Source organism: Ruditapes philippinarum, unplaced genomic scaffold, assembly GCF_026571515.1.
Source record: "Ruditapes philippinarum isolate M1 unplaced genomic scaffold, ASM2657151v2 ctg1612_1_1_1_1, whole genome shotgun sequence".
NCBI lineage: Eukaryota > Metazoa > Mollusca > Bivalvia > Venerida > Veneridae > Ruditapes > Ruditapes philippinarum.
In genome coordinates, this window is record NW_026853917.1 from 1 (window position 1) to 132,182 (window position 132,182).

General features: G+C 29.9%; 1 protein-coding gene across 4 annotated transcripts; it reads left to right on the plus strand.

The window, feature by feature from the left end:
* The first annotated feature begins 46,007 nt into the window (after nucleotides 1–46,007).
* On the plus strand, nucleotides 46,008–89,098 carry LOC132738351 (uncharacterized). 4 transcript variants are annotated; one of them, XM_060725834.1, is made up of 3 exons: nucleotides 46,008–46,127; nucleotides 64,215–64,302; nucleotides 87,012–89,097. In XM_060725834.1, exon 3 carries the CDS (start codon nucleotides 87,026–87,028, stop codon nucleotides 88,331–88,333), a length of 1,308 nt encoding a protein of 435 aa, XP_060581817.1. In that variant the 5' UTR covers nucleotides 46,008–46,127; nucleotides 64,215–64,302; nucleotides 87,012–87,025; the 3' UTR covers nucleotides 88,334–89,097. The 4 variants fall into 4 exon arrangements, with proteins under 4 accessions (XP_060581817.1, XP_060581818.1, XP_060581819.1 ...); XM_060725835.1 differs by lacking the exon at nucleotides 46,008–46,127 and adding an exon at nucleotides 53,234–53,492; XM_060725836.1 differs by lacking the exon at nucleotides 46,008–46,127 and adding an exon at nucleotides 60,562–60,787.
* Nucleotides 89,099–132,182: the final 43,084 nt, after the last annotated feature.

A 132,182-nucleotide genomic window follows, 5' to 3' on the forward strand; every position in this document is an offset into this window, starting at 1 on the left:
TTGAAAAAACATGGAAAAATCATATCGATGATTTAATAACGCGATGCGAGAAATATCACAATTTAATGTGATCAATTAAAGGAAAAGAATGGGGGCGGTGGCTGACAAAAAATGCCTATACATACTTTATGATGTACTTTTACATTGAAAAAATAATTACGGATGTATTATTTACTAAAAAAAAACTCTCATAGTAATTACGGGCGCTTACCTAGCTACACACCTAACAACTACATATAGAAATGAATACGCTGAAATAAGATGTTAAGCGTGAAAAATGCACACTTAAATATTGGACCGTGCAAAAAGCAAAGTCTATAACTTGCAAATTAATAGAAAAATATTTGAGGATCCATTCTTTTATAAAGATAGCAAGAAAACTCTGTCTCCAGATTAATACATAAAAATGAAAAACAATAATCGATATATCCCCTTTATATCCCCTGTGCAAGATGCATAATACATGCTTTTTGATAAGAATTAAGGTGACAACAGACACTTTCCGTGGTAATCACATAAATGTCATTTAAACCAACTTATTTTAGTAATAATTGTTATTTACGAGGGTTGATCAATAAATTCGTGGACACACTCCATAAATTGTTTTTTTGGGGAAGGAAAGTTAATATAATTATATTTGACATTTATTCAATTATTTATCAATTTGATGTGTAAGTTTCAGATAAATAATCCATATATTTTATCCGAAATGACAGTTTTCAGAAATACATGTAAAGCTGATCGCCGCAGCTCATTTGCAACTTACGTTACGTCGTGACGTCGGCGTTACATCTTCTCAAAAACAATGCAGCACCAACTTCTACACATCGTTCATGCCTGTGTACCTACCGACTGAAAATGTTCTTATACAATGAAGTATCAAATGAACGCAACACAGACAATGCTATGGACTGCAAATCATGGAACCCGGTTAACTTGTGTCCCTTTAACTCAGCCTTCAATTTCACTCGCATAACGTTCCCATCGCAACAAGTTTTAATTGGTCTGCCCCATCTATTATCATCTTGAAGTTCTTCTCCACCCTCACAGAAGTGTATATGTCACTTATAAACTAACGAATAAGACACTTTTTTTGTTCCAGATACAATTTCCATGTTTTCTTTAGTTTGCTTTGGCGTCATACCAAGATTTACACAGAACTTAATTACTGCCCTCTGCTCCAACAACGTCGTGCTCCTCTCTGGTGACACACCCTCTGTCTCCATTAACATCTCCAACAAACAAAAGAAATAGTAGCGACGCTTGCTTTTTTAAATGTTCTATAAACAATATGAAAGAACGTTGCCGTCATTTTCATATTTTAAAGAAGCACGCCAAAATAATGACAATTTTTTAAGTATTTCAAAATGGTAAATATAAATATGAGCTGCGGCGTTCGTACGGTATAGGGTTGCTATGGCGATACATATAATGAACAAAATGAGATTTGTTTTTAAAAAAATCACAATATATTTGAATAGTATTAAATTCTTCTCCTAAATAGCAAAAAATCTTTATAATATATTGATTAATTATTAAGTTATTAATAGTGTCCATGAATATATTGATCAACCCTCGTATTTAATCTTTGTGCATTAAATGTCGTTGATCATCATAAAAAATAACATATTTGAAAAAAATGTCTTTGTAAATGATTGATTCTTAATAAAAATCCTAAAATTTTAAATCGTCATATCAAAGTCATTTTTTATTTTTTTGTCATCAAACTTTTGGAAAATAAACATACTTATAATATCTGGGGAACCGTGTCTCAAATTTTGTCTATCTTTTCTCAAAAAAATATTACGTAACGTCAAACATTTTATGCGACTTTTTTTCACCATACATATTACGTAATTAAAGATAATTAAGTCGCTGATTGAGCAAACAAAAATCCCTGACACGGTTCCCTCCGTAAATGAATTCCCTTTCATGTGCTTTAAACCGCATGTTAATTGCTTGATTATTAAAAAAGTTATGCCGATTCAAAGTTAGTCCGATCCGCATCAAACGAAGTGTCATAAATTGGCTGTTCTCTCTCGGACCCCTACGTTTCACGCTAAATAATTACATAATACACAAATATCGCACCAGAGAGGGTCACAAGTTGCGGTAACATACACTAACAACATTTTATGACCCAGTGACATCTGACCAATTTAAAAGTTGCTGATTAATAGCAGTTTATAACAGAAATTTCTTCACATCTTAACGTGATTTACCGTTAGTCTGGTATCAGTTGCACATGTCACGTGACTTTCGGTAAAATTTGAGGCACTCGGTGGGGGGAAATGGGACGTATTTGTGCACCGCTAGCGGGGTATTTAATTGTTTCACATTTGAAGTTTATTATTATCATCAGCATTATTATTATATTATACCAGTGTCACTCTATCTGTGTACTCGTGTATGAAATTCCGTTAAAATATAAATTAAAATAACAAAAAAACTGAGCTTATGACAGTATTTTAAAGTCCATGGTAGAATGTACAAATAAGAACGGGATTATATATATTTTTTCCTCCAAATTGATATAAATGCTTCACATATTTTAATAGAAATAAAAGGTATCACTCGATCATTATGATCTGACCTTCTTGACTTCTATTATCATGAAAATCATCTATGCACGGCATAGAGATCCATGCAGTTTCTACTGGGATATACAATAAATTCCAAACTTTCTCCCAGGTTTATTAGTACTGTGTTCGATTTACTAGCGAACAATTTATTCAAAGCATTCACTGATAATTTATTTTATTATCTTTTTTTATTGATTCATAGAGAAATAATCATCCTTAGACAACCTAAAATGGTTTAGAAATTTGTCAGGGAGACCTTACCACAAGTCATATAGGCGTTCACATAAAAAATGTTGTTTGTTTTTGTTGTTGTTTTACTTGACATTGTTAGAAAACGAGGTTGAATGTAAAGCAAGCCTTGAATCCGTACAAAAGTCCATAAACTCAATGTAATATCTATCAGATTAACGGGACAGACAAATTATTTTCACACATTATGGATATTTTAGCAACTATATTTTTAATCCACCCCGTGGTCGTGCGATTTGTCGCTATGCTTAATTATTTATGTTTCATACATTATGTTACGTACATTGGCCGACAATTTCTTATTTTATAAAAAAGGCTAAATAAAAGGTAGACGATATTAATAAAAGATGTACGGTATTTGTACGATACATGAATTACGAGTAGTATGGACCAGTATGGACCGGTAATTCACGCATATATGGAACTACCGATTTCCCTCATTGATGCCTCAACAGGGGGCGGAGCGTTATCGATAATTGACAGGTTACGCGATAGCAGATAAAAATAGTACAGGTACCGTTTTAAAACGTTTAAAAACACATTTTTTGGACTAACTGCTTCCAAAATTAAATCACGAATGTGTTCAGAAAAGGTTGATAAATATACTAAGCAAAAAATCTCATTTTAGGTATTTTCAGTGATAATTGACTCCGTTGTCACCTTAAGTATGAGGTTGTTTTTATAAGATTTTCTTGGTTAAAATAGATCATAATATAAGAAATTATACCTACAAGATAGACAATACACGAAATCATAGCTTAAGTTGGAAAACCGAGACGGGAACACACGCATACATTCCTGCTAGAAATATTGCGCACGAACAATCACATCTTTATAAGGTTGAGAAGCCGGGCAGGGAACACACATACACACAAAAAATAGAAAAACCGGGAGCGGCAAAATAAAGACGAGTTTCACGAACTTCACTGATGTCGCAAACAATCATTTATCGAGATATTTTTATGGCAACTTTACTAACAGATAGGCTTTTTAACAGATTGCATTTAAGGAAAACAATTCCACTTTATAATATGTATAAGTGGCAGTTTAAATATATGTATATAATAAGCAGAAGTAAAATATCGTCTGCATATCGTAAGGGTGCCAGCGCAATGTCGTAGAACGTCATTCTGTTCACGGTGTATTAAAACAAATAGCTATTCTTACGAACCAAATTTTACAATACAATATTAAATAAGTATAGGTTAAAGTTTATTAGTACGTACTAACATAAATAAATTGGTTAGGTGCGCGCAGCGCAAATAAAACTAATAAATGAATGAATGAATGAATGAATGAATGAATGAATGAATGAATGAATGAATGAAATAAATGAATAAATATTATTATGAATGAATGAATGAATGAATGAATGAATGAATGAATGAATGAATGAATGAATGAATGAATGAATGAATGAATGAATGAATGAATGAATGAATAAATAAATAAATAAATAAATAAATAAATAAATAAATAAATAAATAAAAAATAAATAAATAAATAAATAAATAAATAAATAAATAAATAAATAAATAAATATTATTATGAATGAATGAATGAATGAATGAATGAATGAATGAATGAATGAATGAATAAATAAATAAATAAATAAATAAATAAATAAATAAATAAATAAATAAATAAATAAATAAATAAATAAATAAATATATATATATATATATTTATTATTTATTTTTTCATTTATTACTTTGCGTGCACGACTATATTTATCTGCGCGTTTTCATAGACGTTAATAATTTTAAAGCCATTATACTTGAAATTTTTGCATAAGAATAATCAAAGATGGCATTGATTATGTTAATGTCTTAAACTAATTAAAATACATACACACCACTAATTATTATTAACTGATAGGCGTGGTCAAGATCTACTAATTGACCAGTCGCAAAAGGCAGCGCGTGATCACCTGATTTCATTGGATAACCTCTAAAACGGTCAAAATTATCTGATTGGTAGCATATCGACGGTCCAGCGATTCCCGTCTTAATGCAAATGAGAGCAACGAGGCAGTAAATAAATTTTATTGTGGCTTTAAGGATATTTTATATCTTTTTCCGGTGAACCTAAGCACACAAAATAAAGGATATTTGGGAAAATAAACTTGCTGTAACAAATGCAAATTACTTTTCCCCATAGGTTCTTAAGGTTAAGTTGTTCTGAAGCTTTCAAATTATTTTCCAGAAAATGATGGCGAATAGAAAGACTGATATTTCCTACAACTATATTGCCGGTCCCGTGGTAAACGCACATCTAAACAACCTCAACAGAAATATTTCCGCCATTGCTCTGGTCTTTGGTTGATAACGAATAATTAACAGTGCAATTTTTATTGCAGTCAAAAAACAGTTTTAATATTTTCTTTATTTTAAATATAATGTGATATTCGTAAACGTCATTAACGAAGTTTTTCAGTATTCGATGCATAGAAATCACGTCTTTCTATTTTGCATCGAAATCATGTTTATTTATTTTAGTTTGACCAGTGTACATAAATGACATTTACATAGAATATAAAAATGTACAAAGATACGTATTTTTTAGACTAAATGTATTGAAACAAAGTATTTCAATGAATATGACATACATTTAAAAATAAAAATCACCATCATCTTCAAAATAACCGGGTTTATAGGAATGCGTTTCTTTTACACTATTTATGATACAATCATTATTTATCTTACACACACATATATATGTACATTAGTACTTTTTCCTATATACCAATACGTAAGGTTATTCGAAAGCATCTTAGATCAATAATCATTAAAGTCGCTAACAATTCGTCTGCTAATTACCGATAACAAACGGTATCGCTGAGATCTTGTGTTTTGGCAAAACTATTTCTTCTTCATTTGTCCGTATTAGTTTCTACACATATATGACTGATACGCGGCGTATGAAAACTGTTTTTTTTCACAAGTTTCATAGATTACTTTTAACGTAAACTATCTCATATTGCAGAGAAATATATATACAATGCATTCAAAGCTATTTCTTCTTCATTTGTCCGTATTAGTTTCTACACATATATGACTGATACGCGGCGTATGAAAACTGTTTTTTTCACAAGTTTCATAGATTACTTTTAACGTAAACTATTTCTGTGAAATATTCACTATTTTGCAGGGAGAATGTAAACTTCAAGATCAATAAATGCTTTTATAGATTGCTCTGTCCGTTTGTTTGTTATAATAGATATAATTTACATGTGTGTCGCACAAATCAAATAAAATCTCTTTTTTTTCATAATTGCAATAATCAAGTTTGACTTTATTTGTTAAGATATTTTTATGAAACATATACCATATTGTTTAACATATGTACTTTAAGATAAATGAATGTATTATTAGATATATCTGTCCGTTTATCCATGCTAGAGTCCAGAATTACATTAATAATTGGAAAAACGCGCGCTGCAAATAAAACGCTTTTCATGATGTTTTATTCTTACGCAGAACGTTATTTACAAAGGCATAAGTTATTCAATATATTGTAGAGACGAATGTATATGTCAAGATACTGAAATACATCTTAAAACAACTCTGCCAGTTTGTCTGCTATAATACACATACTTACATATTTCAGGAAAGTCGGACAATGCATATAAAATCGGTGTATTTCATTTTTTTATTATCAAGTTTGCCATTATTTATTAAGATATCGTCATGAAACATATATCATATTGTAGGGACATCTGGAAACTTAAAGTCAACTAAAGGCAACACTACTATATTTGTCCGTTTAAGCGTGATATTGTCCAGAAATACATTCATAACGAAGGGGGGGGGGCACTCGCGCGGCTAATAAAAAACAGTGTTTTTCTTGATATTCAATTCTTACAAAGGACGTTAGTTACTATGTTTCTGTTGCGGAAACAACTCTGTCCGTTTGCCTGCTAAAATAGCCACACTAACATACATAAATTTTAGAAAAGTCGGACAATTCAGACAAATCGGTGTATTTCATAATTTTCAATAATCAAGTTTGGCTTTATTTGTAAAGATGTCTTTATGAAACATATACCATATTGTTTAACATATGTACTTTAAGATAAATGAATGTATTATTAGATATATCTGTCCGTTTATCCATGCTAGTGTCAACAATTACATTAATAATTGGAAAAACGCGCGCTGCAAATAAAAACGCTTTTCATGATATTTTATTCTTACGCAGGACGTTATTTACAAAGGCATAAGTTATTCAATATATTGTAGAGACGAATGTATATGTCAAGATACTGAAATACATCTTAAAACAACTCTGCCAGTTTGTCTGCTATAATACACATACTTACAGTACGCTCACCGCGGCTTTTTCAAAACCCGCGTGACCCCGCGGATGAGGTTTACCGCGGACGAAAATTTGCTCAGATATTGTCCGCGTGACCCCGCGGACAGAAAATTTTCACCACCGCGGACATAAATAGGCGACTGAAACCGTTTCCCCCGCGGAACGCAGTGGTAAATTGCGGAGGAACGCGGCGGTCAAACACCGGTCAATGCGGTGGAAACCTTATATTTTAAAAATTAATTACTGTATTTAAACAACAGTATACGTACGTACATGTAGTGTAACATGTACTGTACATATACATGTAGCTATATGTAAAATTCGTTTGTTTTCTTTCTTTTTTTTTTAATATAAGTACATGTACAAATGCAGTGTTTTTCTTGTTCTTCTTCTTGTTATTGTGTTAGGTAATGTATAATATGTATTCGACATCAAGATAAATCATTGTCGTCGCAACTTCTTGGTAGTGAGAAACTTGAAGTCAAATAATGAAAAATTCGGCATATGACATTTATGAAAAAGATACTACAACAATTTATATGCCAGCTTTTGTTTCTTATTTAAAAACTTTGAAAACGTAACCCTCAGCAATTTTATTCAGGCAATTTTCCAGGACGTCTCTTTCAATTGTCAGATGCGTTTTACTGTTTCTGTTTATTTGCATGTTGATCATAAAGTCTTATATTTTATTTGGAACATTAAAAGAAAGCGTTTATTTCACCAAAATATACATTAAATGATATTCTTGATTTATCTAATTACATGTGTGAGCGTAATGTATATGTTTTGAAGTTTGTATCAACTGTTGAAGTTTATTTTCATTTTTGTTTTAGTAGTTTGTTTGCTTGTTCTTTTTTATTTTTTTAAAGATTTTTTTTGCAGAATTTTGTTAAACTTGACGTTATACTTTTGTTATTTTATTATGAACAGTATGCATGTACATACATGTATATTATGCAAACGAGCACATGGCAGTTATTTTCTAAGAACTTCCATCGACCGATTTTCAAGTTAAAAATATTTCATTTTAATTTTATCTTAAGATTTTATTGTTCATAGGAATAATAGTATTTGTAGACAACATGTAGTTTTAAGTACATACAATTGAACGTAATTGTCTTTGATTTCTTGTATTTATTATATTAAGTTTTTATTGAAATTAATTCCGAGGTACATATTTGAGGAAAGTCGGACAATGCATATAAAATCGGTGTATTTCATTTTTATTTGTTTGGGTCGTCAGACCAAACAAATAATGGTAGCGAAATTTCAGAGTCTAATGTTGCTAATTGCAAATGCCGAAAGTAGTCCAATTTTTTGGAGTGGTTACTTCCCTTTTGTATGTACACTAAAGCCGAAAAATTCAGGGGAGATCACTGCGTAAAGATGGTCAAAGACAGGCGCATCAATTTTCAAGCAAAGTAATTCCCGAATGGTCAAAGATTTCTAATATTGTTTTATTGTATTTTCTGATCGAAAATAACTAAATACAAAGCGGACATTCAATCTCTGACACAGAAGTTTACTACAAACCTAACAACAAGTAGTTCTCAAAACAGCTAAAAACTAGCGATTTAAAAGAAAGAAATATTTTATTTTGTTACAAGTATCCAACAAATTACAACGCATTTAAAGTTAAACAATAGCGTTGGCTTATAGAATTGTCAATAAATGCACAATCACAAATTACGCGGATGAATATGATTTTATCAATGAAAATACTATTTTTAGCCATGTTGATTACCGAATACTAACACAAACCGAGTAGTGGAATATATAGATTCTACATGCCGGACCGTTTGGGCGAGAGGATTTTTTCTAAAATATCTACTTCAATTATAAACAACAGGTTTAGCCTAAACAAAATACCTCGAAATTAATAAGATTACAAACCCGAACTGCAATGGAAGTTCCAAATTTAGAATGATTTGATATTATTCAGACACACTGTGTATAACTTTTCCGTGGTACAAGGGTAACGCGCTCGCCTCGTGAGTGAGAGGTCTCGAGTTCGTATCCAAGTCGAGAAAACTTTTTTTTTGTTAAATTCTTTTTTTTAAGTGTTTTTGTTAAGGAAGTAGCCATGATATACAAAGATAAAGTGTGGCTGTCGTAAAAAAAGGACATAAATGATTTTTTGATGCAACTCTAGTTATGCAGAATTACGGATGTATCAAACTCTGGTGCCTTACAAAAGGAATTATAATACATAAAAATAAACTTATGCAGGAAAATGCATACAGATATACAGTACGATTGCAAAGATCAGAAAATACCACAGAACTTGCAGCCGTTTGATTCTTTATAAATATACATGCTTATAGTAAGCTCCAGGATTATTAACATCTGTGTTAAACAACAGTTAAAGTCGTTACAAGCCCTAATTTAGAATAATATGGTTTTCTTCAGGCCGTTCACATATAAATTCACCGTGGCTGAAGGGTTTTCGGGCTCGCTTAGGAAGCGAGAGGTCTGGAGTTCAAATCCCAGTAAAGGTTACTCATTTTTTTAAATTGTTAAAGTCAAATAAACATTGGATTGAATATCAGTGTTGCAATTAGTCTAATAGCCAATTTACTACAATTAAAACGCTGGAAAGCATTGGTGGCACTAAACATGTAATCTCACAACCTGCACCTTTCTTACATTCTGAGACCCAAACAAATTCAGCGCCTTCTGTGCTTTGATTTTATTATCAAGTTTGCCATTATTTATTAAGATATCGTCATGAAACATATACCATATTGTAGGGACATCTGGAAACTTAAAGTCAACTAAAGGCAACACTAATATATTTGTCCGTTTAAGCGTGATATTGTCCAGAAATACATTCATAACGAGGGGGGGGGGGCACTCGCGCGGCTAATAAAGAAAAACAGTGTTTTTCTTGATATTCAATTCTTACAAAGGACGTTAGTTACTATGTTTCTGTTGCGGAAACAACTCTGTCCGTTTGCCTGCTAAAATAGCCCCACTAACATACATAAATTTTAGAAAAGTCGGACAATTCAGACAAATCCGTGTATTTCATAATTTTCAATAATCAAGTTTGACTTTATTTGTTAAGATGTCTTTTTGAAACACATTCCATATTGTAGGGACACATGTATTCTTTAAGATAAATAAACGCGATTATAAATATATTTGTCCGTTGTTCTATGCTATACCTCAGAAATGCAGGGATTATTCGGACAATACAAGCAAATCGGTGTTTTTCATAATTTTTAATTTTTATGTGTTGATTTATTCAGAAAAGTATCTTCATTAAACATAAATCCTATTGTAGGGAAACATACGGCGTATATACATTACGATAAATGAATGCATTCCTATATATATCTGTCCGTTTTTCTATGATAGTGAATAGAAATACATTGTTAAATAAAATAATAATAATAATAATTTTATAATTTGTTGATAAATATAAATTGATTTTTTGCAGCCACATATGAGATATTGATAGAATATAAATATTATAAAAGAAGCTTCGCAAACATTTGTTCATAAGAATGGAATAATAACAACAACCACAACAACAACAATAATAATAATAATAATAATAATAATAATAATAATAAAATAATAATAATAAGAATAATCATCGTCATCATCATCATCCCTGTCACAACAGCACTACCACCATCAATAATAATAATAATGATAATAAAAGAAAAAGAAATAATAATAATAATAATAATAATAATATAATAATAATAATAATAAATAATAAATAAAATAATAATAATAATAATAATAATAATAATAATTATAATGAAATGATAATAATAATCATAAGAATCATAACATAGTTATATAATAATAATAACAATAATAGAAATAAAAATAATAATAAAAACAATAATAAATAATAAAAAAATATATATTCATAATAATAATAATAATAAATAATAGAAAAATATATATTTATAATAATAATAATATAATAATAATATAATAATAATAATAATAATAATAATAATAATAATAATAATAATAATAATAATAATACTAATAATAATTATAATCATAATAATCATAATTATAATAATTGTAATACTAAAAATAAAATAATCAAATAATAAATTAATAATAATATAATAATAATAATAATAATAATAATAATAATAATAATAATAATAATAATAAAGTAATAATAATAAGAATAATCATCGTCATCATCATCATCCCTGTCACAACAGCACTACCACCATCAATAATAATAATAATGATAATAAAAATAATAATAATAATAATGATAATAATAATAATAATGATTATCATTATATATGATTATAAGTATAATAATAATAATAATGATGTTAATAATAATAATAATAATAATAATAATAATAATAATAATAATAGTAATAATAATTATAATAATAATAATGATTATCATTATATATGATTAATAATAATAATAATAATAATAATAATAATAATAATAATAATAATAATGATATTAATAATAATAATAATAATAATAATAATAATAATAATAATAATAATAATAATAATAATAATAAAATAATAATAATTATAATGAAATGATAATAATAATAATAAGAATCATAACATAGTTATAATAATAATAACAATAATAGAAATAAAAATAATAATAAAAACAATAATAAATAATAAAAAAATATATATTCATAATAATAATAATAATAATAATAATAATAAATAATAGAAAAATATATATTTATAATAATAATAATAATAATAATAATAATAATAATAATAATAATAATAATTATAATCATAATAATCATAATTATAATAATTGTAATACTAAAAATAAAAATAATCAATATAATAATAATAATAATAATAATAATAATAATAATAATAATAATAATTATAATAATTATAATGATAATAATCATTATAATAATAATAATGAATAAAAGTAATGATTATATAAATTATAATCGCATCATGGAATTTTATTCTTCTTCCTTGTTTTCATTATTATTATTATTATTATTATTATTATTATTATTTATCATCATAGTTATAAATAATTCGTAATCTCTTATTAAAAGGAAATCAAATGGATAACTGTGAAATAATTTGAAAATGAATCATTTGATGAAAATCCAGTTGGATTATTTTCCAATAACTTTTATTGGAAAAAAGTCCAGTTGGAATTTTTTCCAACAAAAATAATTGGAAATAAATCCAATCGGATTTTCATTTTTTTCAAAGCACCTTATTGGTAATTCAGCGTGTATAATTATGTTAATTTCTATCGAAAACTATCATTTGCCTTTAATTATTATCGCTTTTATACTTATTAAAATTTTTCTGTAAAAATCCAGTCGGAATTTTTTCCAGCTTTCAAATTGGGATTTTTTTATTTTAGAGAATAAGTTCTTCAAAACTAGTCAGAACGTCATTAAAGGATGTATGAATGGTTATTTTTATAGTTTAAGCGTTGCTGGAAAAATTGAAATTCCCGTTGGAATAAATAATAATGTTGGAAAAAATTCCAATTGGAATATAAGTAAATTCCGGCCGGACAGCATAATTCCGGGCGGAATACATGAATTTCCGCCCGGACAATTTTTTTTAAATACAATTTTTGATAAGAAAAAAAATTAAGATAGCTTCAAATGAAGTCAATTATTTATAATTAACATTAAATCTATCGTATGAAATGATTTTTAAGTGTTTAGGGCAAGTATAAATGGTAGTGAAGTTTGCCACTATCCCGGTGGTGCAAAGATTTTCCGGTGGCTGTTCCCACTGGAACAGCCTTTAAAGAACGTTTCTATTGGAAACTCTGAGGCGAAAACAAATTTAGCCACCATATATAAAGTCCAACTTTATAATAATAATTATATTCTTTCTTAACGTGTTAGAATGGAAAGAGATATCAATTCTTCGGGCATTATTGTATAATAATGCACGTTTTTCGTTCAAATGCTTTGGAATTAATCACTCAGGCCTATCGGCCTTCGTGATTATATTACTACGCATTTGAACTCAAACCGTGCATTATTGTACAACAATGCACTCAGAATTGATATCTATTTCCTAAGTATAGATGGCTAAATGTTATATATTCCAACGCACATAAGCTCGGGAAATTATAAAGTGCAATTAGAATTGTAACAGAACTAAACTTCTGATTTATTTTAGTATAAATTACTAAGAGATGAGGCACATTTCATCAATTGTAATAGTGTTTCTAAAAGCTGTTTGCAACATACACAAGGCCTGCTTGAATAATTAAACAGTTGTAATTAGTCCTGATGCATATGTAATTAACGGTTTAAACGAAGTTAAAAGCAGCAGTATCGATAATTAAGAGCAAAACTAAAACGCCATGTAGCTTATAGAGCAAACATTTCGGAAGTAAACATAGCATACATGGGAACATGTGTATGTGTTTTTAGCCTACCTACTTTTATTGTTATTAGAAGTAAATTTTCTAAAAATTGCGTATGGTAAAATGAGAACATAATTCACTTTAATTTTTTTTTGTTTTTTTTTTTGTTGTTTTTGTTTTTTGCTGTTTTTTTCCATTTTATTCCACGAACGATGAAATTGAGATGAGTCCTTCAAACGAAAAATGTTGTAAATGATAGGGCGAACTCAATTGTTTGTTTAATACAATAAATCTCGAGTAATCACTTTAATTTGTTTGTCATGGTTAAAGTTATCACTGTTGCATATACAATCATAAGAAAACACTTGTAATTGAAACTTCATATTTTTTATTTGTTAACTGCTTATAACCATTTTATGTAAGTTTTGTTAGTCTGTTTTACAGCACGTTTAAATAAAAACATCCAAAGGCATAAGAATGCACAGATCCCTGACCTGTCTAATTCTAATTATCAGATTAGTCAATACAATAAGAAATTCAACACAACATATTTGTTAACAGAAGAGCACGTGTCAATGTTTGTGGTGAAATCTATTGTTATTTAAATAAAATGTAAGAATAGGGTTCTATCAATCTGTCACAGTGTATGGGGACATACTTTAGTTCACATACTTAATTCTTAATTTTAACAATTAAAAAGAAATTGTGGTGTAATAATCTGTCTTCGGCATTCATGACTATATTCAATCGAAAATAGTCTAAACATATTTGCTTGTCTAGTTAAATGGTTGAAGAAGAACCTCAAATAAGTTGCACAGTAATAACGTCCGACAAGATGTCCTAAAGTATGTCTGAGAGATTTTTGTCTTCAGTGAATAGTCATCGAGTTTTATTATAACAGCTTTGTCGTAAAGCGGTCTTGATTATTTGTCTTCAGGGACATTCTTGTAACAGTGAAGTATGCCGATGTCAAAATTATAGACACATTTATTTCAATTTGGGAACAAACCAGATATTATTCTAAATACTTCTAAAGGATATTGGATTTAAATAAACATTTTATTATTTTTTAAAAACATCCCTACCTTTTCAACATGTTTATTATGTACTTAGATTAAATTCAAAGCCTCAGAGAACGTCGATATTATAAAGTATAAAGTGTGCCCAACTTGTTTTTAAACAAAAATAAACCTTAAGGAATTCTTTGGAAATACTCATTTATTGTAGTTAATGTTCAATATGAGACCCATGACAGTTATGGATCATTCTACAACGCTTTTGCCACGGTTTTAAAGTCTTATTTATAGCTTCTTGGTCAAGTTTGTGCCACTCGTCATTTAGTGCCCTTTTGAGACCGACAAGCGTGTTTATTTGCCGCTTCTGCAGCCGACGTATTAGAACACTCCAAATGCCAAAGTCCATTGGTGCAGCATCAGGTGATTTTGGCATCCACTCCTCGGGGGTAATAAAGTTAATTTGACGGTCTTTCAGAAATGACAGCGTTGTTTTATATGTGTGGCTAGATGCACTGTCCTGATGGAATGTCATTGTTTTTGCCCCCTCAGGAAAAAGTCTTGGAACATCTTTCTCCAAAAATGGCTTGGGCACTTTGTTGATATAGTACTCAGAATTCACTTTTGTACCTTTATCGATGATCCGAATTTCCGTTTTCCCTCTAGAAGATACACCAGCCCATGCCATGAAACAGCTAGCAAAAGCATCGCGTTTAACAAACTTCAATTTCCCACCAAGGTTATCCCTTTTCTAATATAACATATCTTTCTTCGCCCATAACTTCCGCCTAAGTTAAACATAGCCTCATCCGAAGTGACAAAGTTTTTCCATTGGTTGCATTTTATTTTCAGATAAAGCTTCCGAGATCTGACCCTGCGCTTCTTAATTTGAGCCATGTATAGCTAATGAACCTTGCACTTCTTTCGTAATTTTGCGTTCAGAATTTTGTTGATAATGTTATAGATAGTTCCCTTCGACACATCCAATCTTCAAGCCATTTCTCTTTGAGTAGGCGGGTTCACTTTGGCGATGAAACGGCCAACCTTCCTGATGAGGTCAGGTGTAGCCGCCGTGAGCCGTTTTGTAAATGTCACCCCTTTAACATTCGGAGAAGTGACACTGCGTTGTAACCCTATTTGGTAGCGAATATTCCTGACGGAGAAATGCAAAGAAATGCTATAACCCATAGATTTAAGCTCCTTTTAAATATACTTTTGTAGCTGCGGTTAGTCTTCAAAAGCCCTAAACCTATACCCTCAACTTTGTCGCTAATTTTAGTACGTACCATTTTCTCATTCGAGCTAAAGTACATGTAAATGTATATATAGGTTGTAACAAAACCGATAATACACAATAGCCACGATAAAATCGTACATGTGTCTTACTATGCACGGATTTCTTTTGTTCAAAAATAAGTTGGGCATCTCTCGTACATATAACAAGTCTATTAATATGATAATAAATATTTGTTTGAGTTCCCGACGATTCTCCTGTGGGTTTATTGTTTCGAAAGCTGTATGGTTAGAGGACATCTTCAAATATACAAATATGTTTACTGTCAGCCATATTCATCTGCAGTCTAAACGATTTACTTGATAGAGCCAACATAGCAAAATTATTTAGCACTTGTGACAAATATGAATGTTCCATACATACATATATATCCCATAGAAAAATCTTTCACTTATGATACTTAGACTAGATTAATACGTTTTAAAAGTATCAAATGAGAAAAAAGAAATAGTTTGTCTTTACAATAAAATAAATATAATATAATATCAACAAAAGCTTTTTCCTAAGAAACTTCTAAAAACTAAACAATGTGTCATTTGAAACACCGCTTCTATTGAAGCTCAAAACAAATTTTTATTAATTGGTGTAGGAGACAAAAAAATGTTTAATTCATCATCTGATCACCATTTACAATTAAGCTAAATTGTTTTTAGATTGTCATGATGAAAGAGGATCGGATTTGAAAAACCCGAGGCTCAAAATAATGCTTTCAATGAAACATTTCAAAGTTTTCATTTCAAAATAATTGTTTTATCATAATTTTCGTAGGACAAAAGTAATCGATACATTTGTAGTTTACTTATTATAACATAATAGAATGATTCATTGCGTATTAGTAAATGATTTCCTAATAATTTGATGTTTATCTTAAGATAAATCCAATTATCAAATTATGGACAATTCCATTATTCATTGTGTGTATTGTTTTTAAAATGAAATTTCAAATGAAATGGTTTAAAGCGTGTCATTTATATACTCTGTTCCTAATATGTATCCAATAAAGAAAGGCTATAAATTCATATGGTTCTAAAACAAAATTTCAACAGATCAGGTCATTCTTTGAAGTGGTCTTTACTTCAACTTCTTTTAAGGTCATTTTTCATGAATAAGTATGCAGTTGTTTTAAAAGAAATGTTGAATACCGTTTATTATTTCCTTATGTTAGATAAGTGTAGATAGCATTATGTTTTATCCGGTTTAAATAAGTGCCGTCATGTTGTCATATCATGTATTATTTTTGCTGTATTCACATTGAATTTGTATTCATCTATTTTTTCAGACAAGTTGAACACTTTAAAATTAAACACACAAAAAATACATTTTTAAGTAAACCTTTTTCTTAACAAATGCTTTATTTTCCTAGAATTATTATCTATCTTTAGTTCAAAGAAGCCAGTTGACATAAAACAGATTGATAACGGTGAAACATATTCATAAGAGTGTAGTCGTCACCTTACGTTCCCCGTCAGCTCCAGGAAATATAAATATTACCATACTTAATATTTTAATATTCCTTTTAACACTTAATTGCTTCTTTCACATTTGCTTTATATACAACTTTTCTTAATTGACCGTTACTGGTCGTTCATATTTGGCATAATTTACTTGAGTTGTCTGTTTTTTGTAAAATAATTGGTAAAATAGAGTTTACAGCTTTACTTTACGCAGTGCATACCCATTGATTACAGATGGATCTAGATATCTTGAGTGGTCCCTAACCTTTAAAAGAAATGGAGTTCACTGGAATTTAGGTAAAGGAAATTGGTGCTACAAATATCTATTACACGGTGGCTCATTATAAAATTTGCATTAAAATACATTGACAATGAACAGGGTTGGGGAGCATCTGTTACCTTTTGTGGTCTTGTGTTTTTTTGTTTTGTTTTTTTTTTTGTTTTTTTGTTGTTGTTTTTTTTGATATTTTAATTAATACAGAATAACTATTGAACAGACATTCGTCATTACAAAACATTTTTGATAAACTTAACTTTATTTTTCATTTATTTATCTTGACTCTTTAATGTTTACGAGATTTGTAGTTATACGACAATTGTGTCATGAATTTTTTGTAGTACCATATTCATGACATCTGAACATCGTATATCATTTAAACAAATGATAAAAAATACAGTGTCCTTTCAACATTTCTTGAATTACCACTCATCAATCCTGTTTTATGATTATCTGATTTGTTTGTCGTATTGGCATCTTTGAGTGATATCATCAGAGTAATTACTCATGTAAAGATATTATTGTTTCTGAATGAATTTGGAAACATGATTAATTCAAAAATCATGAAAATGATTGCCTGTATATATAGTGTGCCAATTATCTCTGCATGCATTATAACATTATTACCTTTTATTATGTAATTTAAGATATATAAATTTTTCTTAATATTTAAAATGATGACAACTTTAAGATTTTTAACGGTAACACTTTTACGAAGACTTTCTATCATAGTTATATAATATCATTGACACAGCATTTGCCTGTGATTTAAAATCAAAATTAAAATTGAATACAAAAAATAAAACAATTTCGTCAGCTTTCTAACAATCTCGTGGCGGGTACCTTCTCTCATTTTTATTTCATTTTGTTCATTCAGTTTCAAATATTTCCATTTAGCTTATTTTGAAAATATATTTTACAATATATTCCACCATTTATTTTGTACTAATTTGAATAAAGATTTCGGTATTATGTCACATTAAATGTTTTGTTTTCCTTATAAATTATCTAACAAGACGGCCAGAATAGCATTGTTGCTTAAACATATTTGCCAGTTCTCTTAACTCTGATAAACTTCGATTATACCTGAAACGCAATACTGTATCTGTAAGAATTTGGTGACTGTATATTACATATTACATAAAATTCAGTTGATCAAATCAATGAAATAAAAACTCTTACTGTATCTAGCTTCATAGGATATAACAATATTAAAATAACACAAAACAGGTTGGCGGATACGCTGTCGTTATTTATTCCTGAATTTGCATTATTTATAACAGTTTAGTTACGAGTTCTGAATAAGCAGACATTTTGCACCAATTTTTAGTAGATTGTGTGGTTTGTATAGTAAAAGGTATATAATAAAACAAAAGTCAACGTTGGACGTAAAGTATTTATGATAATAAAAGAATATGTATCATTGTTTATAACATCAAAACGATAGCTGTAAGGTAGTTTTAATTTAATAACTAATAACTTAATACTTTAATATACTAAAAGAACAACTAAATGTAAAACGATAAAAGCAGATAAACATTTATCAACTGTTGTTTATACATAAGCAATATATTACAATGCTTTTTTTATTGAATAATTTACAATCAAATTTAGCTTTGATTTTATGTAAGCTTTGCTGGATTAACTAATGAAACCACAGGTTAAGTTTGTTCTGCGCGTTTCTTTTTTTTCTGACTTACCTAAAAGGCCAATGATTTGCGCTATGTTTACGTATGTCAGCATATCCGATTTGTATATTGATTAAAGAAATAAGAGACTAATTTGAATACCAGCGGGCGGTTTAGAAATGATTTGTCTGTGTTTTATTCTGAATAATTGTGATCTGTTTGTTTGTTTGTTGTCGTTTTTCCTCAATACAATTGAATCACAACACATCATTCCCCTTTAGCGTGATGGCTACCAATTACGTTCATACTTTCTACGGTCATTGATTCATGGAAGAGGTTTTCAAAATATTTTCTTTCAATAAATGTATATTCTGTGTACTAGTAATCGTGTAATAGTATGTTTATGAAAGACAATAGGCAAAACTTGACACAATTAATTTGTTGCTATTCTGACGTATAAACAATATGGATCATGCAACTTAACAGTGGAGGAGCCTATTTCGAAACAGTATTCGCATAGCCTTTTTCTTTCTTTTCTTTTTTCTCGTATAATGGGTGTCATTTAAAAACTGTCTATTAATATAATACTTTGACCTGCATTTAGTAAATTATAGACATCTATGCCTGAATTAAGACTTAATCAATACTGAAGTTGCAATTAACAGTCTGGTGTTCACTCTACTAACGTCCAAATTATCTATGAAGTAAGGATATTTGTGGTTTGATTACGAAAGTATTCCCGATATATACATACGCTAACGTATATGTGACAATAAATGTATATTAGCAACTGAGCATAGTTTACGAACAAATAGTTATTTATTTCAGTACAAACGACTGAATGTTACATAATTCAACGCACATAAGCTCAGGAAATTATTATGTACATAAGAGTTGTAACAACAAAAGTATTGCTGGAAGAGGAAGCGCAGTCAAACAAAGGTAGCCATGTTTTAAAGGCATTGGCAAATTAGGGAACATATATAAATCTTCCTTCAAATTGAATAATTAAGCAGATAAACTTTTATTTACAGTTTGGGTAAAGGTAAAAGACGTTATATCGAGACAAAGACTTATTGTAAGAAGGTCATGCAGAAGTTTTAACGTTGACCTATATAAGAAGTGCTTATGTAGTTATAGCCTTAACTTAACTTTTCTTTATATTACGTTTGTAGAAATGAGTACATTTTATCTATGTTACATTTCGTCTAACAGCTTATAAACAGTTCATTTGTTTTGTATTTGTTCTATTCTACAGCATAAACACGCATAAGAAACTGTCACGGTTTGTGCGGTTGCATACTAAAGTTAGTTCACGTAATTACTCTTTAATTAATCATTTAATTATCAAACATGTTTTCCAGTTTCAGTTTTTATTTGGTAAATCGGCATATTTAACATACGTTTGGCCAATATCAAAATGGCACGAGTATATGCTATTCACATTTGCCTGTGGCATTAAATGGCTCTAGAAAGAGCTGAAATCGTTTGTTCAGCATTAAAGTAATTTAACGTCTGACAAAATGTCCTACAGCATGTCTGAGATAATTTGCCTTTAGTGAAAAGTCGTTGGTAATAATGAGTTCGCATGATCTTGTAACAGCTCTGTCGTTAAGCGGTCTTGATTATTTGTCTCTGGAGACGTTCTTGTAATGGTAAAGTATGCCTTTGTCCAAATCATAGACATTGGTACAAAATACATGATAATGCTAAAAAATATGTTTATATTAAACAAATGCTGTTTTAAAGGATATATTAAATCAAAGCGGAATGTAAAAAGAACTCTGTCATTTCAACAATTTCAATATAAGATACAAAGCATTAGCACGTTAATATATAACTATACAGGAACTTATGTAACCCGGTGTATATTGATATAACGATTCGTACTCGTATTTGTTTGACTTACCGAAGTTTGTGGGTTATTGTTTCAAAAGTTGTATGTTTCAGAGATAACTTTTAAATTACCAAAACTTGTTCCAAAAATCCTCAGGAATATAAACAAATATGTCATTTAAAACGCCGCGACTCATAGCTAAAGTTTCATTAATTTGTGTAGGAGACAAAAAGTAATGTTTAATTCATCATCGGATCGTTAAAAACATTTATATTATTAATTTTAGATTGATTTAAAAGGTTCTATTTTCGTATTCGCACTTTTGAATACAATATATTTCATTTGCGAGTACGAGATATCAGCATATAGCATATATAAATGAAGATTTTTAGTGGTTTGTTTTCCAAATGTTTAACTGAGTAATGAAATTTGTTGCGAACAAATGTAATCAATACATGTATACTTAACATATAACAATAGTATATATTGATTTATCTCGTATTAGTAAATTAATTCTTAAATTCATATTTGATTTTGATATTTATACCTATCTTCATATCAAATTATCGACGTTTTCATGATTGTTGGATGTGTCTCGTCATAAAATGGTTGCAACACGAACTTCAAAACCTGATTAGGCGTAAATTGTCAATAATGTTTTTGATATGAATGTTCATTACTTAATTCTAAAACGAAAACACTAGATTTTTATATGGATCTAGAAACATCAACAGACATGGCAATTCATAGTAAAATTATAAATAAAGGTAAGTGATAGCTCAAAAGAAAAGATACAGCTTATATATTACTTGTAGATATGCACAGATTGATGGCCTAGAAAGGAAAAAACAAAACTTTCATTTAAAAACAATTGCTGTATTTTTTAGTTATTATTTGTCTGAAAAGGCCGTTTTGACAGTAATGATCCAGTAATAAAGTGTTTAGAATATTTTTAACACTTTGGCCTAAAAAAATTAAAACAGATATTTACGCTTTTGCTCACACAATCTTAAATTGTTGACTTGAGAGTTGAATATTTTAGAGGTAAGAAAATAGGTTTTCTTCTCTCTTAAAGAAGAGTAAGTGTACATTTGTGTTAAGGTCAATTTGTCCAGTGCTAGAATAGAATTGTACATATTTTCTAATAAATCCTTAATCCTTTATTCATTTATTGATTGATTCCTGTCATATTCTGTAGGTAGATACCTTTTGTATACTTTTAAATGGTGACGAAGTGAAAGCCACTAAGGTTAATATCTAGGCCAACGTTGCTTAAACAAAGAATATTTTTACATTTTTCTTAATATAACGTTAATTTATGTCTGTCATATTTGGTTAGTTAATATCTTTGCTAAGGTGTTCTCAATTTATGTGGAGTAATTAACTCAATTGAGATAAGATTACAAGTGACACTTATTTTTTATACCTTTGTTAAGGCAGCCTTTACTCGTTGCTTGAGTTTATATTTAGTGGATAGATATCTATGGCGGTCGACTGACTTTTGAAGATTTTGGGATCACTATGATATAAGACATCTTTTTAGACCTTTGCTGATACAGAAAAATTGACCGAAATGCACTAAAATACATTGACAATGTGTAGGTTCGAGGAACATCTATTACATGTAGTGGTATTTATTAACCCCACACCACACAGAAGGAGGGGATTCTAAAAATGCCCTTCGTCCGTCCGTCAGACTGTACGTCCGTAATATTGTCGTGCCCGCTCCACATTTTGTTAATGATTTTCACAAAAATTAGCTTAAATGTTTAAATGTTTAATTTATGTCAGGTTTGGTAATACCCTATTTAAACAGATCATAAGAATTCCTATGGGTACTAATTGTGCACCCCTGGTCGCCGATTTGTTTTTGTACTGCTATGAAAGAGACTTTATGTTGAGTCTCTCTGAAGATATACAACAAGATGTTATAATCGCATTTAATAATACTTCCAGATACCTTGATGATATTTTTAATTTAATTTAGATAATCCTTATTTTGATCAAATGGTGTCTGACATTTATCCGCATGAACTACAACTTAATAAAACGAACTCTTCAAATTTAAGTACATCATTTTTGAATCTTCATATTACTATCAACAACAATTCTATTCACACGAAAATCTATGATAAAAGAGATGACTTTGACTTTTGTATAGTTAATTATCCACATTTAGATGGAGTCGTACCCCTTCACAAAGCATGGCACAAATCTATTGCTTTACGTGTATGTGTTTACGTTTACGAGATTCGTAGGCTTATACATTATGTATCATTTATTTGTGTATTTCCATATTCATGACATCAAAAACATTTCATATGATTCAAACAAACGGTGTATATAGTATGTCCTTTCAACCTTTCTCATATAATCGCGCATCAATCGTGTAATATGATTATTTGCTTTGTCATATTGGCATCTTTGAGTTATGTTAATAGGGTAATTACTCGTGTAAAGGATATCATTGTTTCAGAAACAATTTGGAAACTTGATCAATTTGTACAAACCATTGGATGCCATTTAATCTATTATGGTTGGTCTTATTACTCGCTGTATTTTTTTAGAGCAGACAAAATACATTTAATTTGATTACTTAAATTGACAATTTTGTATATACAAACATGATGTATATGTTAACAGAGGTCTATTATTTTTAACACATGGTGAGCTTGAATAACGCTAATGCAACTGGGAAAAAGTCTTTTTTAGTGATTATGTGTTTCTGTACACCTATTGTTTATGCCTGAAACATATATTTTTATATATATATATATACTTTAGTTGCAAGTACTTTTTATTGTTTCGCTTCTTTCCAAGAGAAAATATTTCTAAGACCTTTGTGCTTTTGTAGGTGGTAAAAGAAATAGTTAGATAAATTTGCTCTTTTTAGATAACATATCTTGTATTCCATTGTTGAATGAAAAGAAAGACCACAAGAAAGACCCACCGTTAATATTACTGTTGTAAATAAGAAATCCTATGTGATACTAAGAACACAAATTAAAATATTAATTAACACTTTTCATGGACATTTTTTAATACAGATGCAGATTATTTGCAAGAACGGCATTGTCAAAGATTCTCAATCATTACAGCAATTGATCACAAACTAAAGAAAACGAAAGAAAAATCATGATTTCATGTTATGTTTTCAGTTTAATTTCATTTTGTCCTTTCATTCCAAAGAAATTATTAACATTAAGTTTATTCTGAATATTAGCATTTGTACTAATTTGAATACAATTCGTTACTTACCTATTATGGCATTATGTCCATATTCAATGTCTTTGCTGTTGTTGTTTTTCCATACATATTGTATATATTATACATATTAGGATGACAAAAATATAATTGTTGATTAAAATTATTTGTCTGATTACATTATTCACTCTAATAAAGTTCGATCAAATGTGAAAAGCAATACTGTATATGGAAGAAAGTAATGACTGAATATCGTAAACTCATTGGATGAATAAAATTGAAACTTACACTGTAGTTTGCATGAGAGGAAATAATAGTATGCAAAAACAACACAGAGAAGGTTGGCGGATACGCTGTCAATAAAGACCAATAAAAACGTGAAAATAAAGTTTTTATCATAAGAAAAGAGCGATGTGTATCATTGGATTCATAACGACAGCTGTCAGTTATTTTAATCATAAAGAGTTAAATAAAACAGAGTTAAATTCATTGCATATTTGATCAATTAATTTTTACTTATATCTCCAAAAACAGTTGAACCTAATAAACATGTAGAGATCAACAGCTGGGTATATCTATATTTTTAAGCACTTAACAAGTCTGCTTAAGACGTCAAGTGCACCATGAAAACATTATAAGGGTGTTGTAATAACATCTTATTGTTTTGGATGTAACCTTTAGTTAACGTATCTTTGCTTGCCTGATTGATCTGGGTTCTCATGTTTAGTTTAACAAATCTAGCTTCAATTTTATGTAACGCTTTGCAATATTTCCTAACGAAACCGCAGTTGAGCTTGCTCTTTGCGTTTCTTTTTATTTCCTTTTTAGGGAGATCTAATATGCCAACGATTTGCGCTGTTGTTCAAATAACAAGTGTTTGCGTATGATCAACATATCCGAAAAGTGTATTGAACAAAGTAATAAGAGACTATTGTGAATGGCAGCGGGTGGTTAAGGAATAATTTGTCTGTGTTTTATTTGGTATAATTTTCGATCTGCTTGTTGTTTTTTCTCAGAACGCGCAATTTATTTTCCCTTTAAGGCTTCAAATTACACCCATACCTTTGACGTTCACTAATTCAACACGGTTGTTAATTATGGTTACAAACGGTAGATAGCTATACTTTGCGTAACAACTATCATGACATTGTAATGATTTGATATGTACAAGTAAGTAGATACATAAAATAAGAAGAATAAACGGCAAAACTTGGCAGAATGGACTGCTGCTATCCAGACGTATTATTGGTTTCGATCATAAGACTTTTCGTATATCTTTATTGTTTACTTAAACAGTTATATTGTTGGAATTGTTGGATACATAAACAAAAAGGAGATTAAAAATGTACAACTAGACTCAAAACTATGTGTTGATTTTGTTTAACGGCCATCAAACATTCTCTTATTCAAGAGGAGTTCATACAGAATAAACATTCTGCAAATCATCTTCACTGACCATGAGCGACAATTTTCCGTCGTTTTAAAGTAACATATATGTATTATCAGTTGTTCTGTTAACTTGTGAATGAATATTTCTAATGGCAATAACTTATGTAAAATTTTGAATTTATTAAAATATTTACAGAATGTTTATCTAAAATGTGTTTAACATTGATTTTTATTGTGTCTTGAATGTGTCTAGAATGAAATGACAAGAGACAATGAACTGAAATACATATAACGTATCAAACTAAAGCAATTTGTATCGAGAAAAAGAAAATGAATCACATTTCATGAGAAAATTGGTTCAATGGCAATACCATATCTCATCACGTTCCAACATATGTGATTAAATACTGTTCACGGCGAGATATATTGCCCCTTTCAACTACTCTGTGTATAGATTTAGTGACCATTTATTTGCACGCAACTGTAATCGTTTCTGTTGTCTACAAGATTGCTATTTTGATAGAAATCATTATTATTTTTAATTATATAGTAATCATGTTGGCTCTGTGACACGCAGCAGCGGTGCGGGATATCAATAGAGTTTGCCTTATAGCATACAAATGCGGATTATTTTGTGAATAATTCGTTTTTATTATAATGTTTGCTACACATGAGTGAAGTTAAATAGCATAGTCTTGTTATATTTTTCTCGACTGGTTCAAGATGGTGTGAGAGGTGTTGTTCTCTTGAACAGACTCAATCAAACCAAGTTTGCAATTACCATATAATTGTTTGGTTTTATTACTTTAGAGGAATCATCCCTTTTCCATTTTTACAGTAGACGTTTAGTTTCTACACGAGAAAGTGGTTATCAATGGAAGCCTTAAAGAACGCCCAAAACGGCGAAATTGAAAATGTTGGCAAAAATTTATTTCTGTAGACTTTTTTATATTAACTTGGAAGCAGAATACAAGACACCACGGTGTTATTTTCCGAGTAAAATCTTCACACGCAAAAGCTTTAATATAAGAAATATTAATATATATATTTAATTGAATTGTAAAATCAATATTATCATTTTCTTTTTCTTCAAACTGTACTTTCTAGGTCATGATCCGATTCACTGTTTTCTTGTGGAAATGGCATTCTTGTTCAAATATCAACAGCTAGCACTTTCGTTCTAAAAGTTCAAATTAAATAACCAATCAGAATTGTAATGTATTGTTTAATGGGAAACTGTTAGTATGGATTAACACGCTGCATATTCCAATTTGGAATTTGCAATCATGAAAAAAGAGATGTTAAGACAACCATTTGTATAATTTTAGCCTTTTGTGGTATTGTTTGATCACAAAATTAAATGTAACGGATGATGTCCTGTAAAATTTGTATTTACAGCCGGTAAATTTACCGACCTCAACGGTTGTAAAAAATCTTACAAGCTAAATGTTTATATGATGTATTATTCTCAGCAAATAAGAAGAATAAACAATTGCAAAAGCCATTACAGCTGTGAAAGGACATACTTTTCACTGTTCTTTAGGAATATCCCCGTTTCCAGATTTCATATTATACTGTTATATAGCCTGGCTTACAGAATACACATTATGTGTGTGATAAAATAGAGAAAAACAGAAACATTAAAGAAAGCCCAACACAACAATATTGTAAATGTTGAAGGCTCGAGGCGGTACTGGAGAGAGCAAGTTACCGTCCCCTAGCACCTCTTTAAGCAGAATTCTACAATCAAATACGAAAATGGTAAACTTGCAGGTGTGTTTACACGGCGGGTATCATGGGACCTTCAATGTGACACGTCAGTGACATTCATTGAAAAGCGGCGTATGATCTCCAATTTAAAGAAAGCGTTTGCCCTGAAATATATCCGATGAATACGTGGTCTTGTCATAATGCCTCAAAAACATTAACTGCAAAGGGAATTAAATTACATTATTTTGTAAAATTACATTATTTTGTGGGTGTGCAGAACTACCTGACCTGACTGACTTCGAAAAGAATTATACAGAAAACAAAATATAACGTTAAAACTGAATTAATTGAACATTTTTTGAATATTCAAGAAAACTTGCCCAATCGATAACTAAAGAAAATTTGGCTTGATGCAACTTAGATTTGGCGTATAATTCGAACATTACCTTTTGTTAAAAAGTAAGGAGAACATATTTTATGAGTAATGGGTGACCAAAAGGGATTCCAAACATATCACATTATTTATTTATGTTTAATAATGACATATGAAGTCCTGACAATTTTTTATAATAAAACTTATCACGTCTTCTCCGGCAACATTAATGCATATTCGAGACCGATTTGCAAAATATAATTATATATAATACATGAATATATAAATGTTAATTGTAGCTGATACAGCACAACGTCAAAGTTAAGTAATAAGATTCAACTTATCTTGTCTCCATTGTTTACTCTGTAAACGTAACAAATGTATTTTGTAAAGTCAAGCATCGAAACAGCAGTGGAAGAGATAACAATATCTTTGCAAAAGGTATTGGTCGTTTTATGAATCCTTTATGCAACGTGTCAAAACTATAAAAAAAACATCATCTTCAAAGAAACCAGTATGTAACTGTTGTTATAGATAACATGTTTATGAAAACAGAAAAGCTACAACCTTATAATTTTTCAGCTTAATTTTAAAAACCATGTCAATACGGCTTTTTTGTCGTTTTTATCATTTTGGAATGTTTACATTTTGCCTAGAAAGTTACACAGTGTAATAACAATACGATGAATTGGCAATCCTATCTTATGTTTGCCAATAATGAAATTGAAAAAAAAATTATGAATCTCTTGCATGCGATGTATTGATCAAATGAAAAATAACGTCGTTCAAAATTCAACAATATCCGACATGTATTGATTTGTCCATTTGTTAAGATCGGCATCTTTTTAGGAATAAATCCATCTTTCGAAAATGCAAATAATTTCTAATGAATAATTACTTTCAACCTTCTCAAATATCTTAACACCTTTAACCAAAATAATCGCATTGCTCTGATCTTCAATGCAAAAGAAAAAAGAAGAAAAAAACATCTTAATACAAGATAATACTTTATGTTCGTTTTCAATGGCTTATTTTGGTTGGATCAACATATAGAACATCAAAATGTTAAGGCTTTAGGCAAGAACATAGAGCAAGGCGAACGTCCTCCATCACAACTTATCTTGGATATTTATTTTAAAGGTCATTTGACTCTCGTCGCTGATTAAAATATTCCTTTGGAATAAGAAGTGGGTCACATGTGGCAGAACTGGTTATGTGTTGTCAATAAACGTGGAGAACAAGTAAGGTGGGAAAACCTTCGAGATTACCCAAAATATGTTGACAAAGGCTTAACAATATGGCAAATAAATCAAGACTTAGCAATGAAGTAACGATGAACGATCGCCTAGTTAACACAGATTTAATATGAAATGTTCCATATATTACGTTTTTCCTTGCCATCTTTGTTAGCTATTAAAAAACAATTCCTTAAAGTGCCCATTAATGTAATTATAGGTCATTATTGTACTTTGATATCTTTATACAATGCGAAAGATTTAATTTTCTCAACGAAACTCAACAGAGGTTAAAACATTGCTCTGAAAGCAGACTTGTATTGATATATCATTATAGCATGATCTCAATCTAAATTAAACTCTGTATTTTGTCTGCTGTACATGCAAGCGTTTAATAAAGTGGAACAAAATAAAGAACTCTAGATAAAGTTCTTGTGTTGTGTGGTACGAAACAAGGCTTTTAAAAATTAAGGGTTGCGATATAACATGGTTTCTTTGTTCGTATATAAATTGAGACAATTCAGCATATAACTTATAACCTTTTAAAGTACATATCAGCCTGTTTTAAAACTTTAAAACCAAATTAGTGCTAAGACACTTATAACATATCATTTATATAGTACCAGCAATGTTTGATTTATGAAACTAAATATTCTTTTGAATTTATATCGTACATTTTGATAAAGATTTTTGCCATAATTTGTTCGGATAAACGTAGCATTTCGTGGCTGAAATATGTACCTGGATAAAAGATATACGTGTTGTTCAACGTTTAGTGTATACGTTATTACGTTTGTGCAATACGTAACTTTTTTCCTGATCATCAGTGTGATACCCCAATAAAATAGTCAACCTTAGCATCTTAATCTGAAAATAGTCATTATTTTATTATCATATATATTATCATTATATGTACGTACAATTTCAGAAAAGAATCGAAAGAATGTGTCTCTGAATAATAAGAATAAATAGAATGTTTCAAAATGCAGGATTTGTGATAGGTTTTGTAGAATTTGACAAACGTTTTGTATTTAATACTTTCATTGATAAACTGTTTCGTTTTTTACAAAAGTAAAAGAACACATGTTCTTCGCAATTTTGTTAGTACCACTTCGCAATGTAAATAAATATCCCGTATCGTATAAGCCTAAATTACGTTGCTTCAAACCAAACAAGTACGCACATTATTTTGAATAGAATTAATGATGTTTTGGTTTTTGTTGATTTAAAAAAAATGATTTTATATAATTTTGATTTTGCTTTTTGGTTGTACAACATATTGTTTTTATTTAAAAACAAGTAAACTTTATACCTTTTATACGGTTTTCGTAGTATTTGGTTTGATCTCTGTTCAATTTCAATTTTAAAAGCATACATGATAAAATCATCATTAAAAGGATTTTTAAAAAGTGTTATGTAAGGAACATATGATTGATAAACATACTAAGTCTAGCAAACAACGATTGATAAACAGATAGATCACAAAACTGATGTATATATACTTTTTACGAAAAAGTAGTAGAGTTTATTTAGACCAGATTACATCATTTTCAAAACATACCTTCTCCTGGCACATTTCTCTATTACTTAAAAGAAATTGGAGCATATGGTATAGGATATGCTTATAGGTTGTTTAAAGTACACTATTCAGTCGGTAATAGGTTAACCTAATTTTCTTGTCCCATTATATTGTTGTACTGTGAACTCACATAATCTGTACATCAATAATATAATTTACCGTCTACAAACATGCATTACAACGTGTCTAAACATATTTGCCTCTACTGTAAAGTGGTCTGCATAATGAGTTCCTTTGATCGTGTAACAGCTTTGTCGCTAAAAGGTTCTGATTATTTGTCTCCCGGGACATACTTGTATTAGTATGCCAATATCAAAATATTAGACAACCGTAAAATAATTTGTGAACACAACGATTATCTCCTTGCAAAATTCGTTTACATTTTACATATACATCGCAGCATAATAAAAGCAACTGTAAATGGAAACAATGTTTCAACAAAATATTATCTTTGAAATTGTACTTGAACACATATCAAAACAACAACAACAGCAATAAACAACACCAAAAAACAGATATCAATTAAGTTGTATTTAATTTTGCCATAATGATTATTACTTTTCTAAGGGCATTATTGGTTAGTTTAAATATTAAATCATTTCTATTATTGTCCGGAATAAATTATCGCTAAAATGTTGCTGTAAAAAGTATTGGTTGCTAGAGTATTAGGTCTTTATGATGATCTATAGATAAACAAAGTTTTTGCAGCAGAAACCGCAATATCTACGCATATTTTCAACAGTTTATCTGCTATGCATGGAATGGTTACTGAGGCGTTTTGACATAAAGTGTCTGACAGTTTTTACTTCAAGATTTGTGTACGTCTATATGATTTGTTTTGACGAACATCTTGTGTGCAAAATGTCAGATAATTCAGTTGCTCTGTTTCACAAGACAATTATTTTAAAAAATTGTATAGAAACTTCAAAATGAAATTCAGGTACTCTGTTTTACAAGACAATTATTTTAAAAAAATGTATAGAAACCTCAAAATGAAATTCAGTTGCTCTGTTTTACAAGACAATTATTTAAAAACAATGTATAGAAACCTCAAAAATAAAAAAAAGCGTTTCGCTTTTACTCAATTGGTGAAAGAATCGCAAAAGTTATCGGTATTATCAATTTAGTTCTGAGTTAATATGTAAAAAAAGCGTCATAATGGTGACTGATTAGTGCCACGTCCACTTTATTGTATTATCTTGTTTTCATCTAATGCCTTACGAAAGTACGACAAAATATATATTGGAGGGGGGGTGTCCACAGCCCCGCGAATCGAAAATCTGACATGACATAAAAGTAGCAAATATTATTATCATGTCTTGGATTGTTAGAGAAATGCCCGAATGAAGGTTAATAAAACATAAAATTACGTCACAGTGATCAGATTTTATTAATATTTATTCTGAGATTCAATAAATTTGTATTTTATTTTTAAACGTATTTGATTTGAGAAACATTACATTGATATGTTGAAACATTTAATACAAATGTACTAACATTTTCTAATATCATTTTTTTTCCATATAAGATATATTGCCTCTTTTTTATAAATAGATGTGTAGCAATGTGATATCTCATTGTTGTATATCGATTTAAACAAATTGTACAAAAAGTATCTTTTGACTCCTTTCAACCTTTCTTGAATTACCACTCATCAATCCTGTTACAAGATTATTTGCTTTGTTTGTCCTATTGGCATCTTTGAGTGATATCATCACTCATGTAAAGATATTATTGTTTCAGAATGACCGTTGTAGTTTTATAAGTTTCTACCAATAAAATAGGGATGTCAATGAACTTATTTAAATTTTATGTATAATACGTTGTTGTTTTTTTTGTCTATTTTTTAATTATTTCATACAGAAATAAAACATGCTATACTGTTGTTTTTTTAAATGGACTCATTTGAATACGTTACGTATACCCTTTTTATATATATAAATGGTGTAATTTGCATAAAGTATTCGGTGATAAACAATCGATAACACCCTTCCTTATTTACTTTGATTCTTTATAACTGTTAACCGTTAGTGTTAATGACATAGACTTATTACAATAATTTTTTTTAATATTTGACTTGTAAATTAGTAACAGCACCTATCTTCCATTATCTACAATATTACTTCTGAACATAAACATATTTCGTAAATTCTCAAACTCATTACTTGGGTGACCATAATATTGTTGATTTAAGTGTTTCCGTCTGTTCTCTTTAAATGCTCTAATGAACTTTGGTTGTATCTGAAAAGCAGTATTGTATCTGCAAAAACTCGACTATTGTATATCGTACACTCCATTGATCAATGAAATTAAAACTCATTCTGTAGCTGGCGTCGGAGGAATTAATAGTATTCAAATAACAAAGAATAGGTTAGCGGATACGCTGTCATTATTTAATCTTGAATTTGCATTATTGACAACAGTTGAATTATAAATTATGGATTAGCAGATACTTGTCCCACTTATTACTAGATTGTGTATTATATATGGATATTCTTGTTTTATTTATTAAGACAAAAGTATAAGGTATATTAAAATGAGAAATTCTGTGTTGGATATGAATTGTTTGTGGTGATAAAGAAAGGATGTGTATCGATGGATGATAATGATTGCTGTAAGTTATAAGAATCAGATACATATTTGTGAAAAATTATTTTACATTTCTCCTTTAAAAATGTATAATTTTGTACACAATATAGTTTTGTATATTGGTAAATTTATTCAGTGACTGTTTGCATAAGAGACTTCGTATAACATCTCCAATTTCCGATTTAAGACTAAAATAACTTTTTGAAAATAATTAAATAGCCTAGGTCGTAGAAATAAAATAAAGAATTGATACAAGTGTGTGAATGAACTAATTAAGCTGCATTTTGACATTTTGTTTTGCAGTATGTATCTTATAAATTAAATTTATATGATGAAGTGTTTTTTTTTTTTGTTTTTTGTTTTTTTTCTTTCAAAGTATGTGTCTTGTTAGACATACCTGAAAGTTTAATGTTTTACGTTGTTGTTCGGATGACAAGTGTTTTCGTATGCTTAGCTTATCCGATTAGTATATTGATCAAAGATATAAGAAACTAATTTGAATGCTGGCGGGCGGTTAAGGAATGATTTGTCTGAGTTTTATTCAGATTCGCTTTTGATCTGTTTGTGATTTATTCAAAGTTATTTGACCAAAGAAAACCATTCCCTTCTTTACCCAGAAGGCTTCAAGTATTGTTCGTATTTTATTATGTGATTTTATTATCAAACATTGTAAATGTTCTAACTTTCAAAGGATATCCATGGAGTAAAGAGTGTGCGTTTAGTGGTCCTATGTAAGAATGAATTTGCACTAATATTAAAACATACGTAAAGCAAGAACAGGTCGACTGAAACGACTAAACCTCGATAAAACTATTTTTTTGCTAAACATACTTATCAACATTATAGATCAATTATAATTGTATATCTTAATTTATTTAATTGTAACAGAAAGCATAATCATTATCCTATTTACGGAATCGTTCGTACTTTACCCTTAATTATAATTCATTACTTATTTAAAAAAAAATCTAAGTTATTTGATACTTTGACTTTGATATTGTCAGTTATAAAAATATATAAGCATAAGTTAATTCTATATCAATGATTCAGTTGTATTTCTGATTTTAACAAAATTAAACACAATATAAAAAACAAATATTGTAAAAGACATAATAATTGTATCATACGTAATAATTCTATTTCTGTCTTTAACCATACAATTCCGAAAACATGATTTTGACGCCCTTTTATATAAAGAAAAAAAAACAAGATTTATTAAAAATAATCCATGGTTTCGCTGCAGTATATCAAATATTATTTAAAGTATGGTGAACTAGCTAACGTGGCTGCGGCATGCCGTGGTTAACTCGCCAGACTAATCTAACGAATGCTTTACTGTCATGGTCGAGCCGTTATTTGTTTCCTTGAGGAAGAAGCGGTCAGTACTGGTTGGTTCCAGGAACGGATTCGAGAGTATGTCTATAAGCTGTAAGCTTCGTACAAAATGGAACTAAAATAAATTATGTTTGAACCAAACATTGTCTCATACCATGTGAGTACTTTTTTGCGATTTTTAAGTGTCATTCATAAGATTCAAATCGAAAAATATATATATACAATTCTGAAGTCCTTTACCCAGTTTACCATTTCTAGTTTTTCTGAAAGGTGTTTAATAATTTGTGTGAAAATGGCTATTTTAATCACCAATTCCGTGCTTAGAATATAAGAGCAACAGACAATGACTTAACGAGGAGCAATGTTTTATCGAGGAGAGGAAAATTAATCACCTTTTATGTGTAAATTGGTTCTATGGCATTACCATATCTCATCACTTTCCACAATTTGTAATTAAATGCTATTCACGGCGAGATATATTGCCCCACTTAACGACTCTGTGTATAGATTCAGTGACCATTTATTTACACGTAAAAGTAATTGTTCCTGGCTAAAAGATTCCTTTTGGGTATACAGAAATGATTATACTGCAAGAAAGAGGAATCATTCTGGCTCTGTGGCATATGAAAGTGGGATTGTAAAACAATTTGCTTGTCAACATAACATGAGTATAATTTTGTGTATGATGCTAAATTATGTTAAAAATGTTACATGTGATATACGTTAAACTAAAATACCACGGGGTTCTAGTGAGGTCCAAAAACCTAAGGCATAAAATTTGTTAAAGCTAACATAGATAAAAGACGGCACATGGAATAAAACAGATAATTATATGAAAAAAGATAATTATTTAGAAAATAATTAAATCAATATTTAGTACGTTCTTAGCCCGATTTGAGTAAATTAGTAACAACACCTTTCGTCTATTATCTACAATATTATTTCTGAACATGAACATATTTCGTAAGTTCTCAAACTCATTACTTGGTTGACCATACTATTATTGTTGATTTAAGTGTTTCTGTCTGTTTTCTTTAAATACTCTAATGAACTTTGGTTGTATCTGAAAAGCAATAGTGTATCTGCAAGAACTCGACTTCTGTTTATCGTACACTCCATTGATCAATGAAATAAAAACTCATTCTGTAGCTGGCGTCGGAGGAATTAATAGTATTCAAATAACAAAGAATAGGTTAGCGGATACGCTGTCATTATTTAATCTTGAATTTGCATTATTGACAACAGTTGAATTATAAATTATGGATTAGCAGATACTTGTCCCACTTATTACTAGATTGTGTGTTATATATGGATATTCTTGTTTTATTCGTTTAGACAAAAGTATAAGGTATATTAAAATGAGAAATTCTGTGTTGGATATGAATTGTTTGTGGTGATAAAGGAAGGATGTGTATCAGTGGATGATAATGATTGCTGTAAGTTATAAGAATCAGATACATATTTGTGAAAATTTATTTTACATTTCTCCTTGAAAAAGGTATAATTTTGTTACACAATATAGTTTTTTGTATATTGGTAAATTTATTTCAGTGACTGTTTGCATAAGAGACTTCGTATAACATCTCCAATTTCCGATTTAAGACTAAATAACTTTTTGAAAACAATTAAATAGCCTATGGTGTAGAAATAAAATAAAGAATTGATACAAGTGTGTGAATGAACTAATTAAGCTGCATTTTGACATTTTGTTTTGCAGTATGTATCTTAATAATTAAATTTATATGATGAAGTGTTTTTTTTTTTTTGTTTTTGTTTTTTTTTTCTTTCAAAGTATGTGTCTTGTTAGACATACCTGAAAGTTTAATGTTTTACGTTGTTGTTCGGATGACAAGTGTTTTCGTATGCTTAGCTTATCCGATTAGTATATTGATCAAAGATATAAGAAACTAATTTGAATGCTGGCGGGCGGTTAAGGAATGATTTGTCTGAGTTTTATTCAGATTCGCTTTTGATCTGTTTGTGATTTATTCAAAGTTATTTGACCAAAGAAAACCATTCCCTTCTTTACCCAGAAGGCTTCAAGTATTGTTCGTATTTTATTATGTGATTTTATTATCAAACATTGTAAATGTTCTAACTTTCAAAGGATATCCATGGAGTAAAGAGTGTGCGTTAGTGGTCCTATGTAAGAATGAATTTGCACTAATATTAAAACATACGTAAAGCAAGAACAGGTCGACTGAAACGACTAAACCTCGATAAAACTATTTTTTGCTAAACATACTTATCAACATTATAGATCAATTATAATTGTATATCTTAATTTATTTAATTGTAACAGAAAGCATAATCATTATCCTATTTACGGAATCGTTCGTACTTTACCCTTAATTATAATTCATTACTTATTTAAAAAAAATCTAAGTTATTTGATACTTTGACTTTGAAATTGTCAGTTATAAAAATATATAAGCATAAGTTAATTCTATATCAATGATTCAGTTGTATTTCTGATTTTAACAAAATTAAACACAATATAAAAAACAAATATTGTAAAAGACATAATAATTGTATCATACGTAATAATTCTATTTCTGTCTTTAACCATACAATTCCGAAAACATGATTTTGACGCCCTTTTATATAAAGAAAAAAAACAAGATTTATTAAAAATAATCCATGGTTTCGCTGCAGTATATCAAATATTATTTAAAGTATGGTGAACTAGCTAACGTGGCTGCGGCATGCCGTGGTTAACTCGCCAGACTAATCTAACGAATGCTTTACTGTCATGGTCGAGCCGTTATTTGTTTCCTTGAGGAAGAAGCGGTCAGTACTGGTTGGTTCCAGGAACGGATTCGAGAGTATGTCTATAAGCTGTAAGCTTCGTACAAAATGGAACTAAAAATAAATTATGTTTGAACCAAACATTGTCTCATACCATGTGAGTACTTTTTTGCGATTTTTAAGTGTCATTCATAAGATTCAAATCGAAAAATATATATATACAATTCTGAAGTCCTTTACCCAGTTTACCATTTCTAGTTTTTCTGAAAGGTGTTTAATAATTTGTGTGAAAATGGCTATTTTTAATCACCAATTCCGTGCTTAGAAATATAAGAGCAACAGACAATGACTTAACGAGGAGCAATGTTTTATCGAGGAGAGGAAAATTAATCACCTTTTATGTGTAAATTGGTTCTATGGCATTACCATATCTCATCACTTTCCACAATTTGTAATTAAATGCTATTCACGGCGAGATATATTGCCCCACTTAACGACTCTGTGTATAGATTCAGTGACCATTTATTTACACGTAAAAGTAATTGTTCCTGGCTAAAAGATTCCTTTTGGGTATACAGAATGATTATACTGCAAGAAAGAGGAATCATTCTGGCTCTGTGGCATATGAAAGTGGGATTGTAAAACAATTTGCTTGTCAACATAACATGAGTATAATTTTGTGTATGATGCTAAATTATGTTAAAAAATGTTACATGTGATATACGTTAAACTAAAATACCACGGGGTTCTAGTGAGGTCCAAAAACCTAAGGCATAAAATTTGTAAAGCTAACATAGATAAAAGACGGCACATGGAATAAAAACAGATAATTATATGAAAAAAGATAATTATTTAGAAAATAATTAAAATCAATATTTAGTACGTTCTTAGCCCGATTTGAGTAAATTAGTAACAGCACCTATCTTCCATTATCTACAATATTACTTCTGAACATAAACATATTTCGTAAATTCTCAAACTCATTACTTGGGTGACCATAATATTGTTGATTTAAGTGTTTCCGTCTGTTCTCTTTAAATACTCTAATGAACTTTGGTTGTATCTGAAAAGCAGTATTGTATCTGCAAAAACTCGACTATTGTATATCGTACACTCCATTGATCAATGAAATAAAAACTCATTCTGTAGCTGGCGTCGGAGGAATTAATAGTATTCAAATAACAAAGAATAGGTTAGCGGATACGCTGTCATTATTTAATCTTGAATTTGCATTATTGACAACAGTTGAATTATAAATTATGGATTAGCAGATACTTGTCCCACTTATTACTAGATTGTGTATTATATATGGATATTCTTGTTTTATTTATTAAGACAAAAGTATAAGGTATATCAAAATGAGAAATTCTGTGTTGGATATGAATTGTTTGTGGTGATAAAGGAAGGATGTGTATCAGTGGATGATAATGATTGCTGTAAGTTATAAGAATCAGATACATATTTGTGAAAAATTATTTTACATTTCTCCTTGAAAAAGGTATAATTTTGTACACAATATAGTTTTGTATATTTTTTTTGTTAATTTATTCAGTGACTGTTTGCATAAGAGACTTCGTATAACATCTCCAGTTTTCGATTTAAGACTAAAATTACTTCTTTTTGAAAATAATTAAATATAGATCGTAGAAGTAAAATTTAGATTTGATACAAGTGTGAGATTGAATCATTTAAGCTGCATTTTGACATTTTTTGCAGTATGTATCTTTAAAGTTTAATTTATATGTTGGAGTTTCTATTTTAAAGTATGCGTCTTGTTAGACGGATCTAAATGTTTAATGTTTTGCGCTGTTATTTGGATGACAAGTGTTTTCGTATGCTCAGCATATCCGATTAGTATATTGATCAAAGATATAAGAAACTAATTTGAATGCTGGCGGGCGGTTGAGGAATGATTTGTCTGAGTTTTATTCAGATTCGCTTTTGATCTGTTTGTGATTCATTCAAAGTTATTTGACCAAAGAAAACCATTCCCTTCTTTACCCAGAAGGCTTCAAGTATTGTTCGTATTTTATTATGTGATTTTATTATCAAACATTGTAAATGTTCTAACTTTCTAAGGATATCCATGAAGTAAAGAGTGTGCGTTAGTGGTCCAATGTAATAATGAATTTGCACTTATATTAAAACATACGTAAAGCAAGAACAGGTCGACTGTAACGACTAAACCTCGATAAAACTATTTTTGCTAAACATACTTATCAACATTATAGATCAATTATAATTGTATATCTTAATTTATTTAATTGTAACAGAAAGCATAATCATTATCCTATTTACGGAATCGTTCGTACTTTACCCTTTATTATAATTCATTACTTATTTTAAAAAAATCTAAGTTATTTGATACTTTGACTTCGATATTGTCAGTTATAAAAATATATTAGCATAAGTTAATTCTATATCAATGATTCAGTTGTATTTCTGATTTTAACAAAATTAAACACAATATAAAAAAAAAAAAATATTGTAAAAGACATAATAATTGTATCATACGTAATAATTCTATTACTGTCTTTAACCATACAATTCCGAAAACATGATTTTGACGCCCTTTTATATAAAGAAAAAAAACAAGATTTATTAAAAATAATCCATGGTTTCGCTGCAGTATATCAAATATTATTTAAAGTATGGTGAACTACCTAAAGTGGCTGCGGCATGCCGTGGTTAACTCGCCAGACTAATCTAACGAATGCTTTACTGTCATGGGCGAGCCGTTATTTGTTTCCTTTAGGAAGAAGCGGTCAGTACTGGTTGGTTCCAGGAACGGATTCGAGATTATGTCTATAAGCTGTAAGCTTCGAACAAAATGGAACTAAAATAAATTATGTTTGAACCAAACATTGTCTCATACCATGTGAGTACTTTTTTGCGATTTTTAAGTGTCATTCATAAGATTTAAATCGAAAAATATATATATACAATTCTGAAGTCCTTTACCCAGTTTACCATTTCTAGTTTTTCTGAAAGGTGTTTAATAATTTGTGTGAAAATGGCTCTTTTAATCACCAATTCCGTGCTTAGAATATAAGAGCAACAGACAATGACTTAACGAGGAGCAATGTTTTATCGAGGAGAGGAAAATTAATCACCTTTTATGTGTAAATTGGTTCTATGGCATTACCATATCTCATCACTTTCCACAATTTGTAATTAAATGCTATTCACGGCGAGATATATTGCCCCACTTAACGACTCTGTGTATAGATTCAGTGACCATTTATTTACACGTAAAAGTAATTGTTCCTGGCTAACAAATTCCTTTTGGGTATACAGAATGATTATACTGCAAGAGAGAGGAATCATTCTGGCTCTGTGGCATATGAAAGTGGGATTGTAATACAATTTGCTTGTCAACATTACATGACTATAATTTTGTGTATGATGCTAAATTATGTTAAAAAATGTTACATGTGATATACGTTAAACTAAAATACCACGGGGTTCTAGTGAGGTCCAAAAACCTAAGGCATAAAATTTGTAAAGCTAACATAGATAAAAGACGGCACATGGAATAAAAACAGATATATGAAAAAAGATAATTATTTAGAAAATAATTAAAATCAATATTGAGTACGTTCTTAGCCCGATTTGAGTCACATAAGTTAAAGCATGTTGATGTATGCGCTCATAGGAACTCGAGAACGGGACCGCATATTTTCGATCGTGTAACGGTTTTTAAAAACGTTTCTGCTACATCTAAATATCTTTAAGTATTATCCGAGTATATGGCCTCAAACAATATATTATCACTTGAACCCAATCTGTTACTTTTAAAACTGGTAAAATTTTACGGTATTATAAAAAAAGACAAGGAGTGACATCCGCCATTTGCCGCAACGTTCGGCATGAGTTTTCCCCCTTTGGCTACACTTGATTACTATTTTTTCAGAATTTTGTTCCCGTTATCGTCGTCAACTATCAGGTATCGTAACGGTTTATTGTTTACACGTATTGACATGCACTAGTGTTTGACATGTATAGTCGGCATTATAACGGGCGTATTCGTGTTATGATTTGTTTACATGGAGAAAACAGACACTTTAGTAATATGGTCTAATAGATTTTGCGTAACTGAAAAAAAGGAATATTAAAACATGATCCATAGATAAATATTCAAGGCACTCATCTGGTATTCCTTATTAGGAAATGTGAAAGTTTCCCATGTATTGAGTGACATAAAGAGAGTACTAGAAAAATTAAAACAAAAATCAAGCATATCAAGGGGGATAACTTACGCCGAACGTTGCGGCAAATGGCGGATGTCACTCCTTTTCTTTTTTCAATATACCGTAAATTTGACTGATTTTTTAATTAGCAGATTATACTAAATTGAGATAAGATAATTAAAGACCATCCGCTCGTATAATATAAAAAGATATTCAAAGGTCGGACAAACAATATGTAAAGTTGGTACGGATTCGGATTTATGCGCCGCAATCTGCGGTCCTGTTCCAGAGTTCCTATGGTATGCGCTATATTGCACAATGATAATTCAAAATATTCTAGATGATTTGCAAAGAAATAAAATGCTTTAAATGTGAAAATATTTTACATCAAGGAACTGGACATCATTTTTCTAGACTTTTATTCCATTTGATGTACGTCTAGACTAATAACTTGCGTACTCATTCGCTCACTCCGTTTTTACCAGAATAATTATTATTATTTTAAAAAAGTACCCAACATTGGAAAGCGTTGCAACAAACGTGTTAAGAATAGCACAAAATACGATTTTCAATTTATTTCAAAGTATTTTTCTAAATTATCATGTGCATGTATGTCCGTTTAAGATGTGCTAGCTGATTTAAATACGAAATTCAAAATTTTATGCTTCAGGGTTTTGGAGTTCTTTTAACAATACGATTTAATAAAATTAGTTATAAGTTGAATTTTTGATATTTTACTCCTGCAAACATTTTCTCTTGTTCACTTCGATAAGTTCATTATACTGTTTTTTTTACCATGGAAGGCGAATAAAACACCAAAATGCATGTTGCGAAGCAAAAAGGCTATGAAATAAATACAATACACATATACAAAACTTTTTTTCTGTATAAATATCTGATACGGAAATTGATCATTTATTCTGTTCTAATAGTACTTCCGAACTTATAACCATGTGCTCTATTTTTCTGAGAAGATAACATTCCATGTATAAATATCAGACGCAAGCATAATCGTATGAAAAGTTCAAATTTCCAATCAGAAATTCATTGTTTTGTTTAATGGGAAAATGTTCGTATGGATTGACACGATGCAGATCCAATTTCGAAGTCTGTAATCATTAAAAAATAAGATACTTTAAGACATTTACGACAAGTATTTGTAATATTATAATGCGGCTTTTTAATACGGTTGTTTGCTCACAATATGAAGCAAAGACATGTGATTGCAAATATTAATTAGATTTACATTCTATTGCAAAATGTGTAACAGATAATGTCCTGAAAATTTTAAGTAAGAACTTTACTGACCTTTATCCGTATATTGAAAAAGAAAGATTTAATAAAAGATGGCTAATATGATATGTTCAATCTCAGCAAATGAGTGTAAGGAAAATTTGAAGACGTCAATATGATCTTAACACATACCTTGAATTATAATATTTTGATATATTTCTTCACAAACCTCCAGAAGTATATGAATAATCGGATGAAAAACATTTTTTAACCAGTATTATAAGCGTTAAATGAATAAATTGCTGTTAGTTAAAACATATTTATTTCCCAAAGATACACATATATGCATATACAATATAAATCAAACATCTTTTGTATTCATAAAAATTATTAGATTGCGGTTGTGAAGTAAGTGTGTGTAAATCTGGCTGAATAAAGCAAAAGAACACAAAAACTTAATAATTACGGTAGAACCTGATTTGTACTTGCGTTAAATATATTCAGAAACTGTTATATTTATGCAAACAATTAATTGCATTGTCGGTTCCCCTTATAGATCTACATGCTGTAATTGCATGATCAAGATCTTTTTATCTTATTAGCACAGAAATATCATCGCCGACATATGTACGCTTAAATATTTTGCAATACAGTACAGAAAAAAATGTATCCCAAAAGAACGACAAAAACGGCAAAGTAGTAAATGTAACAGACTCGGTATCATCGTGCCTGTACTGGGGAGTACAAGCTACCACCAACGCCCCAGGCTAAGGCAGAATTCAAAATGTAACCTGAAGATTTAAAATTTCAATTAAAAAGACATCCGCAGATAATGAGCCCTTCATTGTGACACGTTAAGTCAATTCCATGAAAAATTGCGTATGGCCCCAATTAACAAGTTGCAGTTATGTCTTCAGATTTAATAAAGAAGTTGGTCATCATTAGTTTATGGCTTTTTTTTGTATTTTAAGGTCTCTGTCACTGCGGCTACTGCAACCCACTTAACATATTTCCATTTATTAACTTAAGAATACTTTTGTTTAATATCCTATATTTGGCAAAGTATGTTTGACATGAAATGTAGAGCTGAACAAAGTTAACAATTATAAAGGGTGTTAAATATTTTGACTTCTTTGTTATAATAAGGGACATAAATATCATGTTGTTTACCAAATCTTGTTTAACGATATATGATATGACATAAACTTATATAATCGGGTCAATACAAAGTTTACGCTTTTCTTAGAGACACAAATTTCTAAGTTATGATACCTTGGTCAGAACTGGTCATTTTTTCTTCAACATAAATGCAATTCTGTGTAAATTTTCTTTTATATTAAGATCTGTTTTTAAGGTCAATTCAAAATATCAATTTTGTTTGTTGCTAACACAGCACAACGTCTACATGTTAAGCTCTTTGGATTGATTCCACTAATAGATACGTTGCTAATGTATTATGTGAAATCGAGCATCGAATCTACATCAATAGAGATTTCAATGGTTTTGTTTAAAACATATGTCATTTTACGAATCCTTGATGTAATGGGTCTCTTTCAAGTAACATCTCAACTTCAAAGAAACCAAAATGTAACTATTGTTATAAATATACTTTTTTTCTGGAAATAGAAAAGCTATAACATTGTCTTTATTAGCCTTAATTTTCAAACGATGTCATTACAGCTTTTTTACACGTACATCATTGGGAGGTAGCAAGATTTTGTCTGGAAAGTAAAACGCTTTAATGAAAAACTCTAGTAGAATCGGTTTCGTAACATACATTTGAGAAAACATGGAATTCGAAAAAGCGCCTATGCCGTGCCTTGATCAAAAGAAAAATGGCATCCTTCAGAACCCATTAATATCAAGCCTTGTGTTGATTTGTTTTATTATTTTTTAAAGACCGTTAAAATGTACAAAAAGCCTTTGACGAAAATAAAAATTCTAATGAATAACAGCAACTATTTGCATTGTAATAAAACCTTATACCGTGTATTATGCTTTAAGTCATACATGAAAGTATTGCTGCAAAAAGTACATGTATGCTAATATTTAATGACTAATTCCACTGAGCGCGGAAGAGAGAACATCAAAATTATAATCAAATGATAAGTCTCTTGTTTGACTATTCCGCAAGGTCGGAATTCCTTTGTCTCAATTAACTTTTGGACGTTGGGTGTCTCTTGTCCCTGTTTCAGAAGTAGCACGCCACTTGCGTAGGAAATAGTTATTACCTGCAAATAAATCGGCCTAAATACAAGACAGATCAGTAAGAACTGAGCAATAGAGAAGACCAGAGCGATCACATAATATCGATTTTGAAATAGAGTATTTCGTAAACAGAATTATAAGTTTAACAGCGAGTTTTTTTTCAATAAAGACACCAATGTCAATAAAGATCGTTATTGTTCGTTTTGAATCTATATGCTTAGGTGAATGATCTTATTTTCACAAGGAAATTCAACTTACAGTAATAATTAAAGTATTGTTCCTACAGCATACTGTATTAATATCATTATAATAACATAATCTAACTATTGATAAATCTTTGCATTTTTGTCTGCTGTAATATTCATTATAAGGTAAAGACAGTTCAGAAAATGGAACATAAAGGACAGAACTTTAGCTAAAATTGTGGTTTTGTTTGGTATGCATATAGGTTTTTAAACATAGATCCGTTTCAACATGTTTTCATTTTGTGTATGAAATGAGACATCCTCAAACAAATAGTAACTGCTTATTATTTTATTTTAATTTTTGATTTTGACATTCAATAATTGGCTATAAATTGTACTATGAGACCATCCAATAAATTTCCATATTGGACGCTGTTACGTCCAATATTATTATCCTATATTGGGCAGTTAAGTGCGTCAAGGTTTTACTTTGTAACATCAATGATAAAAGTCGTTAACGACAAAAGAATGAACTTTTCTTAAAGTTTTGCAAGCGTTTTGCAAAATCAAATCTTAACAAATAAATAGTCGCAGTTCCTAAATGGCAAATTATGCCTCAGAAATGCTCTAATTTTTTATTTTTCAAGAACTGTTTAGTTTTGGTACCTTGTTACTGTTTTCAAAAATACTTATTTGTTACATACATAAACCATACAGACATACAGAAAAAAACGGGTCATTGGGATTTTCTCTGGTGCCCCGTGAAGCAAAACTATTACATGGCAGAAATCAGCCACCATTGGACATAGAAGTATTTTCTTACGTATGATTTAACAGGATATAGATTAAGTCAGTTCATATTATATTTTATAGATTCTATGACATGACTGATTTAGAAGAATCCATTAAAGGCATTGATTTTGACAATCAATGAAGGTGTCCTAGTATGTATCTAGCTAGGACAATTTTGATATCATAGCTTTAATATTTAAGACAAAGATTTTTTCCAAAATTTAAAACAAATTGTTATTTTTTTACTTCAGAGACTTTAACTATACTATGATTGATGCAAGAAGTGGAATATAAGATATATCTGCACAAGTTTGCTGAACATTTTGTGAATATACTATGGCGAAAATCTAGCTATGGAGTTATAACATTGTAAGTATTCTACTTGTTAACTTGTATAATATATATCTTCTTGGAATGTGTTTTTTATAGTAACTTTTCAAATATGAAATGTTTATATGAACTGGTTTGCGTTCGTTTTGAAAGCTAAACACAATTAGGGAAATGTTTCCATTTTCGTGTACGATTTACCTACTTATATCCAATGATAATATTTTTACATGAATATACGTGTACCAGACTTTTTATAAAATATCTATAAAAACCATTAGTTTCAATGCATCCACAAAAACAGTTTTAGATCACATTTTCCATGTACAATTTGGGATAAGAAAAAACGACTAGCCCGTATTTAAATAGAATAGGTGCATTATTTGTTGGTAATCGTATGGGCACATTTTATTCATTTCGATCAATCATAAAAATAATTATGTTGGCCTATAATCTTTTCGAACAATTAATATGTTATTTTTATATTCCTGCATTATAGGATGTACACGACGTAATTATGTCTCCCAAAATTTTTTGGAGACATATTGTTTTTGCCTTTGTCGTCCGTCTGTCCGTCCGCATTAAGCTTTTCCGGCCATGACAGGTCAAACTATTGGTGGCATTTCAACCAAACTTTACAGGAGTGATCAGTATAATCCCTTGTTGTGCCGTAACCGCACGTTCCGCTTCGCTTCACTAAATGGCCGCCAGAGCTAAAAATGGAAAGGTCTTAATATCCGGCTTGCACATGTCAAACTACTGGTGGGATTTCATCCAAACTTTAAAGGAGTGATAAGTACTACCACTAGTTGTGCACATCACCGGCATGTTCCCCTTCGCTGCATGAAATGGCCACCAGAGCTAAAAATAGAAAAATCTTGTCCATCCTTCACAGTTCAAACTACACGTGGGATTTCAACCAAATTTTATAGAAGTGATCAGTACCATCCCTAGTTGTGCACATCACCGGTACGTTCCGATTCACTGCATATACGGCCGTTAGAGCTAAAATTATAAAAAATATTGTCCGACCTTCAGAGGTATTCACAGGTCAAGCTTCTTATAGGATTTCAATGAAACTGCTCAATACTGATCATTGCCATCCGTAGTGCATTTGCCCGCATGTTCTGCATCACTGCATCAATAGTGCAACTTCAATTGTTGCAATTAGATGTATTAGTTATATATTTTTACTATGGCCCACTTTAAACGACTGTAAGCTTATATTATCCGTCACCCATAAGCTTTAGAAACTTTATATAACATTAACAAGTGTAACAAAATATAGCTTCTATTACATTTATATGTAAGATCAAGTATTAAAAACAGATACGCAATCCGAGTGAAACCTCGAGCCAACAACATGTTTCAAAACAAGGTGCTGGCGTAAATTGAACATATACAATTACAATTAACCTCCTGAATAATTTAGCAGTTGTGCTTAGCTTTATTGCATATGTGATTAACAATATGAGGGATGTAACATTGCAGCAATATCGATCACAAAGAGTACGAGGAAGTTAACATTGTACAGTTAGCTGCTGGTTTCATTTTTATAAGGTTCGGTTGCTCTCTAGCAAATGAAAATGGCATGTTGAGTGTGAACGAAGAGAACGTTATTCACTTATGTTAAATTTGGCTGTAATTATTGTGATAATAGTTTTTGGAAATCAAACTTATTGGAACAGTTGCATATTTTTCATTTGTAAGCAACAAGCTATCTATTTTAATTTCTCTGAACACTGTGTGGTGTCTTGGTTTTCAGACATTCATTAGCTTAAAAGACGGTAAATTGTTTAAAGATTTTGTAAATCATCATCTAGACATCGCTTAATTTTATTTGCAACCTAAATTAAGGATAAAATTCAAAGAAAACGTTGGTTTGAATGGAAGAACAAAAAAAAATCTTTAAAATGTGGAGAAATATTTTATGCTATCGAAAGGTATAACATTACATATGCTTGACGTCTCCTAGTATTAAGATTTATCTACAGAATGGGCATTGTATAATAGACTTTATTTTAACATTGCATGATCTTAAAATGTATGACAGTGTGAGGTTTGATTGAGCCTGTTCATTGACGGTACTGGAAAGTGCAAGGAACCGTCCACGCCCCCTAGCACCGGCTTAAGCAGAATTCAACATTTAAACACAAAAATGGTGAAATTTTGAATTTAGAAACATCCGCAGATGTGTTCATACGGCGGTTATCATGAAACCTTAATTGTGACACAGTAGTGTCATTCCATGAAAAGCGGCGTATGGTCCCCAATAAAAGAATAAAAGAAGTTTAAGTCTGACAGTCCTTATACTTCTTTCTCTAAATTGTTTCAATTTTGTTTCCCTTTATCCTTGGTCATAATGCGAAAGTTCATTAAATCTTTTAAACACTTGTTTATATTTTCTATTCAGTTAAAATAAAGATACTGTTGTTTTTGTTGTTTTGTTTTTAGCTCACCAGAACCGAAGGTTCAGGGTGAGCTATTAGTATCAAAGGGGGATACTCCGGCGTCCGTTGTCCGTCGTCATGCGTCAACAATCTTCTTCTTCTTTTAAACTTCTGGGCAGATTTACCTCAAATTTGGTCTGTAACATCATTGTTACAGTCACACTTAAAGTTGCTCATGTCATTTCAATGGGCCCGTTTAGAGGTCAACAGAGCTAAAAATAGAAAAAACCTTTAAACATCTTCTGCTACAGATGGATGATCACCAAACTTTGTCTGTAAAATTCTTGTGTAGTCTTTTATCAAGTTTGCTCATATTAATTTGATTGGCCCTTTAAAGGGGCCGCTAAAGCTAAATATAGAAATACTTTTAAAAGTCTCCTTCTACAGAACCAATTGATGGATGATCTCCAAATTTTGTCTGTAGCACACTTAGGTAGTCTTTTTTCAAGTTTGCTCATATTAATTTGATTTGCCTCTTTAAGGTGCCGCTTAAGCTAAAAATAGAAAAACCTTTGAACATCAATTCCTACAGAAATAATTGATAGATGATCACCAAACTGTGCCTGTAGCATTCTGAGGTAGCCTTTTATCAAGTTTGCTCATATTAATTTGATTGGGCCCGTTTAAGTTAAACCTTAAATGCCCAAGGTCATGGCATTTCTTCAAATTATAGTTTTAAAGATGTTCTATGCCCCAATTTAATATTAGAAAATATTGACAATGGATAATTTCTAACACTCACAAGCAGTTGTTCCTTGTGAGCGAATCAGGACCATCATGGGCCTCTTGCTTTTTTTACGAAATTGAAATAAACTCAAGCTGGGTGTCACAATTACCAGTTAAATAATTCGATAATCATATTCTTAGTCAATGCAAAGTTTATTTATCTGTAATAGAGTTTTCATTATTTTCATTTTATGTTACCTTAAAATATACGGCCTAAAAATTGGCAAACACATTCTAGATCATGATTTTGTTAAAATACATAAAATAGATTGTTGTATAAGAGAGTATAGAATGATATACTGTCTGAAATTTGTGAAAATATAGAAGCTGTACATAAACAGTCAATTTGTATCATATAATAATTCAGTCTTGCTGGAAACCAAACCAAACCAATTAAAATAGAATTTCATTTAGTTAAATTTAATACAGAAATACTGTGCAGCAATAATCAATATTTTCAAATATCAAAGTTGAGCATGGAATATCTATACAATGCAGTATTTGATACCTAATCTTAGATATTTTTCTGTTTGAAGTTCTCTATTCAATGGGTTGCATATCAATAAATAAATAAATTGAATTTTACTATATTTATTACTATCCCAATGGTATAAAAATTGTTTATCGAATTTTTTACACTAACGCCCATAACAGTAGTATTGCTCAGATGTGTTTTTCTATTCTATCATTTTTCTTACGTATATAAACTATAATTATTGTGTGTCAATGCATAACGCGATAGTCTTGATCATAATGATGTTGTACAAAGGCTTTTTCTATTTCATCTATGTTATAAAAGGCTATGTTAATTGTAATATTTCCAAATATCTACATATAACAACAGCGCGTAGGCAGTATTATTATACGTTTGATATATTTATCATTTTCACAACGACGGTTAAGTAACAGATGCTTCAATATCTATGCATATTTTAACAGTTTTGCTGTCATGTGGTGGTTATTTGTTATATAATGTCAAACATATAAAACCATCTGAAATTTTATAAAATAGAAAATGTTTGAAGAGTACTTTTGTATTACGTTTCATATTACGTACACGTTATCAAAGCTGTTCATTTGAATAAATGATAAATAAATAAAAATAGTAAAATGATATACATAGCATTGTATGTCACTCGGTAAAAGTCCATTTCATCAGTTATCATTTATATTATTTTATTTTCATTTTCACTTTATTTACTTGTATATTTTACATACAAACACTTAAACTTAACAAATACTCTAATTAATGTGTGTATAGAATAAAAATCTGGAGTGAGATCTGAGAAGTATATTTTTTACATTCAGTAGAGAAACATAGGGTCATGTTCATCTTTGTTCTTATTTTTTAGTATCATTTTTTTTCTTCTTAATAAACCCTGCTAGTTACCTGTGGCTGGCAAAGTTGAAAAATGTGCCGCGCCTTCAAACGATATTTGCCAAGTCTATATCTACAAGTTTACTATTTTTGTTGATTTTCTTTTCTACTATCCTTGTTATATTTGAATGTTTTAGTTTCTTAGAATATCGCATCAATTCTGTGTCTGGTTAGAAATATCAAAGGGTGCATATGGCGAAGATAACACGTTTGGAATTAAAACAAAAGAACAACAAAAAACAACAACAAAAACATACAAACAAACAACAAACAAAAACAAACAATCAATTGAAAAAAGAAAACTATTAATTTTAGGGTAATACAAGGAACTGTTGACAAAGTATTTTAATATATCAAGAACATAAAAGCCCAAACAAATTAAGTAAATTCATACAAAAATTCAAAAGTACAAAATGTCAGCTTGTTAACATGAGTTGATTTTTTTTATAAATGTACATTTAATCATTTAAATGTACATCAGTCAGTGGCCATTTTGAAAATTAAAAATTGTCAACACACATATTTGCAACCATAATTGTACAAAAAACATACTTTGATATTCCTTCGGATATCAAATATAGACATTCGTTTAAAATTACCAAAAGATAACACGTTCTTTTGTGTTGTTTACATCTAAAACCATGTAGTAGAGCTACTTTCAGTCAGGTTATTATAAATATTAGCCAAGGAGTTCCGATTGAACATTATACTTTATTTTTCAATTTCATTGATTAATTTTCATAGAAAATATATTGCGTTCCCTCTAATGGTTAGATTCATAACATTGCGATACCTCATTGATGTTTATCTGTTTCCATAATATCCAAATGTATAAGAACGATTCAAACAAATGGTACAACAAATGTCTATTGTATCCTTTCAACCTGTCCTCAAATTAACGCAAATCAATCCTATAACATGATAATTTGCTCTTTTCATTGACGCATTGGCATTGTTGAGTACATCACCAGGGTAATTACTCATGTTAAATATATTGATGTTGCAGAATAAATGCTGAAATCCGATCAATTTGTACATTAACTATTTGTATTAATTGATTGGCACTAGTTATCTAGTTATATTATTATATTTTATTGCGCATAAAAGTATGTGGCAACTATTTTATGGCAAATATTTATAATACAACCAAACTGTAAAAACGCATAGATAGTCCCTTATCAAATACAAAGGAATTTGTTTTTATTTTCATTATCAATGTATATATACCTCTACTATCTATGAATGAAACGTGAAAATAGAATATGTTTTAGTGTCATGTTTAACTATTATAAATGAATACAGGCAGAATACAAATACATAATAATCCTCAAGTAAATACAAAGAATCAATAGCTTAACGTTTGTACATTTACAAGTAAGAATATTTAACAATTAGAACATTGTATCATTGTTTGTCAAATAGAACTAGAACTATATCAAGTTTTGGACTGGGCTTTCTTTAGGGATTCTATTTTCCTCTCTTTTGTTGCAGTTTGAAAAGATATACTAGACAAACAAAAGATTAACATGCTTTCAATTATTTCAGTCTGTATATGATCGACTGGATGGGAATGTATTCTTTTGCTCACTTTCGATTAGAAATTCTTTTGCATGTAAACCCCAAAGCGTTGTTGTTTACATTAATTAAAGAGGAAGAATTGACGAATAACAACAGGAAACTGTTTTTACCTTGATCAAATTATTTTGAAATGCAGTAAAAAATTACAAACTAATGACGAATTATAGAAAGATTAAATGCATTTCTTAGTTAAATTTCGGACATAATTATTTGAGTGATTTTATAAATTATTTGTAATTTCAAAGCATCATTTTCTAGACAATTGATGGTAAAATTGTTGGTGTGAACATTTACATGTTTTGTTGTTTATCTTCTATATCAAGTATCTATAGGATTGCATATTCATCTACAGGAATTTATGTAATATTGTCTTGTGGCATCAAAATTACTTCTTTTTCAGTTGTGGTCAACTATGTTAAAATTATAGTACATGTACATATAACTTATAACCGTATTAATAACTAAGTTCTGACCGACCATAGAAGTAAAATAACTTTTAAGACATTCTTATTCGGGAAATATGCAGTTATATTTCATGTATTGCCTTTGGTTCTCCTTTCATCACCTATATACGTATATAGAATAAGATGAGTTTATTTTGTTATGTCTTAATTGATTTTTTCCTTTTTGAATTGCTATTGAAGATTAGTTATTTACTTTTCTGATTGAACATTCTCTGAAGTTATTTATTCATCAGTTAGACTTTTCATGATAATTGTTTGTTGTTTTTTTCTTATTTGGTAATTAGATTGCAATACAAGCTATAAATTAAACATGTTGCCTAAGTAATTAGCATATTTATTTTTCTTAATTTAACCGAACATTGTATTGTTGGTTAAAGGAGTATTTGTCCTTTCTCTTTAAATACTGTATTTAACTTCGATCATCTTCAACCGCTACTCTGAAAAAGCAATATTGTATCTGCAAGAACTCGACTATTGTATATCGTACACTCCATTGATCAATGAAATAAAAATTCATTCTGTAGCTGGCGTCGGAGGAATTAATAGTATTCAAATAGCACAGAAAAAATAAACTTGTAGATACGCTGTCATTATTTGTCTTTTTACTTTACATTATCGGAAAACAGTTAAACTATACTATATTATGGATTAGCAGTTACTTGTCCCACTTTTTATTAGGCAAGTGCGTTGTTGTCTGTCATATATGTATGACGAAAGTTTACAAGCATGTTAAATTCAACTTTGGATATTAAATATAAATGGTGGTAAAGGAAGGATGTTAATATGTGGATAATACACCATAACAATAACTGTAAGTTATCTTCAATTACAGTCGTTTGTTAAAAAGAGTAACACGAGGGTAATAACAAGAATCGCATACATATCCCTTCAATAATTTCCCCCCCCCCCTAAAAATAGGTTAAGGAGATAAGCAGATAGAAATAATTTTCTTTTAAGATTTTGTCAAAACAAAACCTTCTTATTCAGTATACTGGTTTCAACATAAGCAAAGCATTCATTTTTATCTTAATTTTTCTATTTTCTCTTTTGCACAACTCTAACGTAACAGAAAATCTCTTGTTTTCGGGTTGAGCCTTAGAGTATGTATGTACCTCAGAGACATATATATATATAATAATAGAAATAATTTATCAAAAATGATATCGTGACATAATTGCTGGTGGACAAAAAAAATCATATGTGAGTTGACAACGAAAAACACTAATATGAACGTGTATTAATATGTCTAAAACACTGAGGTTTCTTTTACAATCTTCAAGTGCAATTATTTGCACAGTTGTTCAAATTGCAAGTGATTTCGTATGTTCAGCACATCCGATTAGTATATTGATCATAGAAATAAGAGACTAATTGGAATGCTGGCGGGCGGTTAAGGAATAATTTGTCTGTGTTTTATTTAGACTGTTTTGATCTTTTTGCATTTTATTCGATGTCGTTTGATATCAACTCCCATCTTTGACTTTTATAACCTCCAATGGCTACTATTTTGTTTTATAATATCATTGACATTTAGTATGTTTTTGGTTAGTATTTTGGCTTTCATTTGGCAAAACGTTTTTTGCACGTATTTGAGTAATTAAAAGAGAGACTGATCATTGTGGCAGCCGTAACTTCGCTTCGTTAAAAATATCACTTATTTAGCTTGATAAAAAAACAAATGACGTCATATTAAGGCTGTTGCGAAATTTTAAGTACTTTTAATGAAAATATGGACTTTTGTTCTTACATAATTTTAAAAGATATTTTACGAAGAGATTATTACGATAATCTAGACATAACACACTAGGACAACATCGTTAATACGTATAACGCTTTCTTGACAATGTGTTTTCGTAGTAAGCGTACAGAGTACAACAAACAAATCAAGAAAAATGATGGTTTGGTACAATACCAAGTTTGTATAAAAATCTTTAAATGAATAAAAATTTAAAAAATCATGAAAGGTTTACAAATATGTGAATCAACCTAATTTAATTCAAACATCAACATTCTATCAATAACCAAATTAGTTCAGGATCTGTGCCAAAACTATCAGCTTGACCATAATGTTTTGTTGTTTCTGTATAAAATGCTTTAACACAATACCGATCTTCAGTACGGTCAGTTTACCATTGAAGGTGTCGCAAAATTATAGTTTTTTTTGTATAACTTAATTTATAATGTTATTATAATTATGTTATTTCTAAAACATCCTACATGTACGCAACATTCTGGATATGACACTTGTGATAGTTCCACTAATATAACTATACTAACAATTGTTATATTGTTATTACTAATCTACTTGTCTGTTGTTTTTGTGCAGGCCGTATTACCATTTTTCTCAAAAGTGTGCAGCTTCAATTGTTGTAATTAGATGTATTTGTTATATCTATTTTACCGGGCCCAGTATAAACGACTGTTAGCTTAATAATATATTATCCGCCATTCATAAGCTTTAGAAACTATATGTAACATTAACAAGTGTAATAAAATATAGCTTCTATGATATATATATATATGAAAGATCACGTATTAATAACAGAAACGCAATCCGAGTGAAACCTCGAGCCAACAACATGTTTAAAGAAAAGTTCTGGCGTAAATTGAACATATACAATTACAATTAACCTCCTGAATAATTAAGCAGTTGTGCTCAGCTGTATTGCATATGTGATTAACAATATGAGGGATGCAAAATTGCAGCAATATCGATCACAAAGAGTATGAGGAAGTTAACATTGTACAATAAGCTGCTGGTTATATTTTTATAAGGTTCGGTTGCACTCTAGCAAAGAAAAATGTCATGTTGAGTGTGAACGAAGAGAACGTTATTCACTGATGTTAAATTTGGCTGTAATTATTGTGATAATAGTTTATGGAATTCAAACTTATTGGAAACAGTTGCATATTTTACAGTTGTAAGCAACACGCTATATATTTAAATTTCTCTGAAAACTGTGTGGTGTCTTGGTTACCAGACATTTATTAATTTGAAATGCGGTAATTTTTTTAAAGATATAGTAAATCATCCAGACATCGCTTCATTTTATTTGCCACCAAAATAAAGGATAAAATTTAAAGAAGACGTTGGTTTGAATAGAAAAACAAAAAAAAATCTTTAAGAAAATGGAGGATTTTTTTATGCTATTGAAAGGTATAACATTACATGTGCTTGAAGTTTACAAGTATTAAGATATATCTACAGAATGGGCAATGAATAGGACTTTATTTTAACATTGCATGATCTTAAAGTGTTTGACAGAAATATTTTTTACTGCAAATCAATGGAGGGTCAGTGAGCCCTTAAATTTGATTGGTGTTTGCAACTTCGATTATTCCAAGATCAGATAACTTTATACATAAGTCTGACAGTCCTTATACTTCTTTCTCTAAATTGTTTCAATTTTGTTTGCCTTTATCCTTGGTCATAATGCAAAAGTTCATAAAATCTTTTTAACACTTGTTTTCATTTTCTATTCTGTTAAAATAAAAATACTGTTGTTTTTGTTGTTTTGTCTTTAGCTCACCAGAATCAAAGGTTCAGGGTGAGCTATAAGTATCAAAGGGGGATACTCCGGCGTCCGTTGTCATGCGTCAACAATCATCTTCTTCTCTTTAACTTCTGGGCAGATTTACCTCAAATTTGGTCTGTAGCATCATTGTGACAGTCACACTTAAATTTGCTCGTCATTTCAATGGGCCCTTTTTAGGGGTCAACAGAGCTAAAAATAGAAAAGCCTTTAAACATCTTCTGCTACAGATGGATGATCACCAAACTTTGTCTGTAGCATTTTTGGGTAGTCTTTTATCAAGTTTGCTCATATTAATTTGATTGGCCCTTTTTAGGGGCCGCTAAAGCTAAATATAGAAATACCTTTAAAAGTCTCCTTCTACAGAACTAATTGATGGATGATCACTACATTTTGTCTGTAGCATTTAGGTAGTCTTTTTTTTGCAAGTTTGCTCATATTAATTTGATTTGCCCCTTTTAGGTGCCGCTAAAGCTAAAAATAGAAAAACCTTTGAACATTATTTCTTACAGAAATAATTGATAGATGATCACCAAACTTTGTCTGTAGCATTCTTAGGTAGTCATTTATCAAGTTTGCTTTTATTAATTTGTTGGGCCCGTTTAAGTTAAAGCTTAAATGCCCCAGGTCATGGCATTTCTTCAAATTATAGTTAAAAGATATTCTATGCCCCAATTTAATATTAGAAAATATTGACAATGGATAATTTCCAACACTAACAAGCAGTTGTTTCTTGTGAGCGAATCAGGACCATCATGGCCCTCTTGCTTTTTTTACGAAATTGAAATAAACTCAAGCTGGGTGTCACAATTACCAGTTAAAGAATTCGATAATCATATTCTAAGTCAATGCAAAGTTTATTTATCTGTAATAGAGTTTTCATTATTTTCATTTTATGTCACCTTAAAGTATACGGCCTAAAAATTTGCAAACACATTCTAGATCATGATTTTGTTAACATACATAAAATAGATTGTTGTATAAGAGAGTATAGAATGATATACTGTCTGAAATTTGTGAAAATATAGAAGCTGTACATAAACAGTCAATTTGTATCATATAAGAATTCAGTCTTGCTGGAAACCAAACCAAACCAATTAAAATCGAATTTCATTTAATTAAATTTTGTGACAGAAATACTGTGCAGCAATTATCAATATTTTCAAATATCAAAGTTGAGCATGGTATATCTATACAATGCAGTATTTGATACCTTATCTTAGTTATTTACCTGTTTGAAGTTCTCTATTCAATGGGTTGCAAATCAAATCACATTATATTGTTGTACACTTCACTCACATAATTTAATGTATTTTTTTACAAATAACAGTAGGTCGAGTGTTGTTGTTGTTGATGATGCTATATGGGTGCTATCAATAAAAAAAATGAATTTTACTATATTTATTACTATCCCGATGGTATAAAATTTGTTTATCGAATTTTTTACACTTACGCCCATAACAGAAGTATTGCTCAGATGTGTTATTCTATTCTACCATTTCTTACGTATATAAACTATAATTATTGTGTGTCAATGCATAACGCGATAGTCTTGATCATAATGATGTTATATTTGATGTATAAAGGTTTTTTCTATTTCATTTATGTTATAAAAGGCTATATGTTAATTGTAATATTTCCAGATATCTACATATAACAACAGCGCGTAGGCAGTATTATATATTTATCATTTTCACAACGACGGTTTAGTAACAGATGCTACAATATCTATGAATATTTTAACAGTTTTGCTGTCATGTGGTGGTTGCTTGTTATATAATGTCAAACATACAAAAAAACATCTGTAATTTTATCAAATAAAAATGTTTCAAGAGTATTATTGTATTACATTTCATATTACGTACACGTTATCAAAGCTGTTCATTTGAATAAATGATAAATAAATAAAAATGGTAAAATGATATACATAGCATTGTGTGTCACTCGGTACAAGTCCATTTCAACAGTTATCATTTATATTATTTTATTTTCATTTCAACTTTATTTACTTGAATATTTTACATACAAACACTAAAACTTAACAAATACTCTAATTAATGTGTGTATAGAATAAAAATCTGGAGTGAGTTCTGAGAAGTATATTTTTTACATTCAGTAGAGAAACATAGGGTCATGTTCATCTTTGTTCTTATTTTTAGTAACATTTTTTTTCTTCGTAATAAACCCTGCTAGTTACCTGTGGCTGGCAAAGTTGAAAAATGTGCCGCGCCTTCAAACGATATTTGCCAAGTCTATATCTACAAGTTTACTATTTTGTTGATTTTCTTTTCTACTATCCTTGTTATATTTGAATGTTTTAGTTTCTTAGAATATTGCATCAATTCTGTGTCTGGTTAGAAATATCAAAGGGTGCATATGGCGAAGATAACACGTTGGGAATTAAAACAAAAGAACAACAAAAAACAACAACAAAAACATACAAACAAACAACAAACAAAAACAAACAATCAATTGAAAAAAAGAAAACTATTAATTTTAGGTTAATACTAGGAACTGTTGACAAAGTATTTTAATATATCAAGAGCATAAAAGCCCAAACAAATTAAGTAAATTCATACAAAAAGTCAAAAGTACAAAATGTCAGCTTGTTAACATGAGTTGATTTTTTTTATCAATGTACATTTAATCATTTAAATGTACATCAATCAGTGGCAATTTTGAAAATTAAAAATTGTCAACACACATATTTTCAACCATAATTGTACAAAAAACATACTTTGATATTCCTTCGGATATCAAATATAGACATTCGTTTAAAATTACCAAACGATTACACGTTCTTTTTTGTTGTTTACATCTAAAACCATGTAGTAGAGCTACTTTCAGTCAGGTTATTATAAATATTAGCCAAAGAGTTCCGATTGAACATTATACTTTATTTTTTCAATTTCATTGATTAATTTTCATAGAAAAATATATTGCGTTCCCTCTAATGGTTAGATTCATAACATTGCGATACCTCATTGATGTTTATCTGTTTCCATAATATCCAAATTTATAAGAACGATTAAAAAAAATGGTACAACAAATGTCTATTGTATCCTTTCAACCTGTCCTCAAATTAACGCAAATCAATCCTATAACATGATAATTTGCTCTTTTTGTTGACGCATTGGCATTGTTGAGTACATCACCTGGGTAATTACTCATGTTAAATATATTGATGTTGCAGAATAAATGCTGAAATCCGATCAATTTGTACATTAACCATTTGTATTAATTGATTGGCACTAGTTATCTAGTTATATTATAATATTTTACGGTACATAAAAGTATGTGGCAACTATTTTATGGCAAAGATTTATAATACTACCAAACTGTAAAAACGCATAGATAGTCCCTTATCAAATACAAAGGAATTTGTTTTTATTTTCATTATTAATGTAACTATACCTCTACTATCAATGAATGAAACGTGAAAATAGAATATGTTTTAGTGTCCTGTTTAACTATTACATTTGTATAAATGAATGCAGGCAGAATACAAATAATAATAATCCTCAAGTAAATACAAAGAATCAATAGCTTAACTTTTGTACATTTACAAGTATGAATATTTAACAATTAGAACAATGTATCATTGTTTGTCAAATAGAACTAGAAATATATCAAGTTTTGGACTGGGCTTTCCTTAGGGATTCTATTTTTCTCTCTTTTGTTGCAGTTTGAAAGGAAATACTAGACAATCAAAAGATGAGCATGCTTTCAATTATTTCAGTCTGTATATGATCGACTGGATGGGAATGTATTCTTTTGCTCACTTTCGATTTGAAATTCTGTTGCATGTAAACCCCAAAGCGTTGTTGTTTACATTAATTAAAGAGGTATAATTGACGAATAACAATAGGAAACTGTTTGACCTTGATCAAATTATTTTGAAATGCAGTAAAAAATTACAAACTAATGACGAATTATAGAAAGATTAAATGCATTTCTTAGTAAAATTTCGACATAATTATTTGAGTGATTTTATCAATTATTTGTAATTTCAAAGCATCATTTTCTAGACAGTTGATGGTAAAATTGTTGGTGTGAACATTTACATATTTTGTTGTTTATCTTCTATATCAAGTATCTATAGGATTGCATATTCATCTACAGGAATTTATGTAATATTGTCTTGTGGCATCAAAATTACTTCTTTCTCAGTTGTGGTCAACTATGTTAAAATTATAGTGCATGTACATATAATATTGTATCTGCAAGAACTCGACTATTGTATATCGTACACTCCATTGATCAATGAAATAAAAATTCATTCTGTAGCTGGCGTCGGAGGAATTAATAGTATTCAAATAGCACAGAAAAATAAACTTGTAGATACGCTGTCATTATTTGTCTTCTTACTTTACATTATCGGAAAACAGTTAAACTATACTATATTATGGATTAGCAGTTACTTGTCCCACTTTTTATTAGGAAAGTGCGTTGTTGTCTGTCATATATGTATGACGAAAGTTTACAAGCATGTTAAATTCAACTTTGGATATTAGATATAAATGGTTGTAAAGGAAGGATGTTAATAAGTGGATAATAGACCATAACAATAACTGTAAGTTATCTTCAATTACAGTCGTTTGTTAAAAAGAGTAACACGAGGGTAATAACAAGAATCGCATACATACTCCTTCAATAATTTCCCCTCAAAAATAGGTTAAGGAGATAAGCAGATAAAAATAATTTTCTTTTAAGATTTTGTCAAAACAAAACCTTCTTATTCAGTATACTGGTTTCAACATAAGCAAAGCATTCATTTTTATCTTAATGTTTAAATTTTCTATTTTGCGCAAAACTAACGTAACTGAAATTACCTTGTTTTCGGGTTGAGCCTTAGAATATTTATGTACCTCAGAGACATATATATATATATATATATATATATATATATATATATATATATATATATATATATATATATATATATATATATATATATATATATATATATATATATATATATATATATATATATATATATATATATATATAATTATAGAAATAATTTATCAAAAATGATATCGTGACATAATTGCTGGTGGACAAGAAAATACCATATGTGAGTTGACAACGAAAACCACTAAATATGAACGTGTATTAAAGGGATACTCAGGCAAATAAATGACAAAAATATCAAAATGATTAAATGTATTCAAATCACGCTAAAATGACATTTTCTAAAGTCCAAGCATGAAATTCTGTTTAAATTCTATTTATTTTGGGTTTGAAGCGTAAATATATCTAGATGTATTGAACAAAATTTACCGACAACAAAATCACTGAGTTTTTTTTTTTTAAATCAAGCCATGTGACTTGAACAAACCCTGGAAGTTACAATAACAGATTTTTTGGATATTGAATAATTGAAATAATTCTAAGTCATTCATTTGATATGTTCTTTAAAGTTTCCATAGTTCACTGTGGCAACTCATGTGAATTCTTAACCCACGCGGGTCAAGTTAGGAAACCAGCATTTTCTTCTTTATAAGGAAAAATGATTTGTTCCTAAGACTGCCTAGTTTTTTTATTTTGAGGACGTTTACAGAAAGATGAACGAAGAATTGAAAAATTTGCCTGTGTCTCCCTATGCCTATGTCTAAAACACTGATGTTTCTTTTACAATCTTCAAGTGCAATTATTTGCACAGTTGTTCAAATTGCAAGTGATTTCGTATGTTCAGCACATCCGATTAGTACATTGATCATAGAAATAAGAGACTAATTGAAATGCTGGCGGGCGGTTAAGGAATAATTTGTCTGTGTTTTATTATCCCCCGCCGATGGAATCGGGAGGGGGATATAGTTTTGGCGTTGTCCGTCCGTCCGTCCGTCCGTCCATCCGTCCGTCCAAATTTTGTTTCCGGAGTAGTTCTCTGCAACTAATGGCTGGAATTCAACGAAACTTTATGGGAATGTTGATCAGCATGTGAAGTTGTGCACCTGGGTATTTTCGTCTGAATATTTTTAGTATTTTTAGAGTTATTGCCCTTGACTTAGTAAAACGTCCGAATTTCGTTTCCGGAGTAGTTCTCTGCAACTAATGGCTGGAATTCAACGAAACTTTATGGGAATGTTGATCAGCATGTGAAGTTGTGCACCTGGGTATTTTCGTCTGGATATTTTTAGTATTTTTAGAGTTATTGCCCTTGACTTAGTAAAACGTCCGAATTTCGTTTCCGGAGTAGTTCTCTGCAACTAATGGCTGGAATTCAATGAAACTTTATGGGATCGTTCATCAGCATGTGAAGTTGTGCACCTGGGTATTTTCATCTGGATATTTTTAGTATTTTAAGAGTTATTGCCCTTGACTTAGTAAAATTTTGTAATTTTCAACTTGTGTCGCATGTAACTCAAAAAGTATTTGACCTAGAGTCATGCAACTTTACAGGAATGTTGATCAGTATGTGTAGTTGTGCACCTGGGTATTTTCGTCCGGATATTTTTACTATTTTTAGAGTTATTGCCCTTGACTTAGTAAAATTTTGCAATTTTCAACTTATTTGAAAATTGTGAGATCCCTTCTTGATGCCTTGAAAATGGCAATGAAGTCTGGAGATTAAGATGTTTTTACATCTAGGTGAGCTATTGTGATCCCCCACCGTCCGTCGTCGTGCGTCGTCAGCAATTTCTTTAAACAACATCTCCTCAGAAACAAATGACTGCACAGCAACCAAACTTTACAGGAATGATCCTAGGGTGGTCCCCTGCCAAATTTGATCAAATGGATCCGGTCTGTTGCATAAGTAGGTCACAGGGCCAGAAAAGGAGTTTCAAAAATGCAAAATTAAAAAATCTTGTCTGAAAGTACAAGGCCTAGAGCTTTGATATTTGGTATATGATATAACCTATAGGTCCTCTACCAAAATTGTTCAAATTTTAGCCCTGGGGTCAAAATTGGCCCCACTCCAGGGGGTCATAGATTTTCCTTATATGTATATAGTGAAAACTTCTTCTTGTTTGAAGGTACAAGGCTTCAAGTTCAAAGAATGTTACAGTTTATGCCATGATTAATATATAAATAAAGCCTTAGGTCTTCAGTTGTTGTGTTAATAATAACCAGTACTCGGCGGGGGATATAAATTCAACGAATTTGCTTGTTTAGACTGTTTTGATCTTTTTGCATTTTATTCGATGTCGTTTGATATCAACTCCCATCTTTGACTTTTATAACCTCCAATGGCTACTATTTTGTTTTATAATATCATTGACATTTAGTATGTTTTTGGTTAGTATTTTGGCTTTCATTTGGCAAAACGTTGTTTGCACGTATTTGAATTATTCAAAGAGAGACTGATCATTGCAGCAGCCGTAACTTCGCTTCGTTAAAAATATCGTTTATTTAGCTTGCAAAACAAAACAAATGACGTCATATTAAGGCTGTTGCGAAATTTCAAGTACTTTTAATTACAATATGGACTTTTGTTCTTACATAATTTTTAAAAATATTTTACGAAGAGATTATCACGATAATCTAGACATGACACACTAGTACAACATCGTAAATACATATGTATAACGCTTTCTTGACAATAAACATATCAAGAAAAATGATGGTTTGGTACAATACCAAGTTTGTTTAGGAATCTTAAAATGAATAAAAAATTTAAAAATCATGAAAGGTTTAAAAATATGTGAATCAACTTAATTTAATTCAAACATCAACATTCTATCAATAACCAAATTAGTTCAGGATCTGTGCCAAAACTATCAGCGAGACCATAATGTTTTGTTGTTTCTGTACATAATACCGATCTATAGTACGGTCAGTTAACCAGTGAAGGTCTCGCAAAATTATAGTGTTTTTGTATAACTTAATTTATAATGTTATTATATGTTATTTCTAAAACATACTTCACGTACGCAACATTCTGGATATGACACTTGTGATAGTTCCACTAATATAATAATACTAGAAGTTGTTATATTGTTATTACACGTGTTATACTTTAAAAAGTGTGCTTTGAGAAAATTTTTCATTTTCAGATCGTCTCCGAATAAACACGCCATGATAGAGTTATCAAAATTAGCCAATGGTTCCATTTGCCGTCCATCAAACATTCTCTTATACCAGGTGAGTGACTAAGTTTTATTTATTATTTATGACTATAATATTTTTTTTGTGTCTTTTAATTGAGAATTATTCTGTGTCATATAAACACATGTCAGCAGTTATGTTATGCATTTATTCTTAAGGCCATTACTTATTACAAAATTTACATGAAAATAGTTTGTCAATATGACCGTCGAAATCATCTCCTATGTGCTAATGTCTTCAAAGGACAACATGAATTGACTTTAACAACAAGTAATTTGCACATATCGATTTCAAAGCAATGTTTCATCGAAGAGAAGAGAGAAAAACTAATCACCTTTTATGTGTAAATTGGTTCTATTGCTTCACTGCTTCTTGTCACTTTTCAACATATATAATTTAATACTATTCACGACGAAATATATTGCCCCTTTCAACTACTATATTATATAGATCCAGTGACTATTTTTTTTCAAGCAAATGTAGTCGTTTATGTTGTTTACAAGATTTCCCTTTGGTTATAAATCATACTTCTATTTCAATACATTTGAATTACTCTGGCTCTCTGATATGCGACAGCTGAATTATAATAATTATGAATTTTTTACTAATGATAATATAAACTACATTTGATTTACATAATATAATAATGATATTGCATTACTTATGAAATATCTAAGTTCTTGACTTAAACTGTGTCACATGATACAATATATTATACATACATAGCAAATTCCTTGCATTTTAATGCTTTTAGTGACGCAAAAGCGTTAGGTTTGGTTATTTGACAGTTAATGCATTTCTCTGACAGAAAAGTTTTGGCAAGGAATATTTCATTGTTCGTTTTGTTTTCCATTGAGATTACCTGTATCCTTAGTGCAGTACCATTCAGAACTAAACATAGTATACTTAATGTGTACACATTTGAAAAACAAATTAAATAAATGAATGAATACTAAATACCTTGCCGCCACACAAGCTACCGTTTTGTTAAAAGATGCTTAATGACAGTTAGGTATCACGTATGTTTCACAATTTAAAAACATTTAATTTATTAAAGATACTTCTTCACTGGACGGGTCTTTATTTTTGTTGATTATGACAATTGTAACATTGGGGAATATTAAGACTGAAAGAATTCTAAATTGTATTGAAGTGATTTTATCAAAGATGTTATATATCACGTCGTTCATTTTGAATGTGAACCAAAATGTAAGAACCTGAGGGATACTTGTCAGCAATGTAAAATCATGTAAAAGTCATATAAAAACTATCTAAAACATGTTCAATACGTTTAAATGACAAATATTTTTTCAAGCAATATTAGTTGGTTAAGTGTAAAGACTTGAACAAAACAAAATAATAGTTCTTAAAAGAATAAGAATGACCCCTACATGATTGGTCCAAAATCGCTGAATTCTTAACACTATTGGCTTAGAGTTCTTAACATTTCACTTTTATTTTTGTTTTGGCCAGTATTTCACCTTTCAGTTGATTTGGAGGTCAGTAAATTTCAAGGTCACTGGGACAAATTTCGTCCGGTATGTAGCAGTTAGAGAATGATTTGGTATACTGTTCTTATTTTTTTGACAACCAAAATATACACGAGAATCATGCATTGTCAATGTCAGGAACTAAACGAAGTCGATCGAGATTTTAGTTAGTAAAATCTAGCGAAGGTCTTTTCAGCCAAGTTTTAACTTCAAAGAAACAGGAATACAATATGTTGCAATAAAAAGACTTTCATCCGGAAATAGAAAAGTAATGACCTAATCCTCATCATCCGATTTTCTCAAACTATGTCATTACGATTTCTTTTCACGTACATCATTCGAAAGTATTTACATTTTCCCTGGAAAATAAAACGCCATAATGACATAATTCCGTGAAGGATCGGTTTTATAATTTTATCTTACATTTGCCAATAATGCAATTGAGTCAACTCTTTGAAATGCTTGCATGTAGTGCATTTATAAAATGAAAGAGAACATCAATCAAATATTCTCTAAAATACGTAAGTGAGTTACAGTTTATATCAAATTAAGAAGTTAATGTGTAAGTGTTTTTTTTAAACAGTGCGCAATTTACGTTATATAAAATGCGAGTTCTCTAAAAACACACTGTAATTGACAGCCGCTATCTTTTAGTGGAAAAACATCACACAACTTAAATATAAAAATCTTTTTCTAAAATGGTGTTGTAAAATGTATTTCCTTGATGATGCTAATGCATTTGCTACTATAAATTGAGTAAAGTATTCTTCAAAGAAAGTCTTCATCTACAGTATTGTTGGTGTAGACCTTTATGCTTTTAGAAAGACATATTCTCTCCGCAGAATGCAACAATCATTAACAAGTATTGCCCGAAAGTATACAATTATATTTTTACTTGCATGACCACAAACTTCATTAAAATCTGTACCTTTAGTCAGCAGTTAACATCAAAAATGATATTTGGTTTTGTGCAGAAAGAATGCGTATACATATATGAGAATGCGTATATACATGATTTTTTAACTACATGTATATAAGGTCATTGTTGGCAAATAACAGTCATGTTTTAAATCAAATGAAAGTTATAGGACAATGTTATATTGTACATCCTGCACAATACATTACCAATGGAACCGAGTACCACGAATTATATGTGGATTAATATTAACGTTCCATTTAAACATCATTTTATCATTTTATCATGTATCAAATAAGCCCAAAGAACACAATATATTAAGAGTTTGATATTTGTCTATGTATATGCCTTTTGCAGTTGTGTTTGTGTAAAACCAATTAATTGAAATGCAATTTTAGCTACGATTACTTTTAACAGATATAACTAATATGCTTTGTTCTAAACAGGATTTTAAAGGTTGACTGCTAATTAATATTTTATCATTATTATTATCATTATTTATTTATTTATTTATCTATTTATTTATTTATTTTTGCACGTGTTAGTTTGAAATAGAAAAATACGTTATAGAAAAAACGTTTGCTTAAAATAAGCGTATTTACAGTGATAGCAATACATTATTTCAGGCAATACGAAACTATTTCCTGATCAACAGTTTGATGCTTCAATGAAATGTGCATAAAAATGTCAGAATTTGCATCTGAGATAGTTGGAAAACATGAAAATTCGTTATTTTATGATCCATAAATTCAAAATGATTAAGGAAGAAAAAAGTATAAGACTTTATGAGAAAGAAAATCTATTTAATTACGGATGGTTTATTGTATTACAATTCCCAGAGATTTCTCCTTAAACTGTTTAGGAATTATTTGATAGTTGCAATATAATGTCTGTCGATACGAATGTATTTCTTCATTATAACTTGAATAGATGCAAATGAAGTTTGAATATCTGTTTTTTTAAGTAAAATGATTTTGTAATTGACTATAATAAGAAATAAAAGATATAAGAATAACTAAATTTGTACATTTCTACATCATACTTGAAAAGCACTAAATAACTTTTTTTAAATGGAGTATATGCATGCATAATACTTGTTTTATCAAACTAAAATGGTTGCAACTTAAGGTTGTACACCAATGTGAGAAAAGGTAATCCCCGAACAATACCCAATACGAACAATTGAAAACAATATGCAGCTTTAGTTTGATGGAATCTTTGACGGTTATTTCGTTCTGCAATAAAGTGACATTATCTAATACTGCTGCCCCGGTGCTTGTCGTGTGTTGAGGTTGTAATAATGTTGTCGATGTTTTAATATTGGTTATAAACTTTCTTTGTCCGTTGCGATCACAGACTTGTTGCACTTACTTCATGCACTTTTGGACATACTAGACTTACTGCGCTTACATTAATTGCGGCATTGCTGTTCTACTTGTAAAAGAATTATTTAAACCAAACTAAACAAATATTACACAGAAGTAATAAACATTAATTGCAAGTTATATATATATAGAAACATGACACGTTACTATCGTCCGAAACCTCCCATTACAACTTTACTGACAGATAAGATTCTAAATATATAAACATGACACTAATGTATGTTGACTCATTAAACACCTTTTTGTCGATTGACAGGTAATTATTGTTTTGTAAACTTCAGCGTTCCATTTTAGTCACAATGAAATTACTTTATCTGATCACAGTTTTAGAAAGTACGGATATTTATCATTCCATTCATCACTATAATTAAATTGTCCAATTTAAAAAATGTGTCAGTTTAAAATTTTTACAATCGGTACAACAATTCTATAAAAAAATTTACACTATCATCTTAATTAAACTTTTTTACCTATTAAAACATAATTGTAGAAGTATGACCACATTTATTTTACGATTATATATGTAATAATGCTATACAGGGTTTGAAAGAAAATGTGTGAAATAGACGTGTGGAAAATTTATAAAATTCTATCAAAAGGAAATTATTGTTAAAATACGAGTACAACTTCATGTCATATATTGCTTTTCTCATTGAAACGTTCTGCTTGTGCGTGTCCTTCTGGTGTCCTTCAATGTGCGTGTTTTACTTGGATTCTTGTTATTGTTCTTGAAGAAAATTGCAAATTGAATTCACTTTCACATTTTTCTCCGTTTATAACTTTTAAATAGCTTAGAATGAGGCAAAGAACAATTATGCAAATGCCTTTGGAACTATTTTGCTTTTGCTTGCAGATTGTATATTTCGAATTGCAAGGCTCTCTCTTTTATTGTTTTCTCACACATATCCCTCTTTAAGTCTTTTTTTAAACATTGGATATTCTTGAAATTTTATACAACCTATTCGTGTCAGTCAACAATGATCAAAGCTCTATTTTAACCTAGCTGTAGAACAACTGTAATAAAAGGCTAACTCTATGTAATGGAAGAGTTTTAACGGGGTTTCTGCACGCTACTTAAACAGTCTTTGATTGTCAAATGACAAATATAGATAAAGAAATGCTTAAAAGCAAACTCTCATCAAGCGACCGTAACATTCCTTTTATCATCATATTTAGCTGGCCAATGTCAAGATATTTTGATAAACATGCCATGGTTCAAAGCTGCCTCTTTGATCAGTGCTTTTTATCGTAATTTCATTTACCATTTATATTCAAAATTTATCTTTTTAACTGAGATATTTTACGGTTTCTCTATAGAATTACAGTATTATATTTATAAATACTTTATATAAGTGTTCTAGTACCTTTTGTGAACGATGCCAAATACAATAAAATTAGATACATGTTTATTAGAACGTCTAATGTTTGGTTACTTTATTCAAGTGATAAGTGAAAGAAATGTTATATCTTTAATTGAGAAATTATATTTGACCGACTTTTTTTCTACAAAATGCTGAGCCTGCTTTTAATACATTTCATTTTGTCCTTACATGCATGCGCATTTACTTAATTTCATTTTCGCTGAAAAAGATTGTCTTCACCAGACACATTAATCATTCTTAGAATAGAAATAATTCTATATAATTCCTAAAATGTATTGTATCTTTTCTATCCTTTGGCTTTATACTTACTTAATAAATTCCAAATATTGTTTTAAACGTTTCTGGTAGGTTATAAATCATAAATTGTGTTTTGTTTGTAATTTAACAATACTACATCGGTTTCATTATTTGGTGTCTTTCTATCTGAAAGAACAAATTGTGTATTTTTTTAATAACTTCGGAGCAGTGGTGTAATTAATTGATTACTATAATAATTGGTTGAAATTAAGGTTTACATTTGTTATCATGAATGGTTTTATAATAAGTAAATTAATCACATAATTTTTCATTTATATCTGAACAAAATTGAAACTTATCTATGTTACTGTAACAGCAACCAAGCTTAAACTTAATTTGATGCTACCTTATCAGACTGTACCACAATGTAATGAGAAGAACATGCGCCGTTTTCCCATGCTTTAAGTATTGCTAAGCTAATGCCCAGGATACGCAAAGGTTACATTATGTGTCTTGTACATTGTATATCTAAAAAATAAAATGTGCTTTATAATAAGTACCACTGATATATTTTTCTTGGTACACAAATATTGTTCTTTTGTTTGTTTAAATGTGTTCCAATAATTAATGATGGCACACATTAATTAATAGTAAATTGTTACAGAATTGCAATCTCCTTTAATTTAATATCGCTTCTTTGCTCATATCAAATAGTGTACAATTTTGTTCGAATTGGAAAATATCCATAAATTGACGTCATTTGGCAACATAATTTTATTTATAGCTAGATTATCTTTTCCTGTATGGATGAAATAAGAACATTGACTTATTTAGAAGAATGCAATACGATAACAATAGAGGTATAGAAAACAACAAGGTGGGTTACATCATCAGTAAGTACTACCAGCCGTATATTGTTTTATTGATGCCATTTGAAAACTGTTGCATATTTAATTGACAGTGATATATACTCTGATATTGACCTGTTATATTTTACAGAAAGATAGTTCTTAGCCAATCAGAAAAAAACGCATTTCAGAGCTATATAATAAATATAATTATACTTTTATATGATTTGATATTAATCATATCATATAAGGATTACAATATTTAGAATTATAATTTAACAGTAAAGAATATTCACGGTGCGAAACATAGAAATAATACTGTTTGATGATACATTTAAAATGCATATCGGCAGGAAAAAATCAGTCCGTTTAAATTAGCACAAGATTTATTAATATTCTTATATTTAAATAGAAATAATGCTTTATTACTGCCATGTATTCAAAATTTGAATCAAACAAAAATGAAAGTTTCTTTGTAAATATGGTAACGTGCATAAAAAAATTGTTCAGGGTTTTACTTTTTTATTAGAATTTTGAAAAAATGTCGGATTGGATATGACCGTTTCTGAACAACATTTTAAGTTGACGTTAAAACAGATATTATCAATTTTGTCACATTTGTGTACTTTCAAATTATCAGTATCAGACATCATTGTTGGTATGAAAACTAAAAGCACAGATAGTGATCAGAAATGTCGATTCCAGTATATTTATCCTCGCGTCGTGTATATATAAACATAAAGTTTATCCGATATTAAATGATGAAATTGTTGCGCTTATATAAATTGTGAAGAAAGATGGTCCCACGAGAGCAATAAGCACAGTGCAATAAATGAAAAAAGCAGGCTTAAATTGATTCAGTCTGTTCTAAAGCCACACCATGTACCTTAAATGTACTTTATAGAACCTACCTAGACAATATTTTCAAAATAATGTTAGGAAATGTGTTGAACCCATAACAATGCATTAAACGACAATTACCTCAGTGTCGATTTTATTTATAAGTCCCAAGTCTCCAATTTTTTATTTTATTACTTATACTTTATTTAGATTATTAAATGAAGACAATCGTTTTAAATGTAAGTGATCATGCGAAATATAGTAAATGTAATATCTGTAAAAAGCTTGGAATAATTTGATGTTTCATGAATAGGCTCAATCAAACCGAGCTTGCAACATCTTTAATTTTGTAGTTTGGTCGTTCGTAAGGGATTCCGTTTTTCTCTATTTTTTACGTTAAATGCATGCCATATATAAAACATTAAGTTAAACATCAAATACTCTTAATTCAACGTGATCTAAATATATGTTTTCATGGGTGCAAGAAATGCATAAGAAATACCTGTACAATTTTGTGATTTTTAATGCTATACATTTGCATTCTAAGACGGCCAGTCGATTTTTAATGACTCGATGGCCTTTTTTCTTTAGTTAATACTCCATTGAAAAAATAATTTCCTTTAGTAATATAAGAGGTGTCTAACACTGTCATATAATAAACAATAATATGTTATCGTATTCATGTCTAGGATATTGTTGTGCGGCTTCTTCACACGTCTCGAATCGAGTCAGATACTGTGGTGAATTATGAATGAAATCAGATTTGCGTCACTTCTGATAGTAAGAAGTAGCTATATTTAGGTATTTATCTGCACATTTTATGAAACAGTATAAGTGATCCAGATGATCTCTTCAGTAACTTCTGGTGCTCACTCTCTGTGTTTTTCTTTTTAGATATTACGATTTTTTTTCTCCTTTACGAATAAGATATTGTAAAAATGAAAGCAGGCTTTGGCAGATGAAAATAGAACATTAATCTTATAGACAGTATTGGCTATTTAACACGTTATCATATTCAGGGGCCATGGTACAGTTCTTAATTTGTAATAATAGCATATTTAGTTCAACCGAACGCTTATGGTAGCACTCCTCATTTCATTTCAAGTTCTTGCCGACATTGTCGTGCAAGAAAATAAGTCTGATTTATCAAATTCCATACCATATAACACAGAAAAAGAACACACAATTTTGATGAAAACAGATGTGTCATATTTTGCAAAGATATGATAAAAAAACTCAAAAACAGCAGTCAGTCAGGTCAAATAAAAAATACGTTATGGAAAAAACGTTTGCTTAAAATAAGCGTTTTACAGTGATAGCAATACATCATTTCAGGCAATACGAAACTATTTCCTGAACAACAGTTTGATGCTTCAATGAAATGTGCAATAAAAATGTCAGAATTTGCATCTGAGATAGTTGGAAAACATGAAAATTCGTTATTTTATGATCCATAAATTCAAAATGATTAAGGAAGAAAAAAGTATAAGACTTTATGAGAAAGAAAATCTATTTAATTACGGATGGTTTATTGTATTACAATCCCCAGAGATTTCTCCTCAAACTGTTTAGGAATTATTTGACAGTTGCAATATAATGGCTGTCGATACAAATGTATTTCTTCATTATAACTGGAAAAGATGCAAATGAAGTCTGAATCTCTATTTTGTTAAGTAAAATGATATTGTAATTGCCTATAATAAAAGAATATAAGATATAAAAATTACGAAATTTGTACATTTTTAAATCATAATTGAAAAGCACTAAAAAACCTTTTTTTAAATGGAGTATATGCATGCATAATACTTGTTTTATCAAACTAAAATGTTTGCAACTTACGGTGGTACACCAATGTGAGAAAAGGTAATCCCCGAAGAATACCCAAAACGAAATATTGAAAACAGTATGCAGCTTTGGTTTGATGGAATCTTTGATGGTTACTTCGTTCTGCAATAAAGTGACATTATCTAATACTGCTGCCCCGGTGCTTGTCGTGTGTTGAGGTTGTAATAATGTTGTCGATGTTTTAATATTGGTTCTAAACTTTCTTTGTCCGTTGCGATCACAGACTTGTTGCACTTACTTCATGCACTTTTGGACATACTAGACTTACTGCGCTTACATTAATTGCGGCATTGCTGTTCTACTTGTAAAAGAATTATTTAAACCAAACTAAACAAATATTACACAGAAGTAATAAACATTAATTGCAAGTTATATATATATAGAAACATGACACGTTACTATCGTCCGAAACCTCCCATTACAACTTTACTGACAGATAAGATTCTAAATATATAAACATGACACTAATGTATGTTGACTCATTAAACACCTTTTTGTCGATTGACAGGTAATTATTGTTTTGTAAACTTCAGCGTTCCAGTTTAGTCACAATGAAATTACTTTATCTGATCACAGTTTTAGAAAGTACGGATATTTATCATTCCATTCATCACTATAATTAAATTGTCCAATTTAAAAAATGTGTCAGTTTATAATTTTTACAATCGGCACAACAATTCTATGAAAAAAGTTACACTATCATCTTAATTAAACTTTTTTACCTATTAAAACATAATTGTATAAGTATGACCACATTTATTTTACGATTATATATGTAATAATGCTATACAGGGTTTGAAAGAAAATGTGTGAAATAGACGTGTGGAAAATTTATAAAATTCTATCAAAAGGAAATTATTGTTAAAATACGAGTACAACTTCATGTCATATATTGCTTTTATCATTGAAAAGTTCTGCTTGTGCGTGTCCTTCTGGTGTCCTTCAATCTGCGTGTTTTACTTGGATTCTTGTTATTGTTCTTGAAGAAAATTGCAAATTGAATTCACTTTCACATTTTTCTCCGTTTATAACTTTTAAATAGCTTAGAATGAGGCAAAGAACAATTATGCAAATGCCTTTGGAACTATTTTGCTTTTGCTTGCAGATTGTATATTTCGAATTGCAAGGCTCTCTCTTTTATTGTTTTCTCACACATATCCCTCTTTAAGTCTTTTTTTAAACATTGGATATTCTTGAAATTTTATACAACCTATTCGTGTCAGTCAACAATGATCAAAGCTCTTTTTCAACCTAGCTGTAGAACAACTGTAATAAAAGGCTAACTCTATGTAATGGAAGAGTTTTAACGGGGTTTCTGCACGCTACTTAAACAGTCTTTGATTGTCAAATGACAAATATAGATAAAGAAATGCTTAAAAGCAAACTCTCATCAAGCGACCGTAACTTTCCTTTTATCATCATATTTAGCTGGCCAATGTCAAGATATTTTGATAAACATGCCATGGTTCAAAGCTGCCTCTTTGATCAGTGCTTTTTATCGTAATTTCATTTACCATTTATATTCAAAATTTATCTTTTTAACTGAGATATTTTACGGTTACTCTATAGAATTACAGTATTATATTTATAAACACTTTATATAAGTGTTCTAGTACCTTTTGTGAACGATGCCAAAAACAATAAAATTAGATACATGTTTATTAGAACGTCTAATGTTTGGTTACTATATTCAAGTGATAAGTGAAAAAAATGTTATATCTTTAATTGAGAAATTATATTTGACCGACTTTTTTCTACAAAATGCTGAGCCTGCTTTTAATACATTTCATTTAGTCCTTACATGCATGCGCATTTACGTAATTTCATTTTCGCTGAAAAAGAATGTCTTCACCAGACACATTAATCATTCTTAGAATAGAAATAATTCTATATAATTCCTAAAATGTATTGTATCATTTCTATCCTTTGGCTTTATACTTACTTAATAAATTCCAAATATTGTTTTAAACGTTTCTGGTAGGTTATAAATCATAAATTGTGTTTTGTTTGTAATTTAACAATACTACATCGGTTTCATTATCTGGTCTTTTTATCTGAAAGAACAAATTGTGTATTTTTTTAATAACTTCGGAGCAGTGGTGTAATTAATTGATTACTATAATAATTGGTTGAAATTAAGGTTTACATTTGTTATCATGAATGGTTTTATAATAAGTAAATTAATCACATAATTTTTCATTTATATCTGAACAAAATTGAAACTTATCTATGTTACTGTAACAGCAACCAAGCTTAAACTTAATTTGATGCTACCTTATCAGACTGTACCACAATGTAATGAGAAGAACATGCGCCGTTTTCCCATGCTTTAAGTATTGCTAAGCTAATGCCCAGGATACGCAAAGGTTACATTATGTGTCTTGTACATTGTATATCTAAAAAATAAAATGTGCTTTATAATAAGTACCACTGATATATTTTCCTTGGTACACAAATATTGTTCTTTTGTTTGTTTAAATGTGTTCCAATAATTAATGATGGCACACATTAATTAATAGTAAATTGTTACAGAATTGCAATCTCCTTTAATTTAATATCGCTTCTTTGCTCATATCAAATAGTGTACAATTTTTGTTCGAATTGGAAAATATCCATAAATTGACGTCATTTGGCAAACATAATTTTATTTATAGCTAGATTATCTTTTCCTGTATGGATGAAATAAGAACATTGACTTATTTAGAAGAATGCAATACGATAACAATAGAGGTATAGAAAAACAACAAGGTGGGGTTACATCATCAGTAAGTACTACCAGCCGTATATTGTTTTATTGATGCCATTTGAAAAACTGTTGCATATTTAATTGACAGTGATATATAATACTCTGATATTGACCTGTTATATTTTACAGAAAGATAGTTCTTAGCCAATCAGAAAAAAAACGCATTTCAGAGCTATATAATAAATATAATTATACTTTTATATGATTTGATATTAATCATATCATATAAGGATTACAATATTTAGAATTATAATTTAACAGTAAAGAATATTAACGGTGCGAAACATAGAAATAATACTGTTTGATGATACATTTCAAATGCATATCGGCAGGAAAAAATCAGTCCGTTTTAAATTAGCACAAGATTTATTAATATTCTTATATTTAAATAGAAAATAATGCTTTATTACTGCCATGTATTCAAAATTTGAATCAAACAAAAATGAAAGTTTCTTTGTAAATATGGTAACGTGCATAAAAAAAAATTGTTCAGGGTTTTACTTTTTTTATTAGAATTTTGAAAAATGTCGGATTGGATATGACCGTTTTCTGAACAACATTTTTAAGTTGACGTTAAAAACAGATATTATCAATTTTGTCACATTTGTGTACTTTCAAATTATCAGTATCAGACATCATTGGTTGGTATGAAAAACTAAAAGCACAGATAGTGATCAGAAATGTCGATTCCAGTATATTTATCCTCGCGTCGTGTATATATAAACATAAAGTTTATCCGAATATTAAATGATGAAATTGTTGCGCTTATATAAATTGTGAAGAAAGATGGTCCACGAGAGCAATAAGCACAGTGCAATAAATGAAAAAAGCAGGCTTAAAATTGATTCAGTCTGTTCTAAAGCCACACCATACCTTAAATGTACTTTATAGAACCTACCTAGACAATATTTTCAAAAATAATGTTAGGAAATGTGTTGAAACCATAACAATGCATTAAACGACAATTACCTCAGTGTCGATTTTATTTATAAGTCCCAAGTCTCCAATTTTTTATTTTATTATTACTTATACTTTATTTAGATTATTAAATGAAGACAATCGTTTTAAAATGTAAGTGATCATGCGAAATATAGTAAATGTAATATCTGTAAAAAGCTTGGAATAATTTGATGTTTCATGAATAGGCTCAATCAAACCGAGCTTTGCAACATCTTTAATTTTGTAGTTTGTCGTTCGTAAGGGATTCCGTTTTTCTCTATTTTTTACGTTAAATGCATGCCATATATAAAACATTAAGTTAAACATCTAATACTCTTAATTCAACGTGATCTAAATATATGTTTTCATGGATGCACGAAATACATTGGAATTATCTGTACATTTTTGTGATTTTTAATACTATACATTTGCATTCTAAGAAGGCAAGCCGATTTTTAATGACTCGATGGCTTTTTTTCTTTAGTTAATACTCCATTGAAAAAAATTTTCCGTTAGTTCTACACAAATATAAGATGTGTGTAACACTGTCATATAATGAACAATAATATGTTATCGTATTCATGTCTAGGATATTGTTGTACGGCTTCTTCACTCGTCTCCAATCGAGTCAGATACTGTGGTGAATTATGAATGAAATCAGATTTGCGTCACTTCTGATAGTAAGAAGTAGCTATATTTAGGTATTTATCTGCACATTTTATGAAACAGTATAAGTGATCCAGATGATCTCTTCAGAAACTTCTGGTGCTCGCTCTCTGTGTTTTTCTTTTTAGATATTACGAATTTTTTTTCACCTTTACGAATAAGATATTGTAAAAATGAAAGCAGGCTTTGGCAGATGAAAATAGAACATTAATCTTATAGACAGTATTGGCTATATAACACGTTATCATATTCAGGGGCCATGGTACAGTTCTCCATTTGTTATAATAGCATATTTTGTTCAACCGAACGCTTATGGTAGCACTCCTCAATTCATTTCAAGTTCTTGCCGACATTGTCGTGCAAGAAAATAAGTCTGATTTATCAAAGTCCAAACCACATAACACAGAAAAAGAACACAAAATTTTGATGAAAACAGATGTGTCATATTTTGCAAAGATATGATAAAATAAACTCAAAAACAGTAGTCGGTCAGGTCAAATAAGGTGCAAATTCTGCAAAAGCTTAAAGACATTTTGGTCCAAGTTATAGAATGCAACATACAGAAATATGACAAGGCCAAAGAAATACTTTTTACAAAAGTGGCTTCAGGAAATAGAACTATTTCTGCTTAAATAGATTGGACTTAAAGCCTAACAAATGCAAAAAGCGAATTAACACTTCAACTATTTTAATAAATGCTCCTAAACGATTATTTACAAATGTTTTAATTTTCGTCACATTCATCGTTTTGAGGGGGTGTTACTGGTGTGTTTATTGTTTCTGAAACAATCATAAATAGATCAACAAATAATTAATCATAAATTGTAACTGAAGTCCTGTCTACACCAGTTTCATGTTGCGTCTGCACTCAAATCATGAAGTGTCGGGTTTTGAACTGAATAGCAAAAACAATTACATTGACGTCATTGCTGAAGTAAAGCTATATATGGGAATTGAGACTTTTTTTCTCATTTAACGTCAATAAATTTATGTTTAGAATGTCGTGATATTGTCTTTACCATTTTTAAAAATAGAATGCTATAATATTGTAACATGTCTTTGTGAAAAATTATAAGGTTGTAATTGATAATTTCAAAATATCTTTTCACGAAGGAACAATTAATTCTTAAAGAAGCATAAAGAGAGGATATATGATACTTTTTAAGTAACATGGAGCTTGTGTCCTCAAATTCGTGATTTCAAACTGAAGTTCATGTGAATACGCTATCTAGCTAGATTTTTAAAGGTCAGTGGTGCTCTCTTGTGTCAAATAATGAGAAATGAAGGTAAACGTTAACCTCAACCAGTTAGGATGGAAAATCGTAATTTGATTTCGGGAATCCATATATTTTTTAGAACTAAACCGAAACCACTATTCACAAACTTATGAATATATATGTTCATTATTTGTATTGCAGATACTTTATTTAAGCGGTTAATAAATAATCTTATATAGGGTCATTTAGCACATCTGAAGGGAATATTACTATATGGTGTGACAGGTAATCAGATTTAGAAATTATGTTTACAATAAAAGTTGTTACAATAACTAATAAATGATAAATAACTTCAACATATGGGGAAAATTAAACTCAGTTTTGTGTTAACAACCAATTTGTAATTGTTATTAAAACAAATAATTGGTTTCACAAATTAGCGTTATTTGGTACCATAAATATACACGATAAGTTTTTTTTTGCATTTCGGTCTGCAAGCAATAAATTTTGATTTATATTGACATATGACGCATTAAAATTTTTATCTCTTTTTCATATAGGAAGTATAAATATCAGTTTCCAGTTTCCTAGCAACATATCGTCTTAAGACACATTAATCATACTTTCAATTGATATGAATCCATGTTACCAAAGTAACGTTTTGCATAATTTTCTGATAGGGCTGCAAGCAGTTTTCCTTAATGAGATATATCCACCTTCAAAATTGCAAGTTGATATCTCAAACATTAATAGTAATGCTCTGAACAAAAATAATGCGAAAGAAATCACAACAAGGCGAATTACTTTTATTACATTAAATTTATTGTTTGCTAATGCACCATCATGCTGAGCAGGAAATAGTGTTTATTTTTCTTTCTTTTTTTTCATTTTTTTTTATTACTTAAAGTTATTTTATGTTTGATTATGCAATTCTTCTTGCATTGATATTCGATACATTATAACTTCAGAAAGAAACAAACAATAGAAATTTAGGTATACTTTTTGTGATGCTTAAAAATTATTTTACCACTAAATAGGTAATAACGCTGTAAACACGTGGGTTGCTGACGGGCAATTTATTGCGTGATTGTACAAATAAAGTCACATGTCAGCTTACAGTACATTTCCTATAGTAGTACAGATATAGCATTATGTCATTCCTGCGAGAAGTCATACTGTAGATGAAAGAATCGGATCTAATCACATTAGTAGTGAATCACTGATATCGCCAGAGGGTCACACAGGGAAATCAGGCAAATAGTATTTCTGTTCAGTATCTGAAACGTATTATAAGAAACACTATGTCGTACAATTAAATGAATACCATGATAATATTTACATGCATGTGCACGAAACTCTTTAAGGTTATTTCACATCATCAGGAAAACAGAATAGTGAAGATTTGTTTGAGTTTATTACAGCACGCCTCCCGATGGAAAATAAAATACATTTATGAAAGAGATCATAAATATTCTTGACAATAGTATATGATTGCACCTTAAAGTTGCAAGTTCATTAAATGTTCAACTGTATTCAAATAACACACATTCTAAGTGATATGCTGGCGAATTTTTAATTACAATAACCTTTACTACTTAAATTAACGTGTTTTTGTTGTTGTTTTTTTTTTGTAATAAAGTATTCTCTAAATTTCATTTTGCATGTTTAATTATGATTTATCTATTGTATTATAACACGAAAAGAACCAATACTTGTTTTAAAGGCCAGACATGTATACTCACAATGTTCAGTTGTAAGCTTGCTTATAAATTAAAAACTATTGCAAGTAATAAGTTATCAGTTTAATATTATTCTGTTTGAATATTTCTTCAAAATCGATCATCATAATTGAATTTGCCATTACTCATTAATTGTCCTTATTATTTACAAACCAGTGAAATGTATGCATTGTCAGCAGTTGTCTCGAAAATCAAATTCAGAAATTGTAATTGAAAAGCTTTCTGAACGTCCTGCTAATACTGTCATAATTTAACAGGAGAATGCATTTAGTGTAATTATGTGCATTTGAATACGAGTTTTTTTTCTGTTAGAATCCTTGAGAAAGACTTAAGAGCAAAATAATCTAGCAAGCTTTTTTCAATTGGCAACGCATATAGTAATTTATTTAAGTACATTTAGCCGTGAAATTACAAATTATCCATATTATTATTATGCATTAATGCAACTGACTTTCATTTTATTGCTTTTTTACTCGAATAATACAAGTACAGTATTATCAAATTATTCCTAACAGTATAATAGAACTAATAAAAAACTTAGTATTGCTGTTCTTAAGTTACTAGATTGAATAAGAATTTGAGAGTTAAATGAAATAATGTCACTAACTCAGAGGGAGATTTTTCTGTTGTCTGAAGGATATCCTACTCCGGTACTCGCTCGTGTATACCACCATGCACAGATCTCCCTATTTCTGTAATGTACATTGACAGTACAGGTGCATCTTGAAATCAGACCCAAAATATTGATCATTTGTTTACTTAATGTCGTAAAAGGTGCTATCATTTAGTTTATCAATTATAATTAAAATATATATATAAATGTAATTAAATAAAAAGCATATTGTAAACATTTTGAATAGATGATACGATTAACCAAATATCTATTGTAACATGTAAACCCTTTTTCAATGTTGATCTATGACTTTGACATCTGCAAGAAATTATAAAACGTTAATAGCCTGGTAAAATGATATGTAATGTTATGGTATTTGTGCATTTAGAAAGCTTTTAGATATTGACCGAAGGAAAACGAATATGTGCAAGTGCTATTGTACACCATTAACTTATTTTAGTTTAGTTTAATAAATAATAACTCAATAAATAATCAAATAACTCAAACATAATGTAACATTGCATTGGTTAAAAGTATTGAAGCGCCAAAAGTTTTTATCTTTACATAAACTCAAATACAAACTAGTAAAATTGTATTCAAAATAAATTATAAATCACAAAATTATCAAGAAAAACAACCAAGAAATTAACCATGTCTATTTAGGATTACGATCGATTTGATTGTATTCAACATATATTTAATGAAACCGGCTTACACTTTTCTATAATTACAATTAATTAGTCGTTGATAACTAGATGAAAAAAATACTTAAATTATTAATTAGATAAGAGGATTGCTTTTCAGTACAAGATAGGTCACCAATTTTCTTTCTCTCATGTACTCATATCCCAGCTTTGGCAAATGTGAAATATGTGTGTTTTCTTTTTCCTAAACATTTATTATTCATTGATTAAACCTGCAGTTTTTATGATTCAATAATTTTATCACTACAAGCTTTTAAGTGCCTGAGTTTTGTTATAAAATGCAATTATTGTAATAAGTAGTAAATTGTTAAACAAAGTTTGGAATGGAAATAAAACACTATAAGGAATCTGTTGACTGACATAATGAGTGGTCCGTAAGCCATGCATTGTATAATTTGCAATCATTTGTTACAAGACAAGGTCTACATGCTCTATCTACAAACAAATGTGTAGCTGAACTTTCGTTCCAAAACTCCAACTTGATTCTCAGAAGCATTTGATAAATTATTTAAGTAAAATGTCTATGAAACTTATTTCTTGTTTGTAAATAGATGAAGTAGTATCTACTATTGTCTATATCCTAGTGATGTTACATATTCTTGGTGACAAAGCCTTCTAACTGAGTTAGATATTCGTTGTAAGGGTGTATTCATCACATACGTGTAATCTTTTCAAATAAACGAATAATCAATAAGAACAGGTCTAATTTAACACATAAAGTAGACATTTTGGAAGTAAACCTATTCCAAAAACTATTTATATACTTTGTGAACGCATGCTTCAACTTGATAACTTATGATCCGGTCAAAGATGTAATGTTTTTAATGACACTTTTATGTTTATATATCTTACATTGTTGATTGATAAAGCATTCGCTGGTTTCATGATGGATATGACAGAAGTTGGGGAAAATTAAAGACAAATAAACATCAACAAACCACGAACTCGAGAAAATGGTTAAAATTTGCTGAGACAGCCGTGTTGAAATGCAGTCGAGCCTCTTAAGAACACTATTTTAATGGCCATAAGCTTTAGCTTATTATTGACAGAATGTTATAAATATCTCCAGACGAGACATCTCTTTAATTCTTGTATTACCATAATTTTATATTGCAGAGAAATGTGATATACCATACGCATAGCATAACATATTCTGATGCCAATTTAACCAACCCACCCAAGTTAAATATGAAGACAAAGTTCCGAGAAAAGTTAAATATGAAGACAAAGTTTCGATAACAACATTTTATAATTAAAAATAATGTGTTTTCGTCGTAATAAGATTTTTTTTAATTCAAGAGAAATACAATAAATGTCATTCGTCGAATAGTATATGCTTCTTTTTTTAATTTTTGCTTTCCTCTAACTTTCATATTTTGCACATGTATATGATTAACTAGTGAATTATTAACACACAAAGACGAGTGTAATAACTTTTCAATTAACGCTAGGCTAGATTGACGTCATTTATTTTGTATACCGGAAGTTTTCAAACGATTAGATACCATTTTAGCCTCATTGTAATATTAACGGATATTACCCTGTCTAAATGACATTCCCGGCATGTTAACTCTGATAAAGCAGCTGATAATTAGACTGCATCAATATTTGCTTATGTAACAGCATTTAAACACAACAGACAGATCAGATTCTGGTCAAGAGCTTTCCAATATAAAAACTGCTGGCATTTACTTTAATTGGTATTAATTAATCGATGAATTCTTGAGGCAAAGTAACCTTATAACAGTCAACAAAACTAATTGTTTTTCCTACTAAAGAAATAAATAAAAATCGTTTCAATGTTACAATTGACTGAATATCCATTTGCTATTGATTTTATAAGTTATGTTACAACTTAAAATGGTCAAGAAAAAAACATAGCTTAACAGTTGTCACTATTAATAGGTTTTTATTTATACCATAACGTCGGTAAATTTTTTCTTCAATTTATCAAAGTCATTTTTCGTTCTATGAACCTGTAAATTATCAACCATAAAACAACTGTGCCAGCTTTGGTTTGTTATGTGAACGTTGCTTGTTTTTGAAAAGGTTTATGTTTCATTTACTTTCCATCATTTAAAAGAGTTAGTGATTTTCCATTTTCATTTGCATAGTCTTTTAAAGTTTGGTGTTTGATTACTTTTTTATCTATTCATTGATAAAAAAATTTATACTTTCACATTCAAAGCAATATTATAGTTTACAACAATGTGTATGTACATGATACAATACGGACCACCGAAACAGTTTATAAGTATGTTTACTAAAGGTATATAGTTAGAAACATGACGAGACTTGTTGATTCAATTAGGAAATATCTCTTCTCCTCAAGAGCTGATAACAGAAAATCGTTTCTTAGATCTGTATACATGGCGACAACCGCCTTCCGTTACTAGGCAACACTTTATTACCTGCAGAGAATTTGTGCCTTTGTCAAACCCAGGTAGAAATTATTGGAAAATCGAAGGAAATCTTACAAACTAAGTCTCCTTTATGGATATGTATACTCCACTGGTTTACATTGGAATGAGTTTATATATTGGGGTTTAATGCTAAAATGGTTAGATTCAAAACGTTAAAATGTACTGGGAATAATTACACATGTTATTCTATGTACAGGTGAGTGGGATTTTAGTATTCGATTTCTTCTTGCTCAATACAAACATTACACAGTTATAAGCAGAGTTATTAATTAAATCTGTACAATTTAAAGTGCATGCATGTTCTTCTACCTTAAGCCAAGTACCACCAACGCAAACATTTTAAAGCGTGTCTGTGCAATTGGTCAGTTAGCCACTTAAACCGGAAGTAATACAAATACAATTAAAATACAACAAATTCGTCTATCTGTCTTAAATATAATGAGTTATTTTAAATCAGACATGAAGAATAATTGTTTACTTATATGTTTATCTTAAGTTTTGCCTTATTGTCAAAAACAATTATACTCTATATTGTCGTGTAATTTTTATGTAAATGTGTTGTTTTTTAAATGATCAATACTTTCCAGTACCATCCATGAACAGACCAATCAAACCGAGCCTGAAACATTTTCAATTTTGTCGTTTTTTGCGTTTTTCAGGGATTCCGTGTTTCTCTGTTTTGTGTAAGGATGTGTTACAAATTCTGATGGTCATTAAATTTATGTCTTAAACTATCTTTAGTGCCGCTTTGAACGTTTGATGTGAACAGCTATAGCACAGCTCAGAATGATAAAAGTACAAAATGTAGTTTTGTTTTGGTTTTTTTATTTTTTTTATTTTGTGAAAACTGAATATACAAGTATTTGTCTTTTATTAGTTTAAATTATAACAAAGATCAATTATACCGCAAGGTATCAAATCTTACTTTTATAACAAGTTTTGGTTTAATTCAATTTATATGTTCATTTTACCAATTGTTTGTTACTGTATTGAACTTAAAATTGTACACACTATACATGATTATGTAAAATAATATGCATACCTTATGTGAAAAAAACAAACTTTAGATATCATTAAATTTAAATGCATAATTATACACTTTATGATTTTTAAAAGTTGACGTCAGACCTATTAAATAACACAGTCTGTTTTATTTGTTAATGTTTCCTTTAAGGAAGGCTGATTGTAAAAGTACTGGCAATTATACGTAATTCAATACCAAATTCAATTTATTTTAATTGTTGAATTCCCGGTTTCTTTCACTAAACGCGCTGTGACGTCATTAGCTCTGACAAATATCAATACGCTTTGTAAAATTTGCATTCTAGTTTTCAAATTGTTATATCAAGATCTTATTTCAAACAGTGGTCGCCAATATTAGAAACACCTTTAAATATTAACTATTTTACAAATATGCGTGTGTTGAGAAATGTAACACGATCAATTTTTGCAAAAATGCAGAATAATATATTGAACAAGAAAATGGTTCAATCCATTTATAAACATATGAATTAAAGCAACAATCAAGTACGGCCAGTAAGTAAAATCTAAATGTCCCAAAAAACTGCGATTTGGACTTAAACCCGACCATTTTGGCGCCAACAAAAAAAAACCAATGACATTGCGAGTTAAAACCCCCGCCTCATTTCTACCACTGTTCTCCACCTTTGCGTGACCTTGATTAAGATACACAATCATTAGCGCGAACGAAAAAGACGTATTCTTTGTCAGTTCATCACAACACATTTATTATATCTTCCGGATTTCTCTCATTGAATTTTTAAACCTTATTGTTATTACTTTCTGAAATATTTATTGGCAATGCTATTATTATAACAGTATAATCCTACATCACGGCATTGTTTGAATTGATCATTGTCTATTTACTTTGTTATGTAAAATCTGTAAGGGGATTAAGCCTTGTTTATTTTGCCATGTCTCTTCATTGTTTAACATAATGCCGAGAGCATTAATCTTATAAATCTAGTACATCCTCTGACGTTCGTCAGGCGCACACGTGACTAAACATTATTGCATAAAATACACAGTATACAGATTCTGATTATGTTTATAATAGCTCATTTATAAATGTTTTGAAGCAGCCGGTTCTTCTAATTTAGAAAAAACATTCAACGATATGATAGAAACTCAAGACTGTTCTTTTAAAGATAAATTGTCGTTTGTTTATTAGTTTAAAAACTAAAATTCCGTTATTTCGATTTCCATATTTATTACGTACTAGTATTTTATTTGCACACACTTTTATTTTGGATATTTCCCGGTAATATCAATTGTTTAGATACGTTTCCTTCATCAGGAAATCTTCAGGTCACATATAACATGAGTATGATCTTAATAGAAGAAATGCAAAAGGCTTTCATGACCGGACGTTGTTGTTCCATATCACTGTCTGACTTTTAATTGACCTGATTAGGAAATATTTATGATTACTTATTTGTCATTTTGTATATTAGACCGTCGCCACGATCCGTTAGCTGCCACGTCCCCGCAAGGTGCCTGTAAGGTCACCGCTGTGCTTTGTTATGGGGACAGCGCTCATTTTGGCCGTACAATACTTGGATGTGTGGCTTAATATTGCACTAAGTTCCAATTCCTTATTGATATTTATCTAGTTTTCATACATTATGTTGAATCATTTATTTCTATCAATGATGATTAATGATCTTGAAATTTGTAAGTAACATATTTGTAAAATTCTGTACATACTGACCATTACCTTTGTTTTAATTTTCAGTCAAATGAGGAGAAATGAGAAGAGATGTTCTACTTACTTACACACATGGGACAAACGTAACTGAAAATCAGACGAGTAACATATCTTCAACTCAAGTCTCATCAGAATTGCCAGTTATTTACGACCAATTAGGAAATAATGTAGATAAATCCAGAGAAATCAATTATAAGTCTAATAAAACAAAACTCGTAGGAGGCCAATTTTATAACTCTTACGATCCGGAAGTTGGAATTAATACAGCCAGTGTTTTAGGCGGGATTCTCTTGGTGCTTGTGTTGTATGTTATCTATCGTACTAAGTGTCGCAAAAGGTTATTAGGACTTATTCAAAGGTGCAAAATGAAATATTTTCCAGATGATTTTCCAAATGTTGATTCTGCTGAACAGTGTAAGAATGAGATAGTGTCTGAAGAATCACAATGGATAAGTGAAAGTGCAAAAATGATTTGGAAAGAAAGGGCTAATTTGTCTCGAGATTCAGAGAGTACTAAACATCAAATTGATCCGGAGCAAAGTGTGAATAGTCCAGGAGGGTCATGCAAACGTGAAAGCTCTCTTCATATGCAAACGAATGGCCACAATGAGCTTGAATGTGATAACAGCCCTCAAAAATTGCCGGATTCAGAAGAAAATATTGTAAAAGCAACTGCATTCTGGGTGCAAAATGTTAAAAAGATGGATATAAAAGAGCGTCAGTTAAATGGAATTGTATTAAAAATTCCCCCAGACCTAGTGTCACACAGTGCAAAAATGCGCAGTCACTTTCATTCGGTAACTGATTATGGTGACGTAAATGATCTTGTAAACATATCACAACTAAATAAGAGCTTGCCGTCACTTGTAGAGCAAAAGACATGTGTTAAAATGAATTATGCAAACATTCCGAACGTAAAGTCAAAAAACGTTTACGTACCCTTGGCAACTCAGGAGGATGACATTGACCTTCAACCGTCTACCTTAGAAGTCAAACACACATCTGGTTCTAAAGTACCGCTGGACATTTGTCCTATTGTTAAAGTTCAGCATTATCAATCTCGATCAAAGAGAAGACTAACATCACTGTGTCATAGCAGTAGTGAAGATGATATGTCGTCATCTTCAGATGACCAGAAACCGGCGATAAAATCATTATCAAAAACAGTAAGTGACGCGAAATACATGCGTTTAGAAACGAAAGAAAGCATATCACCAGTGAACATTAATTCCTCATCATTTACAACCACAGGTTCTGTACATGGAAGTACTGTTGTAGACAAACATGTTTCACTCACAAACAATCATTCCAAACGGCCAGGCATTCGAAGTCTCGAAACAAATTTATAGCCCCCTCTATTTGTTATATACATGTCACGTGTAAATATACTTTGCAATTTTTATCAAAGTGATATTTTGTGATATATTTATAAGGTGGATTTCTGTGTTTTATGTCAATTACTTTTTTTGTTATGAACTATAAAGTAGTAGCACATTTTCTCTGAAGATATTCTTTAGAAAATTTTACACTGAATGCTATTTATTTTTATTTTTTCATATGTATGTCTCTTTTGAATTATACTCAAAAGGACAGGAAAGATCCCCCGAGAGCAAGTTACCTTTCTATAATAGAAATATACAAACTTTACAATTTTAAGCTTTTACGGTAACCGTTTATTCCCAATTCTGATGGAAGCATTTTGGTAACAAGCGAATGTTACTTTACAAGCAAAATACTAAGATTTAACAACAAATATTGAATGATTTTCAACAATTTGATAGAATTTCATAAAAGTCGAACTGTCTTCAGATAATTCTTGTCATTCATATTTTACACCTTAATTTCTATATACATGCATATAGAGAATGGCGTTTATTAATGATTTCCAAAACGGAAATTTTACAAATAATTGGAACATAAGAAAGGAAATCTATATGATACATGTTGTTGCAATTACTTATAATATGTTACGTGCTCTGTGTAATCGATTCACCCTGTTTTGAATTGAAACTTAAATCGATTTCAGTAATAAAATACAAAAAAGTATGCTACCAATGCTAAGACTAAGCAGAATGAAATGGCTATATACTGTTGGCAAAATTAGACGAAGGGTCACAACCCGCTCAGGTATTTTAAAAACCTGGATTTACAAGTCCAAAATAACCTGATAGTAATATCTTCAATGAACCAAAACAGTGTCATTTGCGTAATGTTGTTATACCAAACAATTTGATTATCTACCTGCTATAATTGATATAGGTTAGATCTCTGATATCTTTGCGGCAACCTGTCATAACTGGTGCCGATAATACAGCGTGGTGGTTTATGGTTAGAAAAAAAACGCTTATTTATTTGCACAAGGAATCTTTTATTGATCAAAGAAATGAACTGATATCAATAGTGATATAAATACGTTCTCATTTTTCATTCTCAAAAGAAAACCCTTACTGGAGAAGTGTGTATTGTTGTACTTTAAAAACATTCCTTACGACTTGTAGAAATACTTATGATATTAATGATGCTGAATTAAGACTATAAAGTATCAGTTTTTTAACATTGGGTAAGTCATTTGTTCGATACACATCACAGGTGAGAGAATAAATTACCTAGTGATTATAACTATAAGTGGTATATTGGTATAAAGAAATAAACAAAATAATATAAAGCAGATTAGGATTATGAAAATATACAATTACACGAACCTCTCACTGAAATTACCAGAAAAAAAAAACGAACATTCTTTCAGAAAGTATCAGAATATTTCATCAATTGTGCTTTAAATGGTTCATGTTTGAAACAAAAGCTTAATATATACGACCATTTTATTCAGAAGCAGGAATTTGCAAACGGACCTTTTTAAGACCATATAGGAACAAATAGTGCAAACATCACTTCAATTAACAGTATATACATGTATATTAAGAACAGCTGTTAAGCTTCAAAGATTGGCACGTAATATAAATATGTTGTACAGCTTAAAGCTGAAGGTGTCTGATAAAATATTGCAGACATAAGCAAACCTTTACAATAGTAATGTCGAAATTCCATCTTCAAAATTCAATCTGAAGCAAGTATTACTGTACTGTAAGTATTATTATCATCAGCGACCAAAGAAAGTAACTTAGATGAATCTATATATGTAAAACATATTTGGTATGCGCAAGTATATAATTAGACATGATAATATATATTTTTGTGATAAACAACTGTTTCATTGTTTGAAAACATGTTTTGTTTCATCTACGTTTCGACAGCGTTTATTTCTATAAATCAACCATAACAAACATGATTATTTTGTTTCATTAAGGTGGTAAATTCTATCTAAAGTATTAAATATTTTTAAAAAAACGCTTTCAAAATTTTTTAATTTTAATGTGTATGCGGTAAACTCTACTTATAAAAGAGAAAATAGTATACTACCAGGCAAGGTTGATTATGGCCAGAATCCCTAAAGCCCCCGTGTACCGGTTTTAGAAGAATTAAACATATTACATGTATTATAATTCAAGAAGTAACACTGGAAGCACCAGAAAGAAAAAAATCAAACTATCGAGACGCATCATTTTATTTCACACTTAGGTAATATATTTTTTTTCATGATAGGCGCAAATTACATTGCATTCAACTACAATATATATAAACGTGGTAATGTTGCTTTTGCTTTTCAAATAATGCAAAAAGGGTAAATTTGAGTTAAACTCAAAAAATATAATTTTACCTAAATTGAAATGAGTTGAAATACGCCGTTCTTTTTTTTTTCCATATTCTACGACTATGAAATACATAATATGATAATAATCAAACAAGGAAGTTGTCTCATTTTTCCTCGTTCATGTCACATGTTATGATACTTATATTAATTGGAATATAAATTTTATTATGAATTTCATTTATTTTCACACATCTAATATTGGCATCAATTATTGTCGTTATTGTCGTTCACTCGAATCCAATGATTTGTGAGTTCATATTTGACACCCTACTCCATTTTATTATATTCAAGTATTGGTATATCATATTCGAGTAAACAGATCTTAAAATGCACATGCGCCATGTATAAATAACCTGGGTTACAACCTCATAATTAAACAAGCACTTTCTTTGGCTGTTGCTCAATAGAAAATGAATAGAAATGATACTAAACCTTATAATCTTTAAGTAATATTAATTTTTAAATCAAAACTACTTTTTGCTTAGGAATTTCTTAATATAATTATGTCCAACTCGGACACATGTTCCGTATTACATTATTATAGTTAAATCTCATAACAACTATTAGTAAATGTTTAACCACTGATTAATGACCAAATATACGTTATAATTGGCATAAAAAACAGATAAACAAAGAGACCATTGACTTGCTGCTTAAACAAACTTATGACAATGCATTTATATTCTAATGAAAACGACATTGCTAAAATTGAAACAATTATATCACATAGTTATATAAATGTTGTCATATTCGACAGAAAGTAACACTACCAAGAAATGTAATGATCAATGCATGTAACTGACAATGAAATGTTATTGAAACAATTATATCACATAGTTATATAAATGTTGTCATATTCGACGGAAAGTAACACTAACAGAAATGTAATGATCAATGCATGTAACTGACAATGAAATGTTCGCTGCTGTTGCTAAGCATATATCGGTATTTAAGCACAAAAGGTTGTACAGTGTACAAATTAACATTGTTGTCTATTATGATAATGTTCATGCCTAAAGCTTCTAAATTATTCTGTAACAAAAGAGGACTTCTCTATCACGACATTTATATTTATTCATGAGATTGAAGATGAATAGAAGACTGTTGTTATTGGTAACCATTTCACCTTTAACCTTTGTGTAATAGGTTATAACAGTTTTTTGAATTTAGGACACTACATTTAATGTTCAAGGGACTTCATTATCAAAATTGATATCACAATATATATTCTGGCCATACTGTACCCGTGCAAGATTGTCTGATGGCGAATGCACATCACTATCGATTCCATCATATTAAGAGTTAGCGACATACATAAAAAGTAATAACTACTCGTGTTAATTAGGCATTTAATGTTGCTCTTACCTGGACTAAGAAACAAATTTAATAACAAAATGTTTAAATTTGACAACAATTTAGGAATGCGTTAACGGCATAAACTTGATTGAAAATATTACATTGGATTACGAACATTAAACGTCACCCAAGCTAAATGTATATAGAATGCCTTTCTTGTTTAGAAATATCATAAAGGTTTTGTAGGACAATATTTTAAGTGTATAGTTTTTTACATTTGTCACACTCTTGATTGAAAATAACATAATATATCTCAAAAATGTTAAATTGTATTTATAAAGTTTGCCTGAAATTCAAATGTTAAAATATTCTATGAGAATAAGATTGGATAAAATTATTCAGATCTATTTTGTAATACTATTAGAATTAGACAATCGATCAACCTATCAAGGCTAAAATATATATAAAAATACGCGTTTTCTATATGAACATATTAACACGTTGATGTAGTAAGTATTAGGTAATAGACAAGTGATATTATTATATCGCATTCAAACATTTATCCTAATTAAGCACAACATGGTTGCAACAAATAGGTGACTTTAATTTCTTCCACTTTTATGTCTATAGTGTATACTGGTCGAAACGAATAATTAATTATTCTTTGTTGGAGTCATATATCTACTTTTACGCTTGTAAAGCAGTGTCAAGTAGAGCAGTAATTGATTCATTTATTCCACTTAATTACATAATTATAATATGATTTCTCTTATAAATTCAAGTATTTGTTTATACACACGAGATAACAGGTGTTGTTTTATCTACACTATTTGATGTGTTTTCTTTACAATATAAAATCATGTATATAACTGCTGTTTTACATTTAGATAAAGGAAACAAATGTCATTTAGTATTTTATGATACTTAACAAGTTGCCTTTGTAGTTCACTCACATAAAATCTAATTATCTATACTTTTACTCGCAAATATCTTGTTTCTTAAAAACACCCAGACGATAATAACCTTGACATAAATTACTACGCCTTATACATTTTGCTACAAGCTCTTCAATTAGAAATGGATGCAGGAATCTTATTCAAAAGTGGAAACGCAATGATTTTCAATATTTCTGAAATATCAGATCTTTTAATAAAGGTCATAATTTCCGCATTTTATCTTCTATTCCTGAACAAAATTTTAAAAAATAAATGATAAAGCTAACTAAATCCTATCCTTAATGATATCAGAAGAAATGACAACGTTTTGATGAACCATAATAGTTCCAGTCTTATTAACCGCTTACTTTATAACTTTTGTAAATTTATAAATTTATGAGCGATGATTATAATGATAACAACGTTCTCCAAACTGAAAATATAGAACTGTTCTAAGAGTGAGTTATCGTTACAATGTCGTCGATTGTTACACCGATTAAAAAAGGTTTGCACTTGAATTGCTTGTTATTGTAATTTCAATCATTTTTTGCTATATTTTTTTTTACTTTTCACAACTGCTCCATTCTTTGCTAAATGATGTAAAATATGACGCGAATTGTCTAAATGATGTTTTATTGATTCGGTAAATATTTATTTTTGTTATAAAAGCTTGAAAGAATAAACTTATTCCGGATAGTAAGACTATAAAAACAGATTTACTTTGATTTTGTTTGTAAAAAAATATAAATCAATATTCTGAAAACTATGAAACACTTTCAACATTTTTAATTGCTATATTTCTATATAATGTACGTATATACAATCTTGAGTGTAAATTGGAAATCGATAGACTATACAAGTAGACTGGAAATTTACAGGTCATATGACAAATCGTTTATTGCAAAGTGCAAAGTGATTTCAACAATTTCGCTTCCTAGATAATACATTTAATTTGAAAAAGGATAGAACAGGAATATGACAACAAAAGAAACATATAAAAAAACAATATATCTAAAAAATACATATTTTTATTTTTTAACAAGCATTTATGACAACGTGCCTTCTGATTACATAGATTGTTTATACATAAAACGTGTGTAAAATGGCTAAAACAGTCTCAAAACTATTAAAAAACATTCTCTTATTGTGAATAATCCGTCTCGTCTCAACAACGTGAGTCATGAATGTATATTGAACATAATCATAATAATAAATGTACTAACATTAAAACGTTCGACTGGTTAGATCAATTTTTTTTCAATTAGTATCAAAGTAATTTTTTTTATCTTGCACGCAAGAGAATTGTTGAAATAATGTTTAATTTACGATCATGTTTATTAGTAGAACATACATAGATGTGTTAACTTGGCTTATAATGCTGGATTTAATGACATATAACTGATGAGGATTTTTGAAAGTGAAAGTAAAAAGTAAAATACAATCCTTACATTTTGCTGTGGCGATTTATATAGATGAATTAATGGATCATTGTTTATATGAATATCAACAATACATAAGTGTAACATGATTATCATTATGCAACTTTTTTACTACCTTCAAAAACATGAAACCAACAAATCCTATTCCCACCAGGTTACTTCTTTCAAATTTTCCAATGCAATTACATAAACCACAAATGTATCAACATAAAAAAACAAACATCACCTTTTAAAAATCGAAGAAAACTAAAATATTAGTTAAAGTCAAAAAAGAGAGCGGAATTCAGTCAACAACAGACAGTACATCAGAACAGGTACCAAGTAAGACACTTAAACAGAAACGGGATATAACATCGTACCGGAGCAGGAAAGGAGCTTGTAAAAGTAATTTATCTTTATTCATTTATTAACTTAAATTATTTGATAATATTATATTTTACCTTATATCTATCAATTTTAAATTAGTTGAAACATTTTGTTTTTGAATAAGAAAAGCACTCAATAACGTTCATCAAAGATTGTTATATACATAAAGAAAAAAACCTTAGTGATGAATTAAAGGAAGACAATAAGTTGTAATCGTATTGATCGATCTTTACCAAGAATATGTTTGGTTCCAAGTTACCTGCGACGTTCTTATCTATTTTGTCGTGTTCTATATGCAATAAACTAGTCCCTATCATGTATAATTACATATAATGATATATAAACAGTCCGCAGGTATAATACCTGTTTATGACTTCGCAGAAAATTGTAATGCTATATATAAATGATTCATTATTCGTCGTGAAAGGACATAAGCATGTGTCTTGAATATGTGCATGTGTAATATACCATTTCATTATGACTGACTTATTTGCTACTTTAGATATTCATAGCGTAAAAAAACTCCAATTATAGACGATACTCATTCCTTAATACATAGTTTCATATTTGTAGTTTTAATACATCACCACAATGCAATCTAATACGATATACGATGCCATAGCAGTAAAGCATTTGTGAAAATATAACAGTAATACAAATCTTTATAATGTTATATTTATCCTCATTTATCGCCAATGATTATCATAATATCAATGAAGTATAACATTCAAAATATATATATATAAACATAAATGTTTTGTACATCTTAAAGCTAAAGGTGTCTAATGCAATACAGCAGACATTAGCAAACCTTATAAATTGTCGTGCAGAAATTTCATCTTAACAATTCGCAGAAATTTCATCTTAACAATTCAATCTGAAGCAAATATTTCGTTATGTATTATGAGTATCGACCACAGCAGATAACTATCGAGTATGAATCTACATAATGTTAACATACCGGTATTTGATATACGCAATTATTATATGATCTAAATATAGCTGCAATCTCATTGGTCCAGACAGTAGTCAACAGAACTTTTTATAAAATCATATTCACTGGGTGTAGTATCATATTCACTGGCTGAATTTGATTTTCCCATTCTAAAAATAAATTGAGATTCCTATTCAATGATCATACATCTTAGAATATTAATTATGTGTGTTAATTAAAAAATTAATTGTTGCTTTTTGTTCTTTATGGCATATTTCTCGATTAAAATATCATTACTTTAATATTATACTTAAAGGATACACCGCAATGATGAGTATAAACTTGAATTATTTTTTTGCGAAGTCGTTGCAAGCCTAACACGTGCGTCTTTATTCCCGCGCTTAAACGAGGCAATATTTGTACATGTATATAATGTTGTGCTTTTTGTGATTTTTTTTTAATTTCTTAGCCTATTCATATAATAAAACAATTATTGACTAGTGAGCCATTGCATGATTTAATATTCACCGACAGAAAGTCATATTGACCTCGGTCAATATGTCATGTGCCGGTGAATATCACATCATATTCAATGGCTCACTAGTCAATAATTGTATAATATAATTATAATATATTAAAGTATATCTATGTTTTAGAAGAAACTGTTTCGTTGTTCGAAAAGATGTTTTTTTCTATAAATCAACAATAACAAATACAGAGATTTTGTTGCATTAAGATTTATTTATCTATTTTAAGTATCAAATATTTTTCAAGGTCTTATTACTTCATTTGAAGTTAATTTGTACGCGACAAACTAAACCTAAAAATAGAAAATAGTGTGTTGTCAGGCAAGGTTGATTAAGGCAAGAAGTTGTAAAGCAACAAAACGAGTTTAAAAAAAGGGAGACATAACATTAGGGAGACTATACAGTATTCACGTAGTAACCTTGGAAACGCTAAAAAGAAAAAAAAATATTATACTAAGATGATTCTTTTGATTTCAAACTTTGGTGATAATTCTTTTTTCTTTTTCATTAAGTGTGGGAAATTGCTTCAAAACAACAATATATATAAAGTTGTTTATGTTGCGATTGTTTTGCATCAAACTTAATTCTAACAAAAACAGAAAAGCTGAATGAAACCTTTATAGCTTTACCTAACTCCTAAGTTTTAAATGCGTCATTGTTTTGTAGTTTTGCATAATTATTTACGAAAATAAAAATTACCTAAATATATATGAATTTTGCTCTACTGGAACACATTTTTATATTACTTTGTAAAACAAATCTGAACTACTAGTAGTTGACCAATTAAGCCAAATATACTTAATAATCGGCATAAAAACCAGATAAACAAACAAATCATTGGCATGTTGCTTTAACAAACTTATGACAATGCATTTATAGTCTAAATGAATGGAAATATTGAAAACGATATCGCACAAATTGGAACAAATGTAACAAAAGTTATATAAATGTTGCGATACTCAACGTCAAGTAATACTACCAAGAAATGTGATGATCAATGCATGTCATGGAAATCACTGCTGTTGCTTAGCACAAATCGACATTTAAGCACAAAAGGTTGTACACATTAACATTATTGTCATGTATGATAATGCTCATGGCTATTGCTTCTAAAGAATTCTGTAACAAAGGAATATTTCTGAATCATGTCATTTACATTTATTTAATATAAGAATGAAAATAAATAGAAGCCTGTTGTCAATGGAAAACATTCTACCTTAAACCTTTGTGTAATGGATTTCTACATTTTCTACAGTTTTTAAATATAGGACAGTCTAATAAGTATTCAAATTTCAAGGAACTACAATATCAACATTAATTTAATAATATACAAAATGGTCATACAGTACACGTGTACAAGTTGGCGTTGTGTTGATTGCAAATCACTATAGATTCTAGCACGCTAAGGGTTTACGATATACATAAACGATGATGATTTCTAGTGTTCTTTAAACATTTCATTTTGCTCTTACCTTAACTAAGAAACAAAATTAAATTTTACAACAATTTATGATTACATTTAATTTAACGGCATAATCTTCATTGAAAATATTACATTGGATTCACCATCTAAGCGAAATGTACATACAATCTCTTTCATGTTTAGAAAGAAATTTCGTAACCTTTTTGTATGACAACATTTGAAGTGGTTAGTTTTATTAGATTAGCCAAACTCTAGAATTGTAAATAGCAAATATATCTCAGCAATGTTAAATTGCATTAATGAAGGTTGATTGAAATTTGAATTTAACAATAAACTATTAGAATAAGATTGGATAAATTAATTTAGATTTTTTATGATACTAATAGAATGAGGCCATCATTCAACCTATTAAGGCTGAGAAAATAACAAAACGCGTTTTCTATATAAATTTATGTATATAAACACGCGTTTTAAAATTGATGACACTATTTATATCGATTAATCTATCATACAAGCAAACGATATGATCAGCAATCTACATTAAATTAAATCATATGTTAGCTATATGTAATATATATATATAGTATTACATCACGAAACCTTCTCTTGGAAACCTTTTGATGTAGTATTAGGTAATAGACAATTGATATCAATATATCGCGTTAAATATTCATTCTAGTCAGGGTCAACATGGTGGCAACAAAAAAGGTAACTTTAATTTCTTCCATTTTTATGTTACGTATCAAGTTTCTGTAGTATATACTGGTTTAGATATAAGTCGAACCGAATGATCAATTATTCTTTGTCGGAGTCATATATCTACTTTAACGTTTGTAGAGAAGTGTCAAGTAGAGCAGAAACTGATTTATTTATTCCACTTAATTACATGATTATAATAGAATTTCTCTTGAAAATTCAAGTATTTGTTTATTCACACTCGAGATAACAGATGCTGTTTTGTATGCTAAATACTACATGATATATATTTATAGAATACTTATATCATATTTACTCATATTTATCTTAATTTTAAAAATCAAAAACACAAAACTTAATGTTCGTTTCGACCAAAATGCAATGCTGCATGATTCAATCAACTATATAATTTATGCTCTCCCATTAAACATAAAAAGTCGAAATCATAACAGCTTAATGTTTGTCGAGGTTAAATATCCATAATCGTAAAATATAAAGTAAACATTCTACCTGACCTTTCCAATGGTGTTTTATAAATGTAATACGTAGTCAGCAACGCTTGTTTTCAAACAGTTAGTTTCAAATGACTATCATACATTTTCGTCTACAACATTTGATGTTTTCTTTACATATTTGATCCTGTATATAAATCCAAACGACAAAAACTTTTTTACTATAGCTATTTTGCATTTAATAAAGGAAAAGTTTGTAATTATAGCACTTGCTATGATACTTACTTTGCGTTATACTGCATTTTATCATCGTTAATAGGTAAATGATGTAGACAATAAACGAATTGTAAGTTTATGACGTCACTCCGATAACATAATATATCAAATGTTTGACATTGCAAATACATCTCTTACGTAAAGCTTGTAACTGAATAAATTAAAATTAAAGCAATTCAATTTAATTCTATTTACTCTTTTACATGTATATGCTCCTACTGGTAATCCCCTGTTTTCTTCAAAACGCCGAGACGATAATAACTTTGACGTAACGCATTACGCATTATACATTTTGTTATCAGACTTTCAAAACAAGCTCTTGAGAAAGGGATGCAGAAGTCTTATCAAAAGTAAACGGTTTTTTTCTCCAATATTTCTGAAATATCAGATTTGATAATAAAGGTCATAATTTCCGCATTTGATATTCTATTCTTGAAAAAAAGGCAAAATAAATGATAAACCTCAATTTATCCTATCCTAAATGATATCAGAAGAAATGACTACGTTTTGATGAACCATGATAGTTCAATCTTATCGATCGCATTCTATAACTTATATATTTATGATCGACGATTGTTATGATTACAACGTTTTCCAAACTGAAACTATATTCAAACATTACTTAATCACTTTTCTACGTAAACATTTGTTTTAAGATTGAGTTATCGTTATTTTTCAATGTCGTCGATTGTAATACCGATTAAAAGACAAGTTTACACTTTAATTGCTAGTAATTCTAATTTTATTCAATTTTTGCTTTATTTATTTTTTGTTCATAACTGTTCCATAGTTCGTTAAATTATGCCAAACATGAACCGTATTGTCTTTATGCCGTTTTATTGATTCGGTATATGATAACTTTTGTTAATAATAAACTTATTCGGGGTAGAAAGACTACATTTAAACAGATTAAATTCGACTTTGTATATGGAAAAAGAGTATAAACGATGAGACACTTTCAACATTTTAATAGCTATATTTCTTTTAAGAAATGATGGTCTAATCCTTAATAATGAAAGGATATACTGTGCATGTGTGTTAATTGGAAATCGATATACTATACTAGTAGACTGGAACTTAACAAGTCTTATAACAAATCGCTAACTGCAAAGTGATTCCCACCATTCCGCTTCATAAAAAAAATATTTAAATAGCAAAAAGGATAGAATATGAAAAATAACAACAAAATAAGTATAATCGACAATATCTTAAAGACAACAAGATCTTGAAAAGATCTACTTGTTTTTATACTTTTAACAAGCATTTATGACAACGTGCCTTCTGACTAAATAAATTGCTTATGAATACATGTGTAACATGACTAAATCAGTCTCGAAACTATTCAAATAAAGCATATCGCTATTGTGAAGAATCAGTATCAACAACGTAAACATGTATGTATGGATAAGTTTACGATTGAACATAATTATAAATGTATTAACATGACAACGATCGACTCTTTAGATTTTAATTTCTCAATAAATATCACAGTCAATTATTTTTTCAATCTTGCACTCTAGAGAATTGCTGAAATAATGTTGATTTTCAGATCATGTTAATTAGAAGAACATAGTTACGGAGTTGTATACTTTTGATTCTTGATTTAAATAAAGTATAACTGATGAGGACTTTTGACAGTAAAAAGTAAAACACAATCCGTATCTTCTGCTGTGGCCATTTATATAGATGAATTAATAGATCATTAGTTAATATCAATATTAACAATACATAACAATTGAAGAGAAATAAGATATAAGTAAAGTAAAACAAAAGAGAGCGAAATTCAGCCCACAATAGACAGGGTAATATGGAAAGGTACCTATCCATTAGACACTAAACTGAAACGGGATGAAACATCATGCCGGAACTGGAGGGAAAGGAGCAAGTGAAATTAAGTTGCTTATTTGTTTATTTTATGTATTTATTCACAATCTTGTAAAAGCAACCCTAACTTAAATAATTTAATGATGTCAACATTTTATATTACATCTATAAATTTTAAATTAGATTTAATGTTATTTCTCAAATGAAAATTAAACATCAAAGACGTCATCAAAGGCTGGAAATGATATACATACAGAAAAAAAGCGTAAGAAAAACATTACGCTGTAATCGTATTGATCGATCTATACCAGGGACACGTTATCAAGTTAACTACGACGTTCGTATCTACATGGTCGTGTTCTATATGTAATATACAAGTTCCTATCATCTATAATTAAATAAAATGATATATAAACGGTCTGATATATACGGAATGCCGTTAGGGCTATCGCCTATGAATGGTTTGATCTGAATCGTGATACTCGACAGTACGATGATGAATACGCGAAATCACGAAACTACGATGGTGAAAACGCGACAGTACGATGGTGAAACACGATAGTTTATCGCGTTTTCATCATCGTACTATCGCGTTTTCATCATCGTACTATCGCGTTTTCACCATCGTAGTTTCGTGATGTCGCGTTTTCACCATCATACTTTCGACTATCGCGTTTCAGATCAACACATTCATAGGCGATGGCCCTAACGGCATCCGTAGATATAATACCTTTTGATGTATTCGCAGCACCTTTTATTGTTACATTTACATTATCTATTACCTACCGTTGTCAAAAGTCTGGAGGATGTGTCTTAAATATGTGCATGTGTAATATACCATTTCATTATTTGACTGATTTATTATTTTCTTTTTTTTTGCTAATTTGAGATGTTCATAGCGTTATTACTTCCAAAAAAAGATTTGCATTCTTTTAATATAGTTTCATATTTGTAGTTTTAATATCTGATATATCACTATTGCACAATATAATCTAATGCTTAAAAGTACCATATCGCGTAAAAAAAATAACACTAAAGCATTTGTGACAATATAACAGTAATATAAGTTTTACATTTATCCTCATTGTGAGACTTTCATTACCAATGATTATCATAATATCAATGGGATTCTCAAATCTATTTAAATTTTGTTCAACTGGAACACATTTTTCAACATATCTTAAGTAGTAAAATCACATAATGTGTATGAGTTGTTTAACCATTGACTTAAAGCCACATATAATTATGTTATAATCGGCATAAAAACCAGATAAACATACAAACCATTGACTTGCTGTTTTAACACTCGGATGACAACGAATTTACACTCTAAACGAAACTGTTACATATTTACCAAAGAGTTATATAAATGTTGTCATATTCGACGGTAACACTACCAAGAAACGTAACAATCAATGAATATAATGGACAATAAAATGTTCGCTGCTGTTGCTTAGCACAAATCGACATTTAAATACAAAATGTAGTACATATTAACATTGTTGTCTTTTATGATAATGTTCATGCCTATTGCTTCTAAAGAATTCTGCAACAAAGGAAGATTTCTATCTCATGTATCTTATATCAATTCATAAGACTGAAGATAATTGAGGACTTTTGTTATATGAAAACTTTCTTACTACCTTTAACCTTTGCGTTTTCTACAGTTTTTTAGTTATGGACAGACCATTTAATGTTCAAGGGACTTCAATATCAAAATTGATCTAACAATATACATCACTGTCATACTGTACACATGTGCCAGCTTGCCTGTTACTATCGATTCCAGTAACTCTAAGGTTAACGATATACATATAAAAGTGATAAATGCTCATGTTCTTCAAATATTTTATAGTGCTCTTACCTTGAGTAATATGAAAAATTTAAAAACCAAATGTTTGTGTTTTTCAGCAATTTAGGAACAAATCAACGGCTTAAACTTGAATGAAAATATTACATGAAATATATGCCTAAGCGAAATGTTTAAAAAATATCTCATCATTTAATACAAAAATACCATGTTTCTGTATGACAACACTTGAAGTGTATAATTTAATTACATATGCCAAACTCTTGATTGTGAATAACATATATATCTTAAAAACGTTAATTAGCGTTAATAAAGTTTGATTGAAATTTGAATTTGAAAAAAAAATATTAGAATCAGATTGGATAAAGAAAATATAGATCTATTTAAAACTGCTAGTAGATTCAAGTCTAAAACATTACAAGAACGTTTTCTAAAAACTGTGTTAAAAATAATGGTACTTTTTATATTGATTAATCTAGCATATAAGAAAACTACGTGATCAGCAATCTACTTAAAAGCATGTGTAAGCTATATGTTACATATATAGTATCTCGTCATGAAACTATCAGGTGAAAACCTTCGGATATAGTAAGTATTACGTAATAGACAATTGATACAATTATATCGTGTCCATAACTGAAACCTGATCAAGGACAAACATGTAGGCAACAAAAAGGTGACTATGATTTCTCCCATGTTTATGTTACGTATCAAGTTTCTACAGTGTATGTCACCTGAGGACGACACATACTGGTTCAAAATATAAGTCGAAACTAATAATTATTCTTTGTTGGAGTCATATATCACTTTAACGTTTGTAGAGCAGTGACAAGTAGAACAGTAATTTATTCATTTATTCCACTTAATTACATCATTGCTATAGAATATCTCTTGAAAATTATAGTACTTGTTTATACATACGAGATTATAGATTCTGTTCTATCTGCTAATGACTAGATAATATATAGATTTGTAGGATAGTTATCTCATATTTAATCAAATTCAAAATGATCTTAAATATATAAACCAGGTGCAATAAACTTAATTCTAGTTTGTCGTTCAACATCACTAATCGTAAAACATAAAGTCAATCTTTATCTGTATATTTTTCAATTGTGTCTATAAATTTATTACAGTGTCAGCAACTGTTATTTCAAGATTTTTGTCTACAATAGTTTTTGTGTTTTCTTTACATATAAAAAAAACTCCTTTTTATATTTTATTTTATTTTATTTGAGCTATTCTGCAATAAATAAAGAAAACGTATGTCATTATATCATTTTCTATGATATTTATTTTACGCTACGTTGCCTTTTAGTCATATCTTGTCAATTGTCATTGACAGTTGAATATCTACCATTCTACAAGGAAGCTATGATCGATTTGTATAAAGAACTTAATCATCGTTAACATGCTTCAGACACGAATTATTAGCTTATGACGTCAGACAGAACATAAGTCTGGTTACGTTATATATAAAGTTTTTGACATTGTATGTATATCTTACGTGAAGCATGTAATAAGGCAAAACGATTCAGTTTTATTCAGCATCTAATTATACAATTATACGTTCATTAACTGGCAAACCTCTGGGTTCTTAAGCAATAACTTTGACATAAATCACTACGCCTTATACATTTTGACTTTTACATCAAGCTCTTTTTAAGGGATGCAGGATTCTTATTCAATAGAAAATAGAAACGCAAATTGTTTTGTTTTTTTTTTTTTTTTTTTTTTTTCAATATCTTTGAAATATCAGATTTGTTTTATAAAGGTCATAATTTCTGAATTTTATCTCTTATTCTTGAACAAAATTTTGTAAATGAATATTAAAGGTCAATTTATCCTATCCTAAATGATATCAGAAGAAATGACTACGTTTTGATGAACCATGATATGTTCATCTTATTGATACTTACTTTATAACTTTTGTAAATTTATGAGCGATGATTATTATGATAGCAAATATTTCTCCAAACAAAATTCAAACATTTTTTAATTACTTTATTACGTAGAAACCTGTTCTAAGATTAAATGTTCAATATTTTTTAATGTCGTCATTTGTAAAACCGATTAAAAAATGTTTATTCCAACTTTATCTTTTTCATCCAATTTTCGCTCATTTTTAACTATTCATAACAGTTCCACTGTCTGGTAAATGATGTCAAATTGAATATTATATCTAAATTGTGTTTAAATAATTCGGAATATAGTTACTGTCGTTTATAAAAAAAATGAAAGAATAAACTACTGTCGAATAGTATGACTATAATTAGACAGATTAACTTTGACTTGGTTTATAGAAAAATATATGAGCCGCGTCACGACAAAACCAACGTAATGCGTTTGCGACCAGCATGAATCCAGACCAGCCTGCGCATCCGCGCAGACTGATCAGGATCCATGCTGTTCGCTTACAAAAATTATTACAAGTACAGAAACTGAAAGCAAACGGCATGGATCCTGATCAGACTGCGCGGATGCGCAGGCTGGTCTGGATCCATGCTGGTCGCAAACGCATTACGTTGGTTTTGTCGTGACGCGGCTCATATGTAATACCAAACATCATTCTCCTGAAACCGATGAAACACTTTGAACTTTATTAATTGCTATATTTCATCTGAGACTATATAACATGTATAATGTACGAATATACATGTATTTTAAATTGGAAATCGATATACTATGATCGTAGACTGGAAAATATCAAGTCATATATCAAATCGCTAACTGTAAAGTGATTCCAACAATTATTCACATCTAAATAACAAAGAAATTAATTTGGAAAAAAGACATGAAATATGACAACAGACAATATCTCAAAGATAACAACATCTTGAAAAACGTCAAAAAACTTATATTTTTTATAATTATTTTTACAAGCATTAATCACAACGTGCCTATTGATTACATAGATTGTTTATTATTACATGTGTTAATGTCTAGATCAGAGTCGAAACATTTTAAATCAATCATATTGTAATTTTTAGAATCGGTCTTAACAACGTGACACAAAATAATTATATGGACAATTTATAATTGAACATAATTATACATGTTTTGACATTAAAGCGCGTTTGACTCTTTAGATCTGAATTCTCAATTTATATCACAGTCAATTATTTTTTTGTGTTGTAGAAAACATTTTGATTTTAAATCATGTTAATTAGTAGAACATGCTGCGGTGTTGTCTTATCTTTTTGGTTTTTAAATTCGATAAAATATAACTGATGAGGTATTTGACAGTAGAAAGTTAATAACACAATCCATACATTTTGTTGCGGCAATTTATATAGATGAATTAATAGATCATTGATTATATGAATATCAACAAAACATACTTGTAACAATAAATAATCTTGCACAAGTGTTTCCTCATCTCTAAAAATAACAGACAATTCCTTTACCCTTTAGGTTACTTTTTTCAATATTTTCAATGCAATTACATAAAACACAAAATGCATCAACATGAAACAAACATCACTTTTGAAAAAAGAGAAGAAGAGATCTTAAATATGAGTAAAGCCAAAAAAGAGAGCGAAATTCTGTCAACAAGACATGACAATGGAAACGCTATTACGTAAGACACATACACAGAAACGGGACAAAACATAGTTCAAGTGCGGAAAAGGATCAAGTAAAATTGATTTAACTCAATTTATTTATTGAACCTGTTTATTTATCTCGGAAAAAAATCTTAACTTAAATCTTTTGATAATATAAGATTTTACATTATATATTTAAATCTTTAATTAGTTGAAACATTATTTCTTGGATAAGAAAAAAACAATCAATACCGTCCATAAAAAATCAAAATGATTACGGAAAGAAAAATCTTAAATGGTGAATTTAAGAAAGACATTACGTTGTTATCATACCGCGAACGCATAAAGAAGTTAACTACGATGTTCTTATCTACATTGCAGTGTTTTATATATGGTATACAAGTCCCTATCATGTATATTTACATATAATGATATATAAGCAGACTCATATAAAACCATTTTATGTCTTCGCAGTAAATCTTTTGGCTATAAATAAATGTTCCATTACCCACGGTCGTCAAAGGAAATGAGCGTGTGTCTTAAATATGAGCATGTGTAATATACCATTTCATTATATGACTGATCTATTTGCTAGTTTAAATATTTAAGGCGTAATTACTTCCAAAACATATTTTCATATCTTTTTAAATAGTTTTGTATTTATGAAATATATAATCATAAAATGTCTGGTAATAAAAAAATCCACACAGCAGTATTCGGCTGCAATATCGTCTATAGATGCAAAATGTTGCGAATTTTCAGGACATACACTAATTTTGAAAGATGCAAGAAATGATATCACTATATAAAGTCTGGCAACTTTTATACATCTAAGCAGTAGTTATGTACATGCATTTCACTTATTATTAATTCACATTGTAAGTACAGTTTGCAATTCTGATTTTAGTTTTTTGGTTATGTTTTTTTTTCTTAAATCCACACCTTAAAATATTTAAACATGATAGTAGTATCAACACATTGTTAAAGACATAATTAATACAATAATACTCAGGAAAGAAAAGCATATACAATCAAAAATCAAATTTATTAAGACAGACTGATTCAGGACTGTAAACTGTTAGATAACATTGTTATGCAAATTCATATGAAAGTCCCCTCCCTTGAATGTGATCGTCAGCATTTAGAATTGTAGAGTGTTTATCAAAAAAACGTTTACATTTTAGCTTCATTTTAAACAGCCATTATACTAGAATTGGTAGTGGCTACAATTACGAAAAATAAACCGATTGGTACAGGTTATCTGAATCGACTTTTAATAAAGCACTTATTATAACACATAAAAGTGTTGTTGATGTTTGTTGTTTTTAAAACTGCCGCAAAAATTGGCAAAAATTGTGGCGACTTAAGATGTAAGATTTGTGTTCACATTTACAAAATTTGTTTGTTAAGAAAGGTAAAACAGATGCATATATGTATACCGAGAGGTTTGTGGTCATCGTTCACGACTGTGTGTGTGTCAGGTTGATATGTTACAAAGATACATAAAATTGTGCCGCTTTGTGTATTGTTATTTTTACGCAAGTAAGATAAAAATGAGTTGCGCACAACATGTCTTTAGGTACGCATACCTTACGGTCGCTAACGTAGATTTGTTTTAGATCGTTGCCAAAAGCGACATGGTAGATGAAAGTTAGATTTTGCTTAAGATTCATACATAATAAGATTTCATTCGAAATAAATTGTCTGTTTCAGTGAAGATTTTGTTTCCTCATGAAGAGCTTTTCCACAGTGAACAGCTGCATTTTTGTAGAAAAATCTCAAAATCTTGGCTTTACGTAGCATGTCTTGTAAGAATAGCCGCAGATTTTGAGCATGCTACATAAACGTAACGATAATTATTGAAATATGTTAATAAATGTGAGTGTATATTTATAAATATTTTTTGAGATTTTGAATCAATATGTTTAAATAGAAGTAATGTAAAATAAACTCCAGCAAAATCTTTTTCTTCACCGCTGCAACATTCTATGTAAATTATGAGTTGGCACGCGAAGACTTTAATTTTCTTAGAACAAATTTGTTTATTGCCGGTTACATTTACGAGCTTTATAAATTATCTGTTTATCTACATGTATTTATTTGTTTGTCAGCAAGTACTCGTCATACGTTTGCTGGTATAATTGAAAAATACCAATAATGAATATCAATCGTTTCAATCCGACCTCAGCAAGTTACAAATTCCTGCCCTGGTATTTAATTCTGTGTTTGGTTTCTAAGCTAATGATAAATTGTAATAATTTCAGCAGAAAATGTCTCATATACGAAACGTAACACCGCAATCTGACAGTTTAATGTTGATATAGGGAAATACAGAATACATTTGTTCATAAACAAGAAGAATAGATGTATGAACACATCTGCGAATGTTTCTAAATTCAAAATTTTACCATTTCATGTTTTTGACTTCTGCTTAAGGGGGCATGGACGGGGTTTGCATTTAACAGTACCGTCCATGAACAGGCTCAATCAAACCGAGTCTGCAACATTTTGAATCTTGCTTTTTTTACTTTCTTTAGGGATTATTATTTTCTCAATTTTGTCGAAAATGGATCTCGCTGTTCTATTTTTTCAATATGTTCATGAAAGTTTATTTTGAAACATTTGTTTTTAACATGTAATAGTGCTCTTATTTCGTGTCTGCAGCACACAGAGTTAATTTAACTATACGAGAAACCTGTGTCATAGCCGCAGCAGAACTAGAAACATCAAGACTTATGTTGCAAGAAATACTGGACCAAACACTAGCTAGACAATTGATATTATATGATATTAATAATGTAAATTTGATAATTCATAGTTTACTGCCATCACAGTTTCAAGATTACAGTTCGCTTGGGAGATTTTTGTTGATAATGTATCATAATTTGATAGTTATTTTCTAACATGAAATCTCATTGCGATTGTATCAACACCAATATTAACATCATTCTCCTGAAACCAATGTAACACTTTGAACTTTATTAATTGCTATATTTCATCTAAGACATGAAAGTCCATGACTATATAAAGTACGAATATACATGTATTTTAAAAATTGGAAATCGATAGACTATGATCGTAGACTGGAAAATATCAAATCATATATCAAATCGCTAGCCGTAAAGTGATTCCAACAATTATTCACTTCCTAAATAACAAAAAAAAATTCGAATAATTGAAATGGAATATGACATCAGACAATATTTCAAAGATTACAACATCTTGCAAAACGTCCACTTTTATTGTTTATAATTCTTTTTACAAGCATTTATGACAACGTGCCTATTGATTACATAGATTGTTTAGTATTACATGTGTTAGTGTCTAGATCAGTGTCGAAACATTTTAAATCAATCATATTGTAATTTTTAGAATCGGTCTCAACAACGTGACACATAATAATTATATAGAAAAATTATAATTGAACATAATTATACATGTTTTGACATTATAGCGCGTTTGACTCTTTAGATCTGAATTCTCAATTTATATCACAGTCAATTATTATTTCTTTCTTGCACTCTAAAGTGTTGTAGAAAAAAAATGTTGATATTTTCACATCATAATAATCAGTAGAACATGCTGAAGTGTTGTCTGATTTTGTGGTATTTTGATTTGATAAAATATAACTGATAAGGATTTATGACAGTCGAAAGTAAAACACAATCCATACATTTTGATGTGGCCCAATATATAGATGAATTCATGGATCTTTGTTTATATGAATATTATTAAAAATACTTACAACAATAAATAATCTTGCACAAGTTTTTCCTTATCTCCAAAACTATCCGACAGACAATTCTTAAACACTTCAATTTACTTCTTTCAATATGTCCAATGCAATAACATAAAACATAAAAGCATCAACATGAAACAAACATCACTTTTTGAAAAGAAATAAGAAGAGATCTAAAATATGAGTAAAGCCAAAAAAGAGAGCGGAATACTGTCAACAAGACAGGACAACAGAAAAGGTATTCAGTAAGACACTTAAATAGAAACGGTACAAAATATTGTTCCAGTGCGGGAAAGGATCAAGTAAAATTAATTTAATATTATTTATTTATTGAACTTGTTTATTTATCTTGGAAAAAAAAGGCTTAACTTTAATCTTTGATAATATTAGCTTTTACATTATATCTATAAATCTTTAAATAGTTGAAACATTAATTCTTGGATAAGAAAAAAACAATCAATACCGTTTATAAAAAAATCAAAATGATTACAGAAAGAAAATCGTAAGTGGTGAATTGAAAAAAGACATTACGTTGTTATTACACCGGGAATGCATAATAAAGTAAACTACAATGTTCTTATCTACATTGCAGTGTTCTATATATGGTATACAAATCCATATCATGTAAAATTACATATAATGATATATAAGCAGACACATATAAAACCGTTTAATGTCTTCAAAGCAAATTATTTGGCTATAAATAAATGTTCCATTACCTACCGGCGTCAAGGACATGAGCGTGTGTCTTTAATATGTGCATGTGTAATATACCATTTCATTATATGACTGATCTATTTGCTAGTTTAAATATTTATAGCGTAATTACTTACAAAACAGATTTTAATTTCTTTTACATAGTTTTGTATTTGTAGTTTTAATAAATCTTATAAATCACTACTGCACAATACAATCTGATACGTTATACGATACCATATCATGTAAAAAGTAACAATGAAGCATTTGTCAAAATCATATAGATTTATAAAAATATATATCATACATGAACACTTATCTCCCAGAGCACAAAAGCAATTGATAGGTGTTCAAGAATATTTCCTTAGAGATATATATGATTTCTTACAGTTGATGTAATACATGAAGAATTTACTGAAAACAATTCATCATTAGCACGTAGCTGACTATTTCACGCATGTAAAAGCTGTGTTAACAACTTGTTATACAAGTACAAGTAGGACGTTGACAGACAGCAAAACTGCAAACAGACATGGTAATATGTGTTATTATACGTGAAAATATTAACGCATCAGCAATTTATATCCGTATGAAAACAGCAGTGCTAGACACCAACAGGTATATCGTATACTTAAAGAAAGTTTCGATCAATACTATTAATATGAAATATATAATCATAAAATGTCTGGTAATAAAATCCACACACCAGTATTCAGCTGCAATATCGTCTATAGATGCAAAATGTTGCGAATTTAATTTTCAGGACATACACTAATTTTGAAAGATGCAAGAAATGATATCACTATATATAGTATGGTAACGTTTATAAGCAGGTAAGTATGTACATGTATTTCACTTATTATGAATTCACATTGTAAGTACAGTTTGCAATTCTGAATTTAGTTCTTTGGTTATGTTTTTTTTCTTTAGTCCACACCTTAAAATATTTAAACATGATAGTAGTATCAACACATTGTTAAAACCATAATTAATACAATAATACTCAGGAAAAAATGCACATACAATCAAAAATCAAATTTATTAAGACAGACTGATCCAGGACTGTGAACTGTTAAATAACATTGTAATGTAAATTCATATAAGAGTCCTCTCCCTTGAGTGTGATCGTAAGCATTTAGAATTGTAAAATATTTATTAAAAACGATTTCATTTTAGCTTATTTTTAAACGATCACACAATTGTTATACTAGAATTGTAGGGACTACAATAAAAGATAAATATTTAATTTATATAGATAGATTTATACAGGTTATCCGAATCGACTTTTAATTAGGCACCATTCACAAACAAAATTGTAGATGTTTGTTGTTTTTTAAACTTCCGCAAAAATTGGCAAAAATGGTGGCGACTTAAGATTCACAGTTACAAAGATTGCTTGTTAAGAATATAAAACAGATGCATATATATATATATATATATATATATATATATATATATATATACCGAGAGTGTTGTGGTTATCCCTCACGACGGCGAGTCAGGTTGCTATGTTACAAAGATACATAAATTGTGCCGCTTTGTGTTTTGTTTCAGAAAATTATGTAACTGTTATTCTTAGAGTGAGACAAAAATTAGTTGCGCAGGTAAGGCTACCTTACGGTGGCTAACGTAGTATATTTTTAGAACGTTGCCATAGCGACATAGTAGATGAAAGTTAGATTTTGCTTAAGATTCATACATAACAAGATTTCATTCGAAATATATTATCTGTTTCAGTGAAGATTTTGTTTGCTCATAAAGAGGTTTAGGCCGATGGACAGCTGCAATTTTGTAGAAAAATATCTGTCAAAATCTTGGGTTTACGTAGCATGTCTTGAAAGAATAGCCGCAGATTTTGAGCATGCTACATAAACTTACCGATACTTATTGAAATATATTACTAAATGTTAGTGTATATTTATGAATATTTATTGAGATTTTGAATCAATATGTTTAAATAGAAGTAATGTAAAATAAACTCCAGCAAAATCTATTTCTTCCCCGCTAAAACATTCAATGTAAATTATGAGTTGGCACGCGAAGACTTTAATTTTCTTAAAACAAATTTGTTTGTTGCCGGTTACATTTACGAGCTTTATAAAATATCTGTTTATATATTTATTTGTTTGTCAGCCAGTACTCATCATACGTTTGCTGGTATAATTGAAAACTACAAGTAATGAATATCAATCGTTTCAATCCGACCTCAGCAAGTTACAAATTCCTCCCCTGGTATTTAATTCTGTGTTTGGTTTCTAAGCTAATGATAAATTGTAATATTTTCAGCAGAAAATGTCTCATATACGAAACGTAACACCACAATCTGACAGTTTAATGTTGATATAGGGAAAAACATAAATCATTTGCTCATAAACAAGAAGAATAGATGTGATTGAAAGCAGTGATAAATTCAAAAGGAATTGAGACATATACATATAAGATGTTAGTGTGCAGTTATGTATTCCAATTATTCGTACTTTTATTTTGATGGTCGTTATTATTCTTTTGGCTGTATCGCGTACTTATTCATTAGTGACATTTAAACGAAGTCTTACATTCCCTATTATTCTTAACAAATAATTATAAATGAATTTAACTGTCAAATAGCACATGTTTTAGGTTACTGTAAAAGAGCACATGTTTTAAATGATACTGTATCTTATCGATTGCACAATTCCTTTCCTTTTACTTTCTTCTACAAGATGTAGTCCATGTTATTGACTCAGGTTTTCTCTATATACATGCTATATCTTTCTATGAAATGTCATATAGATATACAGAGATCAACTGATTTAATGACACATGAAATATGGTGATAATCAAATTTATGATTACCGCCGTATGAACACATCTGCGAATGTTTCTAAATTAAAAATTTTACCATTTCATGTTTTTGACTTCTGCTTTAGCCGGTGCTAGGGGGCGTGGACGGTTGTTTGCATTTAACAGTACCGTCCCTGAACAGGATCAGTCAAACCGAGTCTGCAGCATTTTCAATCTTGCCGTTTTGGACTTTCTTTAGGGATTTTTATTTTCTCAATTTTGTCTAAAATGGATCTCGCCGTTCTATTTTTTTCAATATGTTCATTAAAGTTTATTTTGAAACATTTGATTTCTAAAATGTTATAATGCTTTTATTTCGTGTCTGCAGCACACAGAGTTTATTTAAATATACGAGAAAACTGTGTCATAGCCGCAGCAGAACTAGAAACAATAAGACTTATGTTGCAAGAAATACTGGACCAAACACTAGCTAGACAATTAATATTATATGATATTATAAATGTAAATTTGATAATTCATAGTTTACTGCCATCACAGTTTCAAGATCACAATTCGTTTGGGAGATATTTTGGGAGATATTTTGTTGATAATGTATCATAATTTGATAGTTATTTTCTAACATGAAATCTCATGGCGATTGTACCAACACCAATATTAAATCATTATTCTAGAAAACACTGACAAATTTATGATATTTAGTTATAAATATTTAAAAATAGTATTAAATTAGTATTTAATTTCAGACTTTTCAAAGACACTGCATATTAAATAATATAAAATCTGCAGGAAATCACGAATAACAATTCATAATATCGTAAGTTATGTCATAATACTAGTATATCAAGCAAAGTGTTTTGGCAAAGCATATTTAACAAATTGCATATATATTGATCTTGTGAAATTGCGATACGAAATGACTTCATTATTCATGGTCTAATTATTGAAATGAATTTGATGTGGGTGTATAGCAATATTTAAGCTGAATGCTTCCAGATGATCCAAAAAAAGTTCAAGATATTAAGTTTGATAAAACTGTGAAAGATTTTGCACGCACAAAATTAGATTCAAGATTCAAGTTATAATTTTAATGTTATCAGCGATTAATGACTAACTTACCAGTATTTATCATCAGAACACAGTAAGGGCTATTTTTGCACATTTTGATTTTTATTGTTTGGGTCGTCAGACCAAACAAATAATGGAAGTGAAATTTTAGACCCTGATATGCTTACTTGCAAAATCCAAAAGTAGTCCGTCACGAACTCCTCGAAGCGGTTACTTCCCTTTAAAAGTACACTAACGACGAAAAATGAAGGGGAGATCACTGCGTAAAGATTGTCAAATGACAGGCGCATTAATTTTCAAACTTTCTCAGGGAAGAAAAGAAGAAAAAATAGTTCCCCATTGGTAAAAAATTTCTAATATTGTGTAATTCTTTAACATTTTCACAAATTACCGGTAATATATTCAAATAGTTTTTATTACACGGATGAAAATTATTTTACTCAATGAAAATTGCTCGTTAAGCTTCGGATTATTGTGATCGCCTCAATGAACATTTGTTATTTAGACTTTCTGAAAAATAAAGTCAGGATGTTGACTCTAGGACAGGGAAGCACGATTCATAATCAATTTCAATTTAATTTGAAATTGATAAGGATTACAAACCCTAATATAGAATAATGTTGTTTGCTTCATGCTGTTTTCTTATTACTTTCTCGTAGTCCAGGGGTTACACGCTTTTTTTAGTTTAAACAGAACTTATTTCATATAATACAAACATATACAATTATGATACAACAAAATTATTTAAAACAGGATTGAAAAGGAAGTCAAAGACTTATGTAGATTTCTTTCCTGTAAGTTGTAAAAAATTAAGCAAATTATTATGTAACAACGCGTACAAGTACACAAGTTACTTACATGAAATAATTATATAATTCCACATAGAAAGAGTGAGATCAGTAATGAAAATACAACAAACGACGAAAAAAGTGAAAATTACACATATTGTGCGATCATATATAAAGAGGGTATGGAAGGAAAGAAGCTCGACCTTAAGTCTAAACAAATATTTTCAATTTTATATTGTTTAAGCAAAATATACATTGAATTGAATATCAGTGTTGCAATTAGCATCATAGACAATTTACTTCGTACATTAATAACACTGGAAACAGCATTGGTGTCACTACACGAAATCAAAATGGTTTATAATCACACAACCTTCACCTTTCTGACATTCTGAGACCCAAATAAATTCAGTGCCTTCTGTAACCTATATTTAAAATTCAAATGCTTATTTTGAAATCTCATGACATTAGGCATGCTTGTTTTACAGAAACCATCATAAGATTTTCTTTTATATTATAAACGCTGTTGGTTCAAAAGACAAATTTTGATTCTAACTGAATGAAAGCTCCTAAACTTATCAGTTTTTGTTTTTTTCTGTTTTTTTTTCTATATGCCACAAGACATCAAATGCAAACAAGTTAGTATTAGAATCTTAGTCTTGTAAAAAAAAGTGAAACCTCCACTCTTAAACACGTTTCATCGTCTATGACGGAAAGTGACAGTCTGTATCAAAAATAGATATAAAAAATAGTGTTTTCCGAAAGCTAGTCAGGTTTGTGGGTACGATTTTATTGATTTTAAGAGGCTTTGCACATGATGGTTGTCATAAAATTCGCTCGCTTATTGACATATAACGTCTTTGAAGTCGTTATTCGAATGATTATGCTCTTCCCAGCGCTTTTGTCAAAAAAATGAAAATTGCAAAACAATGGAAAGTATCGATTTCGTTAGTCACAGCACATTTGACAAACATTTGTGTATTGAAGGTACCAAAAATACATCTACAGACATTAACTAGAGTTACCTCCGAGCGTAATTACGCTTGACATGTTTTCTTATTTCCATAAGCAAACACATCAGAGGAAGGACATTGCTTTGAAGGATCTTTAAAAAGAATATATTCATATTTGATCTTAGCGGTTATAATGATTTACAGATGTTAGAAAAAAAGCTAATTCAACATGTCAGTGCGTGTTTATGGCATGAGTCCAGCCGCAATTTAAGCAAAATGCAATGATTTTACTGTAACATTTCAATGTCATTTTTCAACTTGACTTATTCAAGAAGTATGTTTTGTCAAAAGTCTTGCTTAAGTACAGTCAAATTTGCCCAAGCGACTACGTTTTTCTATGCGACTTTTGTTTTTAACGATCAGTCTGACATATCTTTTATATGTAAAGCGACCTATTCAAGAACAAGGTCAATAATGAGCCAATGTCAAATTCAGTTAAGTGTTCTCCAAGGTCTTGTCCAAGTATGAGAACAATTTGTATTTACTCTATTTTATGTGAATTCTTTGGAAATAAAATCCTAAAATTTAATCTAAATAATAAAAAAGATGTTTTGTGGTTTATATGCTAGGGGGTGTGGACGGTAACTTGCACTTTCCAGTACCGTCCATGAACTGGCTCAGTCAAACCGAGCCTGTAGCATTTTTCAATTTTGTCGTGTTTAGCTTTCTTAAGGAATTCTGTTTTTCTCTATTTTATATCGCAATTAGAAATTCAATACTGTAGTAGTAAAAAAAGGGATGTCATTATAGCATTTTTATATTATTTAAAGCAAAATATGTTTCCCTTAAAGTAACAAAGAATTGACATCTTTACAATTTTACAAGGAAGCTTTGATCGATGTTTATTAGGTTCTTAACAATCGTTTATTTGTATGAATAAGCTGCATACAATAAACAAATAATAAACTTATGCTGTTATCAAATAAAAGTATTTAATGCACTTAACTTAAAATATGACATTGTGATTAAAAATGAAATAGATTAATAACTATAACTACAGCTACTACTGCTACTACTACTGTTGCTGCTGCTACTGCTACTACTACCATAACTGCTACTACTACCACTACTGCTGCTGCTGCTGCTGCTACAGCTACTGCTACTGCTACAACTACTTCTACAAATACTACTACAGCTACAACTGTTACTACCTTCTACTGATTTATTTATCTCTTACCTGAAGCTTGTAATAATCAAATCAATTTCATGTGATTTAAAACCTACTAATATTTATTCTTACTTTCAAATATCCGGTTTCATAAACACCCATGACGACAATAGATATGATATAAATCAAATTCCTTTGATTATTGACAAAGTTATGGACCGGGCACAAAAGTGTGACGGAGGGACCGACAGACGGGCTTAAAATAGTGTATGTAAATGTGAATGATTGTAATAATATGTTTGGAATATGAAATAAATAAAAAGAAAATAAGTGTATCAGACATAATTTCTTAAATAATAAAACCATTAAAGGTTGAAAATGACATACCTACAAAAATAGCGTGCGTGTTGAATTCTAGAATGACATACATACGTTGGAATCATATCGATCGATCTGTCTAAGGAAATGTGTTATTACGCTAACTACGACGTTCTTATCTACATTGTCTACATTTTCGTGTTTTATATGTAGTATACACAACCCTATCGTGTATAATTACAAAAAATTGATAAATAAACAATCTGACAGTCTGACTTTTAAACTTTTGATGTCTTCCATTCCCGGAACGTAATGACTGTAAAGTTTCTTGCTCAAGGAAACAATCGATCGCCCTGATCGGAGTAAGAACCTACGCAGCTAAACCCCGTTCCTTAGATAGTTGTATGCAAAGGTTCGCTAAAGTCAACAATACTGCACGGAGGAGCACCTGAGGTCTTGGCACAATAAGACCTTTGTCAGAGTTGGTTAGAATCTAATGAAAACATCTATGAAACAGTTAACATTCTGTTTATGTTAACATAGCCTTAAGGTTTAACTAGGTTTAACTGAGGCTGCTGCTTTTTAAGTCAGTTCTCAATGACTAGAACAAAGTTTTTAAATATTTTTGCTAACATTTGGTTCTTGTGAAATTATCTACCTTCTCTTTCAGTTTCATCAGTTTTATTATCTGGATGTAGTTTGTGATGACCCACAACTGTCAATGCAAGATCCAGTAATTAATTCATAAGGTTCGGGATATGGCATTCAATTTCTTCAAAATTCAATATATCATTTATTTATATTAATATCTCAATAACAGCTTTATGCGATTTATGAGGGCAATAAAGATAAGTACCTTTATTTTCTCTCTATATTTCTCTGCAGTTTTTATTTGATATTATTTTATACTTTCGTTTCCTAGAGGATTTCATATTTTCAGATTTATTTTCAGATGATAAAGTGTGATATGAGTCTAATCTTACGGTTTTTAATGTTTTGATTCTGCTGACATTAGTGCAAAAAATATATCTCAGCTTTAACAAATGCTGGTAATGTGAAACTCGACAAACCATATTATTTATGAACCATTTATGGCTGCAAATTTGATATACGGGAATATTGAGGTTTATTTAGTAGTTGACGTTAAATTTAATATCATTAAAACTTATCATTCTTGTATTCATTTGCTGATTGAAGAAAATAAAAACAGCTAAAAGAATAATGTTTATTTGATAATGAAGATGAATAACCAAATATTGTTATGACTTTAAAAGTGCTTATATATTTTGTAACATGAATATTTGGATCACATGTGGTTATTGTTATTGATTGTTTGTTGCGGTTCTTTTTTGTTGTCGTTGTTTTTTGTTTTCATTCTTACTTATATTAATACCTGTTGAAATTTTTTACTTATTATAGAAAAATGAAATATTTAACGAAATGATAAGCATTTTGTATTGTTATATATCTAAAATGTATATAGAAATAAGACGCCTGATTCGTTGATTCCGCGTTTAATTATTGTGCTTTCCGTACAAAGAAACGCTTTAATCATGCATTACATTTGACAGTTATATTTATCTTTACATAGCGCGCTGGGTCACAAATAGTTTAAAGATGTGCAAAATTGGTGTATGCTTTTGTGACCTAATCGTTAAATCGTTTTTCCTTGTACACATTTTTCGCGAGAATGTAACATTACAGCAATATTTGTGCCAAATTTATTGTAATGCAAAAACTAATGAAGATAGTTGAGCAATGCACATAATGGAAGTTGATCTACGTTAACTATCCGATATCAAACTATGTTGGTTTCGTTTGTGCTTAACCAATTGTGATTTATCTGCTTGCGTCATTCTATCATAACTATCATATAATTATGATACATTGAAAGTTCTTCTTTGTGCAAATATCATCCTGTATGTATACCACTTTATTACGTTCATTACATATTGGTATTGACAAATTCACTATGCGTTAACAAATGTTCTACTTTGATGTATTCGTTCTCCTTTGATGTTATATATTATATAATGTGACCGAAGTCATATCATTATATCATTCGTGTTTGACGTTTATTACATGAATTATCAACAATAATATAGCTGTCTAGAACATTAATTTGTATTGATATCTGAGACATTCCTTTTTTATAATAATACAATAGCTACAAAATGTTAAATATTGAAACTCATCAATACCTGCTTCTTGTAATTATAAATTCATTATTGAACAGTTGTTTATAGCAACGGTTGAGAAAAAAAAACAATAAAACTGCTGTTGTTGTTTTGATTTTACATATTTCTTCTTATTTACGTATAGTGCATTGACACTTAGAACTTTACAAATTTGCAAATTGTTCCAAGATTGTTTCTCGAATACTATTTTCTTGACAAGAAGCAAAATATTAAGTTAAAGGTATTCTGTTTATTGTTTTAACCTGTATTTCACTGATATCATTATAGTACTATATGTTGCAATAGTATGTTTGTTTAATTTTCCAAAAATAATGAAGATTAATTTACGTAGCATTCCAATTGTCGAAAAATAATAAAGACTAACCTACAAAGTATAACAATATTTTTTTCTAGAATTAATTAAGTTATTCCTATATCAAGGATATCCTATATGAAGGATATTGCAGGAAATGAAATGTCACGATCGTGAAAGATTAAAATCGTCCCTCTTAAATAATGTTGGAATCGTGACTTGACAATATTATAATCAATGAAATATAATGAAAATTATCTATGGTTTCAAAAAAAAATGTATTGACTGAAATTTTCCTATTTAATTTAATTTTATAAAAACATTTCAGAATTAATATAAACACAACTGTATTGAATATATATGGCACAGCATTTATTAGAATACATCTGATAAAGCTTATGCATTTTGCTTTGTTTGTGTTTTGACATATCTATGTCTATACCGATAATATTAAAAATGGTATGCATATTCGTTTCTATTCTGTGTCTGCTAATGTCATGATATTCATTCTTAGAAATTAGAAAAAAGATAACATATCCTTTGTACTTCCGCATTTATTTATTACAATTTATTTTGTTCTTTTCAAATGGAATGTAGGAATGGGAAGATTTACACCTTTACATATAGGTTTTGTCTAAATAAGTTTGTGAAACATATATTTTATAACTGATAAAATACTAGTGCTTCAAATATTGGTAATCTGTCTAAATCAATTATCATGCATTAATTGTTCATATATAAATATGTAACTGAATTTAAAGACACATTGTGGGCGATAAAGTATTGCCGATATATATTGAAACATTATAGCGTTGTGTAAAATGTCAGTTTTAAGTTAATTTTCAAGCTCTTTAAGATATGTGCGATGTTTTCACACAACACCTGGCTGTCAACATTGTCTAGACGACTTGATTTAGCCTGTTTACAAAAACTTAGTGCAAATTAATATAGACAGGTATCATAATTTTAACAACATCGACGTCACTGTGTTATATTATATATTTTCTGGAAAAGAAACGTGAACTATATATATCATTTCAACGCAACAGTTCATGTATGTTTTATGATCATACAAAAATATAATTAATGCAACCAGTTTGAATTAATAACATTGGTTGATTATTCAAATGCTAAAAGACTTCGTGACATCATATACTAGTAATCATTTTCTTCTTAATGACCACATTCATTAAGAAACTGCCAATGCATTCTTAACAAGGATGAATGTATAAAGGTATTGAATAAAACACTTTCACATGTTTGAATTAATCAGAACAAATAGTTATTTGACACCCATTCCTTAATAAGATTAAAAGTTATCAATATTTCTCTGTAACAGCTTATATGTCCTCAACATATGTCTCCCTCAAAAATTCATTTGATATTTTATTTCTCTTTTAATTTCTTACAGGAATATTTTCGACAGGATTTGGCAGTTAATTTCTCTTATTGGAAATGCAATACCATTACTTGACAGTTTCATGTAAGAATAAATTGAAATTCGACCACTTTACTTGTATTTAAAATAGCTAATGAAGCTAGATATTATGATTTAAGTAATGATAATATAGTTGACAATTCATTCCATTCAGTCATTTATGTAATCATACAATAATGATACCTGTTTAAAACGAAGTGTAGTGACCGGACAACTGCCCAGTACCCATGTTATCTTCCGACCTAAACGATAGTTTTAATTTTACATTTCCACGACAAAAACTGTTAATAAAATAAAAAATCCGCATTAGGTAGATGATCTAGTAGATAAAAGAATGCAGTATTAACGTCAATATGTTACATATAGTAAGCTTATCTGAGAGATGTCACTCTAATAATAGTACATCTATTAAAAAGTCATCAATATTTACCATACGTACTCCGTGTACTCGACCAAAAATATAGGGTCAAGGAAATTAGGATACATAATTACATGTGTAAGTGTCACGGTTTAGGGGTTGATTAAGCCGCCGGGTAGTTTTTTGAACAAGCTGGAGTAGGTATTTCGAGTGTCCCGTGTTCGAGTGCCAGTTTGGCTGTACATTCTTCCACCCTGTTACAAATACATAAGCTTTGTTGCTGTTGATGCAATAACAGTTTTTTGCAGTCAAAGAACTGCCACAACGTTCATCGCCTCGTAATTACAATGATATCATATATTTTACATTGGCAATTAGTCTGAAATAAACTTGTCACAAGAAATGATTGATCCAAGCTTTGAAAAGCCAACTGTGATATAGGCATTTGCGGGTGTAATTGATTAAAATTGATTGATCAAATATATGCAAATTGTTTATTTCGGCTTTTTTGCATATGAACACACAACTACATTGCTTATATACAATATCTTACTTTTGTTAACAGTTGAAAATAACAAGAAAGAACTCTATGCTTACCAGGTGTTTATGAAACGACATGCAAATCGGGCCAGAAAGTAACCTGTCTAATTATCCAATGTGATTAACCTTTTTGAAGTCAATGTAAATACCATAGTTAATGTTTTATGTAATATAATAATTGATGTTTATGTTTAAAAAGAAAATAAAATATGTTCGCTACCATCAAAATGACATTAAGACAATGAAAGATAAATATAAATACATGTATACCAAAAACGATGTTTATCGCTATGCTTCTTTCAAACCTCTATATAGCTTATTGCCTTTGATAAAGAAACGCTCGGTAGGTTTTCTATTATTATTCTTAGATTTCACGACATGGAATATTACATCTTCAACAGCCATTACATTATAATTTGAAAACCATTCGAAATTTAAAAGCGTATGAAATGATTTTTTGTACATAATCATATATTCCTTTGGAACTGAAGTCGACGAAAATTTTAGTTATTATGATATCACTTTTTAACCATTTTCTCATACTGGAGACCAGAGAAAATAATACTATGTACAAATCATAAAAAGAACATTTGAAGAAAAAACAGGCATGAGGTAAACTTTAGACTGTCCTTTTGAAGTATCACAGTGACTTTATTAAAAGAAACGGCTGTAAAATGTTTCATAGCTTTACTGATATTTAATTTTCCCTTTCATATTTGCAGCGCTTCTGTTCATAAAACAATGTGTCACTGTGTGTAATTTTCTATAAAAGCATCCATTTAAACAGTTTGACACATCAAGCATTAGATTAATCGCTTGAATATTCATCTATACTTCCATTTGAATGCCAAAACAAGACAATATAATCAATGTACTTCATCAAAAAATTTTGTAAATTGTCGACTGTCGATAAAAAATATACATATATAGATTTTAAAAAATTTTGACTTATTTCCGAATCAATTTTATGATTTTTCATGAATTTTATAATGGAACTAAATGTCGTAGCAAGAAACTTTATGGCCTATAAATGTATTCGTCCTTTCTTAGTAACGAGATATTTAGTCGTTCCCACAACGTAGCTAACTCGTTTCCACAATAAGTAAGTCTTTTCTTCAACCTAGTTAGAATGCACTTTTTTGATAGCACGATTCTGTTTTTTATTGAGCTCCTTTTTTCAAATTCAATGATCTGTTTATTTATTTATTTATTTATTTATTTATTTCATTTTTATTTTGTTCCCACGACTTCGTTTCCAAATTAAAGTTTTAAAAAAAAGTTTGTGTATGTCAGTATGTTTCTATGATAACATCTTATATATTGTGTGTATCTTGATTTTGAATGAAATCAAACTTTTGGTTTAAATATGTTTTATTCGAATTAAATACCTGTGTCAAATTTACACAGTAACTCTTTTCTTAATGATTAATTTAAAAGGGTTTTCAGCATAGATTCGTCTTTTTTTAGTATATACATTCAAATCAATTTTAAACTTAGAAGAGCGTGCAGATTATTTACGTAATCATCGTCCTGGTTTTTAACACACACATGCCTATCAACAGGAAAGAAAATTTCAATCTAGAAACATTGGTACTAAAACAATAACACTACTTGCTTGTCACTATATTTTTTGGTGATTCTTAGGCCTATTTTGTTCAACGATTTTCACTTTTTGGTCATTTTGCACAAAATAAATTATTATTTCCTGGAAGGAATAATTTAAATATTAAAACACAAGTTATGGGTTTAGACCGACATCAAATGGTAGACAAATCTTTGACACCAATTTTGAAATGTTAGGTTTAATTGAGAAGCCACGTTTCTTATTTATGAGATAGGATGTAAATATTTAAACAAACAATTTCTTTTTGACAATTATAAAATCTAGAAGGTAATGCATGCCAGATGCTGCTTTAATGAATGTTTAATCCCTCGTACAACTTGTTTTTTACTTTACATGTTACAAAATTTTAAATTATGCCGTTTTGGACAGTCTTTAGGAATTCTTATTATTCTATTTTTGTTGCAATTGTCTCAAGAATGACATCTTATAAAGCGCTATGATTCATATTACACAATATAAAGGTTGTAAAATATTGATAACAATAAAACATGTCGCATCAAAACGACAGTTACTGTTATAGTCTCTTATGAGAATTGTGTATGATTTTCGAATACTCAGCTATCGAATTTGGATCAAATATTATTAAAACAGTTTGTAACCTATCCCTTATTACGTCTGTTTTTAAAGCTGCCCGCCTCCAGATGAGCCAAAATATTTCAAGCTATTCAATCTTTAGACAAATGTATTAATATCTTTAGAAAAGTAAAAATATTTAATATCTAATTAATTATTTACATGTTATATGTGGTTAATGACTGATTTTGCTGTATCAATCACTATAATTTTACTGCGTTACTAACGCAGTTAGAGGCATTTTTGTATATTTTGACCTCTTTTTGGCAATTTACGTGGATTGTAAGTGTCGTTTGCAATGTGTAAATTACTTTATTTGTTTACTTCACAATTTTTTATTATGAAATACATTTTCAAAATTTTCATGTAAATTAGCACAAATCACAAATCAGGAGGCATGCTGCTTTAATGTAGCTCAACGCGTTACTATCGGAAATATGTATATATAAAATACATGTATACTTGTGTATTCCATATGATGTTCTAAATGCAAAACATGCTGCCTTATTTATGAGTTAATGATGTTATATTTCTGTCATATACATATCCCGTTCACGTATTGATCAAACACTTTCCATTATGCTGATAATGTTTTAAAATAGCTTTGATTTAGCTCACAGAAGTAGAAGTTATTTCAAGATACGGTTCAAACCACCTAGCACCGGCTAATCGTCACATCGTTTGATAATGATATAAATCTAATAACTTATAAGCATGGAAAACAGAGTCCTTTTTAAAGAAGAAGTTGATATCTTTCCATACAATACCCCCACCTACCACTGGTAAGTCTTCATTTTGTTTTTGTTTTGTTTGTGTTTTCAATACGCTTTAAAAAAATCACCTTCATTGTCAGCGCTATTATTTAAATCTATCATCATAATGTTAAAAATATTGGAACTGCTGATAATCTATTAATGTTATCACTTGAACAACTTGACTTGTTTTACTTTATTATTTGCGGTAAAAATTTGTGTTTTTACTTGGCAAAATTATGCAATATTTACAAGTTAATAGATAATGGATTACCACGACATCAAAAAATATTTCAATTTCATGTTAAAGCTAATCATTTAATCATAATGTTGATGGATGATTTATATATTGGTATCTTAATTAATGATATGTTTTATCGACACGACATGGATGTAAAGATGTAGATATTTAGATTTCAACAGCATCGGCTTCCTTGTAAGTCACTTATCATCTGGATTGATATGCGTATATATAGCATCAATTAAAGAAGAAAAATAATGGTCAAGTTGTATGTGGAGTGACCGAAAATATTTGGAATAATATAATGTAATAATGAACGAGAAGATAATGATTTATTTACAGAACAATAATCACAAAATCTCGGTACCTGCAATCTGGACCTTATTGTCCCCCGCCTTTCGAAGAAAAAAGGGGGATATAGAAATAGGCTCCGTCCTACTGTCTATCCATCTGTCCGTACGACCTCAAAGAACGTTATTGGGTGAATATCCATGTTCATTCCGTACAGATAATACTTGCGGGGAAATATGTTGCTTATGGGGTGCAAATACGTTGCTTATGGGGTTTAAGAGATTTAAGGAGATCAAAGAAAAAAAACCTATAATGTCAACTCAGTAGGAACGTCCGTCCGTCTGTCTGTCCGTCCGTCACACTTTCATGTCCGGTCCATAACTTTGGCATGTATCAAAGGAATTTGAAATAACTTGGCACAAATGTTTGTTATAATAAGGCGATGTGTCATGCGCAACAACCAGACCCCTACCTCAAGGGTCAACGTCGTACTTGCTCATTCAAGGTCACGTTGTCTATTTGAGGGTTATCCGGTCCATAACTTTCTTATCTTTGAAGGGATTTTGTAAATACTTGCCACAATTGTTCACAATAATAAGACAATGTGTCATGCGCAACAACAGGTCACCTACCTCCAAGGTCACACTTGGAGGTCAAAAATTAACATAGTCTGTTATAGGGTACATTCTATGTCCGATCCATAACTTTTTCATAGATCAAAAGATTTTGAAAATACTTGGCACAAAGAGTCACTATAATAAGACGATTTGTCGTGCGCAAAACATAGGTCCCTACCTCCAAGGTCAAGGTCACACTTGGAGGTCAAAAATAAACATAGTCTGTTAAAGGGTATATTTTGTGTTCGATCTTGGCAGAAATAGTCACAATAAGGTTAACAGAATCTGGTATATGGTATATTTTGTGTCCGATCTTTTTGTGCCCATAACTTCTTCATAGATCAAGGGATTTTGAAAATACTTGGCACAAATAGTCACAATGATAATATGATATGTCATGCACAACACCTGTGATCCTACCTCCAAGGTCAAGGTCACACTTAGAGGTCAAAGATTTACATAGTCTGTTATAGGGTATATTTTGTGTCCAGTATATACCTTTTTATACATCAAGGGATTTTAAAATACTTTGCACAAATAATCACAATAATAAGACGATATGTCAGGCGCAAAACATGGGTTCCTACCTCCAAGGTCACACTTGAAGGTCAAAGATTAACATAATCTGTTATAGGGTATATTTTGTGTCGAATCTATAACTTCTTCATAGTCCAAGGGATTTTGAAAATACTTGGCATTAAAAGTTACAATTATAAGACGATATGTCTTGAACAACACTTGCACCCTAACCCCAAGGTCAAGGCACACTTAGAGGTCAGAGCTTAACATGATAGATTTTTAAATTCTGTGTTTCATTTTATTTCTTTAATAAATTTATTGTTGCATTTGCAGATCTAGCATTGATAATAATTTATGACTGAAAGTCCTGAGATCATCCATACCTCAATCTTTTGAAATAGCACAATTTTATGCTTCATATAAATCTTTCCTGAGGCGGGGGACGTTGGTTACTCTGTTACAAATTCTTGTTGATTTGGATTCATGTATCAGGTTTCAGAAACTGTTAGCTTTGGGGAATTAAATATTTTTTTTTGACTGTTATCAGAATAAGTTGGTAAAAGCATTGTTTTCTCTTAATTGCAAGCTACTTTCTAACCACTGATGTATTTTACTCCTTGTGTACTTCTATACCATTGACTATACGCTATTCTTGACATCCCCATCACCATATTGTCCGGAAACAAATGAGGTCAGCCAAAACGATGCATGATGTGACAATACAAATCAAATTAGCCTTTTCCTGGACATGAATAGTGTCAGATATATGGTGTTACACTAGGAAGTTAAAGAAAGGTCATTCGAGGTTGATTTTATGTCCTGTTCAGCTATACAAATTGGCTAAACATTTTACGTTTCTTGACCTCATGAAACAGTTTTCAAATATTTATTTGTATCTACATGAAAGGTCTAATAATTAACATAACGTTCCGCCGTAGTATAGATTATCGTTTTGAAATATCTATAATCTTTATTACGTCTCAAATTCATATAGTATTACATACCTACAGCTATTTAGGCATATAACCAGATGTTTGTCACCTATTTGAAACTGTTTTATTTAATTACACGCCTATTTATATATACATATTCAATGGCGTTGTACAAAAGGATAATAAAAGTATGTACATACAGATAAAAAAATCCCATATGCATGACAAATGAACTACAAAAAAATAACTAAAAGAAATCAGTCGTGTAAAATATAAAGTATTAAAAACTTAACAAAAAAAAGAATATTAGTTATAAAAAATAATAATAATAAATAATTTAAAAGAAAATAGAAATTAATGGTTATTTCAGTAAAATTTTAAGCACATTTCCACATCTCGATCAGTTTACAGCCCAATCACAATCTTAAAACAATGCGTAAAAATCCCTAAAATAGTAGGTTTTGACATTTTTCTTGAACATGTCCAAAGTCGAAGACTGTCTTATATACAGAGGCAATTTATTCTAGAGAGTTGGACCAACGGTACTAAAAGTTCTGTCGTTAATTTTTTTCCTTTTGTTAAAGGGGACAGCAAAACAATAATCCATATTATCAACAGATCTGAGATTTGGTCTTTTTATGACAGTCTTGTGTAACAGTTCTGTTAGATCAACCGGAGCATTGCCCATAAAACAGTTATACATTGTACATAGTATTTTAAAATTGATTCTAGCTTTAATTGGTAACCAATGTAGTTCAAACAAAGAGTCTTTGGAACTATCATATTTTCCGCGTTGCAAAACAAGTTTAGCGCACATATTCTGGATACGCTGTAATTTCTGTAACTCACTTTTTGAAATGCCAAACAATACAGCGTTGCAATAATCCAAATGTGAGATTACAAGCGACAATAATAGGATTTTTGTGGCGTCCTGAGTCAGATATTTGCGAATGCTCTTTATTCTCAAATAATTTAACATGGCAGTTCTACACTTGGTCTTAACCCATTACTTCATGAGCATTTCGTGAAAAATGGCTGTTTTCATTGAAAAGTCTCCCGTTACAAGTTCAAATTGCTATAATACTATAAAAACTGCTTCAACACTAATCAAACTTGGCACAAATGTTGACTGGACCATTGCACTTGCAACAACATGCTCAGGCTTAAATTTTCTGTTACCATGGCAACGAGGGGACATCTCAAAATTGCCAAAAATCACTATTTTGCGTTGATTTTTTCCATCAAAATTGATTTCAAAGTGCTGCACTTTCTCAATGGATTGAGATAGAGTCAAATGCTTTTCAGCGTTGGTTACACGTTACCTTATGATCAATCTGGGGTCATTTACAGCCTCTCACAAGTCCAAAATTTTTCTTGGCGATGAGGGGGACTCCGCCCCCCTTCAAACCCCCCAAACAGAAGGGGGCACATCCCCCTTCTGGCAACCCCCTGATGTATCTTTTGGTTGGGGGGCCGCGCCGAAAAAGAGGTCACTTTTTTTAACACCATTTCTCAAACAAAAACAAGTGTTTGGGGCCTAAATAAGGCATTTTTTCATCATTTGAGACAACAAAAGGGGGGGGTGAAAAAGGCGTTAAAAGGCGTGTATATGAAGTAATGGGTTAACTGAAAATGATGAAAATACTTCAAATTACCCTAAATCGCGTTTTTTTCATGTTTAAACATGGCCTGTCATATAAATTTGAAGAAAAATTGTTGTTTTGTAGATTTTTTTATTTTTTTCATTAACCCATTACTTCATGAGCATTTCGTGAAAAATGGCTGTTTTCATTGAAAAGTCTCCCGTTACAAGTTCAAATTGCTATAATACTATAAAAACTGCTTCAACACTAATCAAACTTGGCACAAATGTTGACTGGACCATTGCACTTGCAACAACATGCTCAGGCTTAAATTTTCTGTTACCATGGCAACGAGGGGACATCTCAAAATTGCCAAAAATCACTATTTTGCGTTGATTTTTTCCATCAAAATTGATTTCAAAGTGCTGCACTTTCTCAATGGATTGAGATAGAGTCAAATGCTTTTCAGCGTTGGTTACACGTTACCTTATGATCAATCTGGGGTCATTTACAGCCTCTCACAAGTCCAAAATTTTTCTTGGCGATGAGACGGAATCCGCCCCCCTTCAAACCCCCCAAACAGAAGGGGGCACATCCCCCTTCTGGCAACCCCCTGATGTATCTTTTGGTTGGGGGGCCGCGCCGAAAAAGAGGTCACTTTTTTTAACACCATTTCTCAAACAAAAACAAGTGTTTGGGGCCTAAATAAGGCATTTTTTCATCATTTGAGACAACAAAAGGGGGGGGGGGTGAAAAAGGCGTTAAAAGGCGTGTATATGAAGTAATGGGTTAACTGAAAATGATGAAAATACTTGAAATTACCCTAAATCGCGTTTTTTCATGTTTAAACATGGCCTGTCATATAAATTTGAAGAAAAATTGTTGTTTTGTAGATTTTTTGATTTTTTTCATTAACCCATTACTTCATGAGCATTTCGTGAAAAATGGCTGTTTTCATTGAAAAGTCTCCCGTTACAAGTTCAAATTGCTATAATACTATAAAAACTGCTTCAACACTAATCAAACTTGGCACAAATGTTGACTGGACCATTGCACTTGCAACAACATGCTCAGGCTTAAATTTTCTGTTACCATGGCAACGAGGGGACATCTCAAAATTGCCAAAAATCACTAGTTTGCGTTGATTTTTTTCATCAAAATTGATTTCAAAGTGCTGCACTTTCTCAATGGATTGAGATAGAGTCAAATGCTTTTCAGCGTTGGTTACACGTTACCTTATGATCAATCTGGGGTCATTTACAGCCTCTCACAAGTCCAAAATTTTTCTTGGCGATGAGGGCGACTCCGCCCCCCTTCAAACCCCCCAAACAGAAGGGGGCACATCCCCCTTCTGGCAACCCCCTGATGTATCTTTTGGTTGGGGGGCCGCGCCGAAAAAGAGGTCACTTTTTTTAACACCATTTCTCAAACAAAAACAAGTGTTTGGGGCCTAAATAAGGCATTTTTTCATCATTTGAGACAACAAAAGGGGGGGTGAAAAAGGCGTTAAAAGGCGTGTATATGAAGTAATGGGTTAACATGTGTTGAGAATCTTAGGCCCTCGTCTAAGTAAGCACCTAAGTATCTTATGACACTGACATTTTGAATTTTATCACCGGCGATATCAATTTCTTTAATTGAACATTTACCAAGTTGGGCTTTACTACCAAACATAATGAATTCTGTCTTAGTGGTGTTCATTTTGAGTTTATTGGCATTCATCCAGTCATTGATGATTACAGCACTGTCTTTAAGTTGCTTTATAGCGTTAAGTTCATTGGTCACTGAAGTTGGTCGAAAGCGTTGACTAGCAATGTGGTCACCAGCAAAGCCGTAAACAGATATGGTTGGTGGTATCACATCAAATAGGGTTCCCGCATATGTGAGATAGAGCCACGGACCAAGACAGCTCCCCTGAGGTACACTGCATTCTAGCAATCGTGGAGTCGATTCAGTAGAATAAACACTGACGCGACAACTCTACGAGGTCGCAGGTAAGAGTCCACCCATGCTAACACGGTACCATTGACACCGTACTGACTGTGTAACACGTCGAGTAGAATGTTGTGGTCAACGGTGTCGAAAGCTGCACTTAGATCTATTGCAATTAGAGCTGTCACCTCTTGCTTCTCCATACCGTCTAGAAGATCATTGACAAGTCTGAGTAAAGCAGTCTCACATGAATGATGACGTCTGTATGCTGATTGATTTTTGTGTAACAAATTATGGGTATCGACATGGTTATTTAGTCTGAAGAGCGCAGCCTTTTCTATCAATTTTGAAAGAAACGATAAGTTACTGACAGGCCTGTAGTTTGACAATTGTAATTCTAAACCAGACTTCTTAAGAAGGGGTCTAACGATCGCCTGTTTCCAGTGTGTTGGAAATACGCCTTTAGACAGAGATAGATTGACCAGTTTGGTAATGGTTGGCAGAAGCTCATCAAGATGTGACTTTAATATATGTTTGGGTAATAAGTCCAGCTCACACGATT

Coding starts and splice junctions, on each gene's coding strand:
- LOC132738351 (XM_060725834.1), top strand. CDS start 87,026: ATGAGAAGAGATGTTCTACTTACTTACACACATGGGACAAACGTAACT.